The sequence below is a fragment of the Podarcis bocagei genome (genome assembly GCF_964188305.1).
Source record: "Podarcis bocagei genome assembly, chromosome: 7".
NCBI classification, from domain to species: Eukaryota; Metazoa; Chordata; class Lepidosauria; order Squamata; family Lacertidae; genus Podarcis; species Podarcis bocagei.
In genome coordinates, this window is record NC_138132.1 from 89,942,135 (window position 1) to 90,046,020 (window position 103,886).

The 103,886-nt window shown below is 46.2% G+C and overlaps 2 protein-coding genes and 1 long non-coding RNA gene across 3 annotated transcripts; all 3 read left to right on the plus strand.

Annotated features, from left to right (window-relative positions):
- The first annotated feature begins 12,910 nt into the window (after positions 1-12,910).
- On the plus strand, positions 12,911-69,684 carry TACR1 (tachykinin receptor 1). Its single transcript, XM_081200988.1, has 5 exons — positions 12,911-13,570; positions 36,898-37,092; positions 61,271-61,421; positions 63,801-63,997; positions 65,129-69,684. The coding sequence occupies exons 1-5, from the start codon at positions 13,191-13,193 to the stop codon at positions 65,421-65,423; spliced, it is 1,218 nt and encodes a 405-aa protein (XP_081057114.1). The 5' UTR covers positions 12,911-13,190; the 3' UTR covers positions 65,424-69,684.
- On the plus strand, positions 45,435-47,203 carry LOC308590809. Its single transcript, XR_014009909.1, has 2 exons — positions 45,435-45,858; positions 46,901-47,203. It is a non-coding gene; the product is annotated as an uncharacterized lncRNA (long non-coding RNA).
- A 31,410-nt stretch (positions 69,685-101,094) lies between the features above and the next one.
- LOC308591756 (calcineurin subunit B type 1) lies at positions 101,095-101,888 on the plus strand. Its single transcript, XM_081202684.1, has one exon. The coding sequence runs from the start codon at positions 101,230-101,232 to the stop codon at positions 101,740-101,742; it is 513 nt and encodes a 170-aa protein (XP_081058810.1). The 5' UTR covers positions 101,095-101,229; the 3' UTR covers positions 101,743-101,888.
- Positions 101,889-103,886: the final 1,998 nt, after the last annotated feature.

The window sequence follows — 103,886 nt, forward strand, 5'->3', positions numbered from 1 at the left end:
TGCCCTGCCCTATACATACGTTAATAGATGCTGGGCCATCATCCAAAGAGAGTTCTCCTGACTGTATCAAAATTTTGAAGCAATTGCTCTCCATTGATTGAGAGGCTCAGATGATGTTTGGAATTGGGAGGGGTAAGAGCAATTTCAGAGACGCAGGTGGCGCTGTGGGTTAAACACTGTGCCACATGGGCTTGCCGATTGAAAGGTTGGCGGTTTGAATCCCAGGGACAGGGTGAGCTCCCGTTGCTCGGTCCCAGCTCCTGCCAACCTAGCAGTTCAAAAGCACGTCAAAGTGCAAGTAGATAAATAGGTACCGCTCCGGGGGGAAGGTAAATGGCGTTTCCATGTGCTTCTCTGGTTCGTCAGAAGTGGCTTAGTCATGCTGGCTACATGACCCAGAAAAACTGTCTGCGGACAAATGTTCGCTCCCTCGGCCTGTAAAGTGAGATGAGCGCCGCAACCCCAGCGTCATTCACAACTGGACTTAATTGTCAGGGGTCCCTTTACTTTACTTTAAGAGTAATTTCAAGACAGCCAAGATTGCAGCTATTTGCAAATTACCGTATTTTTTGCTATATAAGATTCACTTTTTCCCTCCTAAAAAGTAAGGCGAAATGTGTGTGCGTCTTATGGAGCGAATGGAGGCTGCAAAGCTATCCCAGAAGCCAGAACAGGAAGAGGGATCGCTGCTTTCACTGGGCAGCAATCCCTCTTGCTGTTCTGGCTTCTGAGATTCAGAATATTTTCTTTCTTGTTTTCCTCCTCCAAAAACTAGGTGCGTCTTATGGTCTGGTGCGTCTTATAGAGCGACAAATACGGTATATCATAGGATTATAGAATTGTAAAGTTGGAAGAGACCTTGGGGGATACCTAGTTCAACCCCCTGCAAAGCAGGAATCACAGCAAAAGAATCGCAGACAGATTGCCATTCAACCTGTTTTAAAACCCACCAATAAAGGAGAGTCCACCACCTTCTGAAGGGGTCCATTTAGTCAGAATCTCATTTGAATACATTGGTTTGGGTCCTATACCCTGGAGCTGCAGAAAGCAAGCTTCCTCCATCTTCCGTGTGACAGAAGATGGGTATCATACCCTCATGTCAGATCACACTTTTCTTGTGTTGAATTCAATTTGTTTATAAAATAAATCGAATTTATTTATAAAATTAATTTATAAAATAAAATTAATTTATAAAATTATTATAGATATGGAGATTTTAGCCCAGTTCCTAGCCCACTTAATATCTCTACATTTTATTCCACATTCTAGGGAAGAAAGATGCAGAAATGAATATGCTGGGGGGACAGGAAATAACATTTTCCCATAGGTCTGCAAATTTATGGAGTCCTTTGTTTAAGGTATGGTACCTTCAAGTCTAACCAATTTTGGCTGTAATCCTGTTCATGCATATTAGGGAGCCGTTTCCATGGATTCAGTGGGACTTGCCTCTGAGTAATGTGGCACACTAGTAATTGTGGCATCCAAGACCCTGAACCAAAATACACCCTGAGGTGCAAAGTATCAATAAACTGCAATGTTTAACTATCCACTGTTTCTTTGCAAAGGAGGAGGATGCAGAGATGACCAGAACAGGTGGGAAAGGATACAACTTTTCTGCCAACAGAGAAGAAAATTGTGAAAGTAGAGATTCCTTCAGATTCAAAGCAAGACATTTATCAGTTCAGCTATTTGGAAAATGGCAGTGCTGAAGCATCCACAGTTGCCAAGAAAGGTCCGCATAGTAAAGGCTATGGTTTTCCCAGTAGTGATGTATGGAAGTGAAAGCTGGACCATCAAGAAGGCTGATCGCCGAAGAATGGATGCTTTTGAATTCTGGTGCTGGAGGAGACTCTTGAGAGTCCCGTGGACTGCAAGAAGAACAAACCTATCCATTCTGAAGGAAATCAGCCCTGAGTGCTCACTGGAAGAACAGATCCTGAAGGCTCCAATACTTTGGCCACCTCATGAGAAGAGAAGACTCCCTGGAAATGACCCTGATGTTGGGAAAGATGGAGGGCACAAGGAGAAGGGGACGACAGAGGACAAGATGGTGGGACAGTGTTCTCGAAGCTACCAGCATGAGTTTGACCAAACTGCGGGAGGCAGTGGAAGACAGGAGCGCCTGGCGTGCTCTGGTCCAGGGGGTCACGAAGAGTCGGACATGACTAAACAACTAAACAACAACAACAACAAGCGTCCACAGTATCTTTGGAAAGAAAGAAGACAGAGAGAAAACCCAAACCGGTCTATGCCCCTGCCCTCATGACCTCCATGGACCATGCCTAGCCTAGTGGGTACCAGCTGCCTCTACGCTAGTCTAAGTGGCTTTATAGGGGTTACCCTCTTTGGATGGTAGCGTGATTGTGGGAAGATTCAGAACAGAGGCAAGGAAGGACTTCTTCATGAAGTACACAGTTGAACTATGGAACTTGCTCCGTCACCGGAGGCAGTGATGGCCACCAACTTAGGAGGCTTTGAAAGAGGATTAAAGAAGGATTCCAATTCTGGTCTTCATCATGGTGATTGATGCCTCTCCCGTTTGCAGGAGAGACTCAAATGGGGGGGGGTTACCTGAGCCTATAACACCCACGAAAACTCCCAAAGGTATTCAGGAGACAAGGGTACCCACGTACGTCTTTGTGCCTGCTCCTGCCACACGGACAAGGTGTGTGTGAAGATGCTGGATCTTGAGCCCTCCACTGTTGAGGCAGTCTCCGTATCTGCCAATGCAAGAGACAGAGCTCCTTCACAATTCAGAATATTGATTCCAAATTAAAGGCGCCTCCGGAGGAGGTGTGGACAGTGAGCTGCAATCTGAATCAGACTATCAAAACTGAGGTAGGAGATTTGGGTGTCCTGCCATAATTAAATATGGAGAGAAGAGAGGAGTAGATCTTCCTTTTTATTATTACTGTTATTGTTATTATTTAAAGCCTGTGAGGGTTTAATACCTACTCCCTCTGTGAGACCTGGAAGCTGGAATTGATGGGCCATTGGCCTGATCCTGCAGGGTCTTCATACGTTCCTGTTTTTGCAGACATACAGTCTACAGAAGGTGACCAGAATTCTGTTTTGAATATGTTTTAAAGGGATTGTGTGTATGTAGCCTTAATCTGTCATGATAAGCCAGCAGTTGTGCTAGCTGGGCCTGATGGGAATTACAGTCTGTAACATCTGGAGGGTACAAGATTGGGGAAGGCTCCATTATGCTGCACAAGCCAAACTTTACAGCTCCATCTGCATGCTATAATGATAAGTCTCAAACTTGGAACAGGTGACTTTCCTGTATGCCTGCAAATACATCTCTCCTGTAACAGGGTCATGTGTAATTGCAGGTTGGAAAATCAGATGTTAACTTGACTTTCTGGTACAAATTGTTTCCCAAAGATCTAGCACCCTTATGTATTATCTCAGCTTGAGTCTGTTTGCACAGAGAACAATAAGTATATACATGAAATTAACTGGCAGGCTTGCTGACCTCAGCACTCTTTGCATCTGAAAAACTGTGTGATCAAAAGCAAAAGCTGTTCAACTTTGGGGGGGGCCATATCCAGGCTCTAGTGACGTGTCAGGATTTAGCTCTGCACCAGCAAGCTTGTTTGCTGTGATTATGCTCACCACATGGAGAGAATGTGTATGGAAATGGGATCATAGAGATGGGCTGCAGCTTAATGGGCTAGAACATTATTTTATTTATTGCATCTATATTGCACATTTTTTCCAAAGAGCTCAAGGGGCACACATGGTTCTCTCCCCTCCCCATTTAATTCCCACAACAACCCTGTGAGGTGGGTTAGGCTGAGAGGCACTGGCTGCTTCAAGGTCACAGCCAGTGAGTTTCTTCATGGCTGAGTGGGGATTTGAACCCTAGTCTCACCCTCGTCCTAGCACTCTAACCACTACACTATACCACCTTCCTTTGCCTTTGCTGCATTTCACCATTACCATGACCATCATTTACCTGTACCCTGCTTCTCCATGGAAAACCAAGCTCAAAATGGCCCACTGTCCTGTCTAGCCCTGACCTGAAGCCAGACATGGAGTCCTCAGACAAGGCAGTCAACCCCAGAGGTTGAGGGCCTTGAGGAGTAGGCAGGCCCCCTCAATCTAATGTTGAGGATCCTGGTTGAATCCTGATGGAGACCCCCAGGCACTGTCAGAGGAGCTGGACTTGTTTCTCCCCCTCCCCCCGTCCTCAGGTTGAAGAGCACAGCTTTAACAGAGGGACTCACAGGCTGAAGAGTACAGCTTTAACAGAGGGACTCACAATTGCAAAACATATTCCCTCTCCCGCCCCCTTTTCCTGCCATTCTTTTAATCCTATTCTTTTTCTCTGTCTTTTAACACTTTTTAAAATGCCACCAACTTTGGCAGCTCAGCAGTAGCAGTTTTTCCTGCCCAGAGTGCTTCTGGGGGGGGGGGATATTCTCCAATGTTTGCAGAATGGGGGTGGGCAGACATCTGGATAGCACAGCAACAGGCAGCAAGAGGCCAGTTGTGGCAGTGCAGAGAGAGAGAGGCAGACCAGATTTCATTCACACACACACACATATATGTGAGAAACTTTTCAGCATACGATACAATAAAAACCAAACTAATCTAAATAAAAATAAAGAAGACAAGAAGGAACAAAGAAAAGAAAAGAAAAGAAAAGAAAAGAAAAGAAAAGAAAAGAAAAGAAAAACAGCCCTCTACCAGAGGTATATCTTAACCCTTGTCCAACACAAAAAGGGGGTGGACCCTCGCAGCTCTGTGTGGAGATCATCTTCATTTCATCATCTGCTGCCTCCTACTTTACCATTCCACTCTCATATTCAGGCAAATCTTGATCAATATCCCCTGCCCCCACAGTCTTGTGTATTCTTTACTCTGATCTTTCTCTGATTCCTTTTCATTCAATTGCTCATCCAATAATTGCTGCATGATACCAACCATCAGTGGGGTGTTCGACAATATCTTTGCCATATTGGGTTCTGTTAGTCTCCCCCATAACCGTCTCAGGCAGGCCAGATTTCATTGTGGAGACGCATTATTTTTGCTGCTATCTGGATTATGTTTTTGAATCTGTTTTTTCACTGTTAAACCTTATTATGAATCATCAGTGGATTCCATTGCATCTGAAGCTGTTGTTTACAATTTTAAATTCTATTGTGCCTCTCTTATGTAAACTTACGTTGCAAGTGTTGTGCTCCAGGTGATGGCCTTGGGGGGCTGAGGTCCAACCTTGGCTAAAGATCTCACCCATGAGGGCAGGCTTGCAGTTGCAGCAGAGTCCAAACAAACCAAAATCAAGGGTGGAGAATCAATCTAAGTACTAACACGACCCAGAGGCAAAGTCAGGCAGCAGATGAATGTCAATATCACAGAAAGATAGAGCAAAGTACAACACAGCAAGGTAGGGCAACCAGGATGAGCAACAAGAATGAAGATTACTGTTCAATAAGAGCTTCTGTCCTTGTGTTTTGGAATGGGAGCATGACATTCTGTCCACCTCGGATGCCATCATTTTACAAGTGCCTCTTACCCTTAGCGGAGTAAGGGGAGGAGTTGGGAGTGGTGTTAATTTCAGCCTCTGGGCTTCATGCCCTTGACTAGTTGTTGTGTTGCAAGTCAGGGCAAATTACTATATTTAGAACTTACATATACTGTAGTTCTGCTTGGTGCCTTAACCACCATGATTCATAATAACACTGAATACCTGTGTTGTTTTCAACAGCTGGAGGGCTCAAGAGGAAGGCCTTAGATGCTCTGGCCTCCTAAACCACATCCTTACCATAGCTGCTGGCAGTGAAATACTATCCAGAGTTGCTTGCTCACTAGTTGAGCGAAGCAACCATTCATTGTAAGAACAACTAAAAACTGATGCCCAAATTTGAATTCCCTCTCTCTTAGCTCCCTGTCTCTTTTTCCTTGCATTTCCCAAACTGGAACTAAAGTGGCCAGTCCCAATTTGCCACCCATAAATTGGGCTCCTCCCTCACATTTGCTTTTTCATCCAGAGCTCTCCTCGAAAAGCCCCCCTCTCCCATTTTGGCAAACCTTCAGACAAAAGGCCCGTCCTCACTGGAGACTCTCTCTCAACTTTCTCTCAAGTCCTCTGCTGTCCATCTGCTATGTTTCCAGACAGCAGGTTCTTAGAATCATAGAAGTATAGAGTTGGAAAGGACCCAAAGGATCATCTAGTCCAATCCCCTGCAATGCAAGAATCACAGCCCATCTTGGCCCTTAAATCCCAGGACTTTTGAGCATGGCAAGCCTCTGTCCCTTTCCTTAGTGGGAGGCTATTTTTAAAACATTTATTTGTTTCTGATGTTTCCCCTTTTGCTTTTAGCTAAAAGACTTCAGAGGCAGCTTACAAAACCCAGTAGGAGTCCCTGCCCTCAAAGTGGACAATCTAAAAGATATGATGCATATGGTGACAGGACCTTGAGGCAGGAGTTCAAGGTCCCACTCAAGAGAATGAGTAGAGGCCCCAAAACATGCCGTCACTCCTAAGAGCATAAGAAGAGCAGGATTCTGGAAGCTGGATATGAACACAAGAGCCAACTCCCCTCCGGTAATTTCCAGCGACTGGTATTCAGAAGTACTGCTGCCTCCAACTGTGGAAGCAAAGCAGAGAACGCCAGGGCAGGGAGACCTCTTTTGTGACTTCTGGGTCTAGCTACCTATTAGAGGGAATTATTATACAGAGGCTTTCCAATCACAGTGCTTTGGGAAAGTAATACATCACCTTGTTCTCCTCTGTTCTGTGCTCCTGGCTACTTCTGCTGGCGATGCTTGCTTGAGAAAAGAACTCTGGAGTCCTTCTGCCTTTGTACCTCATGCCTACACCCCCACACATCAATTTGGCTTTGCACTTTGGGTGCCAGCTGAGCAGAACAGAAGCCTGAAGCTGTCTTTCCTAGATTTATCCTCTAACTCCCCAGGCCCCTGCCTCGATCCTTCTGAAATTTCACAGCTTACTTTCCTCATGGCACCTCTACATTTTCATAATAAAGTAATTGCCCACAAATCCAGAAGGAGGGAAGCAACTCCCTTTTAGATTCCAGCAGCTGAGCTGTCAAAGTCCCTAACAGAAGAACTTCTGCATCAATGGTCTGTAATTTGGCAGGTTTCCTACCTAAGGGCGCGTCTCTTCTGTTTGCTGTTTTCATACAAATTGCACATAAAAAGCAATAGGGCAGAGTCAGTGGTTTCCTTTTGAGCCACACCAAAATGGTAAAGGCTGTCCTTGCAGGGAAACCACTGCAGCTGTTTTTGGAATTAGGCAAGATTTATCCCCTCAGAATATTTATCCCCTTAGTTGAAAAAAAAAAAATCTACTTCTGCCATTTTTTTAAAAAATAATTATACACATCTTCTTTTGAATGGAGAACCCCTTTAGAAGTGCCTACCACAAAATGCAAAGGACTTATTCATGGGTGTAGCCGGGATTTTTGTTAGGGGGATTTTTGTTAATGGTCTGTAATTTGGCAGGTTTCCTACCTAAGGGCGCGTCTCTTATGTTTGCTGTTTTCATACAAATTGCACATAAAAAGCAATAGGGCAGAGTCAGTGGTTTCCTTTTGAGCCACACCAAAATGGTAAAGGCTGTCCTTGCAGGGAAACCACTGCAGCTGTTTTTGGAATTAGGCAAGATTTATCCCCTCAGAATATTTATCCCCTTAGTTGGAAAAAAAAAATCTACTTCTGCCATTTTTTAAAAAAATAATTATACACATCTTCTTTTGAATGGAGAACCCCTTTAGAAGTGCCTACCACAAAATGCAAAGGACTTATTCATGGGTGTAGCCGGGATTTTTGTTAGGGGGAGCAGAAGCTCAGATATGTATTGATTTTTATTGATTTGGGGGGCAGCTGCCCCTGAGGCGTTCCCAAAGTAAAGGATCCCCTAAAACTTTTTTTAAAGCACGACAAACCAAAATCCATTTTTAAAAAAAAACGTGGTGTTGAGAGTGCCTTTGGGCATGCCTGGAGTGCAGCTGTCCTAGTGTGGGCTTGCTTCATGCAGTCCTTGGCTGCCATCTTGCCTTTCCCTCCCGTCACCTTCTCTCCCCCCTGCCCCCCGCCTGTCACCCCCGAGTGTGATTTCTGATCTGGGGAAAGTGAAGCTCCTGGCACTCTGCACATGCTTGCTCCAACCTTTGTTTTTGTTTTTTTTTAATGATATTTATTGGAAGTTTAAGAATTACAGATAAAAGAAGAAAAGAAAACAACAAAAAATTTGACAAGACATACATTACAATACATAAAAAGAAAAGCATAAAAAACAATACAACAATACAGCAAAAAAACCCGATAACATTAAAACACACATCCAATGTTCCATATCTTTATCTTTCATTTACTTGTTTCATCGACCTCCTCACACCTCCCTTTTTGTATTCTAATTTAATTAATTGTTTCAGCAAATTCTTTCCATCTTTCTCAATTTTTGTTATATAATTTATCTTAACGATCTAACCTATTAATTAACTCAGCAAATCCTTTCCATCTTTCACTATATTCTGTCATTCAATTTACCTCAATTTATTTAACCTTATCTTACCATAAAAAACCTTAAAACTTAAAACTTAATACTTACCGTATTTGTACATGATTCCTTATATCATTTCTACTAAAACCAAATAGTTTCATTCCAACATTTTTCCTAATACTCGTTAATTTTACACTAATTCTCAAAATAAATTTTTAAAAACTTTCTTCCAATCTTCATCCAATGTCTCTTCTTCCTGGTCTCGGGTTTTGTCAGTCCTTCTTGTCCATTCCATCTAGTCCATCAACCTGGTGATCTTATGTCCAAGGCTCTTAAGTCTTTTCCATGTCCCTTCTGCAGATCTTCTTCTTGTTTATACCTGCACTTTACTTTGTCTTTTGCTGATCTTTTTCTTAATTTCTTTCCTTTCTCATTGGGGGGTAGGTCTCGGGAGGACTCCAATCCAAAAATATCTCCATCTCCCCATAGCAGATCAGCCCATTCTCCACAGTCCCATTCCCCACAGTCAACACTGTAATCCAGAAAGTATTTAAAAGCATGTTTCAAAGTCCTTCCAAAATTAAGAGCCCTCACAACTCCAGACCCCCCTGGTCTACTCCAGATTTGAACTTCAAGAACAGCGGCTTATGCTCCTGCAAGGCCTCGAGTCTCTCCATTTGTGTTACTTGAGGTTCAACAGCAACCTCCTCCATTATCTTCTGCACTTGCACTTGCCCTGTCAAAACAGGTTCCTGGGTTGGTTCCTGAATGGTTTCTATATGGGTATTCGCCGTTTGTCCAAAGTTTTTAACTGCAACAGTCATCAAATCCATCTTCTCATGCATCTGCTCCAGCAAAGCGCTTGTCTTGCAAAAAGCAAGCACCAAAACTTCTTCTAAACACATTTTTATTCAAGGTCAGAGTCTGGTCTCACGATCCTAATCTTCACAGCTGTGAAATCCCCAGATCGACTCCAGCAACAATTTAACAAGCTCCCTCTAGAGGAGACAATTTCTATTTGTATCCATCTTTTGAAAGCAGGACCAACAAAAGAAAATTACTTTCATTTTTCAAATATTTTGTTTCTTTTGAATGCAAAAGGCAACATTGGAATCAATTTGTTTCTCTTTTTTAACTATCTGTCAAAAGACGTTCCATTCACAGTCAATGAACTTCCCCATAAATTTCTGTCTCTGACACCCCGTTCCCAGGTTTGAGACGGTGGAAAATTATCTTTCTTTACTCTCTCTCCTGCAGGCTTGAACAGTCAAAAATTCCCCCCCTTTTCTCCTGCTTCCAAGAGGGGTTTTGGTGGTAATAACTGAAGGAAATTTAGACCTTTATATACGACTTTCCAGACTTTAGCTTGCAAAGTTTTTGCTTCAATCTATTTACAAAAACAGGAGGCGGACTTCCTGTTTAGAACCTTCCCGCTTCAGTGCCAAATTGAAATGTTTCTTAATCCAATTTTCTGTTCTACTCATGGGTACTTGTTTAGAGTCCAATTGTCCACAGGAAAAGGTCAGCGCTCTTAGGCAACGGCTGTGTGGCTTCACTCCGTAAAAGTAGCGGTTGATTCAAAACACTGCGCCACTCACCCTGCGTCACTTCGGATCCCCGAAAAAGGGTTTCCCTGCGAGTAGGGGAGGCGCTCCTGGTGTCAGCCCAATCCCACGTTCCCAGGCTTCCTCCGCCTGGGATTTTTAAAGGGTCTCTGCCTTCGCCGCGGCGGCAAGACCCAATTTTCACGGAGCGGGTTCCTCTCGGTCAGAGGAACTCTGCCATTGCCGATGGCGCTAACCCGGAAGTGCTTGCTCCAACCTTTGCAGCAAAGGTGAGGGACCTTTTTAGAGCTCAAACACATTTCTGAGCTTAAACAAAAAGTTTAAAAGTGGTGGACTCTTCTTCCTTGAAGGTTTTTAAGCAGAGGTTGAATACCCATCTGGCATGGATGCTTGAGCTGAGATTCCTGCCTTGCAGGACGTTGGACTAGATGACCCGTGGGCATAGGCACGACTCCATGGGGCTTGAGGGGGCCCGAGCCCCCTCAAAAATTCATTTGGGGGGGCTCTGCCCCCCCAATAATCTCTGGCGCCCCTCCAGCAGAGCGCCATCACCGCCCCTCCCCCAGCCCAAAATGCACAGGGTCGGGCTGCATGCCTCCTGCCCTCCCTCCCGAGCAAAAGCTCCACCCAATTTCCTTCGGAGCTGATTAATAGGCGCAGCACACTCTCCCCTATTCGCTCATGAGGAGGCGGCGCCACTTTATTTGCATATTCATGAGCTTATTTATTATTCATGAGCTTTCCCGGGCCCCCCCCCAATATTTTTTATAAGTCCGCGTCCCTGCCCGTGGGACTTCTTTCAACTCTACAACTCTAGGAGTCTATGATTTCTGGACTGGCTTCACAAATGCTTCATTCCTCAGGTGTGACGGTACCTGAAGGAGAAACACTTGATGCCTAAAATGTTTCTGCTTGTGTGCAATGCTCCTAGGCACCCTGAGGAACTTTGCTTTGCACATGGCAAGGGTGAGGTTGCATCTCTCACCACCAGCCTCTGGATCAAGGTTTGATTCACTGCTTCCAGCTGCTTACACAAAGCTCACTTCCTTCTGGATGATGCATGATGAGCCAGATCTTGATCTCACAGCATTCTGGGAGTCCTTCAGTATTGCTCACTGTATCACTTACATTAAACAGGCAGTGGGTCGTAGAATTGTATGCAACCAAGCCTGAAATGGTGGGTGCCTGTTTGGTGGAACCTTTGGAAGGAAAGTGTGCACAATTTCAAGGGATTTCTAAACCCTGACACTGAGGTGGAGTACCTAGTGCACATTACCAGGCATGTGGGCAGTGATGGCTTTGTTGGCCTCATCCAGGAAGAAGTGAAATTGTGGCAGCACTGGGGAAACTGGTCAGATTGAGTTCAGAATGTGAGGATGAGGGTGGTGAGCAGGAGCCAGAAAGCTGGCAACTGCAGAATTTTTCCCAACTCTTCCAAGTCATAAAGCACAGAAATGATCTGATTGCAGAGTTTGAACCCCTTATGGAATACAACTTGAAGATAATCTGTAGTATTACAGACACCAGAAGACCCTACAAGAAAATGTTTGATGAGCTGGAGCTGTAAATGACTATCAGACTTTGCAAAGCTGATCTCACTGGAACAAGTTTGAATTAATTAAACCAAATAGTCTTAATTGGATTTTGAATAAATGTGTCATTGATTATTACTGTTTTGAATTTTAGTGTTATTATCTTCCTTAGGAGGTCAGGCAAACCACAGTTCTGAATAATGCTTTTTATAGGGTAGGAACTCTTTCTGCCCCACACGCCTTCCCAGCCAGACCCACTCTCCCCAGGTGACCCCCCCCTCCCTGGCCTGCTGTATTTGACAGGTTTTTGCCTGGCTAGAATGAATTCTTGAACTCTGGTTATGCCGCTGGCCAGCCTAGATGGAGGAAAGATGAGGCAGTGGTGAGCGTGTGTCAGGGTTTTTTAAAAGCAGGTTTTCAAACAAATTCCCCATCAGATGCCCCAAAGCAGGAAAACAAACAAGAACCTCAAAGGCCCACAAAGCCTGCTCTGCTCCTTTGGCTTCCAGCCTCTGTCCGTGGTAGTTCTGCTCCACCATGCAGAGAGTATTCATTAATGGACCCGGAACCAGAACCAGAAGGACTTTAAGGGATTTTAGGAGGCTGCGATGCAACCTGCCCTGCCCAAAGTGCCAACCCCAGAGAAGAAAGTTTGGGCAGTTTGTCTGAAGCATTCTTAATACTGATATAATTTATGCAATCCTTGATTTAATTCTACCCTTATTTCGCTTTTGTGGATACTGCTGCTGACACGTCTGTCTGCCACTGAACCACTTAATAATCACACATGCCTAACCTGTCCAATGTTACCGCTATTTAACTGTGATTCCTACATTGCGGGGGCCCTTTGGGTTCCCTCCAGTTCTCCGATTTTTCAAACTGCACGTTATCAGCTTTTCAGCTGCACCCGTCCCACAGCTCCACATTTTGCACGCTAAAAGCAGCGTGGGTCTGCGTGTGTGTCAAACCAGCCAAGTCTAGGGACGGCAAATGGCTCTGCCTGCCTCTTCCCCCTCTGGCCCCCGGCCCCGCTCACCCTCGGCCCCCGGCAGGTTACCTAGAAAACATGTGGCTCTCCGTTGGCAAAAGATTCCCCATCGCGGGGTTGGACGGAGAGGCACTGCGGGGCGCCGAGAGTTAAGGCTGGACGGTCCTGGTTCAGGGGCCCCCGGGGGCCCTCACCGAGCAGACGCCTCCACTTTTGCCGCAACTGCATCCCCCGCGCGAGAGCGCGCCCGGCCGCCTGCGCGCCGCCTCCGCTGCCCACCTTCCCTGACGCGCCGCCGCCGCCGCTGCTGCCGGGCTATAAAAAGCCGCTTCACCGCCGCCACGCAGCCGGGCGCTCCACTCGGGCGGTGCGAGAGCCGAAGCGAGCCTCGACGGGGCGGCTCCCCGCAGGAGAGCTCCGTGCTGCCTGGCGCCGCGGAGAGCGAGGCGAGTGACCGGTTGCGGAGAACACCTGGGCCCCCTCCCGCTGCCCGACGGGCGCGGCAGCCTCTACGCAAACCCCGCGCAAGTTTCCGCGCGAGGGCCACAGCCGCCACCCCCCGCCCCGTCTGCTGCTGAGGCGGCCCCCATGCTGCTCCCGCTGGCGCTCCCCGAGTTAGCCTGAGGGCGATGGAGGGGACCCCCTCGAACGGCTCCAACGCCTCGACGAACGCCTCCCTCGACGAAAACCAGTTCGTGCAGCCGGGCTGGCAGGTCGCGCTCTGGGCGGTGGCGTACGCGCTGATCGTGCTGGTCTCGGTGGTGGGCAACCTGGTGGTGATGTGGATCATCCTGGCGCACAAGCGGATGCGCACCGTCACCAACTATTTCCTGGTCAACCTGGCCTTCGCCGAAGCCTCCATGGCTGCCTTCAACACCTTGGTCAATTTCACCTACGCCGTCCACAGCGTCTGGTACTACGGCCTCTTCTACTGCCGTTTCCAGAACTTCTTCCCGGTCGCCGCCGTCTTCTCCAGCATCTACTCCATGACGGCCATCGCCGTGGACAGGTGAGGAAGATACACCGGCGCGCGGGGGCTGAACGCTGGAACCTGGGTTCTGAGCGTCGGGATGCGATGGGAAGACGCACGTCGAAGCGGGAAGAGAGCCCGAAGAAACGTGCTAGGGAAAAACAGGGGAGGTGGCTGAAGAGCCTGGAGTGAAAAGTGAGAGGTTGGCCAGCTTGGGATCAAGTCCTGACAAAAGTTGGGGAGCTGGTTTGTTTGTTGCGTGCAGGGCACAGCCCTAGTGGAGAGTGTCCCTGAGCAAGTGCAGAGTGTATTTTCCCAGGTTGACTGACTGCCTCTCCCCCTGTTCCTTCCATGTTTAAAAAGGTCACCTGTCAGGACTTAGGAGAGGCCCTTCTGGATCAGAGGGTGCTTTTGGACTAGGGATAAAAAAACCTGAGGGTCAAATGTGGCCCTCCATGTCTCTCTGTTGGCCCAGGTGGCCTTTACCAGCCCCGCTTTTTAACTGCCTGGAAAGTGTTCTTGAACTCTGGTTGTGTTTCTTGCATGGCAAGACGGAAGATGGTGAGGCATATGCATGTGTATGATATAAGGAGAAAGTGGCTGATCACTCTTAGAAACAGTGCTGGACTAGAATGGAGCTCTGGGCTGACCCAGCAAAGCAGTTCTTGCTGCTGCTGCTGCTGCTGCTGCTGCTTTTTAGGTATTAGAATTTATTGGATTTCTTATGCGCCTTCTACAAGCAGTCTCAGCCTGACTTACAAATGGTGCAAAAACACAGAAGGTAAATAAAAACATCATGCTAAACAGCTTGCCTCAGGATGAAATGGATATAGATTGAATATGGATATGGTGTTTTCAAATCAACACTGACAAAGATTCAAAAGCCTTACATGCAGCAGAAAGGTAATGTTGGAAGCGCACATAAGAACATCCGAAGAGTCCCACCAGACCAGGCAAAAGCAAACCCGTTTTTAGTCTAGCATCCTCTTCTCACAGTGGACAACCAGATGTCCAGATGTGAAGCCTGCAAGCAGGACATGAGCACAACAGCACACGCACTTGCGATTCCCAGCTGCTGTTATTCAGAGACATATGAATCTCTGAGAGTGAAGGTAGAACCTAGTTATCATGGCTAGTTGCTGTTGAGAGCCTTGCCCTCCATGTATTTGTCTAAAGTCCACTCTTTGGGGTTCCATTCCTTTTATAATAATAATAATAATTTTATTATTTATACCCACCCATCTGGCTGGGTTTCCCCAGCCACTTTTGGGTCCTGCTGTACCACGGAGATATGGCTTCAAATCCCTCCCTGGTCTCACACATGCCTGGGGCAAACTAGAACCTCCCACATTCAGTTCCGCACCTGTGAAATGGAAACGTTTGCACCAGCAGGCTTTGTGTCATTGCCCTAAAATGAAGAAACCAAAGGCTGATCACATCATTTTGTACTCTTATGAGACTCAGCTGAGTCATTAAGAGTGACCAGAACATCTCTGGTTGGAATTTCACCTCAACCAAGAGCACACTTGGTGACTCTAGCTTCCTCTTTCAACCTCATCCCCCTGCCCCAATCTATAAGACTGATTTATACTATAGGATTGAAATAGTACAAGGAAAGTACGTCAAACACTTTAAAAAGCATTGCAAAAATGTGAGGTGTCTTTTAACCTTTCATCCGAGGAGCTCCAAGAGCCACATATGTTATGATTCCATTTTATCCTTGCAACAACCTTACAAAGTAGGCTAGACTAACAAATAGTGACTTGCACAATGCAAGCAAGGTGTCTATCCTGTGGCCCTCCATAAGTTATTGGACGCCAGCTCCCACCAGCCCTAGCCAGCATGGCCAGTGGGCATGGCTGATGTGAGCTGGAGTCCAACAACATCTGGACCAGTCACCAGCTGGACCACTCTGGCCACGTCCAAGAATATCACTGTGTTCAGTATACCCCACTGATTCTTGAAAATAACTCATCTTTTTGTTGTGGTGGTATTACTGTTTTAGTTTATGACTGCCCTTCACTTTGCAGACCCAGGGTGGGCTACAATGATTTAAAACACGGTATTAAAAAAAGGCACACCACACATTCCTATGGCAGTTTACTCGGAAGGAAGTCCCACTAGGCTCAGTGGTTCTTTAGCTGTGATTCTTGCACTGCAGAGTGCTGGATTAGATGCATGGGCGTAGCCAAGGGGTGGGGGAGGGCAATCAAAATCAATGCAAATCAATACAAATATGAGGTTCTGCGCCCCCCCCCCCACAAAAATCCTGGCTAGGCCCAGGATTAGATGACCCTTTGGACTATCCTCACCTTCCATCTGTTTCAGAAGAGCCTGAGAGAAAGAATCATAGAACTGTAGAGTTGGAGTGGTGGTGGCAGAATAGTACCTGCTGCCTTAATGAAAAGAATCCTCTTTAATAGCTCCCATGGGAAGAGAGTTGTTAGCCACCCATACATTGTAAACATCTCTCTGTAACCTGGTGGAATTCAAAGCTTTCTGTTTATCAGTGGTGAAGCTCTTCTTAGCTTTAGCATTATTCTTGCTTTTAATTTAAAAAAGGTCTCCACTTTCCAATATTCCTCACGTAAGAGGTTCTTGTGTGCATGCATATGTGCATTTTGAAGCACAATATCATTTTGTGAAATGAAAACCATTTGTTCTTGCAGAGCAGTAGCAGAATAGAATACACACTGCCCTTCACAATTGGAGCTAAATTGGAAAACAGTGTGGTTTCCCCGTTGACGACTATAAAACATTCCCAAGGTATAAAGTAAGGAATTCTCGTTATCTCTGGAAAAGATTCGTTTCTAGAGTTTTGCTCATTCCATTCTCCAAGTTAACTAGTTTTCACTTGGAGAGTTAATTGAAAAGGAGGCATGTTGTGTTGGAGAAGGCTCATCTGCAGTGTCATCAGAATGAGACAACAGAATTAGTCCTGATCTATGGATCCTATGTGGGATGTGTAAGAGAGTGGGTTGCCTTTGTGACACCAAATAGAAGCATTTAGATGGTTTCTGTATATGCCATAATTCTATGAAGATTCAGCAAATATGCAAAATACGGCCATTTTGGCTCCAGAAACTTGTATCCATGAACACGAGTCATATTCCTCCATGGATTGTGACTAACGTTAAACCTGCCCAGTTACAGATAAATAGTTCCCAATGAGATCTTTCCTTGGGCTGGTTTACTCATCCATATGCATATCTTGCTGTTCTGACACTTGCATCTGAAATACACATGAGCATGTGAAAAGTTTTGTTTTGTTTTAAGTCACTTTGGAGGGTATGAAAGTTCCTATTTGTGAGAACACATCTGCAACATTTGCATGTGCCAAGTCACTCCTTGATGGTAAAAGGGTAAAGGGGACCCCTGACAGTTAAGTCCAGTCGTGAATGACTGTGGGGTTGCGGCGCTCATCTCGCTTTACAGACCGAGGGAGCCGGTGTTTGTTCACAGACAGTTTTTCTGGGTCATGTGGCCAGCATGACTAAGCTGCTTCTGGTGCAACGGAACACCAAAACCAGAGCAGTGCACAGAAATGCCGTTTACCTTCTCACTGGAGCGGTACCTATTAATCTACTTGCACTTTTTGGCGTGCTTTCGAACTGCTAGGTGGGCAGGAGCTGGGACTGAGCAATGGGAGCTCACCCCATCGTGGGGATTCGAACTGCTGACGTTTTGATCGGCAAGCCCAAGGCTCAGTGGTTTAGACCACAGTGCCACCCGCGTCCCTCCACTTGATGGTAATAGGAATCAAATAATGATTATGCAGATGCAAGGCAGGTTTTTGTCACACACCGAGGTCTCATACTCGGGCATAAGGTGGCAACCGATAGCAAGGCGTCTGTTGCAGATCTTGGTGTGCTGGCTGAGAGAGAGAGGAGAAGAGTGGGGTGTGGAGGAGCAGAATGCAGAATAAGGGATAAAACAAGGGGGCAGGAGGTGAAGGGCTGTCTCCCTTCTCATACCCTTCTGATGAGATTTCATAGAAGTGCCAACTGATGGAATGCTGCATCCATGTCTAATTCTTTCTCCTCAAAGACTCCTTGCATTTCCCCTCCCCTCCCTTTCATAGTCCTTCAGCTTCCTAATTTAGCCAACAGAGAGTCCCAAATTATATTGTGTGGCTTGGAATAATTGTCTGAACGTTGTAATGATGGGCTGTGCTGGACTCAGCCTGATCTTTGTGTGTGTTGTGGAAACAAAGAACTTGCCAGGATGAGAAAGAAGAAGCCGACAGTGTGGTGCAGGGGAGATTTGGGCAATGACAACACATCGCACGGCCTTCCCCAGCCTGGTGCCCTCCAGATGTTTGGGAGTACAGCTCTCACCAGTCCCAGCCAGCACAGCTGTGCAAAATGCACATTACAGCAGAATTTACTGTTGGAGTAGCAGATGTACTTGTCAGCAGCAGTCAGCAAAGGCTTTGCTCCCAGATTTGGAAGGAAGACATGGAACAGGCCTGGCATTAGTTGAGGAATAAAACAAGCAAGATATGGGAGGTTCCTGATAGGAACTTCTGATCTCTCTCCCTCTCCCTCTCCCTCTCCCTCTCCTTTTCTTTCTGTGTCTCTCTTTAGAGCAGCCATGGGGGATTCTAATCAAAGCAGCAGTGCTGGGAGGGAGACTTTTAACCCATTCCCTCCTGCACCATTTCCCCAATCTAAATCATTTCCCCACCTCCGAAGCTGCTATCAGTCCTGCAACAGAAGAAAAAAAAATGCAGGCATGTTACAAGAACATGTATTCCTCCCCACCCCTGTGTAAATAACAAGGAATGGCAGAGGGGAGCAGGATTAAACACCCCCTTTATAAGAGCACAAGAACATCAGAAGAATTCTGCTGGGTCAGGCCAAAAGTAATAATAATAATTTATTATTTATACCCTGCCCATCTGGCTGGGTTTCCCCAGCCACTCTGGGCAGCTTCCAACAAAACATTAAAAATACAATAAAACATCAGACATTAAAAACTTCCCTAAACAGGGATGCCTTCAGTTCATATAAGTTGGCATTCTGTTCTTCCACTGGCCAACCTGAGGCATAGGAAAAGCCCCAGAGCAGGAGCTGAGTGCAGTTGCCTTCTGCCTTTGCCCTGGGAGGTGGGACAGGAAGATGCTCTGATGAAAACCGGAGCCTCTCCCCAGCTTTGCTTCTGTATTAAGATAAAAGGGGAGGAAAGTGGGGCAATCTACTCTGCCATGGTTGCTTTGGTCTTCTTGAGGACACAACTTTTTATTGACAAACTGCAAGAGAGAAGATCAGATGGGCTTAATGTGAAATCCCCCTTGGCCCTGAACTGTCCGTCTGCATCTCACCCACAAGCCCCGATGTCGTAATGCTTAAGGCCTAGATCCAAAGAACTGCAAAAAGGGGGATGTGGGCTGATGGGGGTCTCCTGTTTCTCAGGCAACCATCCTTCATGGCAAACTTTTGTTGAAACCAAGGGGAGTTTCTACACTGACTTTAGACTGGGAGGGGGAGGCTGCTGTTTGTGGAAAGGAAACAAATATGTGACAAAAATCCATTCATAATGCCCAGGCCCTCAAAATGTGCCAAAAATAGTTCTTTGGATGCCAGCCACAGCATTTGCATGGGGCTTGAGAGTGTTGGAATTGTTTCACGTTCTCTTCGTGATATTTTTGAAAGGCCAGTGGGTTAGCTCAGTATTATTCTCCCCACATTGCAGAGGGAAGAGGAAAAAGCCACGAGGAGAGTGACTTGCTTATTTGAGTTTGCAGCACAGGTGAGATTGGAAAGGAAGACTTAGCAGAGCATTCCTTCCGCTGCTCTGTTTCTCCACTGCCTGTCAAATCATATGCAACTTCTTATTTTGATCAGCTTTAAGCAGATAATATCTCTGAGCAGCCTTCACCAACTGAGACTCTCCAGAGGCTTTAGAGTAGACTATACTCCCTTTGGAGCTGTTACTCGCACAAAGCAGCAACGCGTGTGCAAAGGGGCTTTGTGTTTAGCCCTGTCTGTGAGGTTGTGAAGGGATAAGCTCTGCCTCCACAGTCAGAGGTGTGGGAAGAAAAACATATGAATCTCTGTGATCCACGTGTGCTGGGTAAATAACAAAAGAATTGGCAGGGTCAGTCTAGATTTAAAACATGTGGCTAAACTTCTGGGGACTAGTAGTAGAGTTTAATTTCAAAGTCAAGCTGCAGTATAGCATGGGAATTTAGGCTGTTAAACCTTTTGCATTTCCTGTCTCGTCCACTAGCAAAGTGCTTCTCCCTTTTTACTCCTCCTGCAATGAACAGACCACACACTCTTAAGCCAAAGGTCAGAGTCATGCATTTATCCAAGCAGCAGCAGCAAGGAGAACACAGGCAGAATACCCTTGGGTAGAAAATACAGAAAGATAGCTTCAAACAGGTGTTCTAAGCTTGGAGCTTAGCTTGGACACACCTTCCTCAGTCAGTTACATGGTGCAGAGAGAAACAGAGCAGAACCTCCAAGTGTCCCTATTTTCCAGGGACATCGCTGATTTAGAGAAGCCATCTCGGTTTCTGATTTGATCCCGGAATGTCCCACTTTTCCTTAGGACGTCCCTATTTTCACTGGAGGGTATGGAGTTATCTGACCCCCCCGAGCTGTATAGGGAAGTTTTAAAAAATGTTTAATGTTTTATTATGTTTTATATATGTTAGAAGCTACCCAGAATGCTGGGGCGACCCAGTAAGATGTGTGGGGTATAAATAGTAAAATTATCATTAAGGAATGAGATGTCCCTATTTTCATTGGAGAAATGTTGGAGGATATAGGAGACAGGGAACAGGAAGTGAAGGCTTGACTTCCTCCCTCATCGGAAAAAGAGGGGGTGTGACATAGCCAACTCTATGAATCTAACTCTGTGGTCTTAACCCTTTCGTGCACTAACTAACACTCATGCATAGTTATGTTTGAATGCAATTTCAAACAAGAGGCAGGAATGCTTCTGAACACCAGTTTCAGGGAACCACAAGTTGGGAAAGAGCTGCTGTATTCAGGTCCTGCTTGCAGGTTTCCCACAGGTTGGCAATGGTGAGAACAGGATGCTGGACTAGATGGGCCATTGGCCTGATCCAGTCGGCTCTACTTATGTTCTTAAACTGGGAGACTCTTCTATCTCTTTAGGTTCCTTCATGTGCTTTAAAACCATAGAAGAATAGAGCTCTAAATTGCACAGGGGGTTATCCTGAGATTTGTTTTTATGTATCTCTTTCAAAGATTTTTAGCCCACCTTCCTGGGCATGCTGCCCTCACGAGGAGTCTTGCAAGTCTCAAAACACAATTAGAAAATAACACACACACACACACACGCTAACAGCACAATTCAGCCAAAGACTCCCCACTTCAGAAGGGGGACTTGCACTGCCCAAGGGCAGGGCTAAATGTGCAGCCACTGTGTGTCTTCCCCCGACTGAGAGCTCTTCTGATGTTTAAACTACATCAGCCCCCGTGTCATGTGGACATGCTGGCTGGGGCTGATGGGGATTGTAGTCCAAAACTTCTAGAGGTCACTGGGTTGCAGAAAGCTCCTCTAAGGTCATGCTTAGAGGTTCTGTCATTGGTCGTGGGAAACATTTGCTGTTCCAGTTAGTAACTTAATTTTCTGGACAAACGCACCATGCAGATAAATATGCTCAGCGTACAAGACAACAAGCTCAAAGCTCACAACACTGACACATCCCAGCAAATGCAAGGATCAGAGGTTGCAAACTGCAAATCTGAAATTAGCGCTTGCATCAAAGGGAGAAGAATGTTTCCAATTTTGAGGTGCCCTAGAAGATTAACACCTCTCCCAATGACTCAGATGGGCAGACACACAACAGCTGTGTAAAAGCTGCTATGAAAATACCGAACCAGTATCAAAGACAACTGCATTTGCTACTCATCCACAGCAGGGAAAATGGCAAAGAAACACAGAATATCACATCACCGATGCTCTCCTAGTGCAAGTGATTAATCTCTGTCAATAGCAGCCATGTTTGTATTCTGAAAGCTTCTTGAAGTTTGAGCCAGGCAGTTGTTCTCTGGAATAATATTCCATCGCAGGGGGCTGGGTGATTTTGAGCTTTCAAAATGTACTCTTTCAAAATGATTTCCTATAATTCATGTCCCAAATAATGATGATGACAAGGTGAACAAATCCCCTGATGAGGACCAAAATTTTTCATTGAATTACTCCAACTTTTGAGAAGCATTTTCAAAGTAATTCTCTAAACAATGTTCTCTGATGCTCTACAAAAATGGCAATAGCATTGTTTTAAAAAATATCTTGATTTGCTTTAGGAATTATTGTGGTGCTGAGAGAGTAGCAGCTGTAAGTAGTGACGGCCTCTGGTGCTTCCAAATTTTCTTTTAAGCATACAAGCAGAGCTAGAAATTTATTAATGTTTCTTGGAACAAAAGTTCCTTGGCCAACCTTTCACAGGAACAAAATCAGGATCCGTCTGAGGAGAGACTCACCATCGGATGTTGTTTTTTAAGGGTGGGGAGGAATATGTGTTTATTTAGAAGATCAGGCAAAGCTGATCTTTAAAGCAACATTGGATCCCTCCCAAGCAAACATCAGCTCCTCTGTGCTCTTTTGTCTCCTTTAAAATTCCCAAACTGTTTCTGCCATCCCCTGAGGAAGCAGGGTTTGTGCCCAGGCTAGCAGCTAACAGCCATCAAAGCCACCAAGCAGATGGACCTGTGATCATCTTGTGAGGCCCTTCTTTGTGTGCTTCCTCCACAAGAGGTCCAAAGGGTGGCAGCACAAGAACTGGCCTCTTATGTGGTGAGCCCCATGGAGATTTGCACATTTCTTTATCCGTGGGGGTAAAGGTGGGGTTCCCCAGACTGGCAGAGCAAAAATCCCCTGTGATTCCCCTTCAGCTCCTCGTAAGCATCCCTTGTGCTACAACCCCGTCCTTCATCCCAGAAATGCAGGAGGTGTGCACCTTAGGAACTCGCAATGGTACTGTGTGTGTGTGTGTGTCGTGATAAATAGGTGGAAATACAGTATGCTGTTCATGTGCTTGAACTGATATGTTCTAATGAGTGTCTGAATCACTTCTCAACAAGATGTTTGGTCTGCTGTGAACATCTGTAAGGTCTCAGCTGGCTGCGCACAAGAGCTCCTCTGAATATCAAGTAAAGAATGAAGGTTTTCCATACCCAAATGGCAAACGCTTTGCAAAACAAGGCAGTACAATACAGGCTAACACCGCAGTTTAACTCTGGCGATTTCATAGGTCCGTTTCCTTTTGGCTTTGCTTTTTGGGATTAGCTGCCTGTCCTTCTGGGTTTCATGGTGCTCTGGAACCTGGTGGTATCCCAACCTAATGCCCTCCAGTGCTTTGTGGACTGCAACTCCCATCAGCCCCCAGCCAGCACAACCATATGATCTTGGTGCTGATGGGAGCATGGTCATGCTGGGGGGAGATGCCAGGTTCAGCCCCAGCATTTCCAGGTAGGGCTGGAAGAGACACTCACCTGAAATGCTGGAGAACAGCTGCGAGCCATTGTGCACAAGGGTGGTGGATTGTGCTGGATTAGTGGGCTGATGGTATAAGGCAGCTTAATTCTACTAAGCAACTGTCCACAGTGCAAAGAAGTTGTTCCTTTTGTCTGACCAGAATCTCATGAAAATCAGTTTCATCTGATGACCTGCACTGCAGGGGGTTGGATTTTGTAATTTTTTTAATAGACCTCTATCATGCTCCTCCAATTGTCTTTTTGACCCCCTCCCCGACCAAAAAGTTGCAAACGCTTTATCTTTTCCTTATACAGAAGGTTTACCAACCCCTATCTTGTTTTGGTGGCCCATTTCTGAACGCCCCAAAGCTCTAGGGCATCATTTTGGAGATAGATGGAGCACTGTGTAGGGAAAACTGGGCTTCCGAAGGGTATGTACTAAGGACCAAGGAAAGCAAAATGATGAGCTTTGGTGCCATTTCCAAGGTCTCATGCCTTAGAAGGACAACTAAGGATCACAGCTCCCAAGATGTCTCACAACATATAAAAAAGATAAAACAGATTCATTACAGAACTGCAAACCGTAAAACCACAATCAACAAAATGCTAAAACATCTAAAAACATTATAATGGCAGCAATAAAGCAGTATAAGCAGAAAGCCCATATAAATATAAATGCTACCAATAAATCCAATAAGTTTACAAACTGCAGCAGGAAAATGCAAACTTACTAAAATATCAAGTTGAAGGCACTTTTTTTTTTTTTTTGCAAAGTCTCTGGAGTCCATTTAAAAAACCATCAGTGTAGGGTCCACACATACCTGCCATGGGAAGGGGTTTCATAAACATGGGGACATGGCTGAAAATGAGCCAGTCTTCATGCCTGCCAATGCAATACTTTGAAAGAATCACAGAATTGTAGGGTTGAAAGGGCTACCAAGGGCCATCTAGTCCAGCCCCCTGCAATGCAGGAATCACAGCTAAATCATCCCTATCTGACCTCCCTGGTTGTGGGCTCTTGAGGAGTCACAGGGGGCAATCCTAAGGAGCAGGCAGGTTTGTTCAGGTACAGGCAGTCCTTTCAAATAATTTGTTTTGAGCTTAAAATTTTAAAAGCTTTTAAATTGGGCCCAGAAACAAACTGGCAACTAGTTCAACTCATGCCCAATAAATGTTATATACTCCAATTGCCTTCAAATGAACAGCTTCAGGTAGGCAGCCCCATGTAGAGACATAACACCAGTCTAATCTGGACATAATCAAGATTGTGGCAAGCTCTGCTTTTTCTCGATAAGGTTGCAAATCCGCCTAAGCAGATAAAAGGTCCTCCCAGCCCCTCCTGCGCTTCTACTGACAGTGCCAAGCCTAGGAATTGCTTGTCATATTGATGTTGCTGAGATTTTTAGCCCTCTGCTCAGCTAAAAAAGGCTCACAGTGAAGATTTAGACCCTTCAGAAGCCTTTGTTTGAACTCGCCTCCTTAGGAATCTTGACTTTGCAGCAATCTCCAGCACAACAGCATCTTTGACATCATGGGCTCAGTTTCAGCTGATGCAGCCTGAGGATGTGGACAAGGCGCCTCCCTCAAACTTAGCCCCTCTTGGTTTATTAAGGCATGTCTTTGGGGGGGGTGGCTGTCTGGGTCCAGGATCAACACATTCTTTTTTAAAAGTATCTTTATATTGCTTTTTCACATGTAATAAACAACAACAATAGCAAGTAAGTAGTCTTATTTCTTAGGAAACAAGCGTAACAGCAACTTAAAGGTGGGACTAAGTTTATGATAAATATTAAAGTTTCTAATGCAATAAGTGTCTCTCTAGGGCAGTGTTTCCCAACCACTGTTCCGCGGCACACTAGTGTGCCGCAAGATGTTGCCTGGTGTGCCGCGGGAAAAATTAAAAAATTCGAAAGATTTTTTTTTTTTAAAAAAGTCAAATTTTCGATTGGGGCGCCGTCACTAGATGACCCCTGGGGTTCCCTCCCTCCCTGCGCCTCCCTCCTCCTCCTCTGGGGAGGCCCTTCCTGGCTCTCGGCCAAGGCTTGGCGGCTGCCACTCACTCACTCGCTCGCCCACCCGTCCCTCCATCCCTGCACCCGGCCTCTCCCCCTCCGTCCCCGGCGCGGGGGCTGCCGGGATCCGTAGTCCCCTCGCCCTTGGGCTCCGCGCCCGCGCGGGGTGCGCGAACTACGTTTCCCAGCGTGGCCTGGCGGGCCGGGCGTTTTGTTTGAAGCGCTCTTCTCCCGGCCATGGAATGAGCGCAGCGGCGGCGGCTGGGCGGGCAGGGGCTCTTCCGCGCAGACCCCGCGCAGCCTGCCTGCGCCCCCGCGGAGATCGGGCGGCAGGATGGAGCCCGGGGATCCCCGCGGAGGCGGAGCGGCGGAGGCTGCCCCCCCAGGTAGGGCTGCGTCGGGGGGGGGGTTTATTTTTGCAATGCTGCATCCGTGCCGGAGGGGACGCATCGGACCGCGGGGAGACCCCTTGGCGGGCGTGCAAGGCAATGCATGCGTGCAGGCGTTGCATGGAGTGCAGTGCAATGCAATGGCAACGCGGCGCCCTGCATGCATGCATGCAACTTCCACCAGCGCTCCGGACTTGGCAGGTGAGGGGGGTCCCCAGTGGGCGGCAGAGAGAGCCGGGAGGGCGAAGGGGAGCCGGGGGGAGCAGCGCTGCTCCCCGAGCCGAGCCCGGGGGGAAACTTCGGCGTCGTTGCGCCGGGTGTTGGAAGCGGAGGCTGGCAGGGGCCCCTCACCTGCAAAACCTGGTTGCCTCTCATATATTTCGTGCATTGCATTCATCGCCCGCTTTCTCCTCCAAGGAGCTCCCGGGGGCGCGCCTGGTTCTCCCCGTGTTATCATCGCAACAACAGCCCTGCGAGGTGGGTCAGGCGAGTGGCCCAAGGGAGCACCTAGGGATTGTCCTGGCCAGGTGGGGTGATTTGAACCCTGCTCTCTGCCCGGTCTTCGTCCTCATTTAGCCCCCACGTGTGCATGACTGTGCATGACTGAGGTTTTCCTCCCTCGTCTTGGCTATGGTGTGAGTCTGTGCTGTTAATTAATGGGGTTCTGCCTTTGGAGAAGATGAGCCAGCCCTCAAGGAGGTGATTATGTAATTTGCTAGCAATTCATGTCCCTCCCGGCGTGACGCTGCGCGCTGACATCATGGGGCTGTAATGGTGGTGTGCCTCGAGATTTTTTTCATGAAACAAGTGTGCCTTTGCCCAAAAAAGGTTGGGAAACACTGCTCTAGGGTGGTGATTAAGTGTTGTGTCTCATATGGGAGATAAATGGATGCCAAGTGTTGCAAAAGAATAAAGTCAGGGCAGCCCCGTGGGATTCTTCTGCCTGAAGTGTGCTGCTTCACCTGGTCTTATGGGTGGGCTGGCCCTGGATCTTGCCTCTGACTGCCTTGACTGGACAGGTCAATTTCTCAACCAGAGCAGCAGGCTACACCTGAGAAGAACATGAGTCTGTCAACAGGCCTGTTATAGAAAGCCAACATTTAATGAGCAGCGACCAGCAAAAATTTCAGTATATCCTGATGAGTTACATGTTGACATCTTAAAAGATGTGTTGATTCAACCACCTTGAATCAACATTCAGCCACCTTGGACTTACTGGTTTGTGACAACTAATGCCCAGTCACAGGCTCCCCCTTTTTGGAGAAGGTGACTGAGAGGGTTGCGCCAGCACAGTTGCAAGCATTCTTGGCTGAAATTGATTACCTCAGGGTTCAGAGCAGATTATATTCAGAGCAGAAATAGTGACCACTCTGCAGAGCTGTTGTGAGATACCATCTACGAATCTCACACTGAACACACTAAAGCATAATGTCATTGCCACCTGATTATTACTGCATTTTTACACACAAAAAGGGGAGGTGACTATTTTCCTTAGACAAATGCAGGAAGCAGAAGCCTTCCCCCAGCTTTTGTTGAAGGAAACCAAGAGCGCTGTGTATGCCATCCAGCTTGGTTCTCTTTGGCCTTGAAGGGCCAGTGACAGATTGGTTTATTGCTCCCACTGGATTAGGGATCAGGGTATTTTGGGATCTTTCCTCTGTAGTGCTGCTTGGAAATGAGGAAGGACAAGGAAACATGCTAGTTGTGAGAAACAGTTTCCCCTCTTCATCTCTGGGGGTTCCAAGTGTCTCCAGAGCACTGGCTTGTCTCTTCTATGCCAGGGACAACTAGTGACCCTCTCACTCTGATGAGATCAAGGCTCTTCTCACCACCAGGCACCAGAGACATGCTCTTACATGCCACCCCAATCTCTGAGTAGTGAGAGAATCCAGCTACTTACCCAGTTCTGGTTTCCTTGGAATGAGGAAACTGTGGTTGTTTTTAGGATATATGGTTTTATTTACACACATATAAGGTGGAGGGACTCACAGCGATAACACCCCAACAGATCTTGCCTCTCCATTGGTCACAACTTTGGATCCAGCACAGAGCAAGCAGGTCTTTGTGTCTCCAGCTCCCAGCCTTCTTCCAGCTCATCCCCTTATACAGTGGTGCCCCGCAAGACGAATGCCTCGCAAGACGGAAAACTCGCTAGACGAAAGAGTTTTCCGTTTTGGAGGTGCTTCGCAAAACGAATTTCCTATGGGCTTGCTTCGCAAGACGACAATGTCTTGCGAGTTCCTGCTGGTTTTTTCCCCTCCCCCCCTTTTTCTAAGCCGCTAAGCCACTTATCAGCTGATCCGATCAGCAGATAAGCCGCTAAAAGCCGCTAATAGTGCTAATAGCGCTAATCCGCTAATCCGTCAATGGGCTTGCATCGCAAGACAAAAAACCGCTAGACGAAGAGAATCACAGAACAGATTCTTTTCGTCTTGCGAGGCACCACTGTACACAAACACCCCAGCTATTTTTCTCCTAGGTAGCAGCTGGAGGAGGAGGGTGGAGAAAAGGCCCATCACTTAGCCTTTAGGGCACCATCACTGACTCCTTTTGGAAATGAAGCATTGTCCAGACCCGTTAGATATTACTGAAATCTCCAAAACAAAACAGAAACATCAAATGATACATCCAACATATTCATACAATGTATTGTGCTGTCCAGCACAGGCCCAGAATCTTAGAAATAAAATACAACTCCAATAATTAAAAGGTGTCTCTCTCTCTCTCCCCTCTTCCAGCCTGCCTTCCCCTGCTTAAGGCTATGCAGATCTTGGAGAGCCATTGACATCCTTTTGTTCTGTGTGGGATTCAGAGAAAGAAAAGCCACCACCCTTTCAAGATGGCGGATTTGCAAGGCAACAGCCTCATCACATGATCAAAAGTTGCATTCAGGATAGAGCTAGAAAACAACCAACACATAATCAGTAACACTTTAAGGAGAAGGTGGGGAGGGGTGTTACTCAGAAGGGAGGGTGCGAATGGGAGATTGGCAGATAGCTGAGAGAGCCTCTTGACGACTCTTAACGACTGTAATAGGTCTTACAGGAAAAGGCAAGGGGTGGGAAGGTGAGAAATGGTTTAGTCATGTATAGTGAGATAAGAATCCAATGTCTTTGTTCAGTCCAGGTCTTTTCATGGTTTTAAGTTTGGTAATGAGTTGTAATTCAGCAGCTTCTCTTTCCAGTCTATTTCTGAAATTCCTTTGTAGTAAAACAGCTACTTTGAGATCTTGTATAGAATGTCCTGGGAGATTGAAGTGTTCTCCTACTGGTTTCTCTGTTCTGTGATTCTTGATGTCAGATTTATGTCCGTTTATTCTTTGGCGTAAGGTTTGGCCTGTTTGTCCAATATAGAGAGCTGAAGGACACTGTTGGCATTTGATGGCATACACAATGTTAGACGATGAGCAATTAAATAGTCCCGAGATGGTATGTGTGATGTTGTTGGGGCCAGTAATGGTGTTGTCCGGGTGTATGTGGCAGCAAAGTTGGCATCTGGGTTTATTGCAGGCTCTGGTGCCAGTGTCTGTGTTAAGTCTGGTTGTAGTATTATTGTGGGTTAGGAGTTGTTTAAGATTGGGTGGCTGTCTGTAGGCAATGAAAGGTCTTCCTCCCAGAGCTTGAGAAAGAGAACTGTCATTGTCCAGGAGAGGTTGTAGATCTCTGATGATGCGTTGTACTGTTTTAACTTGGGAGCTGTATGTGATGACTAGAGGTGTTCAGATCAACAGAGCCAGACTGATACCCAGAGAGAACTTGCTGCAAGACAGACCCAAAAAAGAAAATAACAGAACACCTCTAGTCATCACATACAGCTCCCAAGTTAAAACATAAATAAATAAGCATTTCCCCATATCTGTGTGAATTAAATTGTGTGAGATCAATACAGGCTCTCAAAGCAGCTATCTTATTACAAAAGAATTTCAGAAACAGACTTGAAAGGGAAGTTGCTGAATTACGGTACAACTTATCACTAAACCTAAACTGAAAACTATAGAGAGACCTGGTCTTAACAGAGATATTGGATTCCTGTCTCATTATATATGCTAATCATCTGCATACTATCCCTTGTTTTTTTCCTGTAGGACAAATTGCAATTGTTAACAGTCATCAACAGGTTTACCATACCCATTGAATCAATCACCCATCTCCTACTACCCTCCTGAGAAAAACCCCACCCCACCCTCCCACCTATATATAAGAGTCTGTTGACTTCTGTTGCAGTGTATCTGAAGAAGTGTACATGCACACGAAAGCTTATACCAAGAACAAACTTAGTTGGTCTCTAAGGTGCTACTGGACATTTACACACACACACACACACACACACACACCACACACACACACATATATATAGACTACATCAGACCAACACAGCTACCTACCTGAATTATACTTAACTGACCCTGTAGAAATGGCCCTCAGATGCGTCAATGTTCCCTTAGGACTCTTCTCTCCTAGTCAGAGCTTGCCAAATGACTCCTCTGACAGCTCCTCCATCAGTCACAGTTCTTTCACTGCCACCACCTGATTTCCATTCTTTTCACTCAAGTGTTTATAGCACCTCAACACTTTTTTACTCACCTCCAGGATATTTCCATTACCCCCTTTCTCTCCCACATATTCACCCTCCTCCACCTTCTCCCAGTAAAAGAAAGCACTTCTTCATGCTGCACAGACTATGGAACTCCCTCCCACAGGAGGCGGTGAGGGCTTTGGATGGCTTTAGAAGAGGATGAGACAAATCCCTGGAGGAGAGGGCCATCAATGGCTCCTAGCTAGGATGGCTCTGCTCTGCCTCCACAGCTTCAGTTCCCCCTGCAGGAGGCGAGAGTACTTGCATGCTCAGCTTCTCTTCTGGTTGGCCCCTGTGAGAACAAGATACTGGCCTAGATGGCCCATTGGCCTGATCCAGCGGGCTCTTCTTACGTTCTGAACCATTTCTTCATAGCACACACTCTTCCCTTTCTCCTCTCTATCACTCTTAATGCCCTTGTGTTCAGCCCCCCCAACCCGCAGTCTTCCAGATGCATCCTATCCACTCTGTGCCAGATGCTTCCTATCCACTCTGTGACCTTTTGTCCATCTCTCCTCCCGACTAGCTTGCTCATTGCACTCTTGCTTGATTTCTGACTCCTGACTTTCCAAGTGTTTCTGCTATGTTGTTTTAGCTTGTCAGCTCCTCAGGCCTCTTGGCTCTCCTTTGGTTCCCTGCTTGGGGACGCCCCCACACCCCACACCTCTGTGGCTTTTTCTCCCTGCCAGTTGGGCATGGATCCTTTGTCGCCATTGAGTCCGCCCCCACATTTCTGGGATGTGCAGTGCTCCACTTGGAGATGCTCTGCCCGCCCACTGGAGCTCTGAGGAGGCAGCAGCAGAAGAGAAGGATGTGAGTCATCATGGACCTTTTGGATGGAAGAAAAGGGAGCCGAGGAAAGAGAGGGTGCCCTTTTATTTCTCAAGCACCTATCATGAAAACATCTTGGGGGGATTAAAATAAGCCCCATTCACAAGACAATAACAATACAATAATTCCAGCTGCATTAACTGTCAGGACGAAAAGTAGCCTAAACGGTCAAAACAAATGGCTCACATCTGAAGCCTTGGATGGTTTTAAAAGAGGATTGGACAGACTCATGGAGGAGAAGGCTATCAGTGTCTGCTAGCCATGAGGCCTGTGTTCTGCCTCCATGGCCAGAGACAGTGAGGCTTCTGAATGCCAGTGGCTGGAAGCTGCAGGAGGAGACAGTGGCTCTGTGCTTGTGGGCTTCCCAGTGGGCTTCCCATCTGGTTGGCCCCTGAGAGAACAGGGTGCTGGGTGAGGTAGGCCATTGGCCTGATCCAGCAGGTGTTCTTATTTTATTAAAGGCCTCGGTAAACAATAAAAATATGCAAACGAAAGACAAATATGAAGGAGGAAAAACCAGAGGGGAAAAGTTAAGTCTTGAAGAACATTTCAAAAGGTGCAAGAGGAAACCTGAGGTTGAGAATCCCAGCAGGAGAGGCGGAAGAGGGCAGCAGAGGAGAAGGAAGGGTTGAAACTCAGAGTACATGTGAAAAGGGTCTAGGACAGTGTTTCCCAACCTTTTTGGGCAAAGGCACACTTGTTTGATGAAAAAAATCTCGAGGCACACCACCATTACAGCCCCGTGACGTCAGCGCGCAGCGTCACGCCGGGAGGGACGCACGAAAGTGTAACTTTCAATTTTTTCCCCTCCCCCTTGCCGGGGAACCTCCAAGCTTTGGGGGTGGGGGTGAGGAGGCAGCAAAGCGAGGCAGGAAGGAGAGCGCGGCTTGGCTGGGTGAGCTTTGGCAGGGAATGAGAGCTGCGAGGCGGGCGCTGCGGACGGAGGCTCTGCCCGCCGAGCTCGCAGGCAGCCAGGCAGGCGAGAGCCCCGCGCTGGGCGGCCTCTCCTCGCCGCCGCCGCCCCGCCTCTCGCTGCCGGACTCGCCCGCCTCCCTCCAGGCAACATCTTGCGGCACACCAGGCAACATCTCGCAGCACACTAGTGTGCCGCGGAACAGTGGTTGGGAAACACTGCTCTAGGGGTCTTGGTGGACCACAAGCTTAACATGAGTCAACAGGGTGATGCAGCAGCAAAAAAAGCTAATGTGATTTTAGGCTGCGACAACAGAAGTCTAGTGTCCAGATTCAGGGAAGTAATAGTCCCACTCTATTCTGCCTGGTCAAACCACACCTGGAATACTGTGTCCATTTCTGGGCACACAATTTAAGAAGGACATTGACAAGCTGGAAGGTGTGCAGAGGAGGGCAACAAAGATGATCAAGGGTCTGGAAACTAAGCCTTGCGAGCAGCACTTGAAGGAGCTGTGTATGTTTAGCCTGGAAAAGAGGAGACTGAGAGGAGATATGATGGCCATTTTCAAATATCTTAAGGGCTGTCACATGGAGGAGGAAGCAAGCTTGTTTTCTCCTGCTCTTGAGGGTAGGACTCAAACCAATGGCTTCAAGTGACAAGAAAGGAGATCCCAACTAAACATTCAGAAAAACTTTCTGACAGTAAGAGCCGTTCAGCAGTGGAACAAACTCCCACGGGAGGTGGTGGACTCCCCTTCCTTGGAGGTTTTCAAACAGAGGTTGGATAGCCATCTGTCATGGATGCTTTAGCTGAGATGCCAGCATTGCAGGGGGTTGGACTAGATGACCCTAGGGGTCCCTTCCAACTACAGTATATGATTCTATGAAAGCAGCATTCAGGACCTGGGTACGTCTGGATTGTGAGGTCTCTTGGCCTAATGGAGTCTGAGCTTGTTGTGAGAGGTTTTTTCTTCTTTTGCAAGGCCCTGGCAAGGGAGTGAAAAATGCTTCAGGGTTCAGCTGTGTGCTGTGACTTCTCTCCCCAAATATTCAGAGAACATTTCAAGCGGCAGACATACCGGTAATTAAATGATGCACAGCTGGTGTGGAATAGGCCTCGGGAGTGTTTGACTGCGATTCCCAGTGCACTTCCTCTTGAGTCAACACCATGGAAATCAAGGGGACTTACGACTAAGTCCATTTAGGGCTGGGCTTTCATAATTTAATTGGATGGCTGCTGCGCGAGGCTGTTCCCCAGCTTGATAGCCTATAAATCTGACATGGGAGTCAGGCTGTAAAAATTCTCCCAGTGGCTTAGAAAGGCTGTTTATCACAGCTGACTTTCAATTGTTTCCTTTTCTGTAGTTTGCACACAAGCGATGGCCCATTCCACAACTCGTAACTTTCATGAGAAACTGATTGCATGACAAGGGAAAAGGGACTTGCTCCATTTGTGCTCTCCCTCTCCTGACATTTCAGCAATAACCTCTAATGAAGCATCACACAGTTTCCTCGTGAAGATTTTATTCTCCTAATGTTTTATATTTTCAAGACTCCTCTGGGTGTGTGCATCCAGCACCACAGGCAGAGAAAACCATAGGTCAGCCTTTGGCAACCTGGTGCCCTCCAGATGTTTTTCGACATCAACTCCCATGAGCCCCAGCCAGCACAACCATAAGAAGAGCCAATGGGAGCACAGCCATGCTGCCTGGGGCTGATGGGAACTGGAAGCAGAAACACCTGGAGGGCACCAGGTTGGGGAAGGCTGCTGCAAATACTTGCTAAATTTCTCACACAATCTCAGGCCTCTCCTTTTGCAGCTGGAGGCAGAAATGCTTCTGAATACCAGCCGCCAGAAACCACAGGAGGAGACGGGGCTCTTGTGAATCCTCCTTGAGATTTCCCATAGGCATCTGGCTGGCCACTGTGAGAACAGGGTGCTGGTCTAGATGGGTCATTGGCCTGATCCAGCTCTTGTGATGGGTGTGGTGGAGTTTAGTCTGCTCATTCCTGTTCACCCTTGTGGACAAATAGCCTTTACATGTGGCCTTTTGTCTGTGAACATTTCAGGACCCTTTGGGATGGATGGCATCTCATAAAAATGTCAGATGTGCTTATTGCGCCCCTCTCCTTGCCTTCATTGAGGCTGGAATGAGGCCTTCGTTTAGCTCTACAGTCACCCTTCGGAAAACAACAAACAACTCAGTTCTTTCCAATTGTTTTCCTCTTGTGCTAAGGACCATCTGGGCGCCATGTTGAACTTGAGAAATGCTTTGTTGTCATGGAAATATCTGAAAAGCCACAATGTAATAGTAAAAGAAGAAAAAGTGGTGTCGCTTTATGTGTCGTTCCTCTTTTAATTGAGGTGGAAATATCTGGAGTGTTAAGTTTTCGTGCTTGGCAGTGGGCCCATTCTGTTTCAGTCCTGCTGATAAATACAGCTCTATTCACTCATCGCTCAAGATCTGGAGTCCTCTGGAAGGTGGGGCCCTGCCTGTTCCCATCACTGAGTAGGTGCAGGTCACTGCTGAGGAGGGCGGACTGGGAACGGTCACCACAACTGTGTGTTCCAAACCATCACTCAACATGAGCCTGACACCTAAGCTCCCACCAACTATTAAGGTCCAATGGAAGATTCTTGCTCAGAGTTACTTTGTTTAGTGGGTTTGCTAACCTGTGATTGTGTTTAGAATGTTATAACTGCTTTTAGAATGCTTTAAAAAAAGTTTTATTGTGGATGTGTTTGCCACCCTGGGCAGACTGCAGAGGAACAGCTGTGTATGCTGGAAGACAGGACAAATAATAAAAATGTACTTCTTCACACAATGCATAGTAAAACTATGGGACTCGCTCTCACAGGAGGCAATGATGGTGACCAAATAGAGGGCTGGACAAATTTATGGAGGAGGATACAGCAAGCAGTGGCTACTAGCCGTGATGGCTCTGCTCTGTCTCCATGGTCAGATGCAGGAATGCTTCTGAATACCAGTTGCTGGAAACCAGAGGAAGGGAGAGGGCTGCTCTTGGGCTCAGGTCTTGCTTTCCAGTTTCCAAAAAGGCATCTGGTTGGGCACTATGAGGGCAGGATGCTGGACCAGACGGGCTGTTGGCTTGATCCAGCCAGCTCCTCTGATGTTCTTGGTGCTGACCTTTAAAGCCCTAAATGGCCTCAGCTTTGTATACCTGGTCTCCACCTCCACCCTTCAGCCTGGAGACCGAGGTCCGGTTCTGAATGTCTTCCCCCACTGCGAGATGTGAAGTTACAGGGAACCAGGCAGAGGGCCTTCTTAGCAGTGGCCCCTGCCTTTCTTTGACATCTCACTCATGTGACTCTTTGGCCTTTGCTTGGGTATCACACGAGCTGCCAAGGCAAGGAGAGCAACAACTGGCTAAGCTGACACATTGCCAAGGAGGATTCGGAAGGTTATAGCACTGCACAGCACATCAGCTCAGAAAAGCTTTATTTCCTATAATGCAGTCAGCAACACAGTGCCCACAAATCCTCATGCTCTGCTTTGGTCTGCTGAGCTGCACAGCTGGCCATTGGTTAGGGTGAGTCAGTTGGCTCAGGTGGTATCTGCTGGGGGTCAGCTGCCCCCTGCTTGCTCCTCCTGAGCTCCCCTCAGCCACCCCCTCTGTTGGAGGGGAGACCTGGGAATGCTGCATGGACTGTGCTGACCACCCTGAACTCACCTGCTGCCTCAGGTGAGGTAGCAGATGCTCCTTGTTCAACAGTGTTGAAGTTAGAGTCAGCTGCCGGTCAGCTTGACTCCTCTGCATGGAGCGGAGAGAGTCATGGGCTGGCCCTGCTGAGCTGTGGCTCACCTGTTCTTTTTATGTGGGGATCCAGAGGCATCTGGCTCACTCCGCTCAAAAAGCACACACTAGACTTCAGCTAGATACAAATTAAGTATAGTGGTACCTCCGGTTACAGACGCTTCAGGTTAGATGCTTCAGGTTACAGACTCCGCTAACCCAGAAATAATACCTTGGGTTAAGAACTTTGCTTCAGGATGAGAACAGAAATCGTGTGGTGGCGGCGCAGCGGCAGCAGCAGCAGCAGGAGGCCCCATTAGCTAAAGTGGTACCTCAGGTTAAGAACAGTTTCAGATTAAGAACAGACCTCCGGAACGAATTAAGTTCTTAACCCAAGGTACCACTGTAGATGGTTTTGGTTTTTTCTTTGGGGGGGGGTATGAAAACTGCTGCTGCTCCTTCTAAAGAGACCTTTGGGCAGATACAGATGATGCACAACCAGTCATTTTTGTCTCTTTACTCCTGCTCCTTACTTCCTTTCATCTAGCCTGATGAAGAGTTCTGGGGAACTGAAAAGCTTGCACACAATTCTAGGACATTTGGGTTGTTCTTGGAAAGGTATTGGCTTCATAAAGATTTTGGAACATTTTAAAAACAGGTAACCTTTCCAATCTGACAGCATAGGTGGAATTGATGCGCTAACTTTCTGCTGCCTCTATCAGGATCAGGAAACACTGATATTGGGTGCCAATACAGAAAAGATCCTACTCCATGTTCCCTTGGATTTCCCCTCAGGAAATAGAGGGTGACTGAGGAAGGCTGCATCATAACAACACTATGAGCCTGCTGGATCAGGCCAAGGGCCCATCTAGTCCAGAATCCTGCTCTCACAGGGACCAACTAGGAGCTCCAGTGGGAAACTTGCTATCAGGACCTGAGTCCTCTCCCCTCCTGTGGTTTCCAGAAACTGATATTCAGAAGCATTGTTGCCTCCAGCTGTGGAGGCAGAGCAGAGCCACTTGCTAGTAGCCATGGAAAGCCTTCTCCTCCCTGAATTTGTTCAATCCTCTTTTGAAGCCATCCAGGTTGGCAACCATCACTTCCTCCTGTGGGAACAAGTGCCATAGTTTAACTATGTGCTGTGTGAAGAAGGACTTTCTTCTATCTGTTGTGAATCTTCCAACATCGCCATTCCTTAGGTCAGCCTTCCACAACCTGGTGCCCTCCAGGTGCTTTAGACTACGGCTCCCATCAATCCCAACTTCATATGGCCACGCTGTCTGGAGTGGAGAGCAGTTGTAGTGCGACAAATCTGGGGGGCACCTGGTTGGCTAAGTTGGCTTTAAAGAATTGGGGAAAACATATGGGGTGGGGGTGGGGAGCCCCTTCTCCTTTTTTACTTTCGGCTCCTACATTTTAATTTCTCCCTCTTTCAGGTATATGGCCATTATCCGCCCGCTGCAACCAAGGCTATCTGCCTCAGCCACCAAGGTCGTCATCTGTGTCATCTGGTTCCTGGCTTTATTGCTGTCATTCCCACAAGGCTACTACGCAACAACAGCCGAGCTCCCCGGCCGAGTGGTGTGTCTGGTGGACTGGCCAGAAAATACAACTCAGACCTATCAAATAACGTGAGTTCTTGTGTTTTCTTTGCAATAGAATCATCCTTGGGTTGTGGAGAGAACTCATGACATTGTCCCAATCCAGCAGAGTCCTGATTATGACTTATAGCCATTGATGGTCTTGTCCTCCATGAATTTGTCTCATCCTCTTTTAAAGACATCCAAGTTGGGGGCCATCACTGCTTCCTGTAGGAGGGAGTTCCATAGTTTAACTGTGTGCTGCATGAAGAAGTCCTAGGGTAGAATCATGCTCAGGTTCCCAATGTCAACTGGAGGAAGGCTCCAATCCACACAATTCTACAGTCACTTTACCTTTTTTTGAGGGGTGGGGGAGCCCTCAGCACCTCCTCCTGCACTTCCTGGCCTGAGGATGTGATTCTCCAATCACCTCCAAAGTCTGAAGATGCTACCCCAGAAGCTGCATTTTGCATTTGTTCTACAGTCATGAAGAAGCATGTGGCTGCAGAACTGATCACAGGCCCTTTAAAGATAGCACACAATTTTTCTCAGGGGTGGGGAGCCCTCAGATGAGTCTGGGAAAGCAGCATCTTCCATACCACAGCCAAGAGGGCCTGGCAGAATTGTGGTCCCTTCCCCTGTGCCCATCAGAGCAGCATAGCCATAGAATGACAGAACTGTAGAGCTGGAAGGGACCCCAAGGATCATTTTGTCCAGTGTTGGCCAAACCTGGCCCTCCAGCTGTTTTGGGACTACAATTCCCATCATCCCTGACCACTGGGCCTGTTAGCTTGGGATGATGGGAGTTGTAGTCCAAAACAGCTGGAGGGCCAAGTTTGGCCAACACTGATTTAGTCCAACCCCCTGCAATGTTGGATCACAGCTAAAGAATCCCTGACAGATGGCCATCAAAGCTCTGTTTAAAAACCTCCAGTGAAAAAGGGTCCACCACATTCTGAGATGGTCAGAAAGTTCTTAATTTTTAGTGAGAATCTCCTTTCTTGTCATTTGATTCCATTGGTTCAGGCCCTGCCCTCTGGAGCAGCAGAAAACGAGCTCGCTCCATCTTCCATGAGACAGCCCTTCAGATATTTGAAGATGGCTCTCATATTTCCTCTCAGTCTTTTCTTCTCCTGTCTAAACATGCTCAGTTCTCTCAACTGTTTCTCATAAGGTTTGGTTTTCAGACCCTTTATCGCCTTGGTCACCCTCCAGTCATGTTGCAGTGCCTCAGTTTCCCCTGAGTAATGAATATTGCTACATCTAGTTCAGCCCTTTGTTTCCTGCAGTTACTCTGGGGATATCCAGCAGCTTCTCTGAAATCCCAAATCTTCTCTGAAATCCATTGGGTTCAAACAGTACTGTCACTCTCCACAAAGAGGTCTGTTCCCATTTGGATCCAAAGTCTGTTTAGCAGTGTTGCATATTCTCTGTGACTGCTTTACCTGACCTGATTGGGAATCTGTGGGAGCATCACTTTTTCTGACATGCAGTTCCATGTAAATACGATGCCATCTTAGACACTGAGGTCATCCTTGCAACAATAACACTTGCTGGGGGTTTGGCTGTCCTGCTAAAATGGCAGATATCAGGATTTGTAGCTCATTGTCCAGTTATGTAGCTTTATAAATCTTGTCCTGGTAAGAGACTTTGGGGTGTTTTGATTAATGCCTTCTTTCTCCTCTGGAACTTCCTATGCTTCAAGTCAGTTGAATATTTCACAGTCTCGTTTGTCTGTCTATATTTCCTGCAGCCAGTGTGACTTGTACAGCAAATTCTCTATAAGCATCTGATTTCTTTCTTTTCTTCTTCTTTAAGATGGTGCTTCTAAGCCTAAGGGATAGTGTTGCATGTGCTGGAATCATTTTGGACTGGACAATAACAGCTTCTTTAAAATGGTTCTCAGTGGTTTATGAGCATTGTGTCAACTGAGATAGAAATTTGGCCTCTTTTATGCTGGTTGATTCCAAGGAAAATACGATTGCTAGACATTCTTTTCCCCATTTGGACACACTGCTGCTAATTCAGTGATAAATTTCTTGACACAAACATGGCAAGCTGTGCATTTTGCAAAAGGAGGTTCACTAGGGGCACTTTCACTGGCAGTGGATATGTCATAATATTTCGAAGCAGGGTGATGGATAAGTAAAGCACATGGTTGCAGAGAGCTGGTGAAAGGCTTGCATTTATTTATTTATTTATTTATTTATTTATTTATTTATTTATTTATTTATTTATTTGAGATCTTTTCTTGGTTTACAAAAGTACATGCCTTCTCTCTCTTTTTCAGGTTGTGCAGTCTTTCTTACACATCAGTTACGTTTGTTGTGAGACATTAGTGTCGAGTACAGTCTAAGGTTGGGGAAGAAGAGGGGAGAGAGGAGAGGTGGGGTGGTGAGGCTTTGTATAGTGTATGTGTGGGGTTTTGTGTCAGCGTCAACTGGGTAGCTTCTCTTTCTATTTGCTTATTACATTTCCCTGGTAGTGAGAGGGATTGGGGGAGTCCAGGGTGTGGTTGGTTGTCTGTCGTTGGCTGCATTTGTGAGTCGGGGGAGGGCTTGTTGGGTCAGGGAAGCCAGATTGATTCATATGCTGTCGGTGGATTCTTGTTGTTGTCTTGTTGGGCTGTGTATGTGATAAAGGGGAGCCATACTAGGGTGAAGGCATCCTCTTCTATTTGTCCCAGTGTCAGTTTCAGTTTATTGGTTAGCTTTTCTAGTAAGGCCATTTCCCATACAATTTGAGACCATTGGTCCATGTTTACTCCTGACAGGTCTCTCCAGCGTCTGGCTATGAGTCTTCTGGCTGCTGAAAGTAGATAGGTTATAAGCTCTGTATAATGTGAGTGGTCACTGTGATATTGGAAGATGTTCAGTAGGGCCAGTTCTGGGGTGAGTTCTAATACCTGTTTAGTTATTTTGCATATCTCTTGTATGACTGCTCTCCAGAAGGGTTAGATTTTAGAGCATTGCCACCATTGCATGTTTTATCCTTGCTCCCAAACTGCAGGTTTATTTGACTGTCTCTATACCAACTTTTCAAAGTCTGCTAGTCATTTGTACGTCCAGCACCTTCTTGCTGCCTTCTTGCCTCTTAACACTCCCTAGGTGAATTCCACTGGTCCCCAGGGGGCAGCACTGTCCACCTAGGGAACCAGTGGGTTTAGAGTGTTGGACTATGACCTGGAAGACCAGGGTTCAAATTCAGCCATGAAGCTTGCTGGGTGACCTTGAGGCTGTCACTGTCTGTTGGGTATCTGAGGATAAAATAAATAATAAAATTATGATTATTAGTTTGATGTTTTATTATGTTAAGAGTGGCTGGGAAACCCAGCCAGACGGGCAGGTTGTTGTTGTTTGTTTGTTATTAAACAGGAAAAGAGAGAGACGTTTGTACGATCTTGAGCTTCTCAGTGGTAAGATGCAATGGAATGAATGTATGTATGTATGGATAAATGAATACTATTAAAAATAAATTTAGATGCCCCATTAAATCAACGTAAGATCATGCTTGGGATCCCTGGCTACTTCTCAGAGGACCTGCTCCACCATCCATAACTTGTGGCGCACTGGTTTGGATGCCCAAACAACTCTGCTCATGCCTTGGAGACAAGTGCCCCCTGACACCCGCCCCCAGAAATGGAGATATTACCAGTTTTCATTACCAGAAGGTCATTTGCTTTGACATCATATTTTCATTCAGCTCAGAGAAATTGGCTCGTTTCCTCGGCAGCCAATTTATTACCGTCATGATCCATCTTTCTGTGCTTAGCAAACATTGTTCCCATAACCAATCTGATTATCTGCCTTAGTTGAAGCATTTTAGTGAGTCCGCAGCTTGCATTTTAGATGTTGGTTTTTATAACTGGATTTCAGATGTCACTGTGGATATTGCAATGCTTTCCAGCATTCTATTTCCTGCCTCTCTGATTTGCTGTAGTGAAATATGAGGCACATAAATCAACTGGTCGGTGGGGACAGGGAATGTCGGGAGATGGTTGTTAAACGTGAAGCCTGCTGCTCTCATTCAGGGGCCCCTTCTCTCTTGTCTTCATGGAGCCCCTCGCCCCCATTTACAAGAGCTTCCCATGCATTATAATGGAGAGAACTTCTTGGGATGTGCAAGCTGCCGCGTCCCAATACTGAAGGCTAGTTTAACAGCTGATCTATGTGTGCTCCCAGAAGCATGCAGAGGTCTGGACTGAAGCCATGTACTCTTCTTTTGCAGGCTGAGCTTTATAATGTGATCTTTATTAGGGGTAGGTGAAACCTGTCTCATTATTCCCAGGAGTAGCTTCATCTTGCCATCTCCGGGCACTGCATGTTCAGGACACACAGCCACATTAGTAGTTATGTGCCTTATGTTAAGTGAATCCAGGTAAGTTTGCATGGGGGTCAGACGAGATGACCCTTTGGTTCCCTTCCAACTCTACAATTCTAAGTTTCTAACCTGTAAGGCACCACAATGGTAGCATTGGAAGCAATAATCATACTTCTTCTTCTTCTTGTGATTCACTGTGAGGAAAGACAACCTAATGTGTTCCCTGGAAATTGTTCCTTGGGTCAAGTGTTCATATAACGAGTTGATTATTTCCATTGATTCCTATGGGAAATTTTCTAATACATTTCCGACCACGAAATTTTGACTCCCAAAAGCAAAACAAACAAACAAACAAACAAACAAACAAACAGGAAAGCCCAGAAAAATCCTCTCTGATTTGTCCAAAGACTCACCTTCCCTCCCTCCTTTCCTCAGCTAACCAGGAAATGGTCTCTGCATTTCTGAATTTACGGTGCATTTAACAAGGTTTGGGTACTAATTTCTTGTGTTCAGATTAAGTGAATTTTCACATAGCAAATGTTCGTAAAGCAGGACTTGAGTGAGGTAGTTGTTTTTTCTTAGATTTATACCCTGCACATTCCCCCAAAGGAGTCCTCCTTTGCCAGCTTCCTGGTTAGACTGCTGCAATGTGTTATACACTAGGCTGCCTTTGGAGAAGAGTTTGGCAACTGCAGGTTATTCCCAGTGCAGCACCCAGGCCACTAACTGGGACTAAGCATTTTGGTCCAATGCTTATGTGACTTTCACTCAGGGCTCAGGCTCCATTTCCAGGTCCAGCTCAAGGTGAGGATGGGGGAGAAAGTAGTTCAGTTTGCACACCTTCTGAACCGCTATGCAGACTGAAACAGAGCTATCCTGTGAAATTGGTACTTCTTAAATTTTTATGACGTAGTTATCCAACCAGAAATGCATCTTTAAAAACGTATATTAGGGGGAATGTTCATATATTAGTGTAAATAACATACAGAGATATATTAAATTTGAAGAAATGGCTTATAAAACTGTTTAGAGGGGAAGATGCGCACAAAAATGAGTATATTAAGAGAAATATATTCTTGCTACAGTACTGCTGTTGGGAGTAACTGTTAGGGATCTAGGCAGAAAAGTGTGAGTCATGTACTCAGGTTCCCATTGTGAGTTTTGGAGACTGGCTGTTCTGTGCAAAGCACTCCTCTGTTGTACAACATATCCTTTCCTCAGGTTCCCTCTTCTGAGCTCTAAGTGTGCAGGACACAAAGCCAAAGAGATAGAGCCCCGTCATCTGAAACTGTGTACAAACCATACCTTTAAAGCACATTCAGAACACATCCTCTCCCTCAAAGAATCCTAGGAATTGTAAGTTGTTAAGGGTGCCGAGAGTCATTAGAAAAACCACCACCCTATTCCCCTCACAGAGCTACAATTCCCAGAGTGGTTTAATAATATGTTTTTCCATGGAACTCTGGGAATTGTAGCTCAGTAGAACTCCCAGGATTCTTTGGGTGAATCCATGGCTGTTAAAGTGGTATGAGAGCACTTCCAATGTAGGAGGCAGATGCTGGAGGGTTGCTGGTCCAGAGATAAGTCAACTCACTGAACTCACTGTTCAGTCCCAAAACAGCATCGTTTCAGCAGGGGCCGTTCCAGGCCAGGGGCTGGAGGCAGGGGATAGTGCCAAAGAGACAAGATCAAGTTCCAAAGAAAGACCAGTCAGGCTCTCAGGGTCTGGGGCACATGCATTGCAGGCGGTTGGACTAGATGGCCCTTGGGACCCATTCGAGCTGTACAGTTGTATCACTTACATAGTGAGAGCCGGGAACAAAGTCAAGATGTGAGGCAGCAGGAGTGTGTCCGTTACCAACTAAATATATGGCACGTAGGAGAAACAGCTATAACCCAGGAGGGCACCTCTTGCAAGTCAGCTCTTCAGGAGACGTTTGTTGCCCTGCTATGCAGGCTCCCAGATCTCAGCAGAAATCACATTTGTGTTAACCATCAGCTCTGATTGTAGCGAGTGTCTACACTTATTTATTTCATTTATACCCCACCATCTTTCTCCTAAGGTACCTGAGGTACCACTTTAGCTAATGGGGCCTCCCGCTGCTGCCGCGCAATTTCTGTTCTCATCCTGAAGAAAAGTTCTTAACCTGAGGTACTATTTCTGGGTTAGCGGAGTCTGTAACCAGAAGCGTCTGTAACCAGAAGTGTCAGTAACCTGAGGTACCACTGTACAAGAAAACCTTCTATTGAAGTGAATTGGCACAGTTATTTACTCAACTCAAAGGGGATTTTGTCTCAACATGCATAGATCTAGTACATTCCTCATGCCACATACATCACTCACTTCAGGAAATTCTCTCATCGCTTGCTGATTCTGAGTTGGATGTGTGACCAGACTGTAGTTAAAGTCCTGTATCTGAAAGCAATGTCAAATGATTTGAAATTTCCATCTGTGGTCCTTGATTTTAGATGCAGGTCACCAGGAAGGCCAGTGCAGTGTAGGAGCCCTTCAGACAGACACAGATGAGGACATTCTGGGGTTGAAATTCATGACATGCCCCCAGCTGTGACCTGCACATACTCATTACTTCCTCAGTTTGATCGGAGGACAAGATGAAGAACATCTCTGCCATGTGGAGGAGGCTGAAGTCATTGCAGTGTCCTTTCATTACATATTTATGAATGCAAAGCATAATCTGTTCGTTGATGTGACGATGAAGGCCTCCAGCTTGATAACAGGCATTAGATTCGCACTCTGCCTCCAAGCAGAGACTGAGGCTAATAACTTGCTGAAATCTAAAAAACCCATTGGTTTAATTAAGGTGTGACATTCTCTCACGCAGAAAGCTGGCTGCACTGGATGCCATGTCAATAAGGTGGTCAATGAAAGCATAAAACTTGTTGATTTAGAGCACAGCAACCCATCCCTGGAAATTGATATGTTTCCTTTTGGCAATCTCCATTCTCCCCCAAGGGAGTGTATTAGAATCAGGAGCGGAGGTGGAATCAAGTACAAAAAATGAATTATGTAGGTTAGAATTTGAATAAAGTTTTTGTTTTTTTTTAATCCACCTTGACTTCAGTAGCTTTTTACTGTTGCTCAGATGAGAGTCCAGGTCTTTCTTTTCTGAGACCCCAAGTAGCATTCTTCACTCCTCTGTGTCCTCCTTTATTTTTGCCTGTGCTGATAATTGATACTGTGCTAGGGAAGCCTCTGACATGGACTGGCTGAGCTGGTATGGCAGTCTGGAGGGCTTGTTTCCAGGGAACAAAGCTGTCAGAATGCTTGTAGTCAGATTTGTGTGAGGGAAGGGAAAGTTGTCTGACTGGCTAAGAGCCAAACTTTACATGGGTCCTTGAGAAAGAAAGGTTTGCAACATGCCAAGGACAGGTAAGATGTCTTGGGCAGTAGGGTCCCAGAATCAAGGTGGCTGAAAGAATTTCAGATACAGATTGGAGGGGGGAGGGGAGAGGCTGCAGAAATTATACATTACTCCAAGAACTGACAGCTCTAAGTTACACAATATAAGGTAGCATTCATATTCACTCTGTAGCATCTTCCATGGTCATATTTTACTAGCTTTTAGCTGCTGGTTCTCTTTGGATACATCTACATTATGGAATCGTAGAGTTGGAAGGGACCCAAAAGGGTCTTTTATTCGCTGCAATGCACTCTGAATAGCAAACCCTTCCCTTTAATCCAATGTTTCTCAAACTTGGGTAGCCAGCTGTTGTTGGACTTCAACTCCCATCATCCCTGACCACTGGTCCTGCTAACTAGGGATGATGGGAGTTGTAGTCCAACAACAGCTGGCTACCCAAGTTTGTTGAGCTTTCTTTAAAAGATTTAACACCAAAATTGTTAAAATAAAAAAATTCCTTCCAGTAGCACCTTAAAGACCAACTAAGTTAGTTCTTGGTATGAGCTTTCGTGTGCATGCACACTTCTTCAGATACCAAGAACTAACTTAGTTGGTCTTTAAGGTGCTACTGGAAGGAATTTTTTTATTTTGACTATGGCAGACCAACACGGCTACCTATCTGTAACTGGAACCAAAATTGTTGACTTTTTTAGGATTGAAGTTATGCAGCTTTTTAAACAATTATACACCAGGAAATAAATTGCCACAGGGGCTGGATTAAATCGACAAGTGGGCCGGATTAGGCCCCCAGGCTGGACTTTGGACATGCCTGGTCTATAGGAAGATAAATGGGATCTGAAATGCTTATGGGTGTACCTTGAAGACCAGCTGACCAGGAGGAGGAAATCTGATCAGTTCAGTGACTGCCCTGGCACTTGGAGGCAGGACGTAAGGTAGGCAGAATACAGACCTTCTTGGCTTCCACCTGGAATGCCAGAGTTGCCCCCTTAACCACAGCTGGAAAGGCTTTGCAAGCAGAAGTTCCCAGGTTCCAGCATCTCCAAGAGAGACAGCCTGAAATCCTGGTGAGCTGCTGCAAGTTTGGGTAGACAGTGCTGAGCTCGATGGGCCAGTGGTCTGGCTCTGTATATAAATATTTATTGAAGTTTTCACAATATTACATAATGGAAAAAAGAGAAAAAATACAAAATAAAAAACAGTTGAAAATAATTCCATCTTTTCGTCACTTATCTTTCATTTACTTGTTTCCCGGACCTCCTCATACCTCCCTTTTTTGTATTCCAGTTCAATTTATTAGTTCAGCAATTCCTTTCCCTCCTTATTATCCTGATCTTTAATCTTAATATATTATAACATTAAATTTTTACCTATTAAAAATCCAATTTTTCCATATTCTTTTAAACCCTTACAGCTAGAAACCACTTAACTTCAATCCAACATCATTCTAACATTCATTATTTTTGCAATATTTCTGTAAATAGTCTTTAAATTTCTTCCAATCTTCTTCCACCGACTCTTCTCCCTGGTCTCGGATTCTGCCAGTCATTTCCGCCAATTCCATGTAGTCCATCATTTTCATCTGCCATTCTTCCAGAGTGGGCAAGTCTTGTGTCTTCCAATACTTTGCAATAAGTATTCTTGCTGCTGTTGTAGCATACATAAAGAAAGTTCTGTCCTTCTTTAACACCGATTGGCCGACTATGCCCAGGAGAAAGGCCTCTGGTTTCTTCAAGAAGGTATATTTAAATACCTTTTTCAATTCATTATATATCATCTCCCAGAAAGCCTTAATCCTTGGGCACGTCCACCAAAGGTGAAAGAATGTACCTTCAGTTTCTTTACATTTCCAACATTTGTTATCAGGCAAATGGTAGATTTTTGCAAGCTTGACTGGGGTTATGTACCACCTGTATATCATTTTCATAATATTCTCTCTTAAGGCATTACATGCCGTAAACTTCATACCTGTGGTCCATAACTGTTCCCAGTCAGCCATCATTATGTTATGTCCAATGTCTTGTGCCCATTTAATCATCACAGATTTCACCGTTTCATCCTGAGTATTCCATTTCAACAGCAGGTTATACATCTTTGACAAAGTCTTAGTTTTGGGTTCTAACAATTCTGTTTCTAATTTTGATTTTTCCACCTGGAAGGTCTGACTCTGTATAAGGCAGCTTCCTGTGTTCCACAGCTGAGTTATTGTGGCTGCTAAATTTTCGTCTCAGTGCAGATCCTTGCCAGCCGGAGCAGGTCATGGTTTCTGTGAAACCCATCAGGATCTCTCCTGCCTTCCTTCCAGGCTCTATGGACAAAGCAAACTTCCAAGCCTGGAGGCCTTTTCTTTGTATTTAAACCTTTCCATGCCATCTGTGAGAACCTGTGTGGTGTAGTTCCTGTGCTTTCCAGGACTGGGAAATCTGCTTTGTGGACATTAAAATGAGAACTGTCATGCTTAATTAGTGCAATTCATTTTCAATCAACAAAACAGGTATCTGCAATTAATGGTAGCAGATTTTATTTTATTGTCTACCTTTACTTATAAAAACTGCAGATGGCAAGAAGCTGTCTCTCTCCCCCTCTGAAGAAAAACAAGTATTTTCTTTTGTTAGATTTGTCGTCATCTTAGCAGAGGGCAAGCTTTGCTCTCATCTTCCAAGGTGACAGCAAATCTAGAAAAACAATTTTTCCTCCCTTCAGACTATTTTACACATATGCAAATTCAATAATTCATACAATCCAGAGACCACTATTTCTTTAATTGGATGACAGCCATAATTTTTGAAATGTTCTGAGTAAAGCAGGGTTTATTCATGCAGTCATTTTTAATGGAACAAGGTGTTATATTTCCAATAAAATAGAACAAGTTACACAAAGCGCCGTGTTCGCCCGTCATAGTGTGGGGCATGAGCAAATTGTGCCTGCTTCACTGTGGGCATCCAGTGATGCACAGGGTGGGAGTATGAAGGCTGCATTCAGAAGCCAGCTGATTCAGAGTGGTGGATCTGCAGCCTTGGAGGAGCCCATGCCTTGTCCATCCACTTAGTCTACCTTATATTTTGGAAAGTTGTTCATCTGTTCGCTTTGCATTTGGACACCTCTTGAGATATTGTTCCATGCCACCCCACTCTCCAAGCAGAGACAGAACCCAGCTGTTTCAGGCACTTACGTATTTTTTGCTCTATAAGACTCACTTTTCCCCTCCTAAAAAGGAAGGGGAAATGTGTGTGGGTCTTATGGCGCGAGTGCCGGCTGCGCAGCTATCCCAGAAGCCAGAACAGCAAGAGGGATTGCTGCTTTCACTGCGCAGCGATCCCTCTTGCTGTTCTGGCTTCTGGGATTCAGAATATATTTTTTCTTATTTTCCTCCTCCAAAAACTAGGTGCGTCTTATGGTCTGGTGCGTCTTATAGAGCAAAAAATATGGTACTCAAGTTCAGTTTCCTTGGACTGAAGGTCAGCGGAGACTGCGGTGTCTTTAGGATGTATAATTTCATTTACAAATATCTATAACCTGAGCATCAGGTGGAGGGACTCACAGCATTAACACCCCAAAAGATGTTGCTTCTCCATTAGTCGCAGCTTTGGATCCAGCGCAGAGCAAGCAGGTATCTGTTTCTCCATCCTCCAGCCTGCTTCCAGCTTGGCCCCCACATGCTATGCATGCCATTGTTCTCCTAGTTGGCAGCTAGGTGGTGCAGGATGGAGGAAAGGCCCACCCATTAGCCTGGAGGGCCCCATCACTTAGTTGTAGCTCTTGCAACTGAGCTCCTTCTTTTGGGTGCTGATGAGGGCATATAAGTGGCCAGATAAGGTAATTGTCTTACTAGAAAACTTAGCTGACTAGCTCAGCAACCTCCTCTGTTAGATTCTAACCCTCCCTGGGTGAAGGACTCCAAGAATTGGAAGGATTGGGCATCATCCAGACCCCAGAAACCCACATCATTGTAAGTATCTTTTGCATGATGGTTCCTGAGAACAAGGAGCTGGTTTTATGCCTGTGTTTGGATACAATTGGATCCCATTTTGAATTGCGATGATGGACTGAACATTTCAAAATGGCACTGATTTGTTTTGTTTTGTATCTTAGAATTACTGAGCAATGTTGGGTATGAGGCTGCGGCTATTTGTAAATAAAGAGACTATTACTCCCCTCTAAAGAAATATTCCTAATAAATATTGCAAAAATGCCACGAGGATAACCGACAGCAGCAAAAGAACAAATGTCTTCCCTCCCCCCCCCATCCCTTCTAACCAGTGCTACTTTCATGACCTCCTTCCAAAGTCCCCTCCAACTCCCAGCCCTGTCATTCAGCATCATATCAGCTAAGGAAGATTCTGGGGGCATGGAGTCCGAAGCCTCTGGCTTTTTCAACGAGGGTGAGTTTTGCATCCAGCCTGTTGTTTCCACTTCTGTGTCTAAACTTTAACCTCTAAAACAATATACGCCAACCCACCAAACAACCCAAAGGGGAAGGGGGGTGTTATGACAGCACAATCATGTAACAATGCAGATAGAAAAGCTCTCATTATCGTATGCATTCATTTGTTCTTTTTCATTATTTTCATCCTGCTTTTCTACAAATGCTTGCAAAACAGCATAGCAATATATTAAAAAAGCAGGAAAGAAAACCCACTGAAAATCTACCAGTTGTCAAGCAAAGCAGTGCTAAAATAGCACAAAAGCAATAAAATTTGAAACCCAGTTGCAAGTCGGGTGGTGAGTGCCACTGGCTATGTAGTCAAAACAGAGCCATCAAGAAATAAGATGGTGGTATTGGCATGGTCAGAGCAGGTGCAGATTTTGGTAATATGATGTCCTGAGGCAGGACAACTTTTGGCACTCCTCCTAAATATTTCTTATTTTCATAATATTTATTTATTTGTTGTTATTATTTTGAGCTCCCTCGGCTTGGCACCTGTGCGGGGGAACTGCCTACATTCTGCTAAATCCAGCACTGGCGAGAGGAACCCTGAAGTCTGCAAAAGTACAAATAAACACCTACAAAGAGTGTGTATTGGGGGGGGGGAGGGACACAGCCCAATGAAGGTAAAGCATGTTCAGCAGCTTACACGGAAAACCCATGGTGCTGGTGGAATAGATAACCTGGAAGAGGGCATGGCTGACTGGCTGGCATTCCACTAGAAGGTGGGGATATACAGAAACTTTTTGTTCCAAGGTTGCATTTGGATACATTATGCATCTATTATGAAAATGCAGTATAGTACACATGCAATCAATTTCCCTTCTCAAAAACTGGACAACTTTAAAAGAAGATAGGACAGATTCATAGAAGATAAGTGTGATGGATTTTCTTCAATTAACCACACCAGTTGTGATGTTCCAGTCAGCTTTATATTGTCAAAGCAGCAGTCGCTGGGGAACCACCCAAAGTAGAGTCCCCAGGCCTATAAATTCCACAGGCTTACATACCATCCAACATTTCTCTGATGAAAACAGGGACTTCCTATTCTGCATCATGAAGCTTCTCGCGTGTTTGATCTCACCACATATAAGACATCATATATACATCTGTTGCCTTGAGCCAATTACAACCTCTGTTCATCTTCCTTGCCCTGTCACCAGCTTCTTCCCTCTCTCCTTCTCAGAAGATGTTGCTGCTGCCGACTCTCTCCCTGCTTCCACTGGTCCTGCAATTCATGTGTCCTGTGTACAGGTCCAGTCCTTAAGATGAACAGCTTCTTGGGCACAGGGGACCTTCGACTCACCACCACCACTGTGGTTAGTTTTGCTGTGTAGCCAAGTCTTTGTCTTATGCAGGATTGCAAACCCTGGTATGTGTAGCCAGTCCTACAGCTCCTAGGCTTTCCTAGCAATCTCCATCAAAAGAGCTAACCACCCACTCATTTTGCCCTTGTACTGCATACAGAATGTGGGTTTCTGGACACCATACTCCTGTTGATGCAGTCTAGAATTGCATTAGTGTTTTTTTGCTGCTGCATCACACTGTTGACTCATGTTAGGCTTGTGGTCTACTAAGACCCCTAGATCCTTTTCATAATGTACTGCTGGCAAGCCTGGTGTCCCCCATCCTTTATTTGTGCATCTGGTTCTTCCTGCCTAACCTTACATTTGTCCCCACGGAAATTCATTTTGTTAGCTTAAGTCCAGTTCTCCAATCTGTTACGGTCATCTTGAATCCTGATTTTATTTACTGAGCTATCAGCTACCCCTCCAGTTTGGTGTCACCTGCAAATTTGATAAACATCAAGTACCAACTGAACTTCAGCCAACTGTCTTGAGCCAACTACTGGGTGACCTAGATGGCCTCTGCAGTAAATTATGTCTAATCACTGGCCTCCTGTGAGATCTAAAATGCTGACATAGAGAAGATTGTGAAAATTTTCAAGCACAGAGACTTTAGATTAGAGCAGCATCTGTGAACTGTGTTCACCAGTCTTCCTAGTTATTATGGCCTTTGACTTCGTGATGTTTCTCCATCGCCTTGACATTTGATGAGCGATGTCTCACCAAGTAAACAAGCAAAACAAAACAGGCCACTGCCTGTATATCTAAAAGGTCAGGGCATTTGATAAAGGTGTCTGTTGAGCAGGTCTGTCGGTGGAAATGTCTCAGACAACCTCTCTTTCCCCTCCCCTAGTAGAAGAGAGGCAGAGTTGCATCCTTTTTCTCTTCAAAGGGCATTCTCTTTAAAGCTCTTTTCCAACACATGCAATGAAACGCTGAAGGGTTAATCTTCGCCTGTGGATGTCACTACAAATTAGCTCCATTTTGCCATCCCCTGATGATCTTGGTTATTTAGTGCCACTGCCTTTTAACATTTATCCCCCTGTTTTTCAAACTGAAGTCTAATCTGTCCCAATTTTATTAGCTGATCAAATGGTTTCAGCCTGGGAAGAGAGAGCTTCCACCATTTGCAGCTTGCTGCAATTAAGTTGTCCTCGTCCCTTTTCATTTGCAAAATGAAAAGAACACATCCAGACTAATCTGTAGCGTGCTATTTTGTGATTGCCAAACAACTTGATTAAGTTATGCTGTGGCATTTTCCTCTCACTCTGCAGCTTTGCAGGCTGAATAGATAGCCTAAAATAATAACAAAGCATGACACAGTATCACCTTTCACCTTTGGTAGACTGAGTTACTAGGGTATAATTCAGCGGATTTTTGTTTGTGACAATTCCTAATTTAGAACCATTTCAGGGCGGAGAACCTGGTTTATTACCACGGCTACTCATGGGGTTTTGTATGAAAGTGCAATCAGTTTTTGTGAGGTGACTGCTTGATTGCATGGCGGCTTTTTAAGTTTTATGTGGAGGTGAAAAGACACCCATGGCAAGCTTATTCATCACACCAGTACTTTGGCCTCAGGGATTCCTGTTAAGTTGTGGGCGAACATAGCAGACGACACAGCGATTTCTCCAGAGCAGCTCTTTATTTTGTAAGCTGGAACAGAACTGAACCGCATACAGCTCAGCCGGCCTGCTTTTATAGGCAGCCGGCTGTCAACATTGTAGCAACAACAACCCAGGGTTTCCCGCCTAAAAGAACTGACGTGGACCTGAGTGAAAACTATCTACAGTATCCCCCTGCTGGCCCAGGGTGAGAACTTTAGTACATAACAATTCCTGTTTTCTAGGAAGAGCTATCTTGCATTTCTGACACTTAGGGATCATCTACACTCCCATTTGTCCTGCGATTTCTAGGCATGGATCCAGTTTTTCTTTTATCCTGCCACTTTCCCTGGGAAAACAATCATCAACCACATTTTCTGCAGGTTGATGTTTGTTCCGATTCAGCTATAAAGAGCTGATTTTCCCAGGGAAAGTGGCAGGACAAAAGAAAAACCTGCCTAGAAATCTCAGAGCAATAGCAGAATAAAGGGAAGTGGGGATCAGTGGCGTAGTGTGGGCACGGCCATGGAGGCAGTTGCCCTGGACACAAAGTTCTTAGGGATGCAAAATTTCAAAAGAAAAGGAAGTAGTAATAACCAATAAAAAATAGTCTGCTTTCTCCTTCACACAGAAAATCTCCCAAAGTTCATGCGGGCAAACTGAGGAGCAGATGTTGGCGATGCCCAGTTGCTAGGGAACCCTCCACTTTAGAAAGAGACCCGCTGCTGACCAACCCTCTGTCCTGCTCTCCGCCATGCTCAACGCTCACGTGGCAACGCAACTGCCACTTGGGGAGGTTGCCAAGCTATTGCCCCTTCTTCCTAGCCTATCAGCAGATGGGGCCAAGAAGCTCCACCCCACACCGCTCCCCCCTTGCCAGCTGGTGCTGCTGGTGGTGCCAGAGGCAACATGGAATAAGACGACAAGTGGGTTATCAGCCGCAGACCAATCAGAAGAGAGAGGTGGGGTAAGGGAGCAGTGCCAAGGAGAATGAGATTTGTCGTCATCGTCCTGTTCTCTCCCGCCCGCCCCCCAAGTATCTCTGTAAAGGGAAACTGATCCTGGCTCTATAGAAGAAGCTGCTGGCTCCTAACATGGGTTAGGGGTGCAATACTTGCCTTGCCCTGGATGCTTATAACCCACACTACGCCACTGGTGTGAATGAGCCCTTATACTCAATAAATCTTTGTTCCTATAACTTTTCAGAATGGTTTCTTGTGGTGTTCCAGTGTGATGTAGTGGTTAGAATGTTGGACTAAGACCTGGGAGACCAGGATTCAAATCCCCACCATGAAGCTCGCTGGGTCACCTTGGGCCAATCACTTCCTCTCAGCCTAATGTACCTGGATAGGAGAAGGGGCGAAAACTGTGTACACCACCTTGAGCTGCTTAACGAAAAAGGTGGGATATAAATGCAATGAATGAATGAATGTTGCTGTAAATTAAATATTCTGCAGATTGCGGGGGGAGCGAAAGAAAAGATTTGGATAATATCTTTACAAAATGACTTGCTAACTGGGCCTATATTTCTATTTTGGTGACAACTTGCTATCAGAGTGTCAGCAGCTTCCTTCCTGCATGTGTTTGAATGGCTTTTAGCACCAACCATTCAAAGATGCAGAGCAGCAGCTGTGAGAAGTGGTCATGGCTCATGTAACTCAGTACTTCTCTTGACCCAGAAGAGCTCCAAGGAAGACTTGGCTTCTCTTCTGCAGAAAGGTGGTTAATTGGAAGTCAGCTGCCGAGAAGGAAAGCAGCAGGCGGGGGATTCCTAATAGCATCAACTCTACTCTGCCTATATAAATGTTTCTGTCAGGCACATATGGAAGCTCTCTAAGTGCATTAGGTTCTTAATCACAATGAAAAGCATGATCCAGACCAGGGTGAGAGGAAATGGATCCAGCAAGCAGGCCAGAGCCAGACCTTCTCCACCCTTCCGCTCTTGCTCGGTTCCTCTGCTTGCACCAGTGGTCACAGTGAAGCTTTCAAAGGCCTAGCGCTTTGCAGTGACACTGCTCAGCTGTTGGCTCGTTTTCCTTTCATCTGTGGATGGGAGCAAAGTGTTCTTTCCCCCTTTCTTCTTCAGCAAGCCATTTGCAAATTACTCACAATCAGTGATGGTTGACCTGCATATGGGTCCACACATCTGGGCTGTTCCAAAGGTTTCAGCTCTCAGGAACTCTTGACACGGATGCTGGTGGCTGCCAGAATCTCAGTTGCCTCCAAATGGAAAACCTTACAGAATTTGCAACTTTTGCTTTGGTATATAAATATGTGGAGCTTAGCAATAACTGCAAGAAATGGCTCATAAATTATGTGTTGCCAAAGGCTTGGGAGACCCTGAAAAATTATATGTTGTTTGGTGGGATTTTATATACAGCAAATACCAACACACAGGACTTCCTTTCCACAATACGATGTCAAATTTGGCTTTCCTAATGGTTTTAAGTACTTTACCAACCTTATATTAAGTCTCTTCCAGATATACTGTGCTGCTTTTTTGTACTTCTATTATTTTTATTGTATTGACTTGTTTTATTTGCTTCAATAAAATCTTTTTATAAGTATATGATAGGGCATAAATTGAACATGAAAGTAAGCTAGCACTTTGCCCCTGCTTGCTCTCTTTCCAATCCCAGGAGTGGAGAGAGAAGCAAACAAGACAAGTTCATGGGCACTTTCTTTCTTGCTCCTTATTTTGCATGTCTGAAGGCTTAATCTGGGCGCTGAAAATCCCATTCTGCGGCTGCGCACTGTGGAGACGTAGCTCAGATTCATTCCTGGCAGAGTCTGACATTTGATGAGTCCAAGCAATTGTCAGCTGCTGCACAGCTCAGTCCGCTCCCAACCGCATGGCTCCAGGGAGTTCCTAAGTTCAGAATAACATCCGCAGAGCGTGACTTCAGGTTGGCCCCAAAATAACTTTTGGCACACTCCAATCCCACAGGGAGCTATTGTCTGAGCTCTGAGTGATGCCACCGTTTATTTATTCTTAACTTGATGCTAGTCAGTCTCACATTACTGCATTTGCCATACTCAAGGAGCTGCGGGTCCCAGGTAAAACGTGTTGCTGTATATTGTTCATGAATTCCCCATCGCCAGATGAATCAGTTCAAGCCAAATTGATGCGGAGCGTACTCTGGTTGTTTGGAGAGATAACTTTTAGAATTGAATTAGGCATATATTTTTTCAGTTAGAAAACATGAGAGCATTCTATTTAGGGGTGTGATCAATTCTTGCAAGAGTTATATGGCTGACATGCTAAGCAGCTACCCATTTTACAGATGGCAACAGAGATTGAGTCAGGACTATGTGTTGCGTTTCCACCAGCTCTGACTCAACGGCACCAGTGAGGCTAGGGAGCTGTTTAGTCCAGCAACAGATAAAGGAGCAAATAAGAAAAATCCTGCAGATGGATGAGGCCAATAGCCCATCATGTCCAGCATCCTGTTCTCACAGCGGCCAGCCATGTGCCTATGGGAAGCCCACAAGAAGGACCTGCGTGCAAGAGTATTCTCCTTCTCTTGTGGCTGAATCGGCAGGGGAGCTGCTGCCCAGCTAAGGAAATGATGAAAAGAACAAGGAGATGGGCAGAAAGAGGTGTTGCAGCAGCAGCCTGGCAGCAACTGAGCAATTTCAGAGTACTGAATCATCACCACCACCACCACCACGGCCTCCTTGTAGTTTCTGCCTCTCATTGCTTCTTTTTTCAGCATGGTCAATGAATTGTATCTTCCTGTTCCAGCCTAACAAGTTGGAGGAAGTGACTTGTCAGTTTCCACAGTTGTAAAACACCCCCCCCCCCCAATGGCTGGGATTTGCAGAAGATGCTGATCAGCAGAAGTGCCTTATTTTCCTATCTCAGCCCTAAGAACGGGAGATAAGATCTCCCTGCCTGCTTTTGAGCAATCCTTTCTGAACAGCAGCCAGAGGGATTTTTTCTTTAGATCTTGGTGTTAAGCACCACAGCTGTGAGGCCCGAGATAAAGGTGGTCTGCTGTGTATGTGTCAGGCAGAGAGTGTTGTGTGACTGCTTGTAGTGTGTGTGTGTGTGTGTGTGTGTGTGTGTGTGTGTGTGTGTGTGTGGTGAATGTGCATAAGTGGTACACATGTGGCTGGTCTGTAGGTGTAGGGGGGGGCTCAGAGGGATGCTGACCATCAGTGTGACCCTTCAGCTGACAAAGTTTGCCCACCCCTGCCATACATCTCTCTCATAAACACAAAGCATAAACACTTAAAACAGCTGCACTGAGGGATCACGTGTCCTGTCCTGTGGACCTTGGTGGGCTGGGCTAAGGCAAAATCTATTCTGGTTTAACTTTATAGGCGTCTTAGGATTGGCTTTCATTGCTCAATGACAAGGGAATCATGTTTTGAACATGCTCAGAAATACTCTTTTAAGAATTAATTTGCATCCCCCCTCATCTGAATCCTGGCACTGGAAACAGGATCTGAGCTTGAGCCCTGATGTGCCTTAATTATTGGAGCTTCTCTTGTTCTAATGGTATGTAACAGTCCCTTTGATCTATGCGCTGGTCAGGTGCTGGTTTTGACCTTTAAAGCCCTTCATGGCCTAGGACCCTCGTACCTACAGGACCGCCTCTCCCGGTATGCCCCACGGAGGACCTTAAGGTCCGTATATAGCAACACCCTAGAGGTCCCGGGCCCTAAGGAAGTCAGATTAGCCTCAACCAGATCCAGGGCTTTTTCTCTTTCTTTCTTTCTTTCTTTCTTTCTTTCTTTCTTTCTTTCTTTCTTTCTTTCTTTCTTTCTTTCTTTTTGACATTTCATTATATTTAGTTTATTTGTCAAAAGAATTAAAATAGGAAGATTGTTCCAAAAATGTTTAACTTTTTAATGCCCTGAATTAAAGTACATCTTGGTGAATCTTGGGTTAAAAAAGGTGAATCTCTTAAAATACACAACCAGCCATGTGCACTTCAAAAATATTCTAATGTTTCAAGCAAACAAGACTTAACAGAACGTATGGCTTTGCAGTAACATCAATTTGTCAACTAAATAGCATCTAGATCAAGGGAAGTAATAGTGCCACTGTATTCTGCTCTGGTCAGACCTCACCTGGAGTACTGTGTCCAGTTCTGGGCACCACAGTTCAAGAAGGACACTGACAAACTGGAACGTGTCCAGAGGAGGGCAACCAAAATGGTCAAAGGCCTGGAAACGATGCCTTATGAGGAACGGCTAAGGGAGTTGGGCATGTTTAGCCTGGAGAAGAGGAGGTTAAGGGGTGATATGATAGCCATGTTCCAATATATAAAAGGATGTCATATAGAGGAGGGAGAAAGGTTGTTTTCTGCTGCTCCAGAGAAGCGGACACGGAGCAATGGATCCAAACTACAAGAAGATTCCACCTAAACATTAGGAAGAACTTCCTGACAGTAAGAGCTGTTCGACAGTGGAATTTGCTGCCAAGGAGTGTGGTGGCGTCTCCTACTTTGGAGGTCTTTAAGCAGAGGCTTGACAACCATATGTCAGGAGTGCTCTGATGGTGTTTCCTGCTTGGCAGGGGGTTGGACTCGATGGCCCTTGTGGTCTATTCCAACTCTATGATTCTATGATTCTAAATTGTAGCAATAAATACTTAACATCTCTACCCATAGACTTACGTTTTGATCTGGTTTAAACAATACAGAAAACAAATAATTGAAAATCTGCTGTAAAATGTTGAACACTCAAAAATCTTTTAAAACCATTTTTCAGAATCTAAAACCACAACATTTAAAGGGCATTGCAGATGAACAATTCTTCACCAAACTGAAAGAAACATGGACTTCATATATATTTAGTGTGGTAGGGGTTGGCGGTGGGGGGGGGGCAAATTATCGGGGGGGGGGGCAGGAAGGAAAGGACATAACCGGAGTGGAAGGAGGAGGAGAGGGGTTCAATCTTTATGTTATCTTGTTTTTGTGTGTGTGCTGGCGGCTTCTTGGGCTTCTCTTCTTTTGGTAGAAATCTTCTCTTGGGTCATAGAATCACAGAGTTGGAATAGACCACAAGGGCCATCGAGTCCAACCCCCTGCCAAGAAGGAAAGGGTCTTGACAATCTTTCCCACACGGAGGGGGAGGGATCTTCTTTTTGAGTTGGTGGGGGAGCTAGAGAGTCTTTCTTGGGCTCTTTTCCATCTGGTTTCATTTTCCGCTGTTCCATCAGCGCCCTTTCCCAAAGCAAGTCTTCCTTCCTTCCTTCCACCTCTAAGACTTCCGTCAAAGTCACAATTAGTGGGAATCTGAATTTTCTTTCTTTCTGGCAAGCGCTGGTTTCTCCAGTGGTGGAGGACTGGCAGGTTTGGGAGGGGGATTTGGTCTCCCAACGGCTTTTTCCAATTCTGCCTTGCTTGCGAGACTCTTCCCCACTACCTAGATGTGCGGCAAGTGGGGGAATCTGGCTGGGGACAGCTGGCGTTTGCCTTGCTCCATATTTCCCTTTTCATCTCTTTGCGGAGGCTGGACTGCCAGAATCTCTCCTGGGCCATTTCTTCAGGTGCTGAGGAGAGTGGACTCAAGAGGGCTCCCTCTGCTGATCTAAACAGAAAAACCTGCCTCTTTTGATGTCATCTGATGTCATCGCATTCCACAGGTGCCCAGTGTTCCTTGTGTTCTAGATGCGGTCATAGCTGTCAACCTCACCCCGATATGGCTTCCCTTTATCACATACCCAGCCCAACAAGACAAAGACAAGAATCCACCAACAGCATATGCTTTTTCAACACTGGCTCTGCCTCATGAGACCAGGGCCCTGTGGGATCTGATTTCTAAGACAGGGATGTTCTGCCTGGCCTTTGGCTTGGAATCAATTTGATTCCCTCCCCCTCTTTCTTACCTTTCTCCTCCTGTGATGAGGCTGCATTTTAATGTTTTAATGTTGTATTTTAATCTTGTTTTTTAAGTTGTATTTCAGTCAACTTGTTTTTATTATTGGTTGTTAGCCGCCCTGAGCCCGGTCTTGGCTGGGGAGGGCGGGGTATAAATAAAAATTTATTATTATAATTTATTATTATGAGTCCCACTTTTGGTTCAAGGACAATATTTCCTTTAGCCGCTGTTTAAAAGTGAATTATTGATGGTTTTAGGAACTGGTTTTCCTTGGAGAGATCATTTGTCCAGAAAGAGTCCGTGGATATGTGGACTAGGCCGCAAAGCGGGGGCATAGCTCAGCAGCCGGGCCCCTACCCTGAATCCCCCTGTGGCTGCTGCCGTCTCCAGCTGAAAGGATTATAACTGGAACACAGAGAGCTGGAAGGGTAATTGACAGCGCTGGCCTTGACAGGCCTGTGTGACAGAGTGCAAATCTGCTTCATTTGTTATCATAAATCAGTATCGCAGCAATATGACGCCAGGGCTTCTGGAAGACCTCAGCATAACAAACAACATTCATGTAAAGGGAAACCAGCATTATCAGGGAGAAAGAGCTGTTAAGAAAACATGCCAGAAACCAAGCATTAGGACTGATTACAGTTTGGGGATTTATATTTGTGAATGAATTTGTAGTGAGCAAGAGATTGTAGGTGAGCATGTGGTGTTTGGTTCCGGAGGCATTTCCTAAGAACAAGCTGGATTACAGCAGAGCGCTTTGCAAAGTAGGTTTTGCAAGCTAATTCAAAGATGACCTTCAAAATCCTTCAAAGCTCTTCTTGGGAGACTTCAGGGAGACTCTTTGCACATCAGGGTACAGTTTGTTTAAACCTGAGCTGCTCAGTAGCTCCAGTCTAAACTTGCTAGGCTTTAGTAGTGTCTTTGTCAAGAAGCTAATGAGGGGGTTGAGGGTCAAAAACACCCCATGCTTTAAGCCTGAAACATTAAATGCAAACATTAAAATGACAATGGTCCTTTTACTTGGTTACTCATACTGGTGTGTCCCACTTTAAAGAAGACAGTCCTCTGTTTGAATGACTGCTCAACCCAAGTTTGGTTTAAAGTTGAGAGCCCTGAGCAGGGAGAGCTGGAGGGGAAGGCTTGGGATAGGGCCACAGCTGAGTGTGAGAGCATCAGGCTTGCATGCAGAAGGTCCTGGGTTCAATGGGATTCCAGGTAGGGCTAGGGGACAGGGCCAGCCCACCCGTGAGGCAGACTGAGGCAGCAGAATCCAATGGGCATGCCTCCCTGCGTCTCTCGTGCAACCCATAAGCTGCACTTGTGCAACCCCCGTAAGCAAGGCTTTGGCAGGGGTGGCGTGTGCAGCAGGCATGCAGGGGAACACCTTCTCATTTCATCTCCTGCTAGGGAATGTTCCTGCCTGGAACGCTACTGCCAGACAGTGTGGGCAATACCAAGCTACTTGGGCCAATGGTCTGACTTGGTATAAAGCAGGTTCCTATGATCCCATCCACAGCCACACTTGGTCACATGATTCCCCACAATGGTGAGGTGTGTTTTTATTTAAATTATAGCAATTTGTTTCTAAATGTGCACCTATACATAAAAATTAGCAAATGCAAATTGGTATCCTCTTCTGTCCTCTTATTTGGTACTGCATTTCCCCCCTTCCCCTTTTTTTGAGGGGGGGTAGCATGATGCCTTAAGTGGCCGCCCTATGAGGAATGGAACAACAACAACGACAATTTTATTATTTGTACCCTGTCCATCTGACTGGGTTGCCCCAACCACTCTGGGTGGCTTCCAGCATATACAGAAACATAATAAAACATCAAACATTAAAAACTTCTCTGTAGATGTCTTCTAAAGCTTCTATAGTTACTTATCTCCTTAACATCTGGTGGGAGGGCGTTCCACAGGGTGGGTGCCACTACTGAGAAGGTCTTCTGCCTGGCTCCCTGTAACCTCACTTCTAGCAATGAGGGAACCACCAGAAGGTCCTCAGAGCTGGATCTCATTCTTCTGGGTAGAATGACAGGGGTGCAGACACTCCTTCAAGTGGAAGTGACTTGCAAACCTTTCTCCAGGTTCCTAGGTGTGCTGCCAAAAACTGTATGATGGTTGCTTTTGCTTTGCAGAAGGTGGGCTAAGCCTGGGGTAGACCCATCCTAAACCATGCCCATGCAGTCCTGCCTTCTCTATGAAAGCACTGTAGCTGATCCACAGGCTTTTGGGCTTAGGAGAAGGTAGCCTCAGGACACCCAGGCCCTCAAACAGCCACTTGTAGTATGATTCTTAAAGCTCTTCAACTCATTCCAGGTACCACTTTTGTGTGACGGTGCTAAGCTACGTCCTGCCACTCCTAGTGATAGGCTACGCCTATACCATGGTCGGTATTACACTATGGGCCAGTGAGATCCCAGGGGACACTTCGGACCGCTACCAGGAGCAGGTGTCTGCCAAGCGCAAGGTAAGTGGCTCTGAAGAATCAAAACAGAGTTTGAACAGAGCGGGAAGAAAAAGTCCAGGCTACCTCAGATGAACCAATCCCAGTCTAGGTTAGATCCCCAAATGTTGACAAGATAAGTGGATAGTGGAGCCCATGTGGTGCAGTTGTAAAGTCTCACAGGAGGGCCTCACAGACCTGGGTTTAAATCCCCTCTCAGCCGTGAAACTCGCTGGGTGATCTTGGGTTCGTCAACGACTCTTAGCCAAGAGGTTGGTTCACTGACACAGATCTCAAGAAGTGGTCTAATGCTTTTCTCCACTTCCTGGTTGTTGGCATCCATCTGTTTCGAGAGACAATGGAGTGTGCCTCCAGCGTCACTGGTGTAGTCCAATGGAAAGCAGAGCAAGACATTTGGCACCAGTTTGGCTGCAGGAGATATGGGAAGGAGGCATATAAAGCACCATCAAACTGTCTTATGGACCCCACTCTGAATTCATGCATTATTTACTCCTTAGCCTTTTCTTCTCCTGAAGATATTTTGCAAGGCACACAGGATTGCCAGATTTCATTTGCCACAAGGGTCATTTCATTTCAGAAGTTCCAGAATGATGCCAGGCACATCTTCCGTTTGCTCTGGGCACTTCTAAACATGAGGAAGGGAGAGTCCAGGATTTGCAAGAAGTTGTGACCCACACCTTTAGCAAGGAAGATGGTCACTCTGTGGCCAAGGGCATGCCACTCCCCTGAAGACAGAGAACAGGGGCTGGCTGGCAAATCCTCTGAGGAGATTGTAACAGGAAGAGAATGGGCAAAGCTAGTTGGGAAACCAGTGCTTGGAGGTGTTGATGTTTCCAGTGGAGTGGGAACAGGGAGATCCCAGAAAGGAGCACGGGTGGCCAGAATTATCCACAGTGCTTCTTGAAAAAAGGCCAGTCTAAGAAAAGGGCACGAGAAACTCAAAAGAAAATGGAGTTGGTTGGGTTAGCGTTGACCAGACCTTAAAGTCAGATCAATGTGGGCAACATTCATTCATCACAGGACACATGCTGACACAGAGATAAGGCTCTGGAAAGACCACATTGTTTGTGGGTCACCTCTGAAAGAGCAAATAGCCCCAGGACAATTACACATACTTCTGACTCTTCCCGCTGAGATTTCCCTGTAGTGCTTACCCAAAGCCCCTGCTGGCTGGTATGAATGGACCAGTCACGTCTTCGTTTTGACTGCCTCTAAATGCTACCATATTTTTCTCTCTATAACACGCTCCCAACCATAACACGCACATTGTTTTTAGAGGAGGAAAACAAGAAAAAAAATATTCTAAACGAAACAGTGGATGTATGATTTTTGTGGTTCATGCTGTGTCCACAGACATGTGATCTGACAGTGAGTTTGGAGTAGCTCAATGCAAAAATCCTGAGGATCCATGTGGATCCGTGCTTTGTAACCACGTTTTTGCACCACTGCGGCCCCAGGCAACAGTGGGTGCTTGATTTTTTTGGTGCAAGCTGTAGCCATGGACATGCTATGTGATCTGATGGTGAATTTGGGGTGACCCAGTGCAAAAATCCTGAAGATCCGTGTGGATCGGTGCTTTGTAACCATGTTTTAAGTGGGGAGGGAAGGAAAAGCACTCAAGGGACAAGGAACACGCGTGGGGTGGGTGGAGAAGGATGCTGTTAATAATGCAGAAGAGGGGTATAAGAGGAGAAGGCTCTTATAAGAGGAGTGGGGAGGAGAGAGAGACAGAGAGCCTGCTTGCGAAAAACTTTGCTGCTATTTAGCAAGTGGGGAGGAGAGAGAGACAGCGAGCCTGCTTGAAAAATCTTTGCTGCTATTTAGCGAGTGGGGAGGAGAGAGAGACAGAGAGCCTGCTTGAAAAATCTTTGCTGCTATTTAGCGAGTGGGGAGGAGAGAGAGACAGAGAGCCTGCTTGAAAAATCTTTGCTGCTATTTAGCGAGTGGGGAGGAGAGAGAGACAGAGAGCCTGCTTGAAAAATCTTTGCTGTTAATTAGCGCGTGGGGAGGAGAGACAGACAGAGAGCCTGCTTGCTTTAAAGGAGCCAACCGGATAGGAGCCGCTTACACGAGGAGCCGCTCTCCTCTCCCGCTTTGCTCCTTTAAAGCAAGCAGGCTCTCTGTCTCTCTCTCCTCCTCACTCAGCGGCTCTTCTCCCGCTTTGCTGTTTCAAAGTGAGCCACGGAGGAGGGAAGGAAGGGGAACCATGGATCCTCTGCTCACGACTGCAGCAGATCCCCCCCCCCCGCCACCTGTAGGCATTCGCTCCATAACACGCACAGACCTTTCCCCTTACTTTCTAGGAGGAAAAAAGTGAGTGTTATGGTGCGAAAAATACGGTAGTTGGTGCTGTGGCTGTAAGAGGCTGTCCTTCTCTGACAGGTTGTCAAGATGATGATCATTGTGGTGTGCACCTTTGCCATCTGCTGGCTGCCCTTCCACATCTACTTCCTCCTCCAGCATTTCAAGGCAGAATGGTACCAGCAAAAATACATCCAGCAGGTCTACTTAGCTATCTTGTGGCTGGCCATGAGCTCCACCATGTACAACCCTATTATTTACTGCTGCCTCAATGACAGGTAAGATCCATGTCCCTGTGATGTATTGCGACGGGTTCAGCTAATGCTCAGGTTTGAGTTGCAAAAGCAGATTTGTACATATCAAAACATCATCACCCCTTTTGGAGATTGGCTTTTTGGTGTCAGTGGTGCAGAATATTGTTCATTTCTCTGTAAATAACTGTACAGGGGTCAAGAGTATGCAATCCAGAATTTCATAATATTATATACTGTAATAAAACCTCAAAATGATTTGCAAAAAGAATGAAAAAATTAAATTATCAGTGAAAACAACTAAAACATTTTAAGCAATTAAAATCAATAAGCTAAAAACAAGATTAAATCACATGTCAACATTCTACATGTCAGGTTTGTCCAAACAAAAATGTTCTTAGCAGGTGCCCAAAAGATACAGCAAAGATTCCTGTCTGGTGTCAATAGGCGAGGAGTTCCAAAGTGTAAGTGCTGCCACACTAAAAGTTGTGTTTCTTACAAATGCAGAACTTTCTTTCTTTCCTTCCTTCCTTCCCAGCCAGGATAAATTATATCAAATAGCAGAAATGACAGAATCACTCATGAAAGTTAAGATCAATTTTCCATTTGGCCCTCTGGGGAGCTTGTGTGAACTTGTATGTTTAATTCCAGATTCATGTACCTAGGGTCACTGTTTCTACAATGTGAATGGACACATTTCTATTATTTGTATATTACTGTCATACTCAGTCATGAGTATTTTATATTCTCTTAATTTTTATTTCATCTTTTTCTCTTTTCCCTTTCTTGTCAAATTCTTCAATAAATCTTTGGTATTTTAAAGAGAAAATATCAGTTATGCAAATTTTCTTAATTTATGCAGTTTATACAGAGCTCAGGGAACTCAGCTTCTTTTCTTTTCTTTTTCTCTTTGGTACAGTATTTGGCCCAGAAAATTTAAATGTTTCAGCGCAAAGGTTATAAAGAGGAAGAAAACGGGTGTACAAAATGGATCTGGTGTGCCTATACCATATATAAAATCCTGGCCAGGACCCATGTCTTAAATGCCACAGGTTGGGTTCTAGCACAGCTGACCCCATTTGCAGGGGGTTGGACTAGATGGCCCTTTGAGTCGCTTCCAACTCTGCAATTCTGTGATTCTACTATTTGTCTTCCCAGGTTCCGGATTGGCTTCAAGCATGCCTTCCGGTGGTGCCCTTTCATCAGAGCCAGCAAATACGAAGGGCTGGAGATGAAGTCAGCCAGGTACCTCCAGACACAGAGCAGCATGTACAAGGTCAGCCGGATGGAAACGACAGTCTCCTCCATCGCTGGCAACCCAGAGGAGGAGCTTGATGCCAGCAGCAAAACCAAGCGCCTCTCTGTGGATCTGACCTCCAATGGCTCCTCCCGTAGTGACTCCAAAACCGTGTCGGAGAGTTTGAGCTACTATTCCAACACACTTCCTCCCTAAGCAACCTGAACCTCCCTGCAACGCATCTCCATCAAAAGTGTGGCTCAGTTTCCAATCTCCCTAATGAAGGAGCTGTTCCTCATTTGTAACACCTCTTTCCTCTCTGACTTTGTTCCTGAATTGAGTTTTCCTTCTTTGTGTAGCCTCTGCTGTGATGCCCTGTTGGATGTTCAGACGATCTGTATATCAGAATGGATTCTCGTTTTGGGGCCCACATTGCGATAGGTTCATTAGCCAATTCTCAGGCTGTGCTGGCTAACAGCCAAGCACCTTCCGCTTGACTTTGTTTTTCCATCCCCAAATCTCACCTTCTCTTCCCACAACATGCTCAGGTCTTCTTGGGGTCTCTCCCTTCCAGCTTCCATACATAGAACCATAAGATCATGGAACTGTGGAGTTGGAAGGGAGACCACATGTCGCTGCTATTGCGAAAGGAGTGCAGGGAACTGAAAAGCTCCTTGAAGGAAAAAGGAGGAGCAAAAATGTCATGTTTGTAGTATGCGTGCCATTTTGGAAAAGTTGAATTTCAAAAAAACAAGTTTTAAGAATGTAAGAGTCCTGCTGGATCAGGTGAAAGTGGTCAGGGGGACTTGAGTGGCTCCCCTGTGAGAAAAAGTTGCAGAGTTCGGGACTTTTTAGCTTAGAGAAAAGTTAAGCGGCAGTATGATGGAAGTTCCTAAAGTTATGTCTGGCGTGGAGGAAGTGGATAGAGAAAAGTTTGTCTGCCTCTCTCACAACACTGCAGCTCATGGACATCCCATGAAGATGGACATTGAAAGATTCAAGACAGGCAGAAGAAAGGGCTTATTCACGCAGTGCAAAGTTAACCTATGGAACTCCCTCCCACAGGAACTTGGGGAAACTGCAGAAGGCGAGAGGGCTCTTATGCTCAAATCCTGCTTGCAAGTTTCCCACAGGAATCTGGTTGACCACTGTGAGAACAGGATGCTGGACAAATGGGCTATTGGCCTGATCCAGCAGGCTCTTATTGTGTTCTCATGAAAGGCCTGTCTGGTCCAGCTTCCTGCTCTCGCTGTGGCCAAGCAGGCCCCTAAGGGAAGACCACAAGCCTGTCGTGAGGGGAGCAGCATTGTCCCCACTTTGTTTGAGAGTTAAAGTCCAGGCAGTATCTGAAATCCTTAATGGAAAAGTTAGGAATTTCCATATACAAATCTGAGGATTCTCAATTTGCAGTTTTTGATCCAACAGCACAGCGTTCGAAATTGCCTCCCTACAAACTTTGTGTATCTGATGTACTTCCAAGATCACTTCTCTTCCACTTCATTTATGTTGGGTTGGGAAAAAAACCCCTCAACTCCTCATATTGGTTTGTGCCTATACCGGGGTGGATAACCCCAAGTCCGGGGGCCTGATCCAGCTCCAGAAGCAAAAGACCCTACAGATTTTGGTGGTGGCAAAAGCAGGGGAGGAATATAGTCCGTATGGAGGCTGGGGTGGTGGCAGAAAAGTTTAAACCTCTCTGTTCAGCACAGCCTCCTGATGAGAAAACAATCCCCCATCTGATAAATTCGTGGAATCGTGGAGTTGGAAGAGTATCTAATGAATCTCTGACAGATGGCCTCCAACCTCCTGGGTTGAAGAAAAAGAAATGCAAATTGGCCCTGCCCTGTAGCTTGAGCAATCATGTTAAGGAGCGGCTAGGAGCTAGGCAGAGTCATAGATCTAAAAAAAAGACATGCACACGCTGGCCAGCTTCCATTTTGACTTGAAGTGTTTGTTTGGGGCTTCTCAAAAATATGTGAAGGCAAGAAGCAGATGGGAGGAGTGTTGACCCGCCATAGCGCCCACCTGAGAGGTGCCGGAACTGTACTCTGGTGCACTCCAGCTGAGAAAAAAGCACTGCAAACAGCTCATGCCATCAGAAAGTTCTCCCTGATGTTGAGTTGGTATCTCCTTCCTTGTCATTTGAATCCACTGCTTCAGGTCCTCCCCTCTGGAACAGCAGAAAACAAGCTGGCTCCGTCTTCCATGAGGCAGCCCTTCAGGTATTGGAAGATGGCTGTTGTCTCACCTCTCAGTCCTCTCTTCTCGAGGGATGATAACTCCCCCTCTTCAACTGACCTGCATGAATCGGCCTCTGAGTGTGAATGCATGTGGCCTCTGTAGGGTTGGGCTGAGGGTCCAAAGGCCCATCACCTAATTTATGGAGGTACGCCAAATTCCTATTAAAGGCCCCAAAGTTTGCACTGAAACCCTACAGATATCTAGGTTCCTATGCTCAGGGCATGTTTTTACATATGCACCAGTTTAGGGGATAGAGAACCGAACCGAACCATGAAAAAATGTACTGTTTCATTGCCCCATTCATCTCGTGAGAAATCTGGAATTCCTACAGATAGGATAGGAAACTAGTTTGATGGGGAGAAAAACAATTCAGCCTAGGCTTCCCAATTATATAGTCCTTTTTCTATAGAAAGAGAAGATTCAACCCCATCCCCCAAATGGCAAAACATTAAAATACCATATGCACACACAAACCGCACTCCCCTGTTGCATCCTTGGAACCCTTCCAGCAAAGCTCTTCCTCCCACCAGTTGTCAAAACTGTCTCTGACATGCAGGTGTCTTCCATGGAGTTCTGCCATTTGCAAGAGACAACTCAGGTGGAGAGCATCCCTGCTGTGAGTCCCAGATGCGCATCATTAAGGATGCCTTTTTGCAGCAAATATCCCTTGTGATTATTGCCAACTGGCAAAGGACCAAAACAAACCTGCCATTGTCATGCACACCCAGCGCTGGCATCATAGGACAGAGATGCATAGCCTCAGCCCATAATAAGATTAAGGCAAGAAGAATCTGTGGAAAGCAGGAGTGTAAGTAAAGATGGGATTAGATAATGGCACAAGATGGAATGTATTGTATAGCCCAAAGGGTGTGGGGGGGAATGTAGGTGGGACAATTTTTAAAAATGCATGGAGAGCAACACATCTCCAGTGAAGTCATGGAAAATCCAGCAACCTGATGTGAAGAGACAGGAAGTGCATATGGATATTGATTTCCCATAATGGCCCCAGGGGCTGTAATGCACACATGCTCAAAGGATCCCTCCACTATTATGTAGATCCTTGCACAGATGTAGTGGATCACTTCCCTATGACAGCACTCTCCAGTTTGGAGCCTTCCAGATGTTTGGGCTTACATCTGCCATTAGCCCCAGCCAACACAGCTGTGCTGGCTGGGGTTGGTTGGTGATATCATTTTTATTACTACAGTTGTCCAAAACATCTGGATGGCATCAGGTTGGAGAAGGCTGCCTTAGGTACTGTGAGGACAGTCCCTTAAACTGACAACAATTGATTGAGCTAAGGGATTGCTTGCTGGTGCTGAAAGTTTCTGCAGCCCAGTTCTGTTCAAGGCAAAAAGCAGGGTAAAGAAAGGTTCCTGAACCCGGGCCACATAGCCTGATGTCAGGCGCAAGTATCTCCCTCACTTTGATGCAGCAAAGAAAGATGAGGATGCAGTCCCAAGAATGGTGTGAAAAGCTCATTGCGGACCACAGAATTGCTGAACTGCCGCCAGGGTGAGTGTTAGAAGAGCTCTGCTGGGTCACATCAAAGGTCCATCTAATTCTCTTTCCCACCCAAGTGGACAAAGAGATGCCTCTGGTGAGCCCACAAGCAAGGCAGAGGGAAAGAGCCCTCTCTGGCTATCATTCCCTCACAACTGATCTCTGCACTGCCTCTGTGAAGACACCCTGAGAGCTGGTTCATGTGCTCATCACCTCCAAACGCCACAGAGAGAGCCTCAATCTATTGTGTCCACCCATCCATGCTTTTTATTCTTCAGCAAAAGCAAAGTAATGTGCATGTGCAAAATCCCTCCGAAGAAGTGAGATGTCTTTTGAGAGAAGATCATTATTTTTAACACTGAGGCAGAGACGATAAATCTGCCATCTCTCTCAACACACTGTAATTTCTTGTGCATATTGTACAAATTTCTGGGCCACTTTGTTCGTGCCTAAGTGTTTCTACTTAAATTTGCAGCAATTGTTGTAGCTTTTTTTTTGCTGTGAAATGAAGAAGTGATGGGATAACTGACCTGTGTGCTCTTCCTGTTTTGGAGTATATCTGTATGATGTTCTTGTTTACAAAGTGTTGACAAACCCATTTGAGGAATTCCAATATGATCAACTCAACTGCAAATTGTGTTATATTTGATGGGTCAGAACTTCAATGATATTGTTTCTGGAGAAGCTTTGAGTGGATCATATCAAAGTAATAAAAAAATTATGCCTCTTAAAAGAGTGAAAATAGATCTTCCACTGATATAACTAGGGGGGCGAGGGGGGGAGAGAGAATGAGAATGGGTGGGTAGGGAGGTGGGGTAGGCTTTTGCCATTTTGTGTTTCTGTCCCTCTTTCTGCTCTGTGAGATGTGGCAGCCATTTTGTCTTATGCCACGGGGCCCATTTCAGCCATTTTGCGATTGGTGCCTGTGGCACTTTCTCAAATGTGCCCACCAGCCCAGAAAGGCACCCCCTCAGCTAATATAGATATTAGACAAGTGTTGATAGAGTTATTCCAAGAACATTATAAAGGGGGGGGTGGAGAGAAGGCATGTTTGGGAAGCATCAGGGGCTCAGGCGAGGGGCAGAGACACTGGACATGTTGGTAGCTTTCAGTGGGATACAGAAGAAGGTAGAAAGTGGCTGAGCATAATCAGAGTTGAAAAGGGATATGGAGTAGGGTTACCAGACGTCCCTGTTTCCCGGGGACAGTCCCCAGATTTGCGAATAAGTCCCTGGACAAATTCCATCCTCGGAATGTCCCCGGATTTCATCTAATGTCCCCGGTAAACGCAGCAGCGGCAGTCTCAGCAGCCCAGAGAAGTTGACTCTGGCTGGCTTCAGGAGCTGCTCGGAAGTCCCCATGTGATGGTGGTGCAGGGGCTCAGAGATGCAACTTCTGGGCTGCCTCCACCTACCCTGACCCCAGCAACTCAGCTGTGAAGGGAAGCTTCATGCTGCCTATTGGAGCAGCCTCCCAATACCCAACTTGCGTGCAAGCAGGAGCGGGGCGGGGAGATCTCAGCTGTGAAGGGTGGTTTGATGCTGCCTATCAGAGCTTGCGTGCAAGCAGGAGGGTGCAGGGACCTCTCAGTTAGGCAACAGGAAGCCTCCCTTCCCAGCTGAGGGATCTCTGCCTCCTCCTGCTTGCATGCAAATAGGAATGGGATTGGGGCTGCTCCAATGGGAAGGGAGGCATTGCGCTGCCCAAGCCTCGGCCGCCAACGCTCTCAGCCCTCCTCCACCTTCCATGCCTGACCCACTGCGCACCGCTTCCCCACCACCACCAAAGAACCAACAACTCAGGGGCTGCCCAGGCTCATGGAGAGAAGAGATAGAAGCCTCGAAGGAAGGGGAAACGTGGCAGTTGTGGTCAAGACGGCAGCCGCCCCTCTGCCACCGCCACTGCTGTAGCATCAACGTCACAAATTTGTAGTTACTATGTATGTATGTGGGTAGGTTTGTATGTATTTAAAGTGTCTCTGGATTCATTGAAAAAAATCTGGTAACCTTAATATGCAGAAATGAGGCAGAAAGGAGGCGCAGAGAAATTATTTCTTAAATTTGTATACTGCCCTTTATCGGAAGATCACAATAGAAAGCCCAGGATCTTCCATGTGAAGAAGTACCGTACTTGAAATATTTTATTGGCCTGGCAATATACGCTGGCAAACACCTTATCTCTTTGGCCTCATGCATAAAGATAGGATTTACTCGTAATTAGGAACAGTTTATTCCCCCCTCCTACAAAGTGTCCTGCAATCTTCACTAGCTGATTATCAATTAAGCCTTTTCATTAGCCACCACGGGTCTGCCAAAGCTTTTTTTTTTTTAAGGGTTTGGATCTCTGTTGAGCTTCAGCAGACACATCACTGCAATGCTGCTAGAAGCCCCTTTGCTTTTCCAGGTGAGCCCATGGGCCCCTAAACAGCTTCCAGACTGTTTTGGAGCAAATTGACAGGCTGGAGGAGATGGATGGATGGGACTTACCTAGGTTGAGGTGGTGGAGGTGCAAGGACTAATGCTCATCCCTTCCCTCTGTCCTCATCTAGAAACGCTCAAGCAGTAGTTTTATCCTATAAAACCTTGCAATCCTGTACTCGCTTTACTTACTTGGAAGTTAAATCCATTGGACTCAATGGACTTCCCTTCAGAGGAAACATGCATAGGATTGTGCAGCACATGATGGAATAACAGAACTTGTGGAACCCAACACTCCCCGTGCTAAGCAATTGGCCATTTTTGCCCAGTGGGGAGTGGAAACACTTTGTGTATGCTCAGCAGATTTGGAGGCTCATTTCCCTGGACTGCAGGCAGGATTTGCTGTCAAGCATGCACTCCACGTGTCTCACAGAGGAATCACTTTTCTCCGTTGCCCGCCACCCACAGGGAAGCTTGGGTTTCCATCTGCTCTTCATTAATTCTACATCGGAAAACATACTACCTGCTTTGAAGTACCCAAGCTCATTAATCGCCCTTTGCATAGATGCTAACACTTAGAAATTAATTTTGGTTTCTGAACTCCATGTAGAGTTTTTCTTGCTATTTTAGCTTGTTATTTTATTTTGTAGGAAATGGAGTTAATTCCTAAATTTGACTTGCAAATTATCCTTCTGGGAGCATTTCCCCTTGCATGCCGTCTAGGGAGACACTGTGCAGTTTATTAACAGTGCAGTACTCCTATGGAGGTTTATCGAGAAGTAAATACAATTGAGTTCAATGGGACTTACTCCCAGAGGGTTGCAGTCTAAGTGCCTGGCAGGTGATACTTCTGCAATGGTGCAGTGGATTCAGATCAGAAATTTACCAGAAGAAGACTTCTAAATTTTGCGCTGGAGCTGAAGGATGGAGGCTGATTTATTTTTTATTTTTTATTTTATTAATTTGATATACCCTTACTTGCCAGAAAGACTTCTAAGCTGTTTACAAGTGTAAAACCAAAAAATATATCCACACATCCTTAAAATAAACAACCTACAAATATTATTTATTGAAACTTTAAAATAAAAATGTCATTGTTGCCAAGATAACCAAATTCAGATAACGATTATCTGTAGTTGAAACATTATTTAAAAACCATTAGAATATGATATTGTCATAAGAGTCTTTGATGAGCCGCTAATCCAACTGCAATGAACATTTCTGAGACCCTCATTGTTCCTGTTCTTGTTTTCAGTGAATTGCAGCATTTCAGCCACTAACGCATGTAACAATAGCAAAGAAATACAGTCTTCTTGGTATGACTGCTTACCTTTCTATATAATTAAGGAGACACACTGGAGACTTTAATATGACCTCTATATTAAAAAAAAAAAAACCACCTTGCTGACAACAGCAATTAGCATTTTAATACATCACTACTACAGGTAGTAATTATCTCCCTTTATAACTTCCACCATATGGGAACTCCCATTAATTTAACTGATCTTATAACGAGGCTTCCACAGAGATCTTTGCCACTGTATTATTGTCTGATAACAGGTCTCTGTAATATGAAGGGCTACTTTTCAAGATTTCCTGCAAGAGCTTCCCTCCTTGCCTCTGCAGCTGGAGAAAGAGCAGGAGGAGGTCACTGCTTTATTTGCTTCATTTTGTCTTGACTTTACTCGTGGTCCTTCAGTGCTGAACAAACTTCATTTCAGTACATGCGCATAGTGTCATGTCCTCAGTGTAGCTGCTTTTTTATATACCGAGGGGAGTGCAAGGTAACTTTTACTTATTAAACTGTCTGTTATTACTGCTTGCTGGGTTTTTATGCTGCCCTTCCTCCAAGGACATCAGGGTTCTCACCAGCACATAACATTGCCCTAACACCCCTGTGGAATAGGCTGCAGCATGGACCATCTAGCAAGCCAAGTCTCTGTGGCTTCTTTTCATGCTTCACTCTCCGGCCACCCTCAGTGAAGGAGCCATGTGGATAGGCGAGTGGCAAGCCAGGAAGGGCAGTGAGAATAAGGCACTGGGAAACAAGAATCAGATCCTGCTTAGCCTGTGCATTTTTTACACACCAATGATACTGAAATCGAAACAAACTATTGCTGGGGAATGAAACACAGCAGGATACAAGGCTGCCATTTCTTTGCACAAAACCCAGAAATTCTGCAGTTAAAACCACCAATCCTACCTAGGAACTGAAGGATGGTTTCCTATTATGTAAGAGAGAGAGGGTTGGAAGAGATTCTTACTCGGCAATTGCTCCTAAGATATTAAAACTTAGATTTACACCAGCCCGCATCCACCTTTAAACAAAATCCCTCCCCAAATACTTAGGCTAGAATAAATCACAGGCACTTAGCTTTCCAAATAAGTGAAAATTTTACTTGCAGTGTTTCCAGAAGTTACATCCAACAGGTCTCCACCTGCTGGCCACAAGACAAAGAAAGGCACACCCACTTCTACCTCTGCTCTGGGCTCAGGTTAACTCTTTCATGCACACAAGTGTAAGTCAGTGACTATATTACAACAGTAAGGGCCTGAAGCACAGGTACTTCCCTAATGATGACACCCAAATTACAATTGGGGTAGCCAACAGGGTGTCCTCCAAATCTTGTTGGACAGCCAGTGTGGAGTAGTAGTTAGAGTGTCAGACTAGGACCTGGGAGACCAGGGTTCAAATCCCCACTCAGCCATGAAGCTCCCTGGGTGATCATGAGCCTATCACTGTCTCTTAGCCTAACCTACCACACAGGGGTTGTTGTGAGGATTAAATGAGGAAGAGGGGGAGGAGAACCATGTCGGCCACTTTGAGCTCATTGGAGGAATAGGTGGGATAGAAATGCAATGAATAATTAAATACAACTCCTTTCTGCCCCAGCCAAGAATGATGTGGATTCCTGTCCACATTGCCTACCTCTGTGTTATAGGGTTGTTGTAAGAAATACAGCTATAATGGACAACAAGTACTTATGGTGCAATGCTAAAGATATACTGAACATTCATATTTTGAGAAACACTTCAGAAATGGTTGGCAAGTGTCTACTACAGGTTAAAATGTCAAATCCATCCGACATTCATCGCAAAAGGTTTCAGAACTCATTGCTTGTTTGTCCATTAAAAACAGCAAAAAACAAAAACCACCCACCCACCTTTGTCTGTTACTAAAGAATATTTCCACCCAAGGAATAGTATTATTGAAATATGCCTTCTGGAAAGGATTTCAAAATGAAATCAGGTATGTGCAAATAATAGCAACCCAAGATCATGTAAGTTAAATCAAGTATGCTAGTTAGAATGTGGGTCATGGTGGTCCTTTGTAGTCTCAGAGAATGGAAATGTGCAATTCAGTTAAACATTATAATCATGAATAGACTTTGTGAGCTCTCCTGAGAGCAAACTGACATTCAGGAAAATATTAGAATTAATTTAACGCATCAGAACACAAGATTTGATTCCCCCCACACCCTGCTTTCCAAGGCTGACATGTCATTTGCTGTATGCTGTAGCCAATTATCAGAATAAGCCATCCTGGCAGTGGAAGAGATTTAATTGTGGACGGAATAAATCTTCTCTGTAAAGGCTTAAAACATCTGCAAGTGGAATGAAACACAGATCAAGAAAATAAATGCTAAGGACTAGAGTTTCACAGATCCCAAAGTGTCTTCTAGTTCAACCTCCTGCAATGTCAGAATCACAGCTAAGAAGACTCCAAGTAAGCTAGCAACGGGCAAATTCTTTGCTGTTGTCTAAGTTGGAATTCCCTTTTGCTGTGACATCACCCATCCCCAAGAACAAGAGCGAAAACGACTCACTTCCCATGTGAAGCCCACTCTGGGCACACACACGGGCTTAAGTGGCCCAGATATTCTACACATATTCCTGATGAACTCTTGATGGGAGTCAGAGGTGTAAGACACTCATCTGCAACAAAATGTTGCAGTGTAGCCTTCCTCCTCTAAGGGACATTTTTGCCCTGAGGTAGACCCCAAAATGCACCCCCTTCTCACCAGGAAGGAAGGGGTCCAGGAAGATCTACATCAGGGGAAATGGAGGGGGAGGGGGAAATAAAGGCTGACATTGGGATCTACTGCCCCGGGTAAATAGGTGGGAAAATTACTGTTTTGCTTATTTGCTTTCTGCATCCACCATTCAGTGGTTTCAGGCAATGAATGAAGTCCTGGCAACGACTGAGCGATGGATAACATTTTAATATTGCTTGGTGCTGCTTTAATACTGACACCTTGCCTTCCTCCATCCCAGCAAATGCAGGGTTTCTGCAGCCGCTACAGATTCCTCTTAAGCCTGGGGAAACAAGACATGGAAATAAACGCACATGCTGTACACTGAAGTCGTTACAATTAATTAATTAATTGAATTTCTATACCACCCTTCCTCTGAAGATCACAGGGGGGTTTGCAATACAAAAGCACAATGACCCCATCACCCAGTTTAAAAGGCCATAGATTGTTTCATCTTTCCGCAGGGCCTGCAAGACAGAGCTGTTCTGCCTGGCCTTTGGTTTGGACTCGGTCTGACCCTTATGTTTCCCTCCCCTTATGGTCTTGATTTATCAGCTACTTTAAAATGAGGCTGCATTTTAAATTGCATTTTAACTTGTATTTTAAATTGGGGTTCTCCCCCCTTTTTCCCCTATTATGTTTTTACTGTGATTTTATTGGTGTTAGCTGCCCTGAGTCCGGCTCTGGCCAGGGAGGGCGGGGTATAAATAAAATTTATTATTATTATTATTCATTAGCCAAAGGCCAAAGTTATCTCTGTGCTGAAGGGAGTCAATGCTCAACTCAGCTAAGAGAAAAACAAAGCCGTCTCTAAGCAGCTTCTCTTTCTTTCTTCAAGAAGAAGCAAACATCTTTGCTTCACAACAGGGGAGGCTTCCTCATCCCCAACCAGAAAGCAACAAATAACCCTGAGACTCCTTCCCATCTTCCGTTTGGCAGGGGGTCCCACCCCCTCCTGCATCACAAAAATGAAAGGGAGGCCAAGTCCTTGGAGGCAGCAGCAGCATCTTGCGTCTCTTCTCAGCGCTGGGATGCGGGCGGCCAGGAGCAGAGGGTGTCTTATTCCCCCGTGGAAGCCTCTTGTCTTGACCTTTCATGATACAAACACACCTTTCTTTGCTCTTCTGTAGCCTGCAGCACAAGGGAGGAGCAACCCAGAGTCCCCCCATCTTCATTACAGAATCATAGAATTGTAGAATTGGGAGGGAACCCAAGGGCCATCTAGTCCAACTTCCTGCAATGCAAGAGTCATGCCACCACAGCCTCACTCTGCCCCATCCAACTCTGTTGCCACCGGGAGGCAGCATGTCTCCACCTGCTTGCCTCTTCCTTAATTCAAAAGCACCAAATACTGTAATTTCCTCATAGGGGAGTTGCTCAGAATAGGTACTGAGATATTTCTTGGGCAAAAATGATATATTGGCAGGGGCATCTGCAGGCACAATATTGGCCAGCCCTTTGGTATTAGAATTTGCATTTCATACGAATGCAAGAGGAACCTTCTGGAACCAATGGCTCGTCTGGTCTAGCATCCTGGTCTCACAATTGTGGGATGAAAACACAGGAGCAGTCAATGACAACATTCCTATAGTGTACATGTTAGAACATGGGGAGGGATGTCTGTCCAGCAAGCAGGTAAACTTCCTGGGGACGGACTTCCTCCGCATGTGACCAGAGGTGGGTGTGGCCTCACCTGTGCAGGTAATGACAAAAGCACAGGGCAGGCAGCCATCTCTCTCTCTCTGCCATTTTCTTTCGATGAGGAAGCATCTAAAGATGCCCTCTTGGTTCCCAGCCAAGAGAGGAGATAAGGTCTATCTTACAGCAAGGTAGATTCTAAGTGTATGTAACCTTTTTAAGCCTGTCTGCCTTCCGGGATCATGTTGTGAACAGAACGTGAGTAAACTCTTTTATACTTTTATAAAGACTGTGTAGTGTCTTGTATTTTAAGAGGGAACAAAGGGGAAATTACCAGAGTAATTATTATAGAGGTTCTAGCGAACCTGTGCACACGTTACCGTTGGAAACTTAAAGGGGAATGTTTATAAACTCTGCTGATATTTTGGGAACTTGTTAGCACAAGTTGGATAAGGATATAATTAGTCAATATATCCTCTCCTGCACCCCAGAACATTCCCACAACAATGGCCTGTGGAAAAACCCAGAAGCAGGACCTGAGCATGAGAGCTCTCCCCCCTCCTACGACTTCCAGCACCTGGCTTTCAGACACATTGCTGCCTCTGCCGGGTGTGCGTGCAGGAGCCAGGCCCTGTGACCAGTAGGACTTTGCAGGACTGGGGCCTTCCTAAGTTGGTTCTGGAGAGGCAAGGCATGGCCACAAAGGTGAGGCCAATTGGTAACTCACAGCACCTGGTGGTAAGAGCTGGGAAGGGATATAAGTTCAGCTTTTCCCTTGAGCTTTTTGCCACAGCAACACGTTCCCTGCCTTGCTGCGTTTGACTCCTTGCTTCTTGATCCTCGGACCCTTGGCTTCCTGGCTTCTGGACTCCCATTCCTGCTCCCACCCTGCCATCTTGCCCCCAGTCCCGACGTCCCCAGCCCTTGAACCGGCCCGTGACAGCCTCCAACTCTGGAGTCAAAACACAGCCATCATGGCTACTGGCCTTTGATAGCCCTCTCCTCCATGAACTTGTCTAATCCTCTTTCAAAGCCATCTAGGTTGGTGGGCATCACTGCCTCCTGTGCCTCCTGAGTTCCATAGTTTAACTATGCTCTGTGTGAAGAAGGACTTCCTTTTTCCTGTCCTGAATCTTCTCATGTTCAGCTTCATTGGATGCCCATGAGTTCTAGTGTTATGAGAAAGAGAGAGAACCTTTTCTCTCTCCACTTTCTCCCTGCCATGCATAATTTTATAAGCTTCTATCATGTCACCCCTTACTCGGTTTTTCTCTACACTAAAAAGTCCCAAATGCTGCAACCTTTCTTCATAGAGACGTCACTCCACCCCTTCAACCATTTTGGTTGCCCTTTTCTGAACGTTGAAATCCTTATGGTAGCAGAAAGGAGCTTTGGTGCCCTGTACACCTCCTTGCCCATTTATTATGGACCAGCAAAGTCCAAAATTATGCAAATTTGTGAAGGGTACATTAATTATGCAAATGAAGAGAAATTGTGCAACTGTGCCCAATGTACATAATTTATACGCATCCACAGGGTTTTCACTTTTCTCCCACTGTCTCATTCAGAGTACACAAGCCCCATGTTGAGCAACGTAAGGCAGGCAGGGTTGGCATGGCAATGGGTAAACTAGAGTGAAATGCCTCTCAGTCTCAGTGGGTAAAATTTAGTAAAGACTGAGAAAAGATTGAGTTTCCTCTCAATCTCAATCTTACAAGGTAGGATTGAGGTGCTGGACAGACTCAGCACTGACTAGCTATCGTTCTGAAGGAAGAGGGTAGTTCAGTTCTGCTTGCAAATGAAGAATCAAGTGCTTTCTGTTACCAGGCGCTGCTAAGGGGTTAAGGCCATTTGCACTTCATGGCTTTGACCAAGTTCTTCGAATGAGCGGGAATAATAACAAGTGGATGAGGATGCTGATAAAGAGGGATTTCGTGAATCACAGATCATCAGCAGAGCCAGGGGGCAGGGGGCAGCTGCCCCCTTAAATCAATACAAATCAATACAAATTGGAGGTTTTGCTGCTCCCTAACAAAAATTGTGGCTATGCCCATGCTCTTGAGAAAGTTCCTGTCTTTAAACGTGCCAGCAACATTTCTTGAAGCAAGGTGACGAAAAGAGAATCATGTTTCAATTTGTTGGTGAGTAATTTATAGCCAAAAAGAATACGAGAGGCATTTTGAGAAATTAGGAAGAGTGATTTAAAGAATAATGGAACAGGGAAAGGAAATTATTCAGGGACTCAAACCATCAATTATTAGCTCTAGGAGGTGAAAATCGAAAAACTAGACATCATTTGAGGCAGATGCAAAGTCATTTCAGTGCCAATAAATAGTTCAGCTGGAATACCATCACTTCCACTGGCCTTGTTATTTGCAGTGCTTTCTAAGGCCCATTTGACTTCACTCTCCAGGATGTCTGGCTCAAGGTCAGCAACCACACTACCTGGGGTGTACAAGACATCCATATCTTTCTGGTATAATTCCTCTGTATATTCTTGCCACATCTTCTTGATGTCTTCTGCTTCTGTTAGGTCCTTACCACTTTTGTCCTTTATTATGGTAATCTTTGTACGAAATGTTCCTTTCAAATCTCCAATTTTCTTGAACAGATCTCTGGTTTTTCCCATTCTATTGTTTTCCTCTATTTCTTTGCATTGCTTGTTTAAGAAGGCCTTCTTGTCTCTCCTTGCTATTTTTTGGAAATCTACATTCAGTTTCCTGTATCTTTCACTATCTCCCACACATTTTGATAGCCTTCTCTCCTCCGCTATTTACAAGTCCTCGTTGGACAGCCACTTTGCTTTCTTGCATTTCCTTTTCATTGGGATGGTTTTCGTTGTAAGCAGTGATATTCTGCCATCTCAGGTATTGTGCTCCTTTAAAAACTCAAGCCTCCGTGCATACACACTCTACCTTGGTTTTTCAGCCCCAGTCTTCTCTTCAAGGGCACGGCAGTCTGGTGTAGCGGTTAGAGTGTCGGACTAGGACTTGGGAGACCAGGGTTCAAATCCCCTGGCTATGAAGCTCACTGAATGCTCTTGGGGGCAGGTCACTGCCTCTCAGCCACATCTCTCTCACAGGGTTCTTGTGGGGATTAAATGAGGAGGAGAACTATTCACACCGCCTTGAGCTCTTTGGAGGAAAGCATGAGATATAAATAAAATAAAATAATTTGAAGGGAAACGTCAGTGCCAGCTCAGACTTCAGGGTCTTTGGTTTTAAGTCCCTAATGTCATAAGAGGGCATTTTCTGAGCTCTCCTCTCCCAGTGGTTTAACAGTTGGCGATGATGGTCCCTTTGCAGTGTCTCTGCTGGGCTCATTTGGACATAATGCCAGCATCCCAAATTAGGAATTCAGGAAGCTGCCACTGAATCAGGCCCTTGGTCCATATAGGTCAGTTTCGTCTACACTGGCTGGCAGTGGCTCTCTGGGGTTTAAGGCAGGGGATATTCCCAGACACTACCAAGAGATTTCTAGGGGGTTAAGCCTGAGACCTTCTGCGTGCAAACTGGGTCTCTTCCAGTGAGCTCCAGTCCTCCCCTTTTCACCAGTCCTAAATAACACATCAAACTCCATCTTTCAAGTTCAGAATCATGAATAACCCACTTATGTCATTTTTGTGACTTCTTATCCCCCAGACTTCAGAGCAGTTCAAAGCTGGTAGGTTTTCTCTCTTTCATCTGTGTTGCTTAGTTGCTGTCTTTACTGACTCATCCTTGGAGACATTTCTCCTTTGAGGATGAAAGGCTTCCCTTGGCAGGCATCCAAGATGTGTGCTCCAGTTAGTCAAACTTCGTGCTTGCTCTGGATCATTTGTGGCATCTCTGGGAGAGTGCCAAAGGCTAACTCAGGTGCAGGAAATGTTTAATGAGCCCCAGCAGGTGTGAAATGCTTCCATTTTTGCTGGAAATAAATGTTTCATCTCCCCCAGTAATGTAGCTTTTTTAAAAAGCACCACCAAACTTCTCAAAGGCACCTGTGGAACTTTTATCACACTCGTAGACTTGTATGCGCAAACTCACCAAACGTCTTCTTCCGTGCTGCATTAATCAATCCCATGGCACAGACTTCACTTACCTGGACCATAATTCATGATGCTGTTTATCTGCATCTCTGTCTAGGACCAATGGGTTGGCCCAGAGCCCGCTCTACCATGAGGCTGGCTGAGGTGGGACAGTTCAGTGGCAGATTTCTGAGGGACAGCAGATCATGGTCCTAGAGCTATCTATCTGAAATAGGAGGCACACACAGTCAGGCAGAGTCTGGAAGGGGGGAAGGTGGAGGCAGTGGTGGAAGGAAGAAACAGAGAAGAGCATCACTGGGCTGAAATCCTATGCTTCTTAGTAAACATGCATAGGATCGAGCTGCGCTCCCTTTGAACTCAGTAGGACTTGCAGCTACCAATTCATAAGATTGGGCTGTAAGTCACACTGAGCTCTACAGCAGTGCTTTTAAAAGCAAGAAGCCGAAAAAGACCAAAAAATGTTTAAGAGGTTGTGTCTAGTATGGTAATGGGTAGTGACTTTCAAACAAAGCATGGTGAATGCTCAATAACTGTGTCATCTGCAAGTGCCTTGAGTTGGCACTGCAGCAGTTTCGGGGGGGGGGTCTGCTCACCTTCTCCCCCCCTTTCTCTTGTCTCCTTCAAGACAGATTACATCATCTTCTGCAACATTCACAACCATCTGACTTTGTCATCCACAAAAGGAGGAAATTAATCCAGCTACCGACACCTGCAATAATTCATTCCAGTCCTGCTTGCAGCAACTTCCTTTTGCCAGGCTTCTAAATACCCTTCACAAATAACAAAATAAATATCCTACACAAATAACAAAATAAAATAAATAAATAAATAAATAAATAAATAAATAAATAAATAAAAACAGGTGGCTAATACGCGTTACTTTTTAAAAGGCCTGTTCATGAGAATGGTACTGACCCGGCTTTTTGCCGCCCATGGTTTACATTAGGCTGATGAAAGTTCTTAAAGTTCCCAGACCAGCTGTGGAGGCAGGGCAGAGCCACCCAAGAGCCACCCTCTCCTCCTCCATAAATTTGTCTAATCCTCTTTCAAAGCCTGTTTTTAAACAGCCATGATAAAATGGGCTCAAGACATTGGGTACAACATTATGTTTGAAGACTGGGAAAGGTTATGGACCACCGGTATGAAATTTACGGCATGTAATGCCTTGAAAGAAAACATTATGAAAATGATATACAGGTGGTACATGACCCCAGTCAAGCTTGCTAAGATATACCATTTGTCTGATAATAAATGTTGGAAATGTAAGGAGGCTGAAGGGACATTCTTTCACCTATGGTGGACCTGTCCAAAAGTGAAGGCCTTCTGGGAAATGATTTACAATGAGTTAAAAAAGGTGTTTAAGTACACCTTTCCTAAGAAACCAGAGGCCTTTCTCTTGGGCATTGTCGGCCAAAAGGTGTTAAAGAAGGACAGAACGTTTTTTATGTATGCAACTACAGCAGCAAGAATTCTTATCGCAAAACATTGGAAGACTCAAGATTTACCCACACTGGAAGAGTGGCAGACGCAATTGATGGACTATATGGAATTGGCCGAGATGACTGCCAGGATCCGAGATTTGGGAGAAGAAGCAATGGAGGAGGACTGGAAAAAATTTAAGGACTATTTGCAAAAATTTTATAAGTTATATGAATCATAAGAATTCGCATGATTTGGAAAGGTTAGCTCCAGCAATGAGAGTGGATGATATATGAAACTAAGTTACATTAATGAAAGGACTAATGTTTAAATGTTTAAAATAACATCATATTTGTCTTTAGAGTAAATTAATATTAAGTAATTTAAACTTAAAATGCAATTATCTGAAAGTACAAAAGAAACGCACAAAACAAGGTTATAATTTGCTGATATTTTTATTGTTAAGAATGCACGGTGAGGGAGATGTGGGGAAGTCCGGTAGAAGACTGAAAAAAAGCTCTGAAATGATGCATCTTTTTTTTCTTTTCTTTTCTTATTATTCTTGTTTCTTTGTATATCTGACTGTGTATCTTTATCTGGAAAAAATGCAATAAAAAATATTTTTTAAAAAAAACAAAGCCTGTTTTTAAAGGCCATCCCTGCCTCCTGTGGGAGTGAGTTCCATAGTTCGTTTATGTACTGTGTGAGGAAGTGTGAAACTGAGGGGCTGGAAACTGGTGTGTGGACTTAGGTCTTATCCACAATTCCTCTTGTCCATGTGTCTGTGTCTTCGCCTTCTTACATAATCTTGTATTTTCTCTCAGGACACTGACTAAATTTGCATTGCCAGTGCTTTCAGATAGTTAGGTTTGTGATGATCACAGTGGCCTGCCTCCTCTCTCCTGCCCCCCCCCCTTGATGCAACCTACGCTTTCCCTAAGATGGGCTTCCTTTTTCAATCAGGCGTTAATGAGCCAAAAGCCCCTGAGCGCCTTGCTGTGATCAAAACCTACAAGGGCAAATTGCTTCTGTTTTCATTGGCTACTGGCTCTGCAGTTTTAGCTATTGATATTCATTTGCCCACATCTAAGAAAGAATAAAAGTATCTGCTGGGAGCCGTAATGGTTTAAAGCAGTGAATGGCCCCAGCTGAGAAAGATGACTCAAAAAAATTATCTGCCTTACTGAGTTTAAAAGATTGCTTTGATTGGGCTGGCAACTGGAGAGCTGTTTTGCTGAGTAAGGAACAAAGATATCAAAAGTGTGGCTTGCATGGGAGAATAATCTAGAAGAAGACAAGGAAGCCGACTTACTAAATAGTATTGAGATGAGGAGACAGTTATATAATTTCTCTCCCAGGAAACTCTTGAGCCAATCTCGGGTTATCACAAGGGCACCTTCCCTATGCTTCCAACATTCAGGAGTCAGTTCTGCTGATGCTTACAGAGCCAACAGTGGTTCCATTTGGAGGTCCATCTGGTGTCAACGTCAGCTCAGTTTCAGCCCCTGGTGAAGACCGAGGGCCTCCTGGCGGTTCCCTCACTGCGAGAAGCCAAGTTACAGGGAACCAGGCAGAGGGCCTTCTCGGTAGTGGCACCCTCCCTGTGGAACGCCCTCCCACCAGATGTCAAAGAGAACAACAACTACCAGGCTTTTAGAAGACATCTGAAGGCAGCCCTCTTTAGGGAAGCTTTTAATGTTTGATGTATCATACTATTTTAATATTCTTTTGGAAGCCGCCCAGAGTGGCTGGGGAAACCCAGCCAGATGGGCGGGGTATAAATAATAATGTATGTATGTATGTATGTATGTATGATGCCCTTCCACGGCAGAATCATAGAGCTGTAGGGTTGGAAGCGACCAAAACAGCCATCTAGTCCAGCCCCCTGAAATGCAGGAATCACAGCTCAAAAATCCATGACAGATGACCACCCAACATCTGCTTAAAAGCCTCCGGTGAAGAAGAGTCCACCACCTTCCAAGGGAGTCCATTCCACTGCCAAACAGTTCTTAAAACTCAGCAAGTTCTTCCTTGTGTTGAGTCAGAATCTTTTCCTGTAATTTGAATCTATTGGTTCAGATCCAACTCTGTGTAATAATAATAATAATAATAATAATAATAATAATAATAATACCAGATGTTATCTGTTTAAATATTGTTTGTATTTATTTTATCTGTTTTGTTATTTAAATTTTAAAATAGTTAACTGCTTATTTTAAATCTGTTTATTTCTTAAATAAATTTTAATGTAAGAAAGAGATATAGCTATACACACACACCACAATCAATCCATTTTTGTATATAGCCAAAGGCCTTTACAATGGACGACAGAGAATAAAAGGAAATTTTCATCCAAAATCATACACATAACCTGTAGCAGTTTACAACTTAAAAAGAAATTTACAACGTTAAGACTTGAGATTGGAGTGCATTCACACAGCTGGAACGGAGCTTCTTGGCTACCTGGTGTGTAATATATAGACGTTTATCTGCCAGGATACACACATACTTGTATTCTTTTTGCACACTATTGGGAGTCCTGATTCCATGCAGGAACCCCACTAGTCCAGACAGCCCTCCTCCAGAACTGGGCTCAAGGACATGTGCTGAAGGACGAGACAATGGAATCCTAGAGTTGGAAGGGAAAACCCCACAATGTAGGAATTGGCAGGGATCCATCCTGCAACCTTGGCATTATCAGAGCCAAGCTCTAACCAGCTGAGCTTATGTGCAAGACTTTCTTTTTGACGTTCCAAAGAATCTTCATGGCAAAAGCTTTAAGAAAATGTATAAAGAAGTACCGGTAAATAAAAAACCCTCCAGCTCATATTGTTCTCAACCTGGAGAATTTAGCTCAAATGAATAACCACACCCTAGGCCAACCCCAACGTCTCTCACCACCAAAGGAACACATGTGAACAGCAAAGAACCTGCACAAGCAACGCTGACACCAAACCCTACATATAGGAAGTAAAATAGAAAAATTGCCACCCCACCCCACCCCACCCCACCCCCACCCATCTTCCCCCCCCCCTCCACCTCTTTCCCCTTTTCTTCCTAATGTCTCAACAAATGAAACTGATTTGTAAAAATGTTACATGGGGGGGGGGAATACGAGAGAGAGACATTGCACACACTTTTGTAAATTAACAAAATCTTTAATAGATAATAAAAAAAATAATAATAATGATTTAGCTCTAGGGTCCTTTCACTGTCCTCGAAGAGGCTCAGCAGGAAACTTTAAAGGACAGTGCCCATTCCAAAGAGCAGCCTTTCATCTCCTTCCCAATGCATTAAAAAAACACGTGGGTCTTTGTTACTAGGAACCAAGCTACTAGGAAGATGTGTAATTTATGGTGCGTAATTGGAAGACAGAAGCCAAGAGGCCTGGTCTTTTGTTGGATATGCAGTGCCTGGTTTATATAGGCACTAAATGAATTCATTCATATATATAATATCCAAATGTGTGGAGAAGGGAGTCAGGAAGCAAACAGAGCGAGAGGCAGGGAGAGAGAGAGAGAGAGAGAGAGAGAGAGAGAGAGAGAGAGAGAGAGAGAATAGAAAACTAAATTTCAGAAGCCCCAAATCTCGGGACAGGGTGGGGAGCAGACTCTGTCCCCTTTCATAAAAAGTTCATACTGGCTTTTTAAAAAATCATAAGTTTAAACTGCTTGATTGTATAAAAATGAAAAATAAAATACCACACACAAACCTCAAAGCAGTGCTATTTTTCTAGGAAAAGGGGTGCTGGAACTCACCATCAGCACCTCCCTCATTCTCTTAAAATGGCAATGGCGCCCACCTGAGAGGTGCTGGAATTGAGTTCTGGCGAGTTCCAGCTGGAAAAAAAGCCCTGCCTCAATGGGGCTTACAAAGAAGATAAAACAATGAATGTATCAATATGAAAAAATAACAATTTAAGACTTTCAAAAAGTTAAAATAACGACAGACTAAAGACAGATCAAAACTTGTATCAGCTTTCTAAACATCTACACTGACTTGTCTCAACACAAATGTTTTTAGCAGGCACTGAAAAGAGCAGAGCGAAGCCGCTTGCCTGATATCAATAGCAAGTGAGTTCCAAAGTGAAGGTGCAGCCACCCTAAAATATTGAGTTCTTACAAATGTGGAGTGGGTATGATGTGGCACTGTAAGAGTGCCAGTTCTGCTGATCAACATGGTCGAGTGGGTGTGGAAAATGTAAGGCGTTCTCGCAGGTAAATTGGTCCCAATTTGTTAAGGGCTTTCGTTTTATTAATTCCACTCCCCCCTTTTATTTTATATTGTGGTAACCATATAGTTTTATTGCATAAAACTGAGTTGATTGGCCTTTTTTTTTTTTTTTACTCTTATGACTCAAAACTTGGTGGTACGGTTTGGAGGATTAAAGCGACTGGTTCCCGTGACTCTTGCTTCCACCACGAAATTACTGTCTAAGGCAGCGTCCGGCACTCGACGCAAATAAGAAGATTGGCTGTGTGTTCCTCATCTTGCTCTCCATGTGTGGCATCTGTGCTAAATATACAATCTCACCTGGAGCGCTTTCAGCAGGGCTGCAGCAGATGGAAACATTCCTAATGAGGTGACCCGCAGTGAGGTCTCGCTGCCATTAGCAGGGACTGTGGGTTACGGAAGCACCTTGTGAAAAGGTGGTAAAAGGATGCTCATTCCCATCCTGCCCAGAGCTTCTTGGCTACAAAGGGAATGCACACACATCTGTACCACAGAAAAACAGCTGCCACTGTGCTACAGTTAAGGCCGAATCAGCCCTAAGGCGTAATTAATATTGCGTGGACAGGCGGAGTCCCCCCAAAACCCCGGGCGGCCCCCATGTGAAATAACGACTCAAGACAACCTGCTATGGGATTAAAATTGGCCACAACTTTAATATGTTTCAGATGTGGGTAGACCTTGGCTCAGCCACTGGGTGTTTATCCCTCCCAGCCCCCCTGCTGGGGATCTGGGGAACATCAGGGTTATCCAGAGTGTGGGGGCAGGTGGCTGGCTCTGGAGAACATATGTTCAAGCAGAGAGAGCCCACCCCCATTACGCCGCTGTCGCAGGGGAGAGCAATGACAACCTCTTGGTGTACGGCCAAAGCCTCCCCTCAAAACAACCCCTTTAATGGGGAACCCTAGTATCACTGCTGCAAAAAGAAGGGGGGCATGAGGCACTACATGCCCACCCCCAAATTAGGGAAGACAGACTAAAGGATTCCGCCCAAGGCCTGAAACCGCCAAAGTTGTGGCGTTTTGCTATGGAAAAGGCAAACCTGCCAATGCAGGAGAATTCCTTTCCGGCCTTTCAACAGAGACCCTGACGTAGCAGCGCCCGTGTACCTGTGGAGAAAAGGTTAACCTGCAAAAGAAGTCTTAACTGAGGGTGGGAGAAGCTCTGGAGCCAACTGACGATTCCCAGGTAAGATCCTCCCCATATTGTGTCCCTCCCCCTACCTGTCCTCATCACCTTGGCAACGCCTCCCCAGGCGGGATTGGGCAACTGGCTGAGGCAGGCAGAGACCTCCAGGTATCCCACCTGGGGAAGGCAAAGCCAAGCCTGTGTTAATGGTGCCGCATAGGGTCCAGGGGGCTGCGCATGACCACGCAGAGGGTGCCCCCCATTTAATGTGGGGAGTGGTCATTCTGCCTTTCCTTCAAGGAGCTGAAGCGCATGCATGTTTCTGCTCTCCACCTTTTATCCTCACGGCAACAACTTTGGGAGGCTGGCTGAGCTGTGAGATACTGGCTGAGCCCAAGTGAGCTTTGTGGCTGAGCAAGGATTTGAAGCAGAGTCTTTGCCGTCCTGCTTTAACCGCTACGCCATACTGCACCTGCCGGTCCAGGGACTTGAGGAAGAAAGGGCTCAGGGTCCGTTTGAGCACAGCAAATGTAGATCTGGCTCAACCACCAGGCCAAGTGAAGAGGTTGCCTTAAGCAGCAGGATTTTGAAACGGCGTTTCCGTGCGCTGCTCTGGTTCGCCAGAAGCGGCTTAGTCATGCTGGCCGCGTGACCCAGAGGCTGTATGCTGGCTCCCTCGGCCAATAAAGCAAGATGAGAGCACAACCCCAGAGTCGGTCACGACTGGACCTAATGGTCAGGGGTCCCTTTACCTTTACCTTAAAGAGGGGCTGACTCAGAAAGAGATTTGATCTATGGGGCACAATCTACTGGGGTCTGGAAAGGTAAGGTCTGTTTGATGCCACGTTCCTTCCTAATCAGCCTTTCCTGCAAAGCCTTAATTCCCACAACCCCCTGAAAGCAAGTCTACAGAAGCCTTTCCCAACCTGGTGCCCTCCAGGTGTTTTGGACTGCAACGTGCATCAGCCCCCGGCACAGCCAAGCTGGGACAACACAAGCTGTGACAATTATCAATCAAGATATAAGAGATAGGAGGAGGAGGAGGAGGTCATGGAAAGAAGGTAAAGAAAGTGGAGAATTTGAAAATGATGGTTTTATTTTTTATTTTTTATTTCTGTTTTTGTCTTCTTTTTTCTGTAATTTTGTCTTTCTTTTCTCTGTGATTTTAAAAATTCTTTTTTCAATAAATATCATTAAAAAAAAATAATAAAGTGGTATGAGGCTGTGCAGTTGAGGCCTCTGAGCCTCCTCCTGCCCCCTTACATCATATCCCTGATGAAAATTGGGGCGCAAGAGCTGCGTAAGTACAAAATGCATTACATTATAGAAAACTGTTTGCAGATACATGTAAATGCAGATGAATTTCCAGCAGGACTTTATAAAAATCACAAACTGGAGTAGAAATGTGATGAAGTGAAGAGAAAATGGAAAACTGGAACTGGCAGCTCCATCTGTCCCTGCCAGACTTGACTCCTGGCCTACCAGTCGGCTGCTTGTGGATAACTGGGGACAGGATTAGGAGCAGGAGATCCTTCTCTCCTTAGCACAGTGGCATTTCGGACCCCTGCAAGTCCAGTGGAGAATTCTCCTTGGGCTTCCTAAGGAGCCTTCCTCGCTGAACTGCATCTCGCCATCCAGATCAGGTGTGGCGCGATGCACAGAATAAATTACCCAGCACTTTCTTCTGCACAACCCTCCATGAACAAACATTTATTTAAGAGCCTTTTGCACATTTTCCACCATCCCCGGGCTCCTGTTGCTGAGCCCTCTGAACGACACACCAGACAGCCTGATAAATTGCTCAGAAAATGTTACTTTGGGAGATTGCTTAGCTGGGGTAACCCCTGTTGTCTTTTTAACGGATGGAAGTGTTTGTGGGTGTTAATAATAAAGTAGGTTTTTAAAAAGTGTCTGGTTGGGTGAGCTCTCAGAATTTATCACCAGGATTCCTTTAAAGTGAGGAATGAGGGGCACAGGACTGCTGATGTTTCAGGAGGGGGTGGGCATACTGGCCATGGATGAGCTCCCTACCAATTGATGGCAGGGAGGCACCTGCATTTGATAGTGGCCATCCAGAAATAAGATTCTGCCAGGGATTATTTAGCTGTGGTTTCTGCAATGCATGATTGGACTAAATGACCCTTGGGGTTCCTTCCAACTCTACAATTCTATGAGGCTATAAACCGGAATTAACTTATGGAACTGCCATAAAATGTGATGGCAACTAACCAGTGATGGCCAGAGGCTCACTTTTTAAAAGGGGGGGAATCTTTTTTTAAAGCACAGGTTTACTGAGGATAGGTCAATCAATGCTTCTCTATTGCAGGAATCCTCAGAACAACCCTGTGCTGTAGAACACTAGCATTGCTTCCATATATCGGGTGGTGGGTTGCAGAGGAAGAGCAGCTGGCCTAAAGGGCACCTCCTCAGCTAGTGACTAAGGCAACAGTTGAACCCAGGACCTTCCTTGAGTAACTCCCAGGGCATCCTTGGGGGATGGCAGTTTAGGGGGCAGTGTGACGTGAGTGGGGACAGAAGCTGCCCTCCCCTCTTTCTAAAATGCACCCCACTGGGGCCTGCTCTGCCACCCTTGAGCAGAAGATGGTCAGGAGAGCCTGCTGGATGAAGCCAGTGGCCCATCTAGTCCACCTCCTGTTCTCACAGTGGCCTGTGGGAAGCATGCAAGCAGGATTGGAGCACAAAAGCAACTCTCCCCTCCTGTGGTTTCCAGAAAGTGGTATTCAGAAGCATGGCTGCCTCCAGCTGTGGTGGCCGACCATAGACCCCGGGGCTCATAGTAGTCAATAGCCTTCTCCATGAATTTGTCTAATCCTATTTTAAAGCCATGAAGGTGGGAGCGAGTTCCATCGTTTGACCACGCATGGCATAAATAAGTCCTTTCTCTTACCTGTCCTGAATCTTGCATTGTTCAGCTTCATGAGGACTAAAGAATGACAAATTGGTGGTAGAAAGTTGCCTTTGCTTGCTGTGCGCCAGGCCTACTTTTTAAAGGCACAAGAGCAGAGCCAGAAAAGGACTATGGCAACCCTGCCTTTTTACAGCGCATGTGGGGCTTTTCAGCTCCTCCTTCTTCTGACCCACCTCGAGGCTGGCAGGTTAGACCAAAAAAAAGGAGAACAGGAGAGTGGTCTCTGTGTAGCTAAGCTATAATGGCAGAAGACCGTGGCTGTTTCCCTGGCCGCCACCTCCTTTTTGCAGGGGAGCCCAAGCTGGAGATCCGAGGATTCCTGAAGACAAACAGCTCCCTGAGAGCACAAGGCTTTGAGCAGCCAGCGTGCTCTTCGATCTCCAAACTATTGGCTCAGGAGCTGTGACGCGTGTTGTTCTCTCCCTCATTCCTCCTAAGCCATTAAACACTGTTGGAAGAGAGTAAAATATTAATGCCTGTTGTTTAACTGAAAATTAAGGCGATGCCTCAACGCCTGACAGCAGCTAGCATGCCTGACGTTTTAGCCACAGAACTGCCCTCAAGACACTGGGAACTGGACTCTGACTTGTGAGTCGTTGAGCATGCCCCCCCCCCCAGGTTCGATTACTGTGCAGAGTCACACTCCAAGCAAGCAGCACCTTCCAATGCATAAGCTTTCATTGCAGGGGCTGGAATGTGATCCTAAGCAAAGCTGGGGAGATCTCTGATCTGCTAAGTCCTTTTAAAAGGGGCTCCGGGTGGGAGGGAGAGAGGTTGCCATCATTTTTGACCTTGACTTAAATATAGATGGTGTGATGGCCTGGGATTCGGACTCGGATGCTGAACCTGAGGGATCCCAGCCTGCACAGGATTCTCCACCTCCAGAACCAGCTGAGCTGGGGCTGGGGCCTGAGCCTGAAGGGTCCTCACCTGTGCTGGGTCCTCAGGTGCAGGCATCAGCTGAGTCTGCTCTGGCTCCTGAGGTGATGGAGGACCCATTGCCTGCAGGTGCTCCACTCCCAGCCCCGTCAGAGGAAGCCGAGGTTGCCTCTGGGTCCGGTAACCCTCCAGCCTCTCCTGAGCTGCAGAGGCTCAGGGCAGAGAGGCAGAGGGAACTAAGTTCCCACAGGAGGAGTGCTCACCGCCAGGCCAGGAGAGGTGAGTTACCAGAGGATTGGGGCCGCCCTATGCCTCAGGGCAGATAAAAGCCGGCCAGCCCCAGTCCCAAGTTGCGGGAGCAACTTCGTTGGTTGCTAGTTTTCCTGCCTGACCCACCCTGGCTCCCGGCTTGCATGCCTGTTCCTGACTTCACCCGACTCCCTGCCCTGCACCCAGCTTCAGCTACTACAGACTGCCTCCACGTTGCACCTTTGACCACGGACCCGACTTGGACCTCGCCTCTCGGATAACCCACGGGACCAGCACAGATGTATATTCCCAGAACTGACAGCAGCAATATTGTTTACAGTTTGTAGCTAAAACAATCCAATCACTTCTCTCTTCTCACTGTTAACAATCAACTGTTCCATGGAGGTCTGTGCTAAACACAAACACTTCTGCTGTGATCGGCAAAGGTGGTTCACAGAACTGCAGCTTTCATGTCTGGAAATTTAGCTATGGCAGCTTTCAAGACCAGCCCTATTGTTGGGCAAAGGGAGACAAACATCTCAGGTGGCAAATGTTGGGGGACAGCAACCCCTGGCTGTTCCTCTAGAGGTCCCAGCTGTTCCTCTCTTTGCCACATGGCCTATCCTGAGCCCCCTTAATCCGGCATCCTCCCTCCAACACTAGTGCTGGAGTAAGATTTTGACCTACAGATACCAAAAATGCCCTGGGCCAGTCCTGGAAACTTTCCTTAACATGGCTCCCTCCAGATGTTTTGAACCACAACACCCATCAATTCCAGCTGGCATGATTGTACACAGAACTGTTAATCCAAAGCCCTTGGAGGGCACCCAGTTGGGAAAGGCTGGTCTCTGCAAGGCCAATGATTTTCAGAATTCTCTCTCTCTTTTCCCCTTCCCTTTGCAAGAAGGAGAAGAGCTTGGCAGGAACGTGTTTCCCTCTCAGTTAGATTTTGCAAGATGACTTCCCAGCAACAAAGTTGAGCTCACAGCACCTTCAGAACAGCAACTCAAGCTTCAAGCATCTCAACAATGCTTAATGGAAAGCAAGCTGTTCACGTTCAGTTGTGTGCAGAAGTATAATCATTTGAATATTTGTCACAAAAATAACTACTTAATATTAACATTTCCAATTAAACAACCCTCAAACCAATCAGTGGCAAGAGCAAGCCTCCTCCTTTCTGCCCAAGTGTCACCCAAAGGACATGACAAGAGGTAGGGACACCTTTTTCAGCCAGAGGATCACATAGTGGGTGGTGCCCAACCAAAGGTGAGAGGAGGCAAAAGAGAATGGGCAAGGGCAGACCTGGCACTTTACTGACACACACACACAGTACACCCTGAGAGACTCTCGTCCTCCTCTTGGCAATCATAGAATCAGAGTTGGAAGGGACTCAAGGGGCCACCTGGTCCAACCCCCTGCAATACAGGAATCTGTCACGGTCCAGTCTACAGGTGATCAAAGTCCCGGCTGAGGACGGCTGGGTGGGAGCAGGAATGAGAATCCAGAAGTCAGGGGTCCCGGGGGTCAGGAAGCAAGGAGTCATGAAGTCAATGGTCTGAGGGTCGAGAAGCAAGGAATCACGAAGTCAAGGGTCCAAGGGTTGAGAAGCAAGGAGTGATGAAGTCAAGGGTCCAAGGATCAAGAAGCAGGGAGTCACGAAGTCAAGGGTCCGAGGGTCGAGAATCAAGGATCAGGAAGCAAGGAGCCAAATGCAGCAAGGCAGGGAATCTGTTGCTGTGGCAAAGAGCCAAAGGGAAATGCTGACCTTATATCCCTTCCCGGCTCTTGCCACCAGGTGCTGTGAGTTACCAAGTGGCCTCACCTATGCAGCTGCGCCTTGCCTCTCCAGAACAAACTTAGGAAGGCCCCAGTCCTTGCAAAGCCCTACTGGTCACAGGGCCTGGCTCCTGCACGCACTCCTGACAGAATCACTGCCACAAATTCCCATCACTGCTTAATTGTCGGATGGGGGTGATCTTCGTGAGGAGGACTGCTAGGCAAGGGAGCATGAATCTTCCCCTTCCGATCTGCCCCCTCCACAAAAACGTTCCCCTACACAAGAGAAGGCTGAAAGGTGATATGAGAGCCATCTCCAAATCCCTAAAGGGCTGTTGCATGGAAGACGGAGCCAGGCTGTTTCCTGCTGCTCCAGAGAATGGGATCCAAACCAATGGATTCCAGTGGCAAGAAAGGAGATTCTGACTAAACTTTGAAATAACTTTCTGACGGCAAGAGCTCTTGGGCAGTGGAACGGACTCCCCTTTAAAGGGTGGGCTCTCCTTCCTTGGAGGTTTGTAAGCAGAGGTTGGGTGACCATCTGTCAGGGATTCCTTAGCTGTGCATTCAGGGGGTTGGACTAGATGTCCCTTGGGGTCCCTTCTAACTCTACTATTCTATAATTCCATGATACACACAGTATACCTTTAAGGCACATTCCAAGCACATGTTTCCCTGTAAGAGAGAAGCAGCAGAGAGACGGTGGAGGAGGAGGGGGGGAAACAGGAATCCAGTTGCCAGCTTGTGTGGGGAAGCTGGCGGTGAGAAGACCATGCTACCCTGGTTCCCATTGGCCTTGGAAGTCTGAATTGCCGAGTGCCTCCTCAGCCTATCCAAACCTTTGCTAGAGGGCTCTCTCTCCACCCCCAAGTTCTCGGAACATGAATCTCTCTTGGAGTCATCCATCATTATTAAATATTGCATGCATTCCGCAAGCTGGTTGGCTTCATTTAAGACTCAAAACTGCCGCTAGGTTTCAGAGCGATCGCTCCTGACAGGATCTTGGACTCCGAAATGTTTTTGTTTCTGAAGGCTGTCGGCATTCTCTGCTCCAGCTATTCTCTTCCCATCGCCCATGCTGTTTGATCTCCCCTCTGACGGCGCTGTGTTGGCACCTTCTGTGTGCTGCATTCAGAGGAAGGAAGGAAAGAAAAACCAGGATTCGCCTGAGATGGAGCTTCTTTCCCCAGCCCATGTGTAAGGAACCCCTAGTTGTACAGAGAAGTTATTCGCTTCTTAGGGCCTCCTTTCCAAGTTTTGATGGGCTGCACCTAAGTCGGAAGGCAAAACATTCCTAGCAATGGGCAAAATCCAACATACTGCCAAGGGGTGCAGTGGGGCTTCTCCTTTCCCTCTCCCCTATGCAGCCCCAATTTGGGGCGGGGGAGGGACACAGCAGGTCTGCAAGGAGTAGGAGAGAAAACGGAAGTTGTGTTGTGTTGTGGAAGCCCATTGCACAAGCGAGTTGCCGCAGTTGGCTGTGACAAGTCCTAAGTGTGGGGCTGGCTGGCTGAAGTTGACAGGGAGGTGAAGCTGACTGTGTCCAAGTCTTGGCCACTTGGGGAAGAAGATCCTGGAAGGCTCTAGTGTGCTGGGGGGGTTCTCCTTGTGCCGCTCTGTCTCCCCACCCCCAGCCCCCCAGGCATGGGACTCCTACATTGCGTCCATCTGTGCAAGTGACTTGCCCCCGGTGAAGGCCGCCCTTGGGTTAGAATCATAGAATCATAGAATCATAGAGTTGGAAGAGACCACAAGGGCCATCGAGTCCAACCCCCTGCCAAGCAGGAAACACCATCAGAGCACTCCTGACATATGATTGTCAAGACTCTGCTTAAAGACCTCCAAAGAAGGAGACTCCACCACACTCCTTGGCAGCAAATTCCACTGTCGAACAGCTCTTACTGTCAGGAAGTTCTTCCTAATGTTTAGATGGAATCTTCTTTCTTGTAGTTTGGATCCATTGCTCCGTGTCCGCTTCTCTGGAGCAGCAGAAAACAACCTTTCTCCCTCCTCTATGTGACATCCTTTTATATATTTGAACATGGCTATCATATCACCCCTTAACCTCCTCTTCTCCAGGCTGAACATGCCCAGCTCCCTTAGCCGTTCCTCATAAGGCATCGTTTCCAGGCCTTTGACCATTTTGGTTGCCCTCCTCCAGTTTGTCAGTGTCCTTCTCAGTGGCGTAGCGTGGGGGGTGCCAGGGGGGCAGGCCGCACCGGGCGCAACATCTGGGGAGGGGCGCGCTCGCTGCCTCCGGAGTCGCCGAAGAGCCTCGGGCGCAGGCTGTAGCAGAGCCGCATGTCTCGCGGAACCGACGAGCTGTGCACGCGTCCCGGCTGAAGGCGCCCAGCAGGCAGCGGCTCTCAGCGCTCGCCGCGGAGGACGCGCCAGGCAGCCCCTCCTCACAGCCCCGCCTCCGCCGCTGCTGCTGCAGCAGCTGGGCCGTTGCATTTTCCTCGCCTCTCTGCCCCCCTCCTCCTCCGGGCAAGCGGCGTCGTTTGGGCGGCAGCGCCAGCGGCAACTCGCAGGTTAGGGGTTGGGGGGGCGCAAATTACGTGCCTTGCCCCGGGTTAGGGGGCGCAAATTACTTCCGTTGCCCTGGGTGCTGACAACTCACGCTACGCCGCTGGTCCTTCTTGAACTGTGGTGCCCAGAACTGGACACAGTACTCCAGGTGAGGTCTGACCAGAGTTGTGCTTGGGGAGAAGCAATCTACACTTTCTGTTTCAGCGTGGGAGCAAAAGCAGTCTTCACACAGAGACACACAAGTGGGAACAGGAAACACAAACCCCAAGGTCACCTCCGAGGGATTTCTCTCTTGTGCCCCAGAAGTTCCTAACTTATGAAATTGATGTTTTTTCCTTATGAAATTGATTGAGAGACCTGTTGCCGCCAGCGTGGGGGCAGGAAGGCAGGGTGCCAGGCAGAATTCTCAGCATTTCAAAAAGTGAATCGTAGAATCATAGAATTTTAGGGATGGATGGGTCACCCAAGGATCATCCAATCCAACCCCCTACAATTTTTAAAGCCTTGGTTAACATCCCATGGCATTGTGGGCTGCTTGCAATGTCTAACTTTAATGGATTATCTGACGCAGAGAAGAGACGAGCCCTGTCAGTGTGCCTGGAATTCCAATGGCTTTTGCCGGCTCCTCGATTCCTCTTCTCCCAAAGAACAACGAACAGTAAACAATTTTAATGAAATCTGATTTGGAAGAAGATGTGTCTGATTCCTGCTCCCTCCCCGACACACACAGCACAAAGCAGGTCTGCAGCTTAAACAAAGGGCCGGCACAGTCAGGAGCAGCTAATGATATGGTAATGAAATGCCAGGAACGATTATCTGCTGGGGATTTTTAAAGTCTTTGTAACTCCAAGAAACTAGAACTGAGAGAATCCTGAAATGCAACCTTTTCCACCTCTTCTTCTGACTTTTACCCCCTTTTGAATAATAATGAAAGGATAGCTTACAGCTAAAAACAATGTTTAAAAGAACCTTTCCAGATGGTAGGAAAATAGTCACCTGTTCCCTTTTGCCTTCCTTTTTTAAAAAAGGTGAACGGGGCTCATTTCATCAGTTCAGGCACCTCCTGCCCCACAACTGTGCCAGCCAGTGCCTGAGTTTGGCTTTGGTTTTCCTCTTCCCTGCTTGTCTCTCCCCCCCCCCCCTTGTGTGTTGTGTATTTTTATATTGTAACCCTGCAGGCAGGGACTGTCGTTTTCTGACGGTCTGTAAGCATCTCTGGGACCCTATTCTCACACATTCTTGAAGGAGGTTTGGGTGTGGCAGAGGTGTCCCTTCCTTCGCCTGTGCCAGGCTCCCCCACCAAGCTCCCTGCCATGCCCACTCAGGAAGCAGAAGCTACCATGGGTGGCATTCTTGCCAGCATGAGCCAGTGGAACCCTCTGGAATGGGTCCAGCAGGGGGCAGGCCTGGCCATGCCAGTCCACCTTGAATCCTAAGTTGCCTGGCAATGCCTGAACTGGCTTTGCTGCTCCCAACCAGAAGTTTGGATTGCTCCCTACACCACCCTTCCCCAACCAAGCGCCCTCATGGAGTACCCAAAGGCCATCTAGCCCAACCCCCAGCAATGCAGGAATGACAGCTAAAGAACCCAACCTCTGTTTAAAGACCTCCAAAGGAGAGTCCGCCATCTTTTTCCAAGGGAGCCCGTTCCACTGTCAAACAGTTCTTACTGTCAGAAAGTTCTTCCTAATATTTAGTTGGAATCACTTGTCTTTTGAATCCCTCCAGGTGTCTTGGACTACAACTCCCATCAGCCCCTCGGGGTCCCTTACAATTCTACAGTTCTATGACTCTTGATTTCAGGGTTGTGGGTTCGAGTTCCACGTTGGACAGAAGATCTCTTCTTTGCAGGGGGTTGGACTAGATGACCCTAGGGGTCACTTACAGTTCTGCAGCTCTATGAGTGTATTGTCATTTGGCTGTGCTCAGTGGGGCTGATGACAATTGTAGTTGAAAACTACAAGGGGGGGGGGACTGGCCAGAGAAGGCTCTGCTGAGCACTCCTGGACTTGCTTCCCAAAATGTCACCATTGATATCCTCCATTAATTTGTCCCTCCCTCCACCCCCTGCCTGTACCTCCATCCCCTGAGGCATTCTGCAGCCCTGAGCAAGCCCCACAAGAAAGGCAGCCTGTCTGCAAGAGAAGCTTCTCAAATCACTTGCTGCCAATGTTGTGGCAAGACTCCCACTCACAGAAGTGAATGTTTTCCCTTGTTAGCAAAATGAAAAATTAAGAGATGGTTGACTGTAGCCCACGCAAGGAGAGAAGAATCTAATGCGAAACCGAAGGCTCAGCTCTTCCAAAGCCAGGGCTGGATTAGGACCTTTAGAGTCCCTAAGCACTTAAAAGATTTTGGTGCCCCCATATCAGGGGCAAAACTAAGCTTTATTTCACCCAGGTCAAAGACCAGTTTGGTTGTGTCCCCCCCCCCCCGAGCATTTCTGTACATTCTCACACAGACTAGGAGCCTCAATGGCGTCCCTCTGGAGGCTTCACTGGGGACAAAAAAACTCCCGGCCAGTCCCCCACAGGGATGCGGGTGGCACTGTGGGTTAAACCACAGAGCCTAGGACTTGCCGATCAGACGGTTGGCGGTTCAAATCCCCACGACGGGGTGAGCTCCCGTTGCTCGGTCCCTGCTCCTGCCAACCTAGCCGTTCGAAAGCACGTCAAAGTGCAAGTAGATAAATAGGTACCACTCTGGTGGGAATGTAAACAGCATTTCCGTGCGCTGCTCTGGTTTGCCAGAAGCAGCTTAGTCACGTCGGCTCCCTCGGCCAATAAAGCGAGATGAGCACTGCAACCCCAGAGTCGGCCACGACTCGACCTAATGGTCAAGGGTCCCTTTACCTTTACCTAGTTCCCCACCCCCATGTAGCTATGGAATTGCCCCATATATATCCAATTCAACACATAATCAATAATAAACCATAAAATATAATTTTATTTATCGAAATGAAGCAAAACCTACAGTAAGATGGGAAATAAGGCACTCGCTCTCAGTGGAAGACTGAATGGGGCAGCTGACAGTCATGTGAGCCTCAGTGGACTGAGTGGCAGGCCAATTTTGTTGTATTCCCAAGATTGATGTATATCTTTAATCTCTACTATTAAAATTTATTTATTTATTTTAGTGTGTGTGTGTGTGTGTGTGTGTGTGTGTGTGTGTGTGTGTGTGTGCAATTTTTTCATTTATTGTGGGAGCCTTTTTGGTGGAACCTGGTTCAGCAGCACCATATGGTTTGTGGTTGTTGAGCTAGCCAGTCAACAACTGCAGGCAGGCACGATCAGGGCCACATTTAGGTTTGATGAGGCCCTAAGCTACTGAAGGTAATGGGGCCCTTTATATGTCCAGCTGTCCTTTGTCAACAACAAATTGTGACTGGTTTTTTTGTTGAATTTATGCTATATCGTAAGTTATGGACCTAATAGGTGTCTAAAGCCATTTGCTTTGTTGTTGTTGTTGTTGTTGTTTAGTCATTTACTCGTGTCCAACTCTTCGTGACCCCCTGGACCAGAGCATGCCAGGCACTCCTGTCTTCCACTGCCTCCCGCAGCTTGGTCAGACTCATGCTGGTAGCTTCGAAGACACTATCCAACCATCTCGTCCTCTGTCGTCCCCTTCTCCTTGTGCCCTCCATCTTTCCCAACATCAGGGTCTTTTCCAGGTAGTCTCCTCTTCTCATGAGGTGGCCATAGTATTGGAGCCTCAGCTTGCTGTATGTAGGTTTTATTTTATTTGTTTTTTATCTTATATTTGTGAAATGTACATCCAGTTTTTTTTCCTTTAATTTTTTTTGGGGGGGCCCAAGAGAGTGGGGCCCTAAGCTATAGCTTGTTTAGCTTATACATAAACCCAGCACTGGGCACGATTCTCTGCCTGCAGCATCCTGGCACCCTGACGTTCTCTAGGTCTTAGCCCCGGAGTCTGCTGGTTCTTCCACCTCCTAATTCCCCCTCTGGGCACTGTTTTGAATCCACAGCAATTGCTCCCCCAGGAGTGCACACTGGCTGGTGGAGACTGGCCAGGGGCAGCCCAGCCTGTTTTGCCTCCTGAGGTGCCGCCCTGCCACCAAGGCCTCCCTTACCTGGGTTACGTAGTGGCACTTGCAAAGCGGCAATGATGGTGGCAGGTTCTGGTGAGCTCTCATGAGATTTTGAGGCGATCTTGTGAGATCTCATAAGATCTCACCGGAAGCCACTGCTGCTTCTGTGCCAGTAGCGGAGGTGGCAGAGCGGGCAGAGTGCCCACAGGGGCTGTGCCTCTTGGGGTTCTGCCCCCCCCCCAAGACAGCTGCTTCAGCCCACCCCATGTAATAGTCCCACTCTGTCCTGCCTTGGTTAGACCCCACCTGGAGTCCTGTGTCCACCTCTGGGCACCACAGTGGTATATAAATGCACACACAATTCTATTACTGTTTACCTGCTTTTTAATGATTGTTTATTCTATGTTTTTAGCTGCTTCTTTTTATCCAGGCATAGGCAAACCTGGCCCTCCAGATGTTTTGAGACTACAATTCCCATCATCCCTGACCACTGTTCTTGTTAGCTAGGGATGATGGGAGTTGTAGTCCCAAAACATCTGGAGGGCCAGGTTTGCCTATGCCTCTTTTTACCTGCAAGCCACCTTGAGTCCCTGTCTGGGAAAAACCTGGCGTAGTTGCCCGGATGTTGGAAGCTCCTCCCCTTTGCTGTCGACCGTTGGTGCTTCGGTTCCCCTGTTCTCCCCGGTTCTCTCCCTCCCTCCCTATCTCTATCTTTCTCTCTCTCTCTCCTCCTCCTCCCCCTCCCCTTCCGCGAGGCTGCGGGTCAGCGCGAGCCCATTGTGACGAAACCGTCGCCGGCAACAACCTCTTGAGGCAGCGCTTGCGAAGGGACCGAGGGGAGGAGGAGCGTGAGGGAAAAGAGGCGGAGGAGGAGGAGGAGGAAGGAGAAGAGAAGAGGAGGAGGAGGAGGAGGAGAAGGAGGCCGGCACTCGGCGGTGGATTCGGCTGCGGGAAGGCTCTCGACAACCCGCCACTATGGGAAATGAGGCAAGCTGCCCACTGGAAATGGGCTCACATTTGGATGAAGATGAGATTAAACGATTGGTAAAGAGGTTTAAAAAGCTTGATTTAGATCATTCTGGTTCTCTGAGTGTGGAAGAGTTCATGTCTTTGCCTGGGTTACAACAGAATCCACTGGTACAACGAGTCATAGATATATTCGATACAGATGGGAATGGAGAGGTAGACCTCAAAGAATTTATAGAAGGAGTCTCTCAGTTCAGTGTCAAAGGTGACAAGGAACAGAAGTTGAGGTTTGCTTTCTGTATCTATGACATCGACAGAGATGGCTTTATCTCCAATGGGGAGCTCTTTCAGGTTCTGAAGATGATGGTTGGGAACAATCTCAACGATACCCAGTTGCAGCAAATTGTAGACAAAACCATAATAATTGCAGATAAAGATGGTGATGGAAGAATATCCTTTGAGGAATTCTGTGCTGTTGTAGGAGGCCTAGATATCTACAAAAAGATGGTGGTAGATGTGTGACTCTTGAGGACACCACCCAACACTTTTGCTTTCTTCTCCATCTCTGAAGATCTGCTCAAGACGTCCAGCAACGCTCTCTGTGTATTTAAATGGAAGTATTTTTCTCTGTGAAGCCACATTTTCCAACATGAGCATCATGAAGCCAACTAAGTGTTATTGAACTTTTATTCTCTCAATAAAGTGGTAATATTTTATATATGTGTATATAGGATTATTACGGATATTACGGGGAAAACATTAACCAATGCCATAGGGAAGGAGGAAAGCTTCACTTTATCTAAATTTATACCTCTTGTTCTTGTTTATGCTGAGAGTCTTGGCAGACCACTTACTGGTTATTCTGCCTGTGCTAGGTGCTGTACAATTTTAGTTGTATTTTTATTGCCTCTCCAGTGGTTCCAGGTTTTCTTGGAATGAAGGTCAGCAGAGATTGTGGTGTCTTTAGGATATATGGTTTTATTTACACATCTATGCAACCTGAACATAAGATGGAGGGGCTCACAGCATTAAGACCCCAACAGATCTTGCCTCTCCATGTGTCACAACTTTGGATCCAGAGCAAGCAGGTCTCTGTTTCTCCATCTTCCAACCTGCTTCCAGCTCACCTGTCTCTCTCTCACACACTGGCTGCTATTATCCTACCTAGCAGCTAGGTGAGCAGGTGGAAGAAAGGGCCACCATCATTTGTTGTAGTTCTTGCAACCTAGCCCATTCTTTTGGGATGCTGATGAGGACACTTAGCTGGCCATTTAAGGTCACTCAGAAGCTTACCGGACTAGTTCAGCAACCTCCTCTGTTAGATTCTAACCCTCCCTGGGTACTGGACTCCAAGAACTGGAAGGGACTCAGGGAATCATCCAGACTGACCCCCCGTCTCCCCCCAAACTGACACCAGTATATTTTTTCTCCCCCATTAGAAACATGCCCCCAAGTAGGTTCTGGGTTCAAGCTTCTGCCATCACCCCTGGAATGCCCACAACATCCTGCTTTCGGACCCTTCTGATACCAGAGCTCTGCTGTTGGTTGAGCTGGAGTGCTGGAAGTGAGAGCCTGCGCAGAATGGGAGGTTCTGACCTTGGGGCTCCATCTTAGATGCTAAAGCATTCTCTCTGATGTTGGCAGGTCTGAGCTGCCCTATGACCCCTGGGACCCACAGACCCTTAGACTCTATTTCCATGCCATTATTCATTGCCATTACAAGTGCAATCCAAGAACATGTTATGGTTGTATCCAGCTAAGTTCTCCTCAGAGCAGCCCCATTGAAATCAATGGATGTGCAAAACTTGAAGTGCAATAATTTTGGTGGGTCGACTCTGAGTAGAGTGGAGCTCTCCTGTTCATAGCTCCATCCATCAATCCATGTCCTCCTTCAGGATAACATCTTCCATTTCCCTTCCCAACAGTCAGTCACTATGCTTTATCCACTGAGCATGCTCAGTTCTCATGCAACATTTTTGTGTTTTCCCACTTTAGGTTTTTTTTCCCTTTAAAAAATGGTACATCCGTAAACATTGCATTTCTGCAAACCAAACCTGCTGACTGGTGTGTGGTTTGACTACATAAGGATCAGAACTTAGAACTGGTTTGCTATTAGTAAATACCAGGCTTCCGCAACCTGGGAAGCACATAGTTAAACTACAGAACTCCCTCCAATGGAAAGCCACCAACCTAGATGGATTTGAAAGGGGATTAGACAAATTCATGGAGGAGAGGGCTGTCAATGGTTATGCTCTGCCTCCACAGTGGGTCCCAAATCCCAGTGGCTGGAATCCACAGGTGGAGCCAGGGCTCTTGTCTTTGTGGGTTTCCCACAGGTATCTGCTTGGCCACTGTGAGAACAGAGTGCTGGCCTAGAAGGGCCATTGGAAGCTCTTCTTATGTTCTTATGGTGCCTTCCATTCATGAATTTATCAAATCCCCCTTTAAAGCTATCCTTCAGTGGCCATTGTTGCGTCTTGTGGTAGCCAATTCCATAGTTCTGCTACATGCTGTGTAAAGAAGCATTTCTGAAACTTCCCCTCAGTCCTAGTTCTCACAGGTCGCGTAGGTCTTCAGGCAATGTGCGTTTGTGCAAATAAGTCCTCAAGACCATTGATTAAATGGCCCTGGAAGAAGAAACACAGCCAGCTGAGGCTTCCCACTCC

What these genes read in the sequence shown, in the direction of transcription:
- LOC308591756 (XM_081202684.1), top strand. Translation starts at nt 101,230, where the DNA reads ATGGGAAATGAGGCAAGCTGCCCACTGGAAATGGGCTCACATTTGGAT.
- TACR1 (XM_081200988.1), top strand. Translation starts at nt 13,191, where the DNA reads ATGGAGGGGACCCCCTCGAACGGCTCCAACGCCTCGACGAACGCCTCC. An exon ending in ACGGCCATCGCCGTGGACAG is followed by an intron (nt 13,571 to 36,897) that starts GTGAGGAAGATA and finishes TCCCTCTTTCAG; the next exon opens with GTATATGGCCATTATCCGCC. An exon ending in ACTCAGACCTATCAAATAAC is followed by an intron (nt 37,093 to 61,270) that starts GTGAGTTCTTGT and finishes AACTCATTCCAG; the next exon opens with GTACCACTTTTGTGTGACGG.